This window comes from Rattus norvegicus, chromosome 6 (genome assembly GCF_021556685.1).
Source record: "Rattus norvegicus strain SHRSP/BbbUtx chromosome 6, alternate assembly SHRSP_T2T, whole genome shotgun sequence".
NCBI classification, from domain to species: domain Eukaryota; kingdom Metazoa; phylum Chordata; class Mammalia; order Rodentia; family Muridae; genus Rattus; species Rattus norvegicus.
In genome coordinates, this window is record NC_141539.1 from 6,393,068 (window position 1) to 6,524,962 (window position 131,895).

At 38.4% G+C, this 131,895-nt stretch overlaps 1 protein-coding gene and 2 pseudogenes across 2 annotated transcripts; 1 reads left to right on the plus strand and 2 right to left on the minus strand.

The window, feature by feature from the left end:
• Positions 1–11,168: 11,168 nt before the first annotated feature.
• LOC148005011 (igE-binding protein pseudogene) lies at positions 11,169–16,062 on the minus strand (annotated as a pseudogene).
• Positions 16,063–54,914: 38,852 nt separating this feature from the next.
• Cwf19l2 (CWF19 like cell cycle control factor 2) lies at positions 54,915–121,387 on the minus strand. Of its 2 annotated transcripts, NM_001135003.1 has the most exon segments (18): positions 54,915–58,740; positions 60,947–61,048; positions 64,183–64,263; positions 65,230–65,385; positions 67,511–67,627; positions 70,440–70,652; positions 79,192–79,329; positions 81,072–81,188; positions 86,522–86,614; positions 88,272–88,362; positions 102,061–102,707; positions 104,098–104,213; positions 108,644–108,734; positions 109,901–110,020; positions 110,651–110,764; positions 114,377–114,499; positions 116,002–116,112; positions 121,263–121,355. In NM_001135003.1, coding segments are annotated over 18 exon segments (2,667 nt in total). In that variant the 3' UTR covers positions 54,915–58,596.
• On the plus strand, positions 74,918–75,485 carry Tmem126a-ps4 (transmembrane protein 126A, pseudogene 4; annotated as a pseudogene).
• Positions 121,388–131,895: the final 10,508 nt, after the last annotated feature.

The following is a 131,895-nucleotide window of genomic DNA, read 5'->3' on the forward strand; positions in this document are numbered from 1 at the left end:
TCAGTCTGGAGGTTCCTCAGAAAATTGGACATTGAACTACCTGAGGACTCAGCTATACCTCTCTTGGGTATATACCCAAAAGATGCCCCAATGTATAACAAAGACACATGCTCCACTATGTTCATAGCAGCCTTATTTATAATAGCCAGAAGCTGGAAAGAACCCAGATGCCCTTCAACAGAGGAATGGATACAGAAAATGTGGTACATCTACACAATGGAATACTACTCAGCTATCAAAAACAATGACTTTATGAAATTCATAGGCAAATGGATGCAACTGGAAAATATTATCCTGAGTGAGGTAACGCACTCACAGAAAAACACACATGGTATGCACTCATTGATAAGTGGTTATTAGCCCAAATGCTTGATTTACCCTAGATGCACAAAACACATGAAAGTCAAGAAGGATGACTAAAATGCCAATGCTTCACTTCTTCTTTAAAAGGGGAACAAGGATACCCTTGGGAGGGAATAGGGAGGCAAAGTTTAGAACAGAGACAGAAGGAACACCCATTCAGAGCCTGCCCCACATGTGGCCCATACATATACAGCCACACAATTAGAGAAGATGGATGAAGCAAAGAAATGCAGGCCGAGAGGAACCGGATGTAGGTCTCTCCTGAGAGACGCAGCCAGAATACAGCAAATACTTAGGTGAATGCCAGCAGCAAACCACTGAACTGAGAACAGGACCCCCATTGAATGAATCAGAGAAAGGACTGGAAGAGCTTGAAAGGGCTTGAGACCCCATATGAACAACAATGCCAACCAACCAGAGCTTCCAAGGACTAAACCACTACCCAAAGACTATATATGGACTGACCCTGGGCTCCAACCGCATAGGTAGCAATGAATAGCCTAGTAAGAGCACCAGTGGAAGGGGAAGCCCTTAGTCCTGCCAAGACTGAACTTCCAGTGAACATGATTGTTGGGGGCCGGGCAGTAATGGGGGGAGGATGGGGAGGGGAACACCCATATAGAAGGGGAAGGGGAGGGGTTAGGGGGATGTTGGCCCGGAAACCGGGAAGGGGAATAACAATCGAAATGTAAATAAGAAATACTCAAGTTAATAAAGATGGAAAAAAATAAAATTAAAAAAAAGACTTTTCACTATCTAATGAAATGATCCTTAGATTTTTTTTGTTTTATTTATGTAATGCATTACTTTACTGTTTTTCTATGTTCAACAATCCTTACATCTCTTGGATGAAGCCTACCTATTCATAGTGAGTGATCTCTTGGATGTATTTTTGCATTTGGCTGGCAAAAATTTTATTGAGAATTTTTCATCTGTGTTCCGAAGGTAAACTGTTCTGTTTTCTCTTTTTGTTGGCTCTTTATGTAGTTTTTATATCAACTACAAATATGTAATGTGTGTCCTCATAAAATCAACACTTATCTATATGTGCTACTTCAGCATAATCCTCCAGCTTCCCGTGCTATATTCCTTCCATGCTTCCCTAGATGATGAACTATAACCTGGATGTATGAGATGGAATCCACACATTCCTCATGAACTTGGTTTTGGTAAGTGTTTTATTACAGCAACAGAAAACAAATTAGAGCATCTGACTTTTACATAAGTTTCAGGCATTCAAACTCAAGTCCTCATGTTTTCACGTTAAAACTTTACCCAACCGTCTCCCAGTCCATTTCTAATTCCTGTGAAATGATCACATTCACGATGTAGGCTGTCAGATTCCCCAAACTTGAACATGCACTGTAGGAGGGAAGAAACATCACATATCTTGAAAGGTGGAAACTTGACTGAGTAATCTTGAAAGGTGGAAACTTGACTGAGTCTAGACACTCCCCACCCCACAAGCTTTAGGGAAGCTGAGAGGGAGGCAATGATGACCTAGAAGCAGTGACAGGAGATAAATCTTTGGACTTGTAGAGTTTCATTCAACTTGTGTTCTTTTTGTGTCACCTTCAATGTTGAAGTGGGGTATTTTGGTAAGGCAGTTGCTTTTGTGTCAGCAATGCTCTAAAGTACTCTCCAGTCAAACCCCTGTTTCTGATCCCCCCAAAAACTCATTGCATCACCAAGTTGGACTTTGATACAGTTGTCACTTTAGTCTGACATAGCTTTTTTCATGTCATCTAGTCCTCTATTCTCTCCTCTCTCATTTCACTCTCTCTCTCCCTCTCTCTTCTGTATGTCTGTGCTTACTGCATGTTCCCAAGAAAAGACCTTTACAAAATAAGTAGGAATAATTAATATATGCAGTATTTGTGCTACTTAAGGATTAGAACTATATATTTTATTAAATTTCATTTACTCAAAAACTAAGGGTGTTTTTGTTCTACATGTATAGATAAATTAAAATGATAATGTTCAAAATTACACACAAAACTGCTACTAGATCTTCTGCTTTTGTTCTATTGATATCATTACATATCAAAATAAATTGGGTAGACACATGTGCATACATGCACACACACCAGCACTTAAAGAGTTTTTTTCTATTTTTCTTTTCTTTTGTTGGATATTTTCTTTATTTACATTTTAAATATTATCCCCTCTCCTTCTTTCCCTCCAAAGAACCCCTATTTTATCCTCCATCCCCCTCCTTCAATTAGGGTGGCCCCCACCTACCCATCTGCTTCCTGCTGCCTCCCCTCCCTGGCATCCCCAAATACTGGGGCATCAAGCCTCCAGAAGACCTAGGGCCTCTTCTCCCATTGATGCTTGACAAGGCCATTCTTTGCTACAGATGTGGCTGGAGCCAGGAGTCACTCCATGGGTACTCTTTGATTGGTGGTTTTGTCCATGGGAGCTCTGGGATGTCTGGTTAGTTGATATTTTTGTTCTTCCCATGGGGTTGCAAACACCTTGAGATCCTTCAGTCCTTTCTCTAACACCTCCCTAGGTATCCCAGTGCTCAGTCTGATGATTAGTTGCAAGCATCTTAATTTGTATCAGAGCCTCTCAGAGAGATAGCTATAGCAGGCTCCTGTCAGCATGCACTTCTGGGCATCCACAATAGTGTCTGGTTTAGGTGACTGTATATGGGATGGATCCCCAGGTGGGGCAGACTCTGAATGGCCTTTCCTTCAGTCTCTGTTCCACATTTTGTCTTCTCATTTCCTCCTGTGAGTATTTTGTTTCCCCTTCTAAGAAGGATAGAAGCATTCACACGTTGGTCTTCCTTTATCTTGAGCTTCATGTGGTGTGTGGATTATATAGTGGGTATTCTGAGCTTTTGTGCTAATATCCACTTATCAGAAAGTGCATACCATGTGTGTTATTTTGTGATTAGGTTACCTCACTCAGGATGACATTTTCTAGTTCTATTTGCCTAAGAATTTCATAAAGTCATTTAAGTACTTAAATAGCCCTATAAATCACAATCCTAGGAATCTTTGCCCCAGTCTGAAAACAGACTATGTAACTAAAAGCTAAATCCAGTCTTGGGGCATTCCGCTCATGATTTTTCCTCAAAGTCTGTAAGACCATGCTTGAAATGTCATTCAATGTACAATGTGACTTTCCACGGTTTATGGATATCTTTCATTGCCTAATCTCCTGGATGTAGCAGCCTAAACATGAAGCCACTCCATGTCAGAAATATTATAACCCAGGGGACTTGTTGTAAAATTCTTATGATTATTTTAAGATCTATTACTTACGTAGGGACAGAAGTATTTGTAGCATTTTGTATTCAGCAAGACATGCATCATTAAGAAAATATTTGCAAATATTAGAAACAAAGAGGTTATAATTAAATAACTGAGTAGCAATGAACTTCAGGTGCTCAAGAAACAGACATATAAGAATAAAAGAGAGGAATCATATATAGCAACTCTGAATTTGGGAGAACACTAAGTATACCAGTTAATTTTTCCAATTTTTGTGACAAAACATATAACAGAAGCAACTAAAGAAAGTATTGTTTATTTTGTTTCACATTTTGATGATCCAGTGCATCTCCTCAGGGATGTCTGTCACAGTTGCCCACACATGATGCTGCTGTGTTACTCTGCATCCACGGTCAGCAAGCAGAGAGATGAATGCTGGTCCATAGCCCACTTTCTCATTTTCACTTACATGAGATGTCAGTCCAGGAATTGTCTTTTCAAAATTCAGGTTGGGTGTTCCTTGCTTACCCAACCTTCCTTGACATACCCTCACAAACCAAGGTGTGCAACCACCATGATCTGTAACTCATTAAGTTTTCACTGGAGATTAAGCATCACAGAAAGAAAGATTTAATCAAACCACTGCAGTACCCACTGAAGGCATGAGAAATTGTAATGTCATATACTCTAACATTTAGCCTATTAAGGGAAAAAATGAAGACATGTTCAAAATCTACTAAAATTTTATTTTGGTTCTTTAATTCTACTTCTCATCAACTTCTTTCTCTTCCCTACATAGCACTTTCTCCTCGTCCCTTTCCTAGATACCTTATGATAAATGTGATAAAAGTACCCTGAACAAATAGCTTAGGGGAGAAAAAGTTCATTTTGTCCATTATTTCAGAAGGATATGATATATCAAACTGGGAACTGCCTGGCAGCAGACATAGAAGAGAATGCAGCAAGAGTAAGAAATAGTTGGTCACAATGTATCTATATTCAGGAATCCAAGAACAAAAAATGAAAATTAAGCCTGATTACAAAGCCTCGAGGCCCTTTCCTAGTGACCCACTTCCAACAATGCTCCACCTCCTAGAAATTCCACAAGCATCCGTATAGCATCAGTAGTTGTGGTCCATATGTTCAAATAGGTAAGCCTATGAGGGAGTTACCATTTAAACCACACAACCTGTTTGCTCCTTTTCCACTCTATCTCTAGAGCTGATAGGGCCTTTATGAGTTCAACCCTGCCAATTGTCAATGCTGTCTCTCACTGGTTCATCCACTCATCCTGTCAAGTCACACTCCTTTTCACTTCCCAATGAACTTTTGAATCTCTGATAATTATTTCAAAGCAAACAAAAGGCCACACAAAATGAACCATTTCTTTGCTGTCTTTTTAATTTCCTAAATGACTTGTTTCATACTGTTAACACACTTTAGACATATCCTCCCTTCTGTAGATATCTGTATGTCCCAGCTCAAGTAAGTGTTCCCTCCTACTGTCTCATAGTCAAATGCTCTGTTCTATTTTGCAACACCATGTGTTGGATTAAGTGGATATATGTGTAATAATTATGAAGAATCTTGCTACTGTGCTCTTAAAATATTGCTTGACTTTTATCATTGTGTCCAGTTCAGTTCCCTCTGTATACTCTTGCATCTTCGGTTCTCCAAAGTACAAAAGTGGAACATCCTCTCTCAAGTTGGCAGACATTTTCTTATCATCTCCATTACACTTTTTCTGTAGATTTATCCATCAACCTGACATTAGCATGTAGGTTATTTGCTATGTACTTACAATCATGAAGATACTTTACAGGCTGGATATCAGAAAAGACTCTCACTTTACTGATTTGTCCATACTTGTGTCATCAACACTCATGGAAGTCAAGGCAGTCTTTCAGTTAACAAAGAAATGAGAATGGAATATACATAGTTTACTCAACAGGTACTGAAGTATAACAAAGCACAAGATGTCTCCAAGCAAGGCCTTACATGGCCATCACTGGAAACCAAATTCACAAGTGTGAACAGAAAGTGGGCTGAGTATGTCAAGTAGTAGTGCCAATATCACATCAAACTTCTTACACAAAACTGGAGGGTGATCTACAGTAGGGAAATTCTTCTTTGTCCCTCATGATCACATATAAATCATAATGATGTCAAACAATAGATACAATATAGCTAAGATAGGAGATGCATTTGAAAGATGGTAGGAGAGAAATCAACATGATTTAGTGTCACGAAAAATATTGGGGATTCTACTATAGCATGTCTCATTGATCACATGGGGATGATAAGTCAATAGTACAGACAAGACCATCAGTCTTCTCCAGATGTTATAACCTACCTAAACAGAATTAGATGCTGAACATTTCTAGAGGATGAATACACTAGAATTTTCTCATTGTCTGTTCACAGAAATCTCAAACCAGATATGATCTGCCATAGGTCCCCTGCAGGTTCTCTGGCAGGAGGTCCTGCTGCAGATTACAGAGGTCTTTCCTGGAAAAATGTGAAGGCATTAGAGATTCTTCTCCATCTAAGAAGCTGTGAAAGTAGACATTTGTGTGTATGACTGAATGTGTGTGTGTGTGTGTGTGTGTGTGTGTGTGTGTGTGTGTGTGTGTGTGTGTTGCTAAATTTGAGCTTAGGGCCTCATGGAACTAAAGTGTCCTTAGCTAAAAGGACACTTTTTGCTGTTGTTGTTTTAACTGTTTAATGAGTTCAGCTAATTTTTATCAATAAATTTGTAGTATCTCAACTGATAACCCTAGGCTGAAGTTCAATTTGAAACAGGAAACAGTATTTGAGGGGAGATATAAGTCTTCCAAGTACAACCAAATACTCAGGACCTTCAACAGGTGAGCACATAGTATTTGAACAGCTGTTCTACAGGTGTAAGGGCTCTCCATCACCTTCAGTAGGAGAATAGAAGGTGATTTTCTAACTGTAGAATTTTCAGAAGTGAATAAACATTAAGAATCTTCAACAGTTCTTTATAGGAAAGGTGGGGTGTAGGGAAAATTATGTTTGTGAAGTGATATTTGTTTTAGAAGAAAATCCACAAAAATGTGAAGTTAATGAAGTTTTTAGATGAGTTTGTGCTTCACATTCCTTCATCTACTTTAAACAAATTCTCTGAATGCTAGTAATTACAAAGGCCACCACAGAGCAAGAGTGCTGAGCCTTTAGAAAGCACTGGTTGACACTTTATAATACTCATTTTCTTTCTTTAATATCTGTCTATTTGAAGGGGCTAATTAGAGCTAGTTAAAATGAACACAGAGATACCAAACCCTAATGAGCATTTATTTTCAATGTGCTTTTTAAGTGATGTCTAAAATGAGCTGTTTTAAACTTTCTGTACAGCAAAGGACAGATAAAAAGAAGATGTAATTTCTAAGGTCAAAGTCAAAATGAGCTAAATGAAATTTTTGAAGGAAACTTCTCTTTGTAAAAATATCATGAATAAGCACAGAAAATTAGTGGTGTCTTCTAATTAGCACCACCCCATATACCAAGCAGCAACCCATTCACATACTCATAAACTCACATGTCTTATTTAATCATGCCTCTGGAGGGCCAATAAGTAAAATAGTTGTCTCTAGGTTTATGCTTTAAGTTCTGGGTTTAAGACACTTATAATTCAAGCATGTGGGAAGCTAGGCAGATTCCTTGTGTTTTTTTAGCCAGCCAACCTGGTATACTTGGTAATGCCAGTACAGTAGGGACTATAATAAGGAAGTAGATATCATTCTTTAGGATGACTCCCATATATACATGTGTACAAACATACATTACATGTAAAAATAAAATAACAAATAGACAAGATTTAGATAGAAATCTTAAGACAAGTATACTGGTGATAGTCAAGAGATATTGTCTTGTCAAATCTCATAGAGATCAACAGGTGCTGATTGATTTTTTGCTTTTTCATGGAGAACCAGAAAAAGCCCTAGTACTTGGATGGGGAAAACATGTATACTGCTTATCAAGCACTGGAGACAGCAAGATCTTCAGGTGAAGAAATGGCCTTGAAGGCATCTGTGATGAGGATTGAGCCAATATTGTATACAAAGACCTATAGGAGGCCCAATACATAGCAGATGTTGTGTATCTTATCTGTTATCAGAAAATGTCTTTCTTTCCTAGCAAGAATTCAAGTGCTGTACTATGTTCCCAAAATTTCTCATATCAAAGGTAAGTTATATTAGCAAGTATTGAAACTCATTTTGTGAAATTAAGTCACTATTAGCCCCATACACCTACCAAATGTTCTCTAGACTTGGTATGAATATGCACCCTCTCACTTCCCTTCACCATTTCACAGTTTTAAATTGTTTTCTTCTCTGGAGCCCACAGATATAATGTTCCATGTTTCAGTCTTATGTTCTTATGCCAACACATGTTTTCTGGCTGTAGAGATTGGCAATTAAGGGTGGTGGTCTCACATGCTTTCAATCCCAGCACTCAAGAAACAGTGGCAGACATGTTTCTGTGAGTTTGAGGGCAGAATATTCTACAAACCCAATTCTATGACAGACAAGATTATAGAAAAAACCTGTTTTGATAAAACAAACAAACCAGCAAATCACACAAAAAGAAGAGTTAAACTGAGAGAGATGCATACATCTGTGAATTTTTATATTTAAGTTTATCAGGGTCATGGAGAGATTAGTTTAGTTAATTAGTGGCAAGTGAAGGTAGGCTTAATTATCATTAAAGGGGAATTTAGAAATGTTTTTAGTGTTGAGAGTTAGTGTTAACCCTCAACTTGACATAATGTAGACTCACCTAAAGACAAGCCTCCAAGGACCCCTGTAATTTATTACCTATATTAATTTCAGTCTCCGAGAATGTAAGGATAATTTTGATTACAATAATTAATGTAAGAAGACCCATCTCAACTGTGGAAAGGACTTCTTTCTATAAATTGGTTTATGGATCACATAAATGAAGAATAACTTTTAAACACTGGAAAACATGCTTCTATAACTGATAGTAGACTTGGACTCCTGATAGTACATTCAATGCAAATAGCTGCTTCAAGTCCTTGCTACTTTGACTTCTCCTGATGGAACAAAATATGAGACAGAATAAATATCTCTTCTTAAATTTCTCTTATCAAAATGCTTTCATCAGAGAAAAAAAAAGAAACAATTAATTAATTACTTGTCTGTTTCTGTGATAAATCACCATGACCAAGGATTCCTGTAAGAGAAAGGTTTTATTTTGGGTTTACATCATTTAAATATATGACACTATGTTAGCCATTCTCATTAAAAAGACCTGAGTGTATGTATTTCTTGTGGCTTCTCCGTGCTTCTTGTCATTTCTTCTAGCTATGCAGAGGCTAAAACGGTGAGTTTCTCATGACCTGCAATATGAGAAAGTGACCTAGAGGTGAACATTGTGCTTTCTACTTTGTGCTTTTCTCCAATGACACACTGCCATTTTGGGAGTAAGAAGCATGTCTAAGACCATATCCATATAAGTGATGTTTAAACTTTGTAGACTATGAAATGCATGTCTTCACAATCAATCATCTGACTAAGAACAGAATATGATCCTCAATTTTTTTCTTTAAATGTTTTAAGGTGTTGCAATTAAGGAGATGGATCAGTTAGTGAAGTGCTTTCTTTTCAGATGCAAGGATGTATATTTGATCTGCAGAACTCAGTTGAAAAAAATTTCAGTAATGTCATTATGTTTGGTAATGCTATTGCTGGAACTGTGAAAAAGCAGAACCTGCACTCATGGACCACTGGCCTAATCTACTTTGCAAGTTCCAAAGCAATGAATAATAAAGGAAAGTGTATGACACCCAAGGATTGGAACCCAAAGTTTTACTCAGAACTCCGTATGCTGTGCACACAAGCAGCCATAGCCATAGATTGATATGCACACACACACACACACACACACACACACACACACACACACACACACACACACAGTGGTTGGTTCCCTAGAAACTTTGAGTTTTTATTAAGGAATCTGATAACACTTGACTAGCAAATGTTTAAATGAGAATCGTTTTTGTGTACAATCTTATGAAAGTACATGATTGTCTGACTCACAGTCACACAACTTTATCATCAAACAAAATGTGCTGTCTATCATGTGCAGAAAGTGTACCATGGGGTCAATATTATGGTAGAGATTTAATGATGTTTGATGTGAATAATATTTCAGAAGGAGTGTTTGGGGACACATTTAGAATTACTCAAGAACACTGCACCTGATTATATTCTTGCCCTCATCATTTAGCCACCATGTGAAAGAAAAAAAAATGAAGTTTAGTTGAACCCAAATGGCATCAATTGAAAAACAAAGCTAATATGTGTATGTTCCACGCGATCTCGCCAGCAAGAACATGCGGGGACACACGAATCCTTCTGTAGCCAAAATGTTTATTATTTATTAAAAAGAGGGCAAGGGGCGCCGACATGGCGTGGCTTATATACACCCTAGCACGGCGCATCTACACCTGATTGGTTGTTTACCCATGATCTCATTAGGCATGCCCCGGAGTGGGCAAAGACCTGGCACGAAGGCACTCTTGCACATGTGCACACAGTTAACCTCCTGAAAGGAAGTTGGCTGGCGTGGCGGAGGCCAGCGCCATCTTGTAATGGCAAAGCTATTCCGGCCTTCCACGTGGGGCACAGTGGAAGCCAGTGCCATCTTGTGGTGGCGAATGTTATTGTGGCCCTCTACATCTCCTCTACATTTAATATTTATTAAATTACATTTAATTTAATAAATATTAAAATTTATTTAATAACAATAAATTTTTGTCTAGGCTGGTCTAGGTCCCTGTAGTTACGTCCATCTGCTGTGGCTCCTGTCTTAGGTCGTTCCTCTATGTCACAGCCTTATCTGTCGAAGGGTAACCCTATCGCCACCGGGCCCCATGTCTTAGATTGGTCTGTGGATGAGGGAAGTTGTCTGTCTCTGGATACTGCAGTGCTGTGTGACAGTAACTGTTAATGACCTAGGGCGAACTCTAAAAAGAGGCCAGCCAGAAAATGAGTTAGTGGGAAATCATGATCACCCTATCTCGTGCAATGAGGAAACCTCAGCAATGTAGAAGGGCTGATCAAAGAATCATTGAGTCTCTCTCATCCCAGTGTAATGGATCCACAGATCCATGGGGTGCAAAAGCAGAGAACTCAGATACCAACTAATTTTTGAAGATAGATAACCAAATTTTAGGGGAGGCCCCTTGTTCAATGGCCACAAGTGCTTGAGTGATAATGACCTTGTCACATTTCTGTTGAGATCTGAGTTTGCAAACCAACCATAGCATGCACACTAATCCACAGCATAGGGCTGCACCAAACAGAGCCACCCCCACCCATTCTTTGAAGTACTAGGAATCCAAATCCAAAGAGGCAGTGTGAGGGCTAGAGGTAGTTTCCGAGGGATCCATCCGGGAGTCATTTCTAGGCATCAGAATTCTCCATGTTAGTCGTTCCAGTAACCAGAATGGGTTGTCTTCTTCCTGCGGGAAAACACAAACAGCTCCCCTGGATCTTATTAAAATAGGATCCAGGCCTTTCCATAGACCAGTCAAAACATCTTTCCATTTTACCATCTCTTTTGGTCTATCAGGCTCTGAATAGTGACGTTCGGCCGCAGTATGGCCTTGGGCATCAAGATTTAAAAAATTAAGGGTGAAGAGTGCCATGGAAACAGCTACTCTTGGTACTGAGGGTAGAGCCTCCTCGACTCCCCCTTTTTGTTTAATTAAATAGGATTTGAGAGTGCGATGGGCACGTTCTACAATGTCCTGTCCCTGAGGATTATACGGGAGACCAGTCAGATGAGTCACATCCATCTGGTGGCAGAATTGTTGAAATTTTTGAGAAGTATAAGCTGGTCCATTGTCTGTCTTAAGGAGTTTGGGTTTACCCCAAGCACTCCACGCCTCGAGGCAATGTTGAATTGCATGCGAGGCCTTTTCTCCTGTTAGAGGTGTAGCAAACATGATGCCAGAGCATGTATCAATAGAAACATGCAGATACTGAAGTCTTCCAAAAGAAGGGATATGAGGAACATCCATTTGCCAGACCTGTAGCAGTCAGATTCCTCGTGGATTAACTCCCACATGGGGTACAGGCAGGAATTGACAACAATTTTGACATTGGGTAACTATCTCCCTAGCTTCTTTTCTAGTCAAAGCAAATCGGTGGCGTAAAGTTTCAGCCGTCACATGAAATTGTCTGTGAAATGCTTTTGCTACATCTAATTGGGGGGACAAGGCAACTGTAATCACTCTTGTAGCTTGGTCCGCTAGGTCATTTCCGCAGGACATTGGACCAGGAAGGCCTGAGTGAGCTCTAATATGTGTTATAAATACAGGAGATCTCCTGCCGAGAAGGGTAGATTGAATTTGTTGAAAATTTTGAGCAAGTTTGCTGGAAGGCCTGATTAATCCAGCCACCTCAAGAACCTTAACCGTATTAACCACATAGGAGGAATCTGACACAATGTTAAGCGGGCCTGGGAAGGTCTCGAGGACCTCTAGCACCACTAAACATTCCACAACTTGAGGTGAGGTTTCATTATACTGCTTAGATACTACCTTATTATTGACCACATAAGCATCTACACCAGTTTTTAACCCATCTGTATACACTACAACCGCATAAACAAGTGGTTTTTCAGACATTATGTGTGGGAACACAATGGCTTGGCTTAAAGCAAATTGTAGGATCGGGTGTTTTGGATAATGATTATCAATCTGTCCAGCAAAGGAAGTAACTAACACTGCCCAAGCATTTGAAGTAGCAGCTAATGTTTGAACCTGAATGGCTGTATATGGTACTATCAAAATTTTGGGTTCTTTCCCAAAATGAGTAATAGCTGCCTTCAGCCCGCGGAGTGTAAGCTGAGCAACCGCATCGGGATACCAGTCAATAATCTTAGCAGGAGATGCATTGGGATGGATCCATAATAAAGGCCCATCCTGCCACAAGACAGCTGTTGGTAATTGTATAGTTTTGAAAACACACAAATCAAAAGGCTTGGTTTCATCAATGCGCTGCAATTGAGCATCCTGTAAGGCACTTTCTACAACTTGTAAGGCCTGATTTGCGGCTGGCGTCAATGCTCTCGGAGAGGAGATATGAGAGTCTCCTTCCAAAATATCAAGTAAAGGTTTTAACTCAGCAGAGGAAATCTTTAAAAATGGTCTCAGCCAATTTATATCTCCCAATAATTTTTGGAAATCATTTAAGGTATGTAAATGATCTCTGCGAATCTCTAATTTCTGAGGAACTATTTTTTCAGGATAAATGACCGATCCCAGAAATGAGCCAATTTCTGTAATTTGAACCTTTTCTGTAGCAACTTGTAGTCCCCATTGTCCCAATGTTTTGATTAAGATGGGATATGAGGTCTGTAAGGTTGTTAAATCTCTATCACACATTAGAATATCATCCATGTAATGAGCCAGAAGCAAAGATGGAAATTGCTTCCTTATAGGTTCAAGGGCTTGTTGCACATATAGTTGGCACATAGTGGGGCTATTGGCCATGCCTTGAGTGCCTTCCACTGAAATCTCTTATCAGGTTCAAGATGATTAATAGCTGGTATAGTAAATGCAAACCTCTGTCTGTCTTGTGGACACAAGGGGATGGAAAAGAAACAATCCTTAATGTCTATAATTATTATCTTCCATTGCTTAGGTAAGGCGGAGAGTAAGGGTAGGCCTCGTTGGATCGAGCCAAATAAACGCATCTGTGCATTAATGGCTCTCAAATCATGGAGAAGTCTCCATTTTCCTGATTTTTTTCTTTATCACAAAAATAGGAGTATTCCATGGTGAAATGGACAGTTCTAAATGACCAAGCTGTAATTGTTCATTAACCAATTTAGTGGCAGCTTCCAATTTTTCAGAGGATAGAGGCCATTGAGGAACCCATTTTGCTTTCTCCGTGAGTCAGGGTATGGGCATAGAACCCTCAATGGTGCCTAGGAAAAACCCAGGCCCTGTCTTCCTATATTACCTTCTTGTAGGACCGGTTCTAATTTTCCTTGTTCCTTTTTTCCTAATCCCTTCCCTTCCTCGTAGCCCATTCTCTTCATAATCTCGGCAGCTTGTCGAGAGTACTCATTGGTCAATGTCAGTCCTAGACCCTGTAAGACATCCCTCCCCCAAAGGTTAACAGGAAGAGGGAGGACATAAGGAATGAACCTTCCTGACTGGCTTTCTGGAGCATGCCAGATCAAGGAGCGTGAGCTGATAGTGGGGCTGCCCTCATACCCTAGTCCTTGTAAGGAATGGGATGATTGAGTGACAGGCCATGCCTTAGGCCACCAACTAGAGGAGATAATGCTCTTATCAGCCCCTGTATCTAGAATTCCCATAAAAGTTTTCCCTTCTATATTCAACTCTAAAGACAGTCTGGAATTAAGGTCCATCATTAAATAAGCAGAATCAGTCTCGGAAGAGGCAAACTTCTCGGTGCCTCTAGGGACCCCGGAAGAAGGAAAATGATCATGTAAGCTTGGAAGGATAATCAACTGAGCGATCCTGTCACCTGAGGAGATGGAAAAAATGCCTTGAGGGCAAGAGCAGAGAACTTGAAGTTCTCCCGTGTAATCTTGATCTATTATTCCAGGGTGAACAATAAGTCCCTTTAAGGTTAAGGAGGATCGACCCATAATAAGGCCGACACTTCCCACGGGTAGGGGGCCTTTGTAGTCAGTGGGGACAGGTTGCACACCCATCAGTGGCATTAATATGAATTGGGTGGTGGAACAGAGGTCCACTCCTGCTGAGCCTTTTGTAGCTCTGTGAACCGTGGTGTCCATCTGTTGTGAGCTGGAGTCCCATATGTTTTGGGGCCCTGAGACTTGGGGCCCAGATACCCGTTTTTGGAGTGTTTTCACCCACTTTTGCCTGGGGAGGCCCGGGCTGAATAAGCCTGCCTCTGATATCTTTAACTGAGCGACACTCACTAGCCTAATGATAGCCTTTCCCACACTTAGTACACAGTCCTGGTGCTCTCTTCTTTGTGAGGGCCTGACACTTCTTTTTCAGATGTCCTGGTTTGCCACAGTTATAGCAGACCCTGCTATCACCTGTACCTGAGCACTTTTGGCCCTGTAGGATAGCAGCCCCGAGGCCGGCATTAGTAAGCGGGCCTCCAAGTTCTCGGCAAACTCTCAGCCAGTCCTGTAATCCTTTGCTCTTCCTAGGTATAATAGCTGCTCTGCATTCCTGTGTGGCTTGCTCATGGACCAACTGTTCCACTAAAGGCATTGCCTGTTCAGGGTCTCCAAAGATCCTGCCTGCTGCCTCTGTCATCCTAGCCACGAAGTCTGAGAATGGCTCCTGGGGGCCTTGTATAATTCTTGTTAAGTGTTCCCCAGACTCTCCCTTCTTGGAAAGTGCCTTCTACGCCTTAACAGTGGCAGCAGAGATTTGAGCGTATGCTCCCCAGTTATAGTTTGTTTGATTATTGGCATACTGCCCTTGTCCTGTTAGCAGATCAAGTGTCCAATCTCTCTGATCGCCTTCAGCAATGGCATTGACTTTGGCCTGTGCCTGAGAGGCGTCATACCACAAGGCTTTCCATTCCATATATTGTCCCATATTAGGGAGCGCAGCCTTCACTGTTGTCTGCCAGTCTCCTGGAGTCATGGCCAGAGTGGCAAGCCTCTCGACTTGAGCAATAGTAAAATTGGCACTAACTCCATAGTTCCGTAACTATGCAAGTTACGACTCGGCAAGTTCCTTAATTTGAACATATTCTACTGGTGCGTGAACACAGCCTCCATCGGCGGCTTCAAACACCAGAAATGCCTGCTGTATCTTTTTCTGTTCCTCTTTAGTGAGGAAGGAATCTGAGTGAAATCTCTCCATATAAGATGGAGGGGTGCTGGGACTTATAGGCCGGGAAACCGCATGGTTTCCACCTCCCACTTCCTTCTGTTTACACAAGCTGTTAGCTCGTTGTTCATCTGGGTAGTATCCTTCTTCTTCATAGCGAGCTGCCTCATCTTCTAAATCCTCTTCCTCAGAGGAGCTAAGCTCGTCTGTCTCTGAGCTATCAAGCTCTGAAGACTTTAATTCCTTTACCGGATAAAGACTTCTCCTTTTCAAGACTTTTTTCTCCTTTCTCTGTTTCATCTCTCCTGGGGCGTTTTTTCCCCAATCTCTCGCCTCCACAGATCTGAAGTCTTTGGAAGGGACTGTCTGCTTATTTCTATCTTTTTTCCTTGAGCTCTTTAATTTTTTACCTCACTCTGTTTCTGACATGCCATCTTGTACCTCCCCTAGGACTCTCTGCCCTGCTATTACAGCTGGGCGGCTCCCATACGACCTCTGACGCTGTCTGGCAGTAGCCAAAAATTCAAAAACCAATAGAGAAAGCATGAAGGCTGCTAAAACGATAATAAAAACTTCTGCCACATCTAGCAGGGGAGTGAAGTGGAACAGATCAAGACTAAGCATGTCTCTCAGAGCCTACCTTTAAACACTACAGTTCTGGATTACTTCCGCGGATGGAAGACCCCCCTCTCGGCGCCTGGCGATGGCGTGGTATTTTTTCCCGGGTTCTCGGCACCACATGTCCCACGCGATCTCGCCAGCAAGAACACGCGGGGACACACGAATCCTTCTGTAGCCAAAATGTTTATTTTTTATTAAAAAGAGGGAAAGGGGCGCCGGCATGGTGCGGCTTATATACACCCTAGTGCGGCGCATCTACACCTGATTGGTTGTTTACCCATGATCTCATTAGGCATGCCCCGGAGTGGGCAAAGACCTGGCACGAAGGCACTCTTGCACATGCTCACACAGTTAACTTCCTGAAAGGAAGTTGGCTGGCGTGGCAGAGGCCAGCGCCATCTTGTAATGGCAAAGCTATTCCGGCCTTCCACGTGGGGCACAGTGGAAGCCAGCGCCATCTTGTGGTGGCGAATGTTATTGCGGCCCTCTACAAGTGTATAGTAGATTTATGCTTTAAATATGTAGTCCAGATTCAGTAATCAGTTTTGTCTTCCTATTTTAGGTAGGTCTAATTTAGTCTTGGACTAGAAAGGCTGTTTTTGATGTTTTAAGTCAAATAACAATTATACATAATAATGGGTTTCACTATGATGTTTTTGGGCATGTGTATAACAGTTTGATTGCACTCACTTTCCATTATACCCAGAAGTCCCTCCTAGTCTGAGCATCATATTCCTTATTAGTACTCCCCTTTAACAATTTGTCATGATGCAATTGATCTTTGTTTTTGTTTACAGAACCCAATGAGCTTAAACTAGAGTTGTTTACCACAGCGTGGCTGAGGGTTTTTTGGATTCTGTTGTTTTACAGGATCATAAAGCTTACCTATAACTACATTACTGGTGTATCTATAGGACCTCAGGGAACAGTTGGGTCCCATGAAACCCTCACCATCCTATGACAAGATGTTAGTGACCAGTCTTAAGCAGATCATGTATGTGTAATTGCTTCTGCAATGAATATAAGAGTAAAAGGACATGTCCTACTTGAAAATCAGTATTTTTGGTGGTTGCTTTCAGGGAAAGTTAACATAAATGTTTTATGGAAAATATATTTTGTGCCAACAATTAATTACATAAAATAAAAACAGTGATGGTAAAGACACATTTATTAAAAACCCAATATTTCAGTAAACTCCATTTTGGAGCTCAGAGTTTTATGCTGAGATATCCTCCAGTTAAACACCATTTGAAGAGGAAAATAAAAATAGAGAGGAAGAAAAGTAATTCAAAGCAAAATAGTAGTGAGTTCATTTTTTATCATTAAAATCATAGAAGTGATTAATGTCATTCCTTAACTAAATTAAAATGTGTAGAAGAAAAAACACAGCGATGCATCAAATTCCAATCAAAGTGTAGAAATGAACGAACACAAATTAAGTCACTCATTATTCATGTCAATGATTTGCCTTAGATAACTTGAAAATTATACATTGTAACTATGACTCTCTTAGCCCATGTGTTGTGTTTACAGTTAATTTAAATTTTCCCAACAGACAAACTCTTTTCTTTCTTTCTTTCTTTTTTTTTTTTTTTTGGTTCTTTTTTTCGGAGCTGGGGACCAAACCCAGGGCCTTGCACTTCCTAGGCAAGCGCTCTACCACTGAGCTAAATCCCCAACCCCACAATCTCTTTTTCATACTGTCACTTATCTCTGTTCGCCTTCTATCTCCTTGTGTTTTTTTTTCAGCAGTTTAAGACATCTAGTGTGTACCTTGTATGTTTTTGAATATTTATATTTTACTCACTTTATCAACAGAGATTAAAGACTTAATCTAGTGGGTAATCCCATTATCTTTCCTGATAAAAGCAAGCATATCCTTGGTCAGTGACTGTGGAACCCAGGGAATTTATCAACAGTAAATTAAAAATCCAATTAATCTTTCGATGTCTTCCCAGTCATGTGGATCTTCAACTTATTCACTTGAATGCTTATATTTACCAGTGTTTTACCAGGAGATATTTTTAGAATTTAAAGAAAATTGATTCAGATAAAAACTTAAATGATTTAAATTGAGAAGTGTTTTCATGCAAATACTTTTGCAGGGAAAAGGTTTACTATGGAAAGAAATAGCAAGATGTTAGTCATTTTAATCAAACAGACTGGAACAAGTCTCGACTTGAAAGGCTTTCTTTAGAAATCTAAGGTGGAGGAAAATATACTTCAGAGTAAGTCTGAATGAAATGCTTTCAAGATTTATTTTTTGTTGTTGTTGCTATACAACTCTACAGTTAAATGCATGCTCATATGAATGTACCCACACCAGGAAATGTGAGTGTGAGAACAAGAATATGTGGACATATCTGGACAAGGATGTGACCTTATTGGTCAAAATCCTAGTGCTATTGTAAAGTTTAGCTAACTGGGATATCGGTAAAACAGTCACTACACCAACCAGAAGAGAGTGAGTTGTATTTAATATATGTCTTTGTTATTATTATGTTATTAGAATAATGAATGTCATAAGTTATTAATCCTTCAAGAAATTGAAATTAACCACAAGAGATCAAGCTGCTTTCTGACCATGGTGCTTTCTAGCACCATGTATAGAAGTGGGGATAGGAACATGGATTATAAATGACAGTCTTAGCTCTGACAGTTGAAAATGGGAAAAAAAAGACTGCCCTAGAAAAATTTTAAAGATTTTTATTATTATGTATGGATTGCAAACAATAATAGATTTTATCATCTTACATTTCATACATGCTAATAATTTGATCCCATGAATTCCCCTTCCTCTCCATTCTTCCTGTTACACTCTTTCTCTCTCTCTCCACCTTTCCTTTTATTCCGCCTCTACTTTTCTGTAATTTTCTGGGGGGGTTAATTATTTTAATTAGGGTTTCTCACAGGAACATGTGCAACTTACCTGTAGCAAACCACTGAGGAAAATCTCTCCCTCCTCTAGCCACTATAATTGCCTATAGACTACTCTCAGAGAGAGCCAGAAAACAGCATTATTATTTAAAAATCATCTGATCAGACATGGGTAAAATGATCATTTTGGGCAATCCACTACGGAGACTAAAAACATAGGAAGAAACTTCAACTTATGATATGTAATGGGCCAGAGCATACAATGGATGCTCTGTGGTTGCCAGTCCAGTAACTTCTGAGATGAGGACAAACTCTTTTGGTTATTCCATGGACAGAGAATGCTGACAACTAACCTACTGATGTTATTTTTTTTTACTTTTTTTTTTATTAACTAGAGTATTTCTTATTTACATTTCGAGTGTTATTCCCTTTCCCGTTTTCCGGGCAAACATCCCCCTAATCCCTCCCCTTCCCCTTCTTTATGGGTGTTCCCCTCCCGATCCTCCCCCCATTGCCGCCCTCTCCCCAACAATCACGTTCACTGGGGGTTCAGTCTTAGCTGGACCAAGGGCTTCCCCTTCCACTGGTAATCTTACTAGAATATTCATTGCTACCTATGAGGTCAGAGTCCAGGGTCAGTCCATGTATAGTCTTTAGGTAGTGGCTTAGTCCCTGGAAGCTCTGGTTGCTTGGCATTGTTGTTCATAAGGGGTCTCGAGCTCCTTCAAGCTCTTCCAGTTCTATCTCTGATTCCTTCATCGGGGGTCCCTTTCTCAGTTCAGTGGTTTGCTGCTGGCATTCGCCTCTGTATTTGCTGTATTCTGGCTGTGTCTCTCAGGAGCGATCTACATCCGGCTCCTGTCGGCCTGCACTTCTTTGCTTCATCCATCTTGTCTAATTGGATGGCTGTTTATGTATGGGCCAATGTGTGGCAGGCTCTGAATGGGTGTTCCTTCTGTGTCTGTTTTAATCTTTGCCTCTCTATGCCCTGCCAAGGGTATTCTTGTTCCCCTTGTAAAGGAGTGAAGCATTCACATTTTGATCATCCGTCTTGAGTTTCATTTGTTCTAGGCATCTAGGTTAATTCAAGCATTTGGGCTAATAGCCACTTATCAATGAGTGCATACCATGTGTGTTTTTCTGTGATTGGGTTACCTCACTCAGGATGACATTTTCCAGTTCCAACCATTTGCCTACAAAATTCATAAAGTCGTTGTTTTTGAAAGCTGAGTAATATTCCATCGTGTAGATGTACCACATTTTCTGTATCCATTCCTCTGTTGAAGGGCATCTGGGTTCTTTCCAGCTTCTGGCTATTATAAATAAGGCTGCTATGAACATAGTGGAGCACATGTCTTTTTTTATATGTTGGGGCATCTTTGGGTATATGCCCAAGAGAGGTATAACTGGATCATCAGGCAGTTCAATGTCCAATTTTCTGAGGAACCTCCAGACTGATTTCCAGAATGGTTGTACCAGTCTGCAATCCCACCAACAATGGAGAAATGTTCCTCTTTCTCCGCATCCTCGCCAGCATTTGCTGTCACCTGAGTTTTTGATCTTAGCCATTCTCACTGGTGTGAGGTGAAATCTCAGGGTTGTTTTGATTTGCATTTCCCTTATGACTAAAAATGTTGAACATTTCTTTAGGTGTTTCTCAGCCATTCGGAATTCCTCAGCTGTGAATTCTTTGTTTAGCTCTGAAGCCATTTTTTAATAGGGTTATTTGTCTCCCTGTGGTCTAACTTTTGAGTTCTTTGTATATTTTGGATATAAGGCCTCTATCTGTTGTAGGATTGGTAAAGATCTTTTCCCAATCTGTTGGTTGCCGTTTTGTCCTAACCACAGTGTCCTTTGCCTTACAGAAGCTTTGCAGTTTTATGAGATCCCATTTGTCGATTCTTGATCTTAGAGCATAAGCCATTGGTGTTTTGTTCAGGAAATTTTTTCCAGTGCCCATGTGTTCCAGATGCTTCCCTAGTTTTTCTTCTATTAGTTTGAGTGTATCTGGTTTGATGTGGAGGTCCTTGATCCACTTGGACTTAAGCTTTGTACAGGGTGATAAGCATGGATCAATCTGCATTCTTCTACATGACTGACCTCCAGTTGAACCAGCACCATTTGCTGAAAATGCTATCTTTTTTCCATTGGATGGTTTTGGCTCCTTTGTCAAAAATCAAGTGACCATAGGTGTGTGGGTTCATTTCTGGGTCTTCAATTCTATTCCATTGGTCTATCTGTATGTCTCTGTACCAATACCATGCAGTTTTTATCACTATTCCTCTGTAATACTGCTTGAGTTCAGGGATAGTGATTCCCCCTGAAGTCCTTTTATTGTTGAGGATAGTTTTAGCTATCCTGGGTATTTTGTTATTCCAGATGAATTTGCAAATTGTTCTGTTTAACTCTTTGCAGAATTGGATTGGTATTTTGATGGGGATTGCATTGAATCTGTAGATCACTTTTGGTAGAATGGCCATTTTTACTATATTAATCCTGCCAATCCATGAGCATGGGAGATCTTTCCATCTTCTGAAGTCTTCTTCAATTTCTTTCTTCAGAGGCTTGAAGTTCTTTTTTTTTTTATTTTTTATTTTTTATTAACTTGAGTATTTCTTATATACATTTCGAGTGTTATTCCCTTTCCCGGTTTCCGGGCAAACATCCCCCTCCCCCCTCCCCTTCCTTATGGGTATTGCCCTCCCAACCCTCCCCCCATTGCCACCCTCCCCCCATAGACTAGTTCACTGGGGGTTCAGTCTTAGCAGGACCCAGGGCTTCCCCTTCCACTGGTGCTCTTACTAGGATATTCATTGCTACCTATGGGGTCAGAGTCCAGGGTCAGTCCATGTACAGTCTTTAGGTAGTGGCTTAGTCCCTGGAAGCTCTGGTTGCTTGGCATTGTTGTACTTTTGGGGTCTCGAGCCCCTTCAAGCTCTTCCAGTTCTTTCTCTGATTCCTTCAATAGGGGACCTATTCTCAGTTCAGTGGTTTGCTGCTGGCATTCGCCTCTATATTTGCTGTATTCTGGCTGTGTCTCTCAGGAGCGATCTACATCCGGCTCCTGTCGGTCTGCACTTCTTTGCTTCATCCATCTTGTCTAATTGGGTGGCTGTATATGTATGGGCCACATGTGGGGCAGGCTCTGAATGGGTGTTCCTTCAGTCTCTGTTTTAATCTTTGCCTCTCCCTTCCCTGCCAAGGGTATTCTTTTTCCTCATTTAAAGAAGGAGTGAAGCATTCACATTTTGATCATCCGTCTTGAGTTTCGTTTGTTCTAGGGATCTAGGGTAATTCAAGCATTTGGGCTAATAGCCACTTATCAATGAGTGCATACCATGTATGTCTTTCTGTGATTGGGTTAGCTCACTCAGGATGATATTTTCCAGTTCCAACCATTTGCCTACGAATTTCATAAACTCGTTGTTTTTGATAGCTGAGTAATATTCCATTGTGTAGATGTACCACATTTTCTGTATCCATTCCTCTGTTGAAGGGCATCTGGGTTCTTTCCATTTTCTGGCTATTATAAATAAGGCTGCGATGAACATAGTGGAGCACGTGTCTCTTTTATATGTTGAGGCATCTTTTGGGTATATGCCCAAGAGAGGTATACCTGGATGCTCAGGCAGTTCAATGTCCAATTTTCTGAGGAACCTCCAGACTGATTTCCAGAATGGTTTTACCAGTCTGCAATCCCACCAACAATGGAGGAGTGTTCCTCTTTCTCCACATCCTCGCCAGCATCTGCTGTCACCTGAGTTTTTGATCTTAGCCATTCTCACTGGTGTAAGGTGAAATCTCAGAGTTGTTTTGATTTGCATTTCCCTTATGACTAAAGATGTTGAACATTTCTTTAGGTGTTTCTCCGCCATTCGGCATTCCTCAGCTGTGAATTCTTTGTTTAGCTCTGAACCCCATTTTTTAATAGGGTTATTTGTTTCCCTGTGGTCTAACTTCTTGAGTTCTTTGTATATTTTGGAAATAAGGCCTCTATCTGTTGTAGGATTGGTAAAGATCTTTTCCCAATCTGTTGGTTGCCGTTTTGTCCTAACCACAGTGTCCTTTGCCTTACAGAAGCTTTGCAGTTTTATGAGATCCCATTTGTTGATTCTTGATCTTAGAGCATAAGCCATTGGTGTTTTGTTCAGGAAATTTTTTCCAGTGCCCATGTGTTCCAGATGCTTCCCTAGTTTTTCTTCTATTAGTTTGAGTGTGTCTGGTTTGATGTGGAGGTCCTTGATCCACTTGGACTTAAGCTTTGTACAGGGTGATAAGGATGGATCGATCTGCATTCTTCTACATGTTGCCCTCCAGTTGAACCAGCACCATTTGCTGAAAATGCTATCTTTTTTCCATTGGATGGTTTTGGCTCCTTTGTCAAAAATCAAGTGACCATAGGTGTGTGGGTTCATTTCTGGGTCTTCAATTCTATTCCATTGGTCTATCTGTCTGTCTCTGTACCAATACCATGCAGTTTTTATCACTATTGCTCTGTAATACTGCTTGAGTTCAGGGATAGTGATTCCCCCTGAAGTCCTTTTATTGTTGAGGATAGCTTTAGCTATCCTGGGTTTTTTGTTATTCCAGATGAATTTGCAAATTGTTCTGTCTAACTCTTTGAAGAATTGGATTGGTATTTTGATGGGGATTGCATTGAATCTGTAGATTGCTTTTGGTAAAATGGCCATTTTTACCATATTAATCCTGCCAATCCATGAGCATGGGAGATCTTTCCATCTTCTGAGGTCTTCTTCAATTTCTTTCCTCAGTGTCTTGAAGTTCTTATTGTACAGATCTTTTACTTGCTTGGTTAAAGTCACACCGAGGTACTTTATATTATTTGGGTCTATTATGAAGGGTGTCGTTTCCCTAATTTCTTTCTCGGCTTGTTTCTCCTTTGTGTAGAGGAAAGCTACTGATTTATTTGAGTTAATTTATACCCAGCCACTCTGCTGAAGTTGTTTATCAGCTTTAGTAGTACTCTGGTGGAACTTTTGGGATCACTTAAATAAACTATCATATCATCTGCAAATAGTGATATTTTGACCTCTTCTTTTCCGATCTGTATCCCCTTGATCTCCTTTTGTTGTCTGATTGCTCTGGCTAGAACTTCAAGAACTATATTGAATAAGTAGGGAGAGAGTGGGCAGCCTTGTCTAGTCCCTGATTTTAGTGGGATTGCTTCAAGTTTCTCTCCATTTAGTTTAATGTTAGCAACTGGTTTGCTGTATATGGCTTTTACTATGTTTAGTTATGGGCCTTGAATTCCTATTCTTTCCAGGACATTTATCATGAAGTGGTGTTAAATTTTGTTAAATGCTTTCTCAGCATCTAATGAAATGATCATGTGGTTTTGTTCTTTCACTTTGTTTATATAATGGATCACGTTGATGGTTTTCCGTATATTAAACCATCCCTGCATGCCTGGGATGAAGTCTATTTGATCATGGTGGATGACTGTTTTGATGTGCTCTTGGATTCGGTTTGCCAGAATTTTATTGAGTATTTTTGCGTCGATATTCATAAGGGAAATTGGTCTGAAGTTCTCTTTCTTTGTTGGGTCTTTGTGTGGTTTAGGTATAAGAGTAATTGTGGCTTCATAGAAGGAATTCGTTAGTGCTCGATCTGTTTCAATTTTGCGGAATAGCTTGGATAATATTGATATGAGGTCTTCTATGAAGGTCTGATAGAATTCTGCACTAAACCTGTCTGTACCTGGGCTCTTTTTGGTTGGGAGACCTTTAATGACTGCTTCTATTTCCTTAGGAGTTATGGGGTTTTTTAACTGGTTTATCTGTTCATGATTTAACTTAGGTATCTGGTATCTGTCTAGGAAATTGTCCATATCCTGCAGATTTTCAAGTTTTGTTGAATATAGGCTTTTATAGTAAGATCTGATGATTTTTTGAATTTCCTCTGAATCTGTAGTTATGTCTCCCTTTTCATTTCTGATTTTCTTAATTTGGACACACTCTCTGTGTCCTCTCGTTAATCTTGCTAAGGGTTTATCTATCTTGTTGATGTTCTCAAAGAACCAACTTTTGGTTCTGTTGATTCTTTCTATGGTCCTTTTTGTTTCTACTTGGTTGATTTCAGCTCTGAGTTTGATTATTTCCTGCCTTCTACTCCTCCTGGGTATATTTGCTTCTTTTTGTTCTAGAGCTTTTAGGTGTGCTGTCAAGCTGCTGATATATGCTCTTTCCTGTTTCTTTCTGCAGGCACTCAGAGCTATGAGTTTTCCTCTTAGCACAGCTTTCATTGTGTCCCATAAGTTTGGGTATGTTGTACCTTCATTTTCATTAAATTCTAAAAAGTTTTTAATTTCTTTCTTTATTTCTTCCTTGACCATGTTATCATTGAGTAGAGCATTGTTCAATTTCCACGTATATGTGGGCATTCTTCCCTTATTGTTATTGAAGTCCAGCTTTAGGCTGTGGTGGTCTAATAGCACACATGGGATTATTTCTATCTTCCTGTACCGGTTGAGGCCTGTTTTTTGACCAATTATATGGTCAATTTTGGAGAAAGTACCATGAGGAGCTGAGAAGAAGGTATATCCTTTTGCTTTAGGATAGAATGTTCTATAAATATTTCTTAAGTCCATTTGGCTCATGAATTCTCTTAGTCTGTCTACGTCTCTGTTTAATTTCTGTTTCCATGATCTGTCCATTGATGAGAGTGGGGTGTTGAAATCTCCTACTATTATTGTGTGAGGTGCAATGTGTGTTCTGAGCTTTGGTAAGGTTTCTTTTACGTATGTAGGTGCCCTTGTATTTGGGGCATAGATATTTAGGATTGAGAGTTCATCTCGGTGGATTTTTCCTTTGATGAATATGAAGTGTCCTTCCTTATCTTTTTTGATGACTTTTAGTTGAAAATTGATTTTGATATTAGAATGGCTACTCCAGCTTGCTTCTTCTGACCATTTGCTTGGAAAGTTGTTTTCCAGCCTTTCATCTGAGGTAGTGTCTGACTTTGTCTCTGAGGTGTGTTTCTTGTAGGCAGCAGAATGCAGGGTCCTCGTTGCGTATCCAGTTTGTTAATCTATGTCTTTTTATTGGGGAGTTGAGACCATTGATGTTTAGAGATATTAAGGAATAGTGATTATTGCTTCTTGTTATATTCATATTTGGATGTGAGATTATGTTTGTGTGCTTTTCTTCTCTTTGTTTTGTTGCCAAGACTATTAGTTTCTTTCTTCTTCTAGGGTATAGCTTGCCTCCTTATGTTGGGCTTTACCATTTATTATCCTTTGTGTGCTGGATTTGTAGAAAGATATTGTGTAAATTTGGTTTTGTCATGGAATATCTTGGTTTCTCCATCTGTTTTGCAGGATACAGTAACCTGGGCTGACATTTGTGTTCTCTTAGGGTCTGTAGCGTCTGTCCAGGATCTTCTGGCTTTCATAGTTTCTGGCGAAAAGTCTGGTGTGATTCTGATAGGTCTGCCTTTATATGTTACTTGACCTTTTTCCCTTACTGCTTTTAATATTCTTTCTTTATTTTGTGCGTTTGGTGTTTTGACTATTATGTGATGGGAGGAGTTTCTTTTCTGGTCCAATCTATTTGGAGTTCTGTAGGCTTCTTGTATGCCTATGGGTATCTCTTTTTTTAGGTTAGGGAAGTTTTCTTCTATGATTTTGTTGAAGATATTTACTGGTCCTTTGAGCTGGGAGTCTTCACTCTCTTCTATACCTATTATCCTTAGGTTTGATCTTCTCATTGAGTCCTGGATTTCCTGTATGTTTTGGACCAGTAGCTTTTTCCGCTTTACATTATCTTTGACAGTTGAGTCAATGATTTCTATGGAATCTTCGGCTCCTGAGATTCTCTCTTCCATCTCTTGTATTCTGTTGGTGAAGCTCGTATCTACAGCTCCTTGTCTCTTCTTTTGGTTTTCTATATCCAGGGTTGTTTCCATGTGTTCTTTCTTGATTGCTTCTATTTCCATTTTTAATTCCTTCAACTGTTTGATTGTGTTTTCCTGGAATTCTTTCAGGGATTTTTGTGACTCCTCTCTATGGACTTCTACTTGTTTATTTATGTTTTCCTGGAATTCTTTTAGGGAGTTTTGCGATTCCTCTCTGTAGGCTTCTACTTGTTCTCTAAGGGAGTTCTTCACGTCTTTCTTGAAGTCCTCCAGCATCATGATCAAAAATGATTTTGAAACTAGATCTTGCTTTTCTGGTGTGTTTGTATATTCCGTGTTGCTTTTGGTGGGAGAATTGGGGTCTGATGATGCCATGTAGTCTTGGTTTCTGTTGCTTGGGTTCCTGCGCTTGCCTCTTGCCATCAGATTATCTCTAGTGTTACTTTGTTCTGCTATTTCTGACAGTGGCTAGACTGTCCTATAAGCCTGTGTTTCAGGAGTGCTGTAGACCTGTTTTCCTGTTTTCTTTCAGCCAGTTATGGGGGCAGAGTGTTCTGCTTTCGGGCGTGTAGTTTTTCCTATCTACAGGTCTTCAGCTGTTCCTGTGAGCCTGTGTCTTGAGTTCACCAGGCAGGTTGCTTGCAGCAGAAAAGTTGGTCTTACCTGTGGTCCCGAGGCTCCAGTTTGCTCATAGGGTGTTGCTTATGAGCTCTCCGTGGCCGCAGCAACCAGGAAGATCTGTGCTGCCCTTTCCAGGAGCTTCCGTGCACCAGGGTTCCAGATGGCGTTTGGTGCTTTCCTCTGGCGTCAGAGATGTGTGCAGAGTGCAGTCTCTTCTGTTTTCCCAGGTGTGTCTGCCTCTCTGAAGGTTTAGTTCTCCCTCCCACGGGATTTGGGTGCAGAGAACTGTTTATCCGGTCGGTCCCTTCAGGTTCCGGCAGTGTCTCAGACGCAGCGGACCTGTTGTTCCTGGGCCCTCCTCTATGGGAACCCAGAGGCCGTCTACAGTTTTCTCTTGGGCCAGGGATGTGGGCAGGGGTGGGCAGTGTTGGTGGTCTCTTCTGCTCTGCAGACTCAGGAGTGCCCACCTGTCCAGGTGGTGAGGACTCTCTCCCAGGGCGTTTGGGAGCAGAGAGCTGTTGCGGGCAGGGATCTGTCGGTTTGGAACTCCCCTAGTGATGTTATTTTTAATCCATGCTTTGTTGTTGTTGTGGCGTCCTCCTCCTCCTCCTCCACCTCCTCCTCCTCCTCCTCCTCCTCCTCCTCTCTTCCTCCTCCTCCTCCTTCCTCCTCCTCCTCCTTCCTCCTCCTCCTCCTTCCTCCTCCTCCTCCTTCCTCCTCCTCCTCCTTCCTCCTCCTCCTCCTTCCTCCTCCTCCTCCCCCGGCCTCTGTCTCTGCCTCTCTGCCTCTGCCTGATTCTGATTCTGATTCTAATTCCGATTCCGATTCTTCCTCGTCCTCGTCCTCCTCGTCCTTGTCCTCCTCCTTCTCCTCCTCCTCCTCCTCCTCCTCCTCCTCCTCCTCCTCCTCCTCCTCCTCCTCCTCCTCTCGTTTGGATATTTCTGAGTTGTAAGACTGCAAAGAGGATGATTTAGTCATTAAACAATCTTATTCACTCATAAAGGGCGATGGAAGATATTCAGAACAAAAAGAGAAGAGTCTCATGAGCCTAGGCTTCTTCCATGGCAATCATTTTTCACATGCTGGCCATCTTATGTTTTTAATCAAGTTTCTCAATGGCATGAAAAATAAATTGGAAGGGTTGACCAATGGATCAGGAGGATTTGCCTGTTTCAGTTTCCTTAGTACAGGATTGTAAGAAGGTGATACAAGGTCAAACTTTTTGTAAATGTGGATTGTCAGGGTCATAGTCTCCTTATCATCCCAACTTTTATTCATAAAGGTACCAGTCAGGGGACTCTGGATTCACCATAAATATTGTTGGACCTTTCTTATATATCCATAATTAATCTGCAAAGAGAAGGTTTCAATAAAGTCATACATACAGATATTGAGATTAGAATGTGTAAGTGTTTGGGGGGAGCCACTGTTAAACCTAGAGAATTGTTAATTCTTGTACTGTATTCTCTATTGTGTACCATTATTGAGAGTTCCTGGCTACAGTCTGTCTTTCCTGCTCACCAGTAGTTTAGCTAAGGTCATAAAGGCAGAACACATCGATGTTTTTATAAACAAAGGCATGGGCTGGTTTGCTTTTCCTCTCTCTAATACATGCATAGAGGAAAGACCATGTCAAAACATGTGAAGAGGCTGCCGCTGCAGAGAGCCCGTGGACAGCACCCCACGAGGGAACTTGAGCCCCGGGACCACAGGTAAGACCAACTTTTCTGCTGCAAGAAAGCTGCCTGGTGAGCTTGGGACACAGGGAAGCAGAATTCCTCTAACACCGGGGACGTTCTGTGTTTACCGGAAGTCCCACACCCGCGGATCCCGGCCCGCAGCAGCTCTCTGCCCCCAGACCCTGTGAGAGAGAGACCCAACCGCCTGGTCAGGTGGGCACTCCTGAGGCTGCAGAGCGGAAGAGACCACCAACACTGCTCACCCCTGCCCACATCCCTGGCCCAAGAGGAAACTTTATAAGGCCTCTGGGCTCCCGTGGGGGAGGGCCCAGGAGCGGCAGGACCCCTGCCTGAGACACCACCAGAATCTGAAGGAAACAGACCTGATAAACAGTTCTCTGCACCCAAATCCCGTGGGAGGGAGAGCTGAACCTTCAGAGAGGCAGACAAGCCTGGGAAACCAGAAGAGACTGCTCTCTGCACACACATCTCGGACGCCAGAGGAAAAAGCCAAAGACCATCTGGAACCCTGGTGCACTGAAGCTCCCAGAAGGGGCGGCACAGGTCTTCCTGGTTGCTGCCGCTGCAGAGAGCCCGTGGGCAGCACCCCACGAGCGAACTTGAGCCCCGGGACCACAGGTAAGACCAACTTTTCTGCTGCGAGAAAGCTGCCTGGTGAACTCAAGACACAGGCCCAGAGGAAGAGCTGAAGACCTGTAGAGAGGAAAAACTACACGCCGGAAAGCAGAACACTCTGTCCCCATAACTGACTGAAAGAGAGGAAAACAGGTCTACAGCACTCCTGAAACACAGGCTTATAGGACAGTCTAGCCACTGTCAGAAATAGCAGAACAAAGTAACACTAGAGATAATCTGATGGCGAGAGGCAAGCGCAGGAACCCAAGCAACAGAAACCAAGACTACATGGCACCATCGGAGCCCAATTCTCCCATCAAAACAAACATGGAATATCCAAACACACCAGGAAAGCAAGATCTAGTTTCAAAATCATTTTTGATCATGATGCTGGAGGACTTCAAGAAAGACGTGAAGAACTCCCTTAGAGAACAAGTAGAAGCCTACAGAGAGGAATCGCAAAAATGCCTGAAAGAATTCCAGGAAAACATAAATGAACAAGTAGAAGCCCATAGAGAGGAGACACAAAAATCCCTGAAAGAATTCCAGGAAAACACAATCAAACAGTTGAAGGAATTAAAAATGGAAATAGAAGCAATCAAGAAAGAACACATGGAAACAACCCTGGATATAGAAAACCAAAAGAAGAGACAAGGAGCTGTAGATACAAGCTTCACCAACAGAATACAAGAGATGGAAGAGAGAATCTCAGGAGCAGAAGATTCCATAGAAATCATTGACTCAACTGTCAAAGATAATGTAAAGCGGAAAAAGCTACTGGTCCAAAACATACAGGAAATCCAGGACTCAATGAGAAGATCAAACCTAAGGATAATAGGTATAGAAGAGAGTGAAGACTCCCAGCTCAAAGGACCAGTAAATATCTTCAACAAAATCATAGAAGAAAACTTCCCTAACCTAAAAAAAGAGATACCCATAGGCATACAAGAAGCCTACAGAATTCCAAATAGACTGGACCAGAAAAGAAACACCTCCCGTCACATAATTGTCAAAACACCAAACGCACAAAATAAAGAAAGAATATTAAAAGCAGTAAGGGAAAAAGGTCAAGTAACATATAAAGGGAGACCTATCAGAATCACACCAGACTTCTCGCCAGAAACTATGAAGGCCAGAAGATCCTGGACTGATGTCATACAGACCCTAAGAGAACACAAATGCCAGCCCAGGTTACTGTATCCTGCAAAACTCTCAATTAACATAGATGGAGAAACCAAGATATTCCATGACAAAACCAAATTTACACAATATCTTTCTACAAATCCAGCACTACAAAGGATAATAAATGGTAAAGCCCAACATAAGGAGGCAAGCTATACCCTAGAAGAAGCAAGAAACTAATCGTCTTGGCAACAAAACAAAGAGAATGAAAGCACACAAACATAACCTCACATCCAAATATGAATATAACAGGAAGCAATAATCACTATTCCTTAATATCTCTCAATATCAATGGCCTCAATTCCCCAATAAAAAGACATAGATTAACAAACTGGATACGCAACGAGGACCCTGCATTCTGCTGCCTACAGGAAACACACCTCAGAGAAAAAGACAGACACTACCTCAGAGTGAAAGGCTGGAAAACGACTTTCCAAGCAAATGGCCAGAAGAAGCAAGCTGGAGTAGCCATTCTAATATCAAATAAAATCAATTTCCAACTAAAAGTCATCAAAAAAGATAAGGAAGGACACTTCATATTCATCAAAGGAAAAATCCACCAAGATGAACTCTCAATCCTAAATATCTATGCCCCAAATACAAGGGCACCTACATACGTAAAAGAAACCTTACTAAAGCTCAAAACACACATTGCACCTCACAAAATAATAGTGGGAGATTTCAACACCCCACTCTCATCGATGGACAGATCATGGAAACAGAAATTAAACAGTGATGTCGACAGACTAAGAGAAGTCATGAGCCAAAAGGACTTAACGGATATTTATAGAACATTCTATCCTAAAGCAAAAGGATATACCTTCTTCTCAGCTCCTCATGGCACTTTCTCCAAAATTGACCATATAATTGGTCAAAAACGGGCCTCAACAGGTACAGAAAGATAGAAATAATCCCATGCGTGCTATCGGACCACCAAGGCCTAAAACTGGTCTTCAATAACAATAAGGGAAGAATGCCCACATATACGTGGAAATTGAACAATGCTCTACTCAATGATAACCTAGTCAAGGAAGAAATAAAGAAAGAAATTAAAAACTTTTTAGAATTTAATGAAAATGAAGATACAACATACCCAAACTTATGAGACACAATGAAAGCTGTGCTAAGAGGAAAACTCATAGCGCTGAGTGCCTGCAGAAAGAAACAGGAAAGAGCATATGTCAGCAGCTTGACAGCACACCTAAAAGCTCTAGAACAAAAAGAAGCAAATACACCCAGGAGGAGTAGAAGGCAGGAAATAATCAAACTCAGAGCTGAAATCAACCAAGTAGAAACAAAAAGGACCATAGAAAGAATCAACAGAACCAAAAGTTGGTTCTTTGAGAAAATCAACAAGATAAATAAACCCTTAGCCAGACTAACGAGAGGACACAGAGAGTGCGTCCAAATTAACAAAATCAGAAATGAAAAGGGAGACATAACTACAGATTCAGAGGAAATTCAAAAAATCATCAGATCTTACTATAAAAACCTATATTCAACAAAACTTGAAAATCTTCAGGAAATGGACAATTTCCTAGACAGATACCAGGTATCGAAGTTAAATCAGGAACAGATAAACCAGTTAAACAACCCCATAACTCCTAAGGAAATAGAAGCAGTCATTAAAGGTCTCCCAACCAAAAAGAGCCCAGGTCCAGACGGGTTTAGTGCAGAATTTTATCAAACCTTCATAGAAGACCTCATACCAATATTATCCAAACTATTCCACAAAATTGAAACAGATGGAGCACTACCGAATTCCTTCTACGAAGCCACAATTACTCTTATACCTAAACCACACAAAGACACAACAAAGAAAGAGAACTTCAGACCAATTTCCCTTATGAATATCGACGCAAAAATACTCAATAAAATTCTGGCAAACCGAATTCAAGAGCACATCAAAACAATCATCCACCATGATCAAGTAGGCTTCATCTCAGGCATGCAGGGATGGTTTAATATACGGAAAACCATCAACGTGATCCATCATATAAACAAACTGAAAGAACAGAACCACATGATCATTTCATTAGATGCTGAGAAAGCATTTGACAAAATTCAACACCCCTTCATGATAAAAGTCCTGGAAAGAATAGGAATTCAAGGACCATACCTAAACATAGTAAAAGCCATATACAGCAAACCAGTTGCTAACATTAAACTAAATGGAGAGAAACTTGAAGCAATCCCACTAAAATCAGGGACTAGACAAGGCTGCCCACTCTCTCCCTACTTATTCAATATAGTTCTTGAAGTTCTAGCCAGAGCAATCAGACAACAAAAGGAGATCAAGGGGATACAGATCGGAAAAGAAGAAGTCAAAATATCACTATTTGCAGATGACATGATAGTATATTTAAGTGATCCCAAAAGTTCCACCAGAGAACTACTAAAGCTGATAAACAACTTCAGCAAAGTGGCTGGGTATAAAATTAACTCAAATAAATCAGTTGCCTTCCTCTATACAAAAGAGAAACAAGCAGAGAAAGAAATTAGGGAAATGACACCCTTCATAATAGACCCAAATAATATAAAGTACCTCGGTGTGACTTTAACCAAGCAAGTAAAAGATCTGTACAATAAGAACTTCAAGACACTGAGGAAAGAAATTGAAGAAGACCTCAGAAGATGGAAAGATCTCCCATGCTCATGGATTGGCAGGATTAATATAGTAAAAATGGCCATTTTACCAAAAGCAATCTACAGATTCAATGCAATCCCCATCAAAATACCAATCCAATTCTTCAAAGAGTTAGACAGAACAATTTGCAAATTCATCTGGTACAACAAAAAAACCAGGATAGCTAAAGCTATCCTCAACAATAAAAGGACTTCAGGGGGAATCACTATCCCTGAACTCAAGCAGTATTACAGAGCAATAGTGATAAAAACTGAATGGTATTGGTACAGAGACAGACAGATAGACCAATGGAATAGAATTGAAGACCCAGAAATGAACCCACACAGCTACGGTCACTTGATTTTTGACAAAGGAGCCAAAACCATCCAATGGAAAAAAGATAGCATTTTCAGCAAATGGTGCTGGTTCAACTGGAGGTCAACATGTAGAAGAATGCAGATTGATCCATCCTTATCACCCTGTACAAAGCTTAAGTCCAAGTGGATCAAGGACCTCCACATCAAACCAGACACACTCAAACTAATAGAAGAAAAACTAGGGAAGCATCTGGAACACATGGGCACTGGACAAATTTCCTGAAGAAAACACCAATGGCTTATGCTCTAAGATCAAGAATTGACAAATGGGATCTCATAAAACTGCAAAGCTTCTGTAAGGCAAAGGACACGGTGGTTAGGACAAAACGGCAACCAACAGATTGGGAAAAGATCTTTACCAATCCTACAACAGATAGAGGCCTTATATCCAAAATATACAAAGAACTCAAGAAGTGAGACCGCAGGGAAACAAATAACCCTATTAAAAAATGGGGTTCAGAGCTAAACAAAGAATTCACAGCTGAGGAATGCCGAATGGCTGAGAAACACCTAAAGAAATGTTCAACATCTTTAGTCATAAGGGAAATGCAAATCAAAACAACCCTGAGATTTCACCTCACACCAGTGAGAATGGCTAAGATCAAAGACTCAGGTGACAGCAGATGCTGGCGAGGATGTGGAGAAAGAGGAACACTCCTCCATTGTTGGTGGGATTGCAGACTGGTAAAACCATTCTGGAAATCAGTCTGGAGGTTCCTCAGAAAATTGGACATTGAACTGCCTGAGGATCCAGCTATACCTCTCTTGGGCATATACCCAAAGGATGCCTCAACATATAAAAGAGACACGTGCTCCACTATGTTCATCGCAGCCTTATTTATAATAGCCAGAAGCTGGAAAGAACCCAGATGCCCTTCAACAGAGGAATGGATACAGAAAATGTGGTACATCTACACAATGGAATATTACTCAGCTATCAAAAACAACGAGCTTATGAAATTCGTAGGCAAATGGTTGGAACTGGAAAATATCATCCTGAGTGAGCTAACCCAATCACAGAAAGACATACATGGTATGCACTCATTGATAAGTGGCTATTAGCCCAAATGCTTGAATTACCCTAGATCCCTAGAACAAACGAAACTCAAGAAGGATGATCAAAATGTGAATGCTTCACTCCTTCTTTAAATGAGGAAAAAGAATACCCTTGGCAGGGAAGGGAGAGGCAAAGATTAAAACAGAGACTGAAGGAACACCCATTCAGAGCCTGCCCCACATGTGGCCCATACATATACAGCCACCCAATTAGACAAGATGGATGAAGCAAAGAAGTGCAGACCGACAGGAGCCGGATGTAGATCGCTCCTGAGAGACACAGCCAGAATACAGCAAATACAGAGGCGAATGCCAGCAGCAAACCACTGAACTGAGAATAAGTCCCCCGTTGAAGGAATCAGAGAAAGAACTGGAAGAGCTTGAAGGGGCTCGAGACCCCAAAAGTACAACAATGTCAAGCAACCAGAGCTTCCAGGGACTAAGCCACTACCTAAACACTATACATGGACTGACCCTGGACTCTGATCCCATAGGTAGCAATGAATATCCTAGTAAGAGCACCAGTGGAAGGGGAAGCCCTGGGTCCTGCTAAGTCTGAACCCCCAGTGAACTAGACTATGGGGGGAGGGCGGCAATGGGGGGAGGGTTGGGAGGGGAACACCCATAAGGAAGGGGAGGGGGGAGGGGGATGTTTGCCCGGAAACCGGGAAAGGGAATAACTTGAAATGTATATAAGAAATACTCAAGTTAATAAAAAAAAAAAAGTAAAGAAAAAAAAAAAACATGTGAAGAAAGAGAGGAGAGAGTTCATTCTTCAATTACCTTGGTGATAGTTTTTCTAAGTGCCTGCTTTCTAATCTATGTAGTAGCAGTGTTTTGTAACATCACACTCTGAGTTCCAGCCTCTAAAAATTACAGGATAAATAGCACCCATCTGTGATAAACTATGCTAAAGTTCATGGTTTTTGGGCAGTTTGGAATTGGGCCAAGAGCAACTCATCATCTCCCTAAGTAGCTTAGAGCTAAAATGTAGGCTTTGAGTATGTTGGTGTCCATGTGCTGGGCAGAGAGAAGGCTAGACTTCTGAGTAAGTACAGAAAAATAGATGCATTTAAAAATGACAGCTAAGGGTCTATTATGACTCCTAGTCTATAAGAAATAATCTCTGTTGCCTGCAACCTTCCTGGGTATATTTTCCCATTACTCTTGAACTCTATAAATTAAAAAAACAAAACAAAACAAAACCAAAAAAACGTAGTTTTCATTGTAAAACTACATTTTCTTGTGCTCTAATAAGTGAGCCTAAGTTCATTTCTTGTGTTTGCAAATACACAAAAAGTTGCAAGTATGCCCTTTTGCTGTTATCAATTTTTAACTGTTGGTACTTCTTAGTCTTCTCTGAGATGGTCAGAGTCCCATGGGTGTCAAAATGACAATGAGTAGCTTACATATTTCAAATGCTTTCCTCAGAAGCTTGGTAGCTACTGCTGAGGTAGGTCATAAAGCTAGTTTGATACCACAGATAACATTACCATAGAGATGGAATGATTTCTCACCACAGAGACATGAGCGGTAGTTCTACAGTATTTTGAATTGCTTTTCCAGTTATAAAAGAATATTATGCTGTTCCAGACTTGCTTTTGTAGGATATTATTAACTTTTCCTTAATTTGTTGTTATTTCACATGGAGCTCTGTAGATTGGTGTGTTATTTAAACCTCCCCCTCAACCTACTAAGAACACACCATGAATAGTCTCAATTATTGTTCCCAATGATAGTGATTATTGTTATTGAGTACGTATAGATGTCCTTACATTTCTAATTATCTTTTTATTACTTTCTATTTCTATGAAAACATAGATAGCCTGCTCAAAATACACAGACAGCTCTTTGACAAAAACCTGAAGAGGAAAATCTGAATATAAAAAGAGAAATTAAGAGTATGGCTATTCAAATGGTTTTGTAGAGCATTCAGATAGCAGCTCTCCCTGGTGCCTTCAGTGTATTCCCTACTTTCTTTGCAGATCATCAACAATGGATTACATATAATATATTTTGGATGGAAATTCTGATGAATGATTTATGAGTCTCTTGGGAAAGACAATTGTAGAGCTAGGTTTATAGTTTGCTGTTGACAATTAGAGATAAATCATACAGGATTTTGAGCAAATAGCCACAGTCAGTAGGGAAATAGGACTCAACTTGAAAAAAATATAATTCACACATATTTTAGGAAGCTGCTTGCTGTATAAACTAATCTATGAATTTTTCGTGTCAGTGTACCCAAATGCCCAAGAGAACTCTTCCTGAAACAAAACAGTAGACACCAAAAAGGAAGTATGCGCCTGTTCCACAATCATGCTGGATACCAGTACTTTGCAAAGGGGGATTGATTTTTTTTCTCTGTCTCTCTTTCTCTATCAATCTATGTAAATCTCTGTCTCTGTGCATTTGTCCATGTATATATGTATCTTTAAATATATTCATGCATAGGATAGAGGATAACATCAGCTGTAATTCCTCAGAGTCACTCAGAATATACATTTTTCTAAAAGACAAGATCTACCTGAAGACCTAGCTATACTACTCCTGGGCATATACTCAAAAGATGCTCCAACATATATCAAGCACACATGCTCTACTATGTTCATAGTAGCCTTATTTATAATAGCCAGAAGCTGGAAACAATCCAGTTGTCTGTCAACAAAGGAATGGATACAGAACATGTGGTACATTTACACTATGGAATACTATTCAGTTATTTTTTTAAAAAGACTTCATGAAATTCACAGGCAAATTGATGGAAGTTGATAATATCTTCCCGAGGGAGGGAACCTAGAACACACATGATATATAAAGGTAAATGAATAAAATAACCAATAAAAAATAAAAATAACAAACAAAAAACTACAACCAACCCACCAAACAAACAAACAAAAAAAGAAAACAAAAGACAAAGTCTTTGCCTAGACTTGGAGCTGATCAAGTAAACTATATTATCTGTTCACTGAACCCTGGGATACTCCTGTAGCCTCCACACCCAAGTGCTGACATTATATGTATGCATTCCATACCTAGCCAGTATAAGGAGGTTTAGAAGATGGAACTCAGGTTCTCATGTTTCCAAGACAAGCACTCTGACTGACTGAACACAGCCCACTATTTTTTTCATTTTCTGATTCTGTCTCTTTGGCTTCCTCCTCATTGTTTGCATTAGGACGGATTTCTGGTAGTAAAGAAGAGCTGTCCAAGGCATACGGATTGACAAGAAAGAAGTATTTATTATGAGGAAAGAAAGTTACTTCCAGGACTTTAAGTGTAGGAATGCTATTTACCTAAGCCGGTGTTGACCCAAAAGATGAGTGTCACAGGCAGGGCTCTTCACTACATACTTGTGTCTTTTTCTTCAGGTCTGGCTTTTACCAACCTCTGCATGCACATTATAGGCCATCATGAAGAAGACCACTGACAACCAAAGATACAGAACTTACAGAACTGTGTTTACTCCAATCATCATTAAACTCTGAGAGAATGTGCATCGTAACAAACAACAACATCTAAGAACTGCAGCTGACATGAATTTCCAGTTCACAAACTGGATTCAATGTGAATTCTTAAAGTACCCTTGTCTGTACCTTAGATAAAAAATCCGAGAAACTAAACTAAAATACAACTGTAGTTCACTGTTTATCACTTCTTCCATGAGTGTCTGTATGTCTGTGTGTGTGTGTTTGTGTGTGTTAATAAGAAAGATAGATATTGAAGTTTGTTATGATGGCAAAAGCCTGCAATCCACGCTAATTGGGAGGCAGAGGCTCATATATTCAAGGCTAGTCTAATATAGGCAGTCCCTGTATTGAAAAAAACAAAGGCTATGAGATAGAACTTCTGGGGTGAGTAAAATATTTACCCAATATGCACAGGTCTCTGTATGCTGTTAATACGCTGGGGAAAAAAATCACTGGAGGTCTTCATGCAGTAATTGACATGGGTACCTATGCTAACTAGGATGATGGCAACTGTGACTGGGAAAATAATAGGCACCAGTGTTCAGTAGTAAATTATAAAGTTTTAAGACTGTTAATGACAAATATACAGAAAACCTTCTGAGTGATAGAACTGGTAAGAGAAAAATGGGATGCTGTGATTAACAGCCATAGGTGACTTCTGTTTTTGATCAGAGATCCAGGAGACCATCTATAATGAGCCATGCCATTCTTTTTTTAACTGGATATTTTTAAATTACATTTTTAATGTTATCCCTTTTCATGGTTTCCCTTCTGGAAACCCACTATCCTATTCGCCCTACCTCAGGTACTATGAGGATATTCCCTCACCTAGGCACCCACTCCCTCCCACATCCCCACTCTGGCATTCCTCCACACTGGGGCATTTATCCTTGACAAGACCAAGGGCCTCTCCTCCTGTTTATGTCCAACAAGGCCATAGTCTGCTACATAAGAGTATGGAGCCATAGGTCCATCTCAGTGTACTCGAGGGATGGTATTTTAATCTCTGAGAGCTCTGGGAATCTGTTTGATTGATATCATTGTTCTTATGAGGTTGCAAACCCTGTAAGCTCCTTCAGTCCTTTCTCTAACTCCTCCATTGGGGACCCCGTTCTTAATTCAGTAATTGACTGTGAACATCTGCCCCTGCATTTCTCAGGCACTGGCAAAGACTCTCAGGAGACAGCTATATTAGGCCCCTGTCAGCGTGGACTTCTTGCCATCTGCAATAATTCTGGGATTGGTATCTATACATGGGATAGGTGGGCATAGGTGGGGCAGTCTCTGCATGTACTTTCCCTCAGATTCTGATCCACACTTTGTCTCCATATTTCTTCTTTTGAGTATTATTTTTTCCCTTCTAAGAAGGTCTGAAATATCCACCCTTTCGTCTTCCTATTTCTTAAGCTTAATGTGTTCTGTGAATTGTATCTTGGATATTCCATAGTGGAGCAGGTGTCCTTGATATATGCTATAGCATCTTCCAGGTATTTTCCCAGGAATGGTATAGCTGGGTCATAAGGCAGTAGTAATATGTCCAAAATTCTGAGCAACCAAAAGAATGATTGGCAGAGTAGTTGGACAAGTTTGCAATCCCACAAACAATGGAGGAGTGTTCCTCTTTCTCAACAATCTTGCCAACATCTGAGAGTTTGAACGTAGCCATTCTGCCAGAGTGATTTGGCATCTCAGAGTTGTTTTGATTTCTATTTCCCTAATAACTAAAGATGTTGAACATTTCTTTAGGTGTTTTTTGGCCATTTGATATTCCTCAATAAGGAATTCTTTGTTCACCTCTGTAGCACATTTATCAAAAAAGGTAAGGAAGGACACTTCAAATTCATCAAACGAAAAATCCCCCAAGATGAACTCTCAATCCTAAATATCTATGCTCCAAATACAAGGGCACCTATATACATAAAAGAAACCTTACCTCAAAGTACACATTGCACCTCACACTATAATAGTAGGGGATTTCAACACACCACTCTCATCAATTGACAGATCATGGAAACAGAAATTAAACAGAGACATAGACAGATTAAGAGAAGTCATGAACCAAGTGGACTTAATAGATATTTATAGAACATTCTATCCTAAAACAAAAGGATATACCTTTGTCTCACCACCTCATGGTACTTTCTCCAAAATTAACCATATACTCGGTCATAAAACAGGCCTCAACAGATACAGAAAAAAATTCCATATGTCCTCCCAGACACAGGCTAAAGTTGGTCTTCAATAATAATAAGGAAAGAATGCCCAGATATACATGGAAGTTGAACAATGCTCTACTCAATGATAACCTGGTAAAGGAAGAAATAAAGAAGGAATTAAAGGCTTCTTAGAATTTAATGAAAATGAAGGTACAAGATACCCAAATTTATGGGACACAAAGAAAGCTGTGCTAAGAGGAAAACTCATAGCTCTGAGTGCCTGTAGGAAGAAACAGGAGAGTGCATATATCAGCAGCTGGACAGCACACCTAAAAGCTCTAGAACAAAAAGAAGCAAATACACCCTGCAGGAGAAGAAGGCAGGAAATAATGAAACTTAGAGGCGAAATCAGCCAAGTAGAAACAAAAAGAATCATACAAAGAATCAACAGAACCAAAAGTTGGTTCTTTGAGAAAGTCAACAAGATAGATAAACTTAGCCAGACTAACAAGAGGACACAGAGAGTCTGTCCAAATTAAAATCAGAAATGAAAAGTGAGACACAACTACAGAATCAGAGGAAATTCAAAAAATCATCAGATCCTACTACAAAAGCCTATATTCAACAAAACTTGAAAATCTGGAGGAAATGCTACAATTTTCTAGACAGATACAAGGTACCAAAGTTAAATCAGGAACAGAGAACTACTAAACGTGATAAACACCTTCAGCAAAGTGGCTGTGTATAAAATTAAGTCAAACAAATCAGTAGCCTACTACACCAAAGAGAAACAAGCCGAGAAAGATATTAGGGAAATGACACCCTTCATAATAGTCCCAAATAATATAAAATACCTCGGTGTCACTTTAACTAAGCAAGTGAAAGATATGTATGATAAGAACTTCAACCCTCTGAAGAAAGAAATTGAAGAAGATCTCAGAAGATGGAAAGATCTCCCAAGCTCATGGATTGGCAGGATTAATATAGTAAAAATGGCCATTCTACCAAAAGCGATCTACAGATTCAATGCAATCCCCATCAAAATACCAATCCAATTCTTCAGAGGGCTAGACAGAACAATTTGCAAATTCATCTGGAATAACAAAAAACCCAGGATAGCTAAAACTATCCTCAACAATAAAAGGACTTCTGGGGGAATCACTATCCCTGAACTCAAGCAGTATTACAGAGCAATAGTGATAAACACTGCATGGTATTGGTACAGAGACAGACAGATAGACCAGTGGAATAGAATTGAACACCCAGAAATGAACCCACACACCTATGGTCACTTGATTTTTGACAAAGGAGCCAAAACCATCCAATGGAAAGAAGATAGCATTTTTAGCAAATGGTGCTGGTTCAATTGGAGGTCAGCATGTAGAAGAATGCAGATCGATCCATGCTTATCTCCCTGTACAAAGCTTAAGTCCAAGTGGATCATGGACCTCCACATCAAACCAGATACACTCAAACTAATAGAAGAAAAAGTGGGGAAGAATCTCGAACACATGGGCACTGGAGACCATTTCCTGAACAAAACACCAATGGCTTATGCTCTAAGATCAAGAATCGACAAATGTGATCTCATAAAACTGCAAAGCTTCTGTAAGGCAAAGGACACTGTTGTTAGGACAAAATGACAACCAACAGATTGGTAAAAGATCTTTACCAATCCTACTACTGATAGAGGGCTTATATCCAAAATATACAAAGAACTCAAGAAGTTAGACCGCAGGGAGACAAATAACCCTATTACAAAATTGGGTTCAGCGCAAAGTGGCCATGGTGAATCTATGCTCTGAGCTCTTCGTTCTGAGCATTTTATGACACTACTTTAGAGAACCCATCCACATGTTATGGTGGACAGATTCAGAGGGGCTTCTTTGTCACAGAACCCATGGGCACTATTGAGGGCTTGTGCCCTCAGAGCCTTTGTGCCAATCACCTGGACAATGCCTCCTAGACTTTTGGAAGCCACTTATATTACTATGTTGAACCCTACCTTTGAATACAAAGGTTTCAGGGTATTTCGGGATCCATTGTCCTCTAAAGGAGGGAGGGTTTGGGAGCTGAATCCCCGAGTTTAGCTATGAGCCTAGCACACACTATTAGTTTATGATAAGGTGGAGGCTGATGTCATGAGGTGACTGATAATGATGTGACCAGGGGTATCTGAGCCATCATTCTCTGTAGCATCACTAATGCAGCCTCTTAGCCCACAGACTCCTGGCTCAAATGTTAGTACGACACTACTAAGTAATAAATATGTACGTGTCTCAAAAAAAAATTGGGTTCAGAGCTAAAGAAAAAATTCACAGCTGAGGAAGGCCGAATGGCTGAGAAACACCTAAAGAAATGTTCAACATTTTTAGTCATAAGGGAAATGCAAATCAAAACAACCCTGAGATTCCACTTCACAGCAATCAGAAGAGCTAAGATCAAAACTCAGGTGATAGCAGATGCTGGCAAGGATGTGGAGAAAGAGAAACACTCCTCCATTGTTGGTGGGATTGCAGACTGGTACAACCATTCTGGAAATCAGTCTGGAGGTTCCTCAGAAAATTGGACATTGAACTACCTGAGGACCCAGCTATACCTCTCTTGGGCATATACCCAAAGATGCCCCCAACATATAACAAAGACACATGCTCTACTATGTTCATAGCAGCCTTACTTATAATAGCCAGAAGCTGGAAAGAACCTAGATGCCCTTCAACAGAGGAATGGATACAGAAAATGTGGTACATCTACACAATGGAATACTACTCAGCTATCAAAAACAATGACTTTATGAAATTCATAGGCAAATGGATCGAACTGGAAAATATCCTGTGTGAGGTAACCCAATCACAGAAAAACACACATGGTATGCACTCTTTGATAAGTGGATATTAGCCCAAATGCTCGAATTACAATAGATGCACAGAACACATGAAACTCAAGAAGGATGACCAAAATTAGATTTCTTCACTCCTTCTTTAAAAGGGGAACAAAAATACCATTGGGAGGGAATAGGGAGGCAAAGTTTAGAACAGAGGTAGAAGGAACATCCATTCAGAGCCTGCCACACATGTGGCCCATACAAATACAGCCACCAAACTAGATAAGATGGATAACGCAAAGAAGTGCAGGCTGACAGGAACCGCATGTAGATCTCTCCAGAGAGACAAAGCCAGAATACATAAGCGAATGCCAGCAGCAAACCACTGAACTGAGAACGGGACTCCCGTTGAAGGATTCAGAGAAAGGACTGAAAGACCTTGAAGAGGCTTGAGACCCCATATGAACAACAATGCCAACCAACCAGAGTTTCAGGGACTAAGCCACTACCCAAAGATTATACATGGACTGACCCTGGGCTCCAACCACATAGGTAGCAATGAATAGCCTAGTAAGATCACCAGTGGTAGGGGAAGCCTTTGGTCTTGCCAAGATTGAACCCTCAGTGAATGTAATTGTTGGGAGGAGGGCAGTAATGGGGGGAGGATGGGGAGGGGAACACTCGTATAGAAGGGGAGGGGGAGGGGTTAGGAGGATGTTGGCCCAGAACCAGGGAATGGGAATAACAATTGAAATGTAAATAAGAAATACCCAAGTTAATAAAGATGGAAAAAAAAGAGAGAGGCATGCATGTAAATTGTCTAGCACAGCAGGGAGCTGGTGGACAGTTATGCCCCGTCCTGGCCCCTCAGTGACTGAACTATGTGTTTACATAAAGAAAGAAGCCCTGCAAAAAGTGAAGGAGGTATAAATACCAAGTACCAAATCAGCAAAACTAAAGGAATTTTCCAAACAGTGAGCCAGCACACATCTACAGAGAGCCAAACAACAAGGTTAGGCTACAGAGATAAAGGAAATACAGTCTCAGTGGCAACTTCTTATTTCTCCTTTAAGTTCCCAGCAGCCATGTGGGACATTTTCACAAATATGTAAGAATATGTTCCAATAAAAATTTGTGGACAAAACTGGATGCAGAAATTTGCCTGGGACTGCTGTCTGCGAGGACCTAGTCTAGAGCCCTAAGTGCTGACAAGTAAAGGTACTCCTCTGGGCTGATGGGGACCCCACAGGAGGCCAGTCTGCCTGGAAGGACACAGATCATAGAGCTGAAATTTGATATGTACTGGAAGGAAGAGGGTGGTAAATAAGGGAAAAAGAGGGAGGAAGAAAGATAGACCAGCAGGAAGCAGCAGTTCATAGAATGTCCTTGAAACTAGCAGAGGTGGCAGAGGGCCTTGTGGGGACCATAGCAGAGATTCACAATCTAAAATAATGTGGACCCACAACCCCAGCCCCAGCCCTACCTCCTACCACCTACAGCACTGAAAACCATGGCCATAATCTACCAAGACTTTCCAATTTTCAAGAAAGCCTGGGCAGTTGGATTTCACCTGTGGGTTCTACTCACATTTTCTAAAATCACCATGCTAAGTAAAAGTTGCCAGCTGGCTTGTAAGGCACAGCCAGGGACACAGGGACACTGGTATATCCAAGCACAGGTTTCTACCTGACAAGTGAGAAGAATGATTTTGCTATGGGCTTCCACAAGAATGGAATGTGAGTCTGAATTGGTGAAGTGGGACTCAGAACAAGTACCTAGATGGTGTTGGGTTCAGATCCTGAGCCCAATAAGAGTTAGCCTATTTCTCTGCCACCTGGGCATACATGCCTGGTTCACACTTACTGGGTTGTGAACAATTTCAGAGAACGGGGTGAGCTGTCTGAGAAGCAGGACAGCATGAGCTGAATGAACATGAGGGTGAAGTACAGTTAGAAATTGGAATCTCGAAACATGTCGACTTGAGCATCCTTAGAGGGGAGAAGACAGGGACACAGATCAACATAATCTTCCCTGAAGGCAGGGTATAAATGATTCACCAAATCCTCAAGTCACAGGTATTGGTGTTCAGTGGTGAGGGCCCATGATGGTGGGAGATGGCCCATCATGCAGGAAATCTGCCAGCAAAGCCTTCTCCAGATGCTGCCCCAAAAGGGGCCCCACCTTCTCAGAGGAAAATGTAAGGGGATGAGGGGAGGGAGTCTATGAGTGAGGGACCAGGAGGGGGAGCAGCATTTGGGATGTAAATAAATAAATAAATTTTTAAATAGTATAAATACAGCCTTTGAAATAAATTTATGCTCCAGACATACAGATATTTCCAAAGTGATGTCAGTTAGGTTAATACTGTCTTGTATTTAACTAAGTGGTAAAAAGCTGAACTGTTCTGAGCAGTTAGAGAGAAGTCTCTTGCACTTTGCATTCAGATCCTATAATAGGTTGAATGAAGCAATGAAGGACATGTCAATGCCTTATCTACTAGAACCTCTGAATTTTAATTTATTTTGGAAAATAAAGTCTGTTCAGAAATATTTCAGAATCTTGAAATAAGATCATCCTTGATTCTTGGGTGGGCTATAATTTTAGTCAGTGACAACAAAGCCCTTAAGAAACAAGAGAGAAAGACATTGTGAAGTCAGAAGTAGATGGAAATTTTATGACAAGCCAAAAAAATGTATAGAGCCTTCAAAAGCTGGAAAAAGATGAGGACAGTTTCTTCCTTGGGTATGTAGCTTTGCCAGCACCTTTGTTCCAGTAGCATCTAGAACAATAATACATTTCTACTGCAGTTTTGAGTCAACAAGTTTGTGGCAATTTTTTAATATTAACTGGGGAAATCAATAAGCCAATAGCATGAGAAGTTCTAAATTTTCTTCAACTCCTTGAGTCTCAACTTCAAAGTAATTTGTCAAAGAATCATTTCATAATGTCCCACTCTTACCTCAAAGTTAAATTTAGGTCTCCTTAAACTTATACAGCCAGTCACATTTCTTCCATATGTGCATAATAACACTTATTTAAGATAGGATAATTTATTATAATCTCCCATGTGCCAAAATATGGCTTTCTGTTGACTGCAACCATAAGAACTCTGAAGAAAGCGTCACAGTCAGCATCATAAATCATTTGTGCTTGTTTCAGACTTTCATGTAACTTCTGTCTTCATATCACATCACAAGTTGGCAGAAATTCTTCAAACATGACAAAACTTCTATGAGTCAAATAAAGAAATATGTCATCAAGTCATCTATGACAGATACATTGGAATGTTCATTGATAATCTCTAGAGTGGCATATGACTGGCTCCTTTAAAAGGAGAATTAAGGTAAAAATGTCAAATTAAATGCACTGTTGTTTGCTTTCCATACCAGCATGAATAGTTACACCACTTGGAACACAGATGTAGTCATACAATTTTAACTTTCAAATTATTTTTTCAAGCACCACCTAATTCTAGTATATCTTTTCTGAGACTTATCCTCCAATAACATGTGCTAGAATATAAAGATTCATACTGCTCAAAGTAAGGGTCACATTCTCTTCCACAGAAGATCAGAGAGGTAATTATAGATTTAGATCAGTTCACTTCAAACTGTTACTCCTTGCCAATATATTTTAGTGCAAAAGAACCTTAAGATAGACCTTTTCCTGCTCTTTCTTTCTTTTCTTTCTTTTTTTGGGGGGGGGGGTGGCTAACCACTCATATACAGGTGTTAGTATTTCCAAAGAGGAATATTAATGTTTGTAAAATTGTTAGAATGGCCTTTAAAATTGAAACCAGCAAATCCTACCAAACCTGAGCAGAAACTCTAAGACTTCTCTTAATATCTTTCCTTGTCAGAGAAAAGACCCCAGCTAAAACAGATTACTAGAGGAACAGTTTATTTCAACTCATGGTTCCAGGTTATAATTCATCATAGTAAAGGCATAACTACAGAAGTTTTAGAGAGCTACTCACACTAGCAGGCTAGATATAGGTTGCATGATCTCCTGTTCAAAAAAGAGTCTGACCCATGATTAATTAATATAAAAAACAATCAAGATAATCTCTGACAAATATAATTAGAGTCCCATCTACCAAGTGATTCTAGATTCTATCAAACTAACAACCATCACAAGACATCAGAAATTGTAAGAATTGTTTTTTGGTTTGTTTGTTTGTTTGTTTGTTTGTTTGTTTGAAATAAGAGAAGTTTTTTCTCAACTCCATAGCTGTAGTTAAATTTACCAATCTTGAAATTGCTAACGTTGTATTGTAGGACAGGCAACCACTGTTTGCAACACAAATTTGGAGGTATTGAATCTTGCCTAAGAGGACTGAAATGTCACAGCTGTCTTTGCCATTACTTCATTACCACTTACCAGCATTCATTAAGTAAAATTAGTTCTAAATAAACCTACATTAGGACAGCACTAATATTTGCATATCAGCTGCTAATGAGCACCTTTTAAAGATTGTTCTGTAGAACTAGAGTTTTAAAAAGGTTACTCATTGTCAGAGTCCGGATGTGCAGGGCCGGACGTGCCTGAGGGAGAGCCAGAGATAGGACTTGCCGGACCAGCTACCAGCCCCAAGGACATGGACCATCTGTAGCCACCCCCTCCCCTTCCTTCACTCCCCAGAAGTGAGTCATCCCCCTGAGTGAGATGAGCCACCCTACCCGCGCTGCTGAGCTGCTAGATAGCACGTACTCCTTGCTGATGTAATTTTGCGCCGAAAGTAACTGTGCACCATTTGAAATGACCAATCATGTGTAACCGTGAGAATGCCCCTAACCTCCCCTATATAAACCCCCAAGTTTGGAAGCTCGGGGTCGATTCCTCTGTCTCCTGTGTGAGATATGTATTGACCCGGGATCCCGCTAATAGGGATCTCGTTAATAAAAGCTACCTCTTGCTGTTACATCAAGACCGGCTACTCATGATTCCTGGGGGCACCCCACCCCGCGATTGGAGCGAGAGACTCGGCTCCCCGTTTAGGGGTATGCTCTTTCAGTTCCCTGACTTCAGAATTTACCACCTCTTAGCAATTGGTTTCAGAATTAATAAACAAAGAAATTGGTTTCTCTTCTCCCCAAGCCCCACAGTATCTTCTCATGGAAATGAACACTATGTAGTTTTTTAAATATCTCACCTATTGAGTCCTGCTTCCTTTTAAACTGTTTTACATGCAATACACAGCTCTTCCCTTTCCTTGTCCCTCCAACCCTGTTGCACACTCACCTTGTGGTTCTATCAGGCTGTGGTGCCTGATTCTCACTGTCTTTTACTCCCTCTCTCAAGTCAGAATATAAAGAAAGTGAAGGGAGGGAGGGAGAGAGACATCTCATACTGATGAACGTTTTATTTTCTCATCTTTCCAAGACATCTTTCCTGGGTTAAAGAGTTTCTCATTCTCAAATGTCCATTTAATGAGGCCCACTTCTCCCCAGTGCTATAATTTAGCAGCTGATTGCAAGATATGACATTTGGAGGCCCATAATCTCATATGGGGTTCTTCTTCCTCACCCCCATCTTACCTATGTGAATTCTCTAAAGATACACTTCTCTCTTTCTGCTCTTATTGGGGCAACAAAGCTGCATTTTAACAGGCATGGAATTAATCAACATTTGATATCATTCTTATACTTTTCCAATTTTTTCCTTTCACTGTTATAAACAGTTAATTTTGTTTCTTTCACATGAATGGAAGGAAACATTTCTATCAAATTTTACACAGGAAATCTTGAGGGTAAAAAAAGTGCAGTCCTGTCAAACACACTGCATTACACTTTCCAGCAGACCTACCTTTTCCTTCGCTTTCCCTTATATTAAGAAAAAAGAAGAAAGTAAGAAAAGGGGGGGGGGGTAGAGCAAAGGTATTAAAAATGAAAGGCAAGGGCTGAAGAGATGGCTCAGAGGTTAAGAGCACCCGACTGCTCTTCCAGAGGTCCTGAGTTCAAATCCCAGCAACCACATGGTGGCTCACAACCATCTGTAATGGGATCTGATGCCCTCTTCTGGTGTATCTGAAGACAGCTACAGTGTACTTATATTTAATAAATGAATAAATCTTTAAAAAAAATGAAAGGCAAAATTAGGTCACTTCTAGTAGTGAGATTTTTTAATTGCTATTTTTCTAGTAAAGCTTGTGGATATAGCTACTGTCAATTTTGACAATTTTCTGCATCTAGATTATTTTGCTGGACATTGAATTTTGTTCCTTATTTAGAAATCTGGAGATGTAATTGAAAGATCCCCAGAGCAGGGAGACCCTCACTCAAGTCTCGGGATGATGCGACACCCCCCACCCCCCGCAAGAACTCACACAAGACCATCCTTGCTGTAATCACATGAGGTTTATCGATAGGAACCAGTGCACTGGGGTCGAGACTCCCCCCCCCCCCAGAGGCTGGGAGAAAGAGTATTTAAAGGAGGAGGCTGTGAGCCCCAGGGGATGAGGGGATGTCAAAAGGTTTTATGGCCCCCTAGTTCCTGGAACAGAGCTACTAAAACAGGAGAAGGGTTGGGTCCTCAGGTCCTCATTATTTTTATCTCTTGTCCTGTCAGAGTAAAAGTTTCTCAGAGTTGATGAAGCATCTGCATTTGAAACACATCTGGTTAGGCTTAGGCTACCTGGTTTCCTGGAATGCACATGGTATGTACTCATTGATAAGTGGCTATTAGCCCAAATGCTTGAATTACCCTAGATGCATAGAACAAATGAAACTCAAGATGAATGATCAAAATGTGAATGCTTCACTCCTTCTTTAAAAGGGGAACAAGAATACCCTTGGCAGGGAATAGAAAGGCAAAGATTAAAACAGAGACAGAAGGAACACCCATTCAGAGCCTGCCCCACATGTGGCCCATACATATACAGCCACCCAATTAGACAAGATGGATGAAGCAAAGAAGTGCAGGCAGACAGGAGCCAGATGTAGATCTCTCCTGTGAGACACAGCCAGAATACAGCAAATACAGAGGCGAATGCCAGCAGCAAACCACTGAACTGAGAATAGGACCCTCGTTGAAGGAATCAGAGAAAAGACTGGAAGAGCTTGAAGGGGCTCGAGACACCATATGAACAATAATTCCAAGCAACCAGAGCTTCCAGGGACTAAGCCACTACCTAAAGACTATACATGGGACTGACCCTGGACTCTGACCTCATAGGTAGCAATGAATATCCTAGTAAGATCACCAGTGGAAGGGGAAGCCTTGGTCCTGCTAAGACTGAACCCCCAGTGAACGTGATTGTTGGGGGGAGGGCGGCAATGGGGGAAGGATGGGGAGGGGAACACCCATAAAGAAGGGGAGAGGGAGGGGTTAGGGGGATGTTGGCCCCGAAACCGGGAAAGGGAATAACACTCGAAATGTAAATAAGAAATACTTAAGTTAATTTAAAAAAAGTAATAAAAATAAAGTCCAATAGAATTCTGCACTTAACCCATCTGGTTCTTGGGTTTTTTTGTTTTTGCTTTTTGTTTTGTTTTTTTGTTGTTTTTGTTTTTGCTGTTTTTTGATTGGGAGACTTTAAGTGACTTCTCCTATTTCTTTAGGGGTTGTGGGACTTTTTAAATAGTTGGTCTGATCCTGATTTAATGTTAGTACATGGTATCTGTCTAGAACATTGTCCATTTCTTCCAGATTTTCCACCTTTGTTGAGTACAGGCTTGTGTAGTAGGATATGAAATTTTTTTGAATTTCTTCAATTTCTGCTGTTGTCTGCCTATTCATTTGTGATTTTGATAACTTAGATACTGTCTCTGTGCCCTCTGGTCAGGCTGGCTAAGGGCTTATCTATCTTGATGATAGCTCAAAGAGCCATCTCCTGGTTTTGTTGATTTCTTGTTTAGTTCTTTTTGTTTCTACTTGGTTGATTTTAGCTATGAGTTTTATTATTTCTTGCCTTCTACTGCTCTTGGGTGAATTTGCTTTTTGTTGTAGCTTTCAGAAGCACTGTCAAGCTGTTGATGTATGCCCTTTGCAATTTCTTTTTGAAGGCACTCAGAGATTTGTGAGAATTGTGTGTGGTGCAATGTATTCTTTGAGCTTTAGTGAAGTTTCTTTTATGAATGTGGGTGCTCTTGCATTTGGAGCATAGATATTCAGGATTGAGATTTCATGTTGGTAAAATTTTCCTTTGATGAGTACGAAGTGTTCTTCCTTATCTTTTTTGATAACTTTTGGTTGAAAGTCAATTTTATTCAATATTAGAATGGCTACTCCAGCTTATATTCTTGGGACCATTTGCTTGCTAAACTGTGTTCCAGCAGTTTACTCTTAGGTAGTATCTGTCTTTGTCACTGAGGTGTGTTCCCTGTATGTAGCAAAATTCTGGGTCTTGTTTCTGTATACAGTCAGTTAGTCATAGACTTTTTACTGAGGAATTGAGTCCACTGATATTAAGAGATATTAAGGAATAATGATTGTTTCCTGTCATTTTTGTTGTTAGAGGTGTAATTATGTTTGTGTGGCTATCTTCTTTTGGATTTGTGGCAAAAAGATTGCTTTCTTGTTTTATCTAGGGGATAGATCCCCTCCTTGTGATGGAGGTTTCCATCTATTATCCTTCGTAGGGCTTGTGCAAAGATATTGTGTAAATTTGGTTTTGTCATGGAATATCTTGGTTTCTCCATCTATGTTAACTGAGTTTTGCTGGGGTTGGCATTTGTCCTCTCTTAGGGTCTGTATGACATCTATCCAGGATCTTCTAGTGTTCATAGTCTCTGTTGAGAAGTCTTGTGTAATTCTAATAGGTCTGTCTTTATATGTTACTTGGCCTTTTTCCCTTTCTGCTTTTAATATTCTTTGTTTTGTGCGTTTGGTGTTGTGGCTACTATATGATAGGAAGAAGTTCTTTTCTGGTACAATCTATTTGGAGTTCTGTAGGCTTCTTGTTTGTTCATGGGCATCTCTTTCTTTAAATTATGGAAGTATTTTTTCTATGTTTACTGGCCCTTTAAGTTGGGAATCTTTGCTCTCTTCTATACCTATTCTTCTTAGGTTTGGTCTTCTCATTGTGTCCTGGATTACCTGGCTGTTTTGGGTTAGGAGTTTTTACTTTTTGTATTTTCTTTGATTATTGTGTTAATGTTTTCTATATTTTCCGCTCCTGAGATTCTCTCTTCTATCTCTTGTATTGTTGCCAATGCTTGTGTCTATGACTCCTGATCTCTTTCCTAGGTTTTCTATCTCCAGGGTTGTCCCCCTTTGTCTTTATTGTTTTCATTTTTAAATCCTAAATCGTTTTGTTCAATTCCTTCACCTGTTTGGTTGTGTTTTCCTGTAGTTCTTTAAGGAAATTTTTGTTTCCTCTTTAAGGGCTTCTACTTGTTTACCTGTGTTCTCCTGTATTTCTTTAAGGGAGTTATTTATGTCCTTCTCAACATCTTCTATCATCATCATGATGTATGATTTTAAATCCAAAATATTGCTTCTCAAGTGTGTGGGGATATCCAGTGTTTGCAGTGCTGGGAGAACTGGGTTCTGAGGAAGGCAAGTAATCTTGGTTTCTGTTGATTAGGTTCTTGTGCTTGCCTCTCAACATCTGGTTATCTCTGATGTTATTTGGTCTTGCTGTCTGACTGGTGTTTGTCCTTCCTGTGGACCTGTGAGCCTGTGATTTTACGAATGAGAGGACTCCTGGGAGACCAGCTCTCTCAGCGAAGGTTTTTTCACCAAGGACTGTGGAACAGCCTAAACTCTGGGCACAGATGGAGACTGGGAAGGTCCTGTCCTAAGCTGCCCTGGGTTCCCAAGCCCAGTGCATTCCTGGTGTGTCTCTCCTTGACCAGTCAATGGGAGAAAGTGGGGTCCCTCCTGTGGGCTTGAGGGAAAGAGTGCTCCTGCTAGACCAGCTCTCTGCATGCAAGTTTTGTGTCTGGGGACTGTGGGACAGCCCCAACTCTGGGCACACATGTAGACTGGAAGGGTCCTGTCCCAGGCTGCCCTGCGGCTCCTGAGCCCTGTGCACTCCTGGTAGGTCTCTCTTTGTACAGTCATTAGAAAGTGGGGTCCTATCTCTGGGCTGTGGGCTTAGGAAGGAGAGTGCTCCTGGCAGACCAGCTCTTTGCAGACTGGTTTTGTGTCTGAGGGCTTTGGAACAGCCCCAACTCTGGGCACAGGGGGAGATCAGAAGCTAGAGTGCCAATTCTCTCATTGACACTGCGTAAACCACACAGTGATACATAGGGTCTGACTACAGCTATATTCCCTATGCCTATCCTTTGAATAAATAGGTTTAGTTTTGCTGTTACCTAACCAGGTGTTATTTTTTGGGCAAAGGGAAAGTTACTTCTTAGATCTCATTTGTCTTCTATTAAAACCAAATATACAGCCTGCTAATCTTCACAATTACTTACACATTAGTCCTGTTTGTCTTTCTGTTTGTGCTCCTAAACTCACCTTCCCGGATACACCACCCATTCTAAGATCACTTCTGCCAAAGCAAATGAGTGTTCTTTTTACCTTTCACTTACTCTTAAAAAGTTTGAACACTATCATTCTAAAATGTTTACAACGGGGGTAGGACAAATGGCTTAGCAGATAGGAAAGCTTTCTGTTCTTGCAGAGGATCAGGATACAGTTCCCAGACACAAATTGGATGCCTCTCAACCCCCCTTTTCTAACTTCAGTCCAGATTATCTGATGCCCTCTTCTTGCCTTTGTACTTAACTTGCACTGAAATGTATGTAAAATAAGTCTTTAAAAACTAAAGTTTTATTTTAAAAAAAAGTAAGGGCTGGAGATATGACTCAGAGGGTAAGAGCACTAGCTGCTCTTCCAGAAGACCAGGGTTCAAGGCAAGTACCCACATCACAGCTCACAACTGTCTTGTTACACCTGTTACAGGAGATCAGAAACCTGAAACATTCAGGCAAAACACCAATGTACATAAAAATGAACACCAAAAAAAATAAATAAATAAAATGTTTACTGTGCTTCCCATAAATGCCATTCATGGCAATACTGTCTCTTCTCTCATAGCAATCTTCAAGGGAGCATGCTCAGTCTCCTGTTTCCTATACTAGCATTACCTCTTTGGTTGATCTCATGCAGGCTGTCAGTTCAACAAGTTTGTTCTCAAGGCCAGGTACTTCCTCTGATTTCCAAATAGCTATTGGAATTATCTGCCTCAATATTTTAGGGATCTCAAAATACAAAATACTTAAAACTATTTTTCCTCCTTATGTTCTTTCCATCCACCCAAAGTTATCATTAGTAATCATTTCATCGTTGTCGTCGTCGTCATCATCATCATCGTTATTATTATTGCCAGGTTTGTTTTATTGTAGGTCTTTGGGCCATCCAGTCTGTGGTTTTAGGTTCCTCCAGGCAGTAATGGCAGTAGGCTCCCTCACATGGCATGGATCTCAAGATGGACCAGTCATTGGTTGGCTACTCCCATAATTTCTGCGCAACTTTTACCTCAGCACATCATGCTGGCAGGACAAAATGTAGGTTGAAGGTTTTGCAGTTGAGTTATGCCATCTTCTTTATTGGCTTTTTCAACTATATTTTTCTCTCAATCTTAAGGTCTTCTCTACAAATTATATTTATGTATTTTAACTTACAAATGACTATATTTAAATTACTAACACTTCAAAGAATAGAACATCAATCTAACAGTTCACACTTCTATTCCTTTAAGTATCTTCACTACTATTTGTGATTTTACTTTCGGATACTACAAATTCCTCATTGTTTTGTAAACAGTATTGTACTTTTAAGAAAAAAAAACAAACAAACAAAATAGTTACCTGCCCAAGCAGTAGCCAGTTTGGTGCTCTGCATGGCTGTTTTTGATTGGACTTTAGAAATTTCAACATGTTCTAATGAAAATATTTTTTATTCTTAGATTTTTGAGCTTTGCTTTAGACTGCAGTTAAGTTCTTAGAAACAGTTTGATATCTTTGCCTATTTTGGATCTGTTTCTCAAAACTAGGTCACACTTGATCAAAACAAGATTACACCTGAAGGAATAAGCTACAGAGGCTATTCTACCCTATGCCCTGTCTCCCCATTCCCAGTCGATTATGAAATTTTACATTCTAACAAATAAAAAATGTTAACTCTCTGAATTAGGATAATCTTTAGCCAAAGAAAGTCTCCACTTACATATGCTAAAAGATGGCTCCCTGTAGATCTCTGTTCTTTCCTTTAGAAACTGCCTTGTGGTTTAGATCTTTCTATTCACAAAACTAGTTTTCTTCAAATAATGCAATAGGTTTTTCCTGTATTCCCCACCTGGGAATATTCAAAGTGGTAGGACAGGACTTAAGAGTCATCATCACACCTGTTTGCTGTTTTTTGGGTATCACTAAACTTTGTTTTATGATCTGACTCTCCTGAAAATCAAAAAATATGTCACCTGGTGGTGGTTTTGAGGCAAGAGCGCAATGTGGTCCCTCTATCTTGTCTGCAGGCATAATTCTTGTGCAAAAGGAAGCCTAAATTAAAAGTACCAAAAGGACAAGAAAGAGCTAGACTCTTCTCAAGAACAGACTGAGGCTCTACTACAGAAAACAGTAACATAGGACCAACTTAATTTTAGACTCACTAAACTGATACATTTCTCCTGACCATCTTCATTCCTCTTCAACGACTGTGCCTACTGAATTAAAATATGCTTCTCTCACTGCTGTAGGTTCAATGGTCTATCTACTGGGAAGAGAACAGATAATTTGTGTCTTAAGTATACAGGCCTTCAAATTGAACAAAAAAATACCTCAAAGACTCTTTACCTTCATTTTGCTTTAGAAGAGACCCTGACCTCTATATAAGCCTAAGCCTAAAGCCTCACTACAATGGGGCTTTCTTTGGAGAATTTCAATGTACTTTATATATATATAAGAGAAGTGTAAATGTGTAAGCAGAGAATAAACTGCAACAATTCAAAAATGACCACACATTTTTTCACATTTCTCCTATCGAAGGCAAGACTATGACTTTAGCTTTTGTTGTTGTTGTTTTGGGTTTTTGTTTTTGTTTTGTTTTGTTTTTTTAAGACTGGGTCTCTATGCAGTCCTGGCTATCCTGGAACTGACTATGTAGAGTAGACTGACCTTGAATTCAAGGAACATTGCCTTCTAATTGCTGGGATTAAAGGCTTCCACTACCATGTTTGGCCCTACAACTCTTCTTAAATTTAGGTAGGTTATAAGTCAAGTTTGACAAGCATAATATGGAAATGTCAAGTTGCATCACCATCTCAGTTCTGCTGGCTCAACCCACTTCTTAGAGCTTTGATTTGGGGAAGTTTTTTTTGCTCTGGGGAAGTTTTAAGGAAGAGAGGAAATCCAACTATTCTGAAGCTATCATATAAAGAGAAAATGATACCAGAAGATCCCCACCTGTTCCCCAGCCTAGACACTAGATATGTAAGTGACAAATCTACACAGAATATTCCAGAGTCAACATTTGCGGCATAAAGAACAGAAGTCCTCAACGAACAACTCCAATCATCTCTTGATATTTAAGCCACATTAGCCAAGGACCTAAATATCATAAAGTCAAATCAACAAAAGCCCCAGCCAATCCCTAAAGCTGGTCCCTGTATGTGGCATATACTTTTCTAGCTGGGCTGCTTTATCTGACCTCAGTGGGAAAAGAAGTACCTAGCCTCAAAGAGACTTGAAGTGTTGAGGTTTGGAGGGAGTATATCCAGGGGGAACATCATCTGCTCAGAGGAAAAAGGGACAGGAGGATAAGGGAAGGATTGTGGAAGGGAGCAGGATGTAAAGTGACTAAGTTAAAAAAAAATTAATTTAATTAAAAAAAAAGGCCCAGCCATAAAATACAAAATAATAGCTACTATTAAATATCACAGAGGTTTTGAGAAAATTGATTGCACATCAAGAAGTAACTGGAGCCAGGGCAAAAGCAGTTCAGGTAGGACACAAACGCTACAGATTCAGTAGACTCTGAGGCAGGAGTATTTATATTTTTTGAACTATCAACATAACATAGCACTCTATAATCAAATGTTTTAATTCGCTGATTATAAAAATGAATGTAAGACTTATGGCAAAGCCAATAGTTGAAAAGACTGTAATAGCCATCATATCTGCTTAATATATATACATCCACATTTAGATGTAATTTTTAAGTATTGAAGGTTAAAAAAAACTATTAAGCTTCAACACATTTGTGAAATTTGAAAAGAAAAAAAGTTGCCTTTTTTACATACAAATAATATATGTGGAAACAGTGACAACCTGACATTAAATATGTAATGAGTTACTCTGAAGCACACTTTACACTGATACACTGATTCTAGGCATTCAGAGTTTTAAAGGCATGCTAAAACGTACTTACTACAATTTATATTTTATAAATCCAAGGCTTTCTCAAGATCAAATGTTAAGAACAATAAAACTTAAGTACCTTTAATCAAATAGGAACAAGAGAGTGTTCCTTGGACACTTATGTTACTATTATTTAGCACCTGAGATAACATTACAACCCTAATACAGTGATTTGTCAACAGACTTTAGAGTTACATGAACTACAAAGAACTGAAAATTGTGTTATTTAGAAAATTACTTTTATGATTACCACAATTCAGACTATTTCAAGTCCAGAACAAATAAGCTTATATTTATGAATATTTTCACTATCATTTAATCCTTTAATCTTTTTCTTTAACTAAGACAATACACATAGTAATACTATATGCTACTAGAAAAAAAGAAACTCTTCCGTAAAACTAAGAAAAGAAATTTCAATTAGTACTGAATACATCCAGTCTTGTTTAAAAAGCATAGAAGAAGCTAGGTCAGAATCTACCTGGAAGCAGACAACTTTCCCCTGCAGCCTTAGTAGACCTCTGGAAACAAGTCCCTTTCTAGAGAAACTGAGTAATTTGAACGTGGAGAAGTAGACACAGAAAGAAATGTGAGCTGATAATCTTGATGCATTTCCTCTTACTCCACAGTCACCCAACCAAGTCTCCAGGAACCATGAGGAAGAAAACAACTTGATCTAACATGGATGTCAGTGACTAGAGTAGCCTCCTGCTACTGTTGCTGCTGCTGTTGCTGCTGCTGCTGCTGCTGCTGCTGCTGCTGCTGCTGCTGCTTTCCCTAGAGCCCAAGGCACAGTTATTCATAGACATAAACTGAATGGGCTCAATATAGAAAAGGACACATAACGCCCACTTAAATGCTTTTACTTTTAGTGACATCATATGGTTTCCACCACTGAGCAAACTGCAACACTTTCTTCCTCTGGTCCTCAAAGCTTTCTCGGATCCCATTCCTCCACAGCCTGGGTTCTAGATCCAGCATACCACCAATGACTTCCTTTTAAAGAATAAGAAAGATATGAATACATACACATAAATAAACAATGCAATAAAAGTGGACATACTCATTTATCATGCTATTAAATATAATATTAAGTAGTTCTTTGTGACAATGTAAAAATATTTCATATTAGTTTCAACAAAATAAACCTTATTTCCAATCTTAGCTGCAAACTCTGTGAGTCTCCTGGGAAGCAATTTGTCAACTTGGCTGTTTACTACTATATCTATAAAATTAGTAGCAAAAGCAGGAGGAAAGTGAAATTTAATTTCTGTGATCATAAAGATAACTAATGTGTCAACAGCAAGCTCATAATAGAATGTAGTAAGAACCAGAGTAATTGTCATCTATACAGTGGGAAAAGGGAACTAACAAAGCAGTTTATTAAGGCATTTAAAACCAACCAACCACATGATAAACAATAAACTACTAGATAGATTTATCCCAAAAGATAAATCAGAAAAGGGTACCACCTACAACTAAGAATGTAGTAGGTGGACAAATGCAGATTTAGTGTAAGAGGTTCCTGGCATCAATCCATCTTCATGTAGTTCATGTGTTTATGTGAAAACATCTCTAAACCACTGCATGTGCAAGATGGGTTTTCACTGCTTATTTTGAAAGAGTCCATTTCTTAAATCTCCTCTTGTTGTCTAAGTCACTGACTGGGCAGCAGGTCAAAGAAAGATCCAAGTATTTCTTAAAAAGCATGCCCTGAGACACAGGGAAACCAATCATTCAATCTTAAAAATATATCATATAAACCACAATACATGAGTAATATTTGAAGAGGAGGCAATTCTCTCAATGAAAATTTAAAAACAAAACAATGGGCTAGTAATATCCTTTTCTCTGAAGCAGAAATTTAAAACTATAAATCCAAAGCTATAGAACAGTTAGAAATCTCTAGTTAGTAACAGGATTTGTTCCAGAAGTGAAAAAAAAAAGTTGCTTTTTGTTTTATTTTGTTTACCTCTGCAGAAAAAAAAAACAAAAACAAGAACAAAAAACATTCTATAAACCTCTTAAATGAAGGCTGGGGACACAACTTCATGGAGTGGTAGGGTGTGTGCCTGACGTGCATGAAGCTGTGGGTCTGACCTGCAAGGCTACATCAGAACAGGCCTGGTGGTGGACTCCTGAGACTCCGCACTCAGGATGTGGGAGCAGGTGATCCGGAGCTCAAAACATCCTCAGCTATGCAGTGAGTTCAAGAGAGACAAGGCTGAGCTATGTCATATAAGTAATAATACAAGGTAAGTCAAGACACCTATGACTTTGGAATCTGGCTACTCATTTAAGATGCACAGTTAAGTTCTGGATGGAAACCCTTGGAGTTGTGCTTCCTCTCATCACATTCTATTCATTGTAGAAGATGATTTCATGCAGATAACAGTAGGGTAGAGGGGAAAGCAGGATGGGGAGTTATGAACTCTCAGCAAAGTTTATCAAGGCTCCTCACTCTAGAGGCACAGGCAGAAAGAGGTAGTATGAGAGAAGGCCTGAACTAGGCCCAGATTCATTTTGCCAATTTCAAATGGTAAGTTAATTTCATTCTAGTATCTGACATGAATTTACAGATAGGTAGTCAGAAGTTCTCTAATTTAAGGAATATAGTCTTAGGAGGGCAACTTTTTTGTTTTTCCTCCTTGAAAAAAAATAATGGCAATCAAATGACTTGGACTTTCATATATATATCCGGGACCTGACTGTGTGAAATTAGTCATTTTTTGTAAGATTGTAGTTTAACTATAAACAAAGAGCTGAAACTATTTTCTGCACTAACCATAACTTGTGGTATCTGCTTCTCTCACTCAGCACATAACCCTAGGCAAGTTATACGACCTCTCTGTAGTTCAGATTTTTCCTGTATTTATGTGAAAACCTAGAAAATAGAGTTATTGTACTAGATGACTGCTTAGGACAGTAGACAGCCTTAATAATGTTAGCAATTGTCATTGTTTTTTCAGGAGAAAGGAAAATATTACAGTTACTGAGCATACTGCCAAAAATGTTTGGTTACACAAAGATGTCTCTGACTCTACCATAAATATTCTGTATCCTAGTATATTTTTATTGTTACTTCCTCATTCACCCCCCCTAACTTATATAGAGAAGAACTTATCAATTTCTTATATCAAACTTTTAATTTTCTTTGACTCCAACGTTAAACTCCAAGGTTTTATCAAATTTATGAGTATACCTTTCCAAAGTAATGAGGAAATTTGTACTGATCTTCAATGATGTGGGCAAATCCTCCCTGAAGTCCAAAGTCTACAGCAAAGTAAGGCAAGCCTCTGGGTACCTAAGTAAACAAACAGATCAGACCTGAAATGGGAGAGCTATGCTTAACTTCCAGCTCTGATTCTCTACCATGAAATAATCACCTGTCAGAATAACATACATGACAAAATTCCAATGACCTAACCTTCCAAGGAAAAGAATTCATTCTGATAGCCTTTCATCTAGCCAGACCTTCATCAAGTCAATTACTTCAAAATTAAAGCAAATACTTTCCTGTTCTTGGAGATAATAGGAAAAAGTATTCAAATATTTTATTCAGCTAAGGGATGATTTTTCTATGATTATAGAATAAATATTTTTTCCATATTTTACTTAGGAAGAGGATGCTTGATTATATATTTATGACTGTACTTACAAATACATAAAATCTTTATGATAGAACTTATCAAATACAAGTAAGTTTATCGAACTGGCAAAATAAATATAACAATATTTAGCTGTCTAAGCTAATTTTACAATCTAGTATCCTTGTCTCCTTCCCTTTACACACACACACACACACACACACACACACACACACACACACAAGTAAATACTCACATGCTCAGATATACCCATGCTCAGACATACAGAAACACAGGGAGTAGAGGAGAGTTTTAATCTCCATACTGATTGAAAAGAGTTATAAATTTCTACTTTATTATTAAATACACTTTATATCTTTATAAGTTTTTCTCCTAAGTTCTCAGTTTTATTATTAGAAATTATTCAGGTTGGTCAATATACACTTAGATTTTGCCTCTAACAACAACCACATGATCAGCACTGACTCATCTGGAAACTGAACCACATATTCCTGACTACACATACTTGATTTTGAGTACTTAGGAAGGCACAACTTTAGAGTGTGCAGTACTGTATGGGAAGAACAGAGAAGTCATCTTGAATTACTATAAATCTTATATAAAATTAGAGCCAATAAAAAGTAGGAGCTAAAAAAATCAGTCTAAAGATAGTATAAACATAAAAATGTTTCTTTATGCATTTATATTTACTATTTTAAAGAGAATAGTTATGCATGACCTTAACAATCAAGAAAAAAAAAAGTAAAAACACAGAACAGACAGACAATGCTCTAAATTTCTAATTTTCATGAGTACAAAAAGACAGACAATTTCTAACACTTGCGTCTCAGGAGAAACACAAAGCATTCGGAGGTTTGCTAGAAACATCCAAGAGAATGATATATATGGAAGCCCCCAGCTCAAATTTTACCTTATAGGAGACTGTGCCTTTCACATATATCTTCTGTATAAAAATGCTCTGTGCAAAGTGGTACAATGACAAAAAGAAAGAAGGTTCCATTGGACGCCATACCAACAAATTTGGTAACAAGGCATGCCACATTAAATACTTTGAGAAAAAAACTTGAAGAAATGCATGGTTGCATGCAGCACTCGTTCTTTTTCTTTATATAGGCCCTGAATATGTCAAAGACCTGAATATGTTATCTTCTATGGCAAAAGGTGTGAACAAGAATACCCTTGGGAGGGAATAGGGAGGCAAAGTTTAGAACAGAGGCAGAAGGAACACTCATTCAAAGCCTGCCCCACATGTAGGCCATACATATACTGCCACCAAACTAGATAAGATGGATAAAGCAAAGAAGTGCAGGCCGACAGGAACTGGATGTGGATCTCTCCTGAGAGACACAGCTAGAATACGGCAAATACATAGGAGAATGCCAGCAGCAAACCACTGAACTGAGAACGGGAACCCCGTTGAAGGAATCAGAGAAAGGACTGAAAGAGCTTGAAGGGGCTTGAGACCCCATATGAGCAACAATGCCAAGCAACCAGAGCTTCCAGGGACTAAGCCACTACCCAAAGACTATACATGGACTGACCCTGGGCTCCAACTGCATAGGTAGCAATGAATAGCCTAGTAAGAGCACCAGTGGAAGGGGAAGCCCTTGGTCCTGCAAAGGCTGGACACCCAGTGAACATAATTGTTGGGGGTGGGTGGCAATGGGGGGGGAAGATGGGGATGGAAACACCCATAGAGAAGGGAAGGGGGAGGGGTTAGGGGGATGTTGGCCTGGGATCCGGGAAAGGGAACAACAATTGAAATGTGAATAAGAAATACCCAATTTAATAAAGATAGAGAAAAAAAAAAGAAAAAGGATGATCAATGAATTAATTCATGAATGTTGAATATGTTCTACCATGTGTTTGTTGTAGATGAGACCAGAATAAACAATGGGTGACCTCTGGTTCAAAAAAAAAAAAAATCTAATAAAAAAAATTGAAAAGCAATCTATATGCCTATTATTTTCTATTCAATTTAAATTCTATTCCTACATAAGAATAGTCACTGTAAGTATTTATTATATTGCATCAAAAGTAGAGCTGTAAGTCAAAACTATATATCCTCAGCAAATCTCCAAAGAAGTAGTAAATACATAATCTAATCCAACTATTATGTTCTAAGTATATAGTAGGGAACTTCTATGGAAAAAAACAAAAATGGAAATGGCTCCGTGGGTTCTTGCCACACAAGTGAAAAGAGCTGAGTTAGGATCCCCAGAACCCAGTTCAGCTTGATGTAACCTTAATCTCAGAATTCCTATTTCAAGATTGAATACAGAGACAAGAAAAAGAAATCCCTGGAGTCTTGTGTTAGCTTACAAGACACCCTGTCACAAACACAGTTGAAGGTAAGGACACGGACGGACGGACGGATGGACAGACAGACAGACAGACACACACACACTTTTCACTTTTCTTCTTAAATAGAGGGGGAAGAAAAAGAGGGGGGTAACAGAAAAATGAAGAGGTGTCCCACACTTGAGATAAATCCCACACAAAATTGTTTCATTATAATACCAATGACAAAAATGCCCTTCTCCTAAGATATTCTCCTGGCAGAAAAGAGGAGCCACCACATCTGATTTAGGGATTAAAAAGGAAAGGTCTGAGGACCAGAAGAAAGATTTATTAATACAAATAAACTGCCCCTACAAATAAATAAGCATTTTATAAGCCAGAGAGAATAAAAATACTTTCTTCTCAATGTGTACCTTAGTTGTTTTACCTTTACTTAGCCAAAAAGCCTAATTCTAAACCAAGAGATGGACGTTCTCAAAACTTTCCAAGACTACAGTAATTTCATATATTAATAAAACTTAATACTCACAGACTTTCTAATATCTTTTGAAGACAAATCAATCAACTTCTTATTCATAGACCATTCTTCATCAGATTCCATTATGGCTTTCTAAGAAACAACCATTTGAAAAATGAAAAAAAAAAAATCAATAGAGTAGCAAATACAAAGAAACTGGCTTTTGTTTTTGTTTCTTAGGTGAATGTTGGGTAGAGTGCATAGGATAGACTATTGTTATGAATGGGTAAAAGCCTTACTTAGAAGAGCTAATGCTAGAACTACTTAACTTTGAAAAGCATGACTTTTAGTCAGAGAAAACATTCTTTTACTCATTTTTAACTCTACAGCAACCACTTCCACTTCACTTAGAGAAGACTAAGCAACTTAAGATAGAGCATGCTCTATGAATACAACATTTCAATAATTTTGTGATGTCAGAAATTTACTCAAATAAATTCACTTAATTTTACTGTTATTCTTCTATACATCAAACGACTGTATATGATTTGTGGCTACCAAAAACTTCTTCAGAACCTTCAACAAGGAAGTAAACATGTAAAGAAAAATTACTCTTGAAACTAAAGACTACTCTTAAAGACAAAGATAAAAATACATAGAAATGGAACTTTAATATTTTCTAAGTTAACTAGATAGGTAGTAGTTATAAAATAATCTTATTTTCTTTTGGCTACCACTAATGAAACACATTTTATGGTGAAATTAACATTCAACTAAATCCAATTTAAATATATCATATAGGCTGTTATTCCCTATTTACAAATGCATGAGTTTACTTTTATATAGTGCTTATATAGTAAAACAATAATTTAATTAAAAATAATTAAAAAGAAACTATAAGTCACTATTTGATAGCTTATATATACTTCTAAGCAAACCCCCTTAAACAAATAGTTCAAAATTCCTCATACAGAAATGCACTTGAATTATTTTATGCCTTACCTCACTTTTTAATATAAAATTTGGTATTGATATATAAAAAATACATTACTACTAATATATTCCCCAAAAACAAATGTAGAAAAAAAATGAATGTATGGAAAAACTGCTTATAATTACCTTAAAATAGATGGGAGCCATATCACCCACTTCCTTTGGGAGAGGGATACACTCATAAACCATGTGATACTGTTTCTTCAATCCCATACTTGTCTCCAAAAAGATACATTTCAATTCTTTATCTTCAAACATTTTTACTAATGATTTCCGAAACATCTAGAGGAAGAGGGAAAGGACAACAGGCACATATTCAAGAACTTTACATTTGCAAATGTTTTTATCCTCAAAACTTCTGGAATAATTTGAAATGATCAACTCTAGTAAAGGCCAAGTTTTCTTCAAACAACATAAAAAAAGAATATTACATAATTTGGATCTTTCTCATTTGTAATTAGTTGTTGTTCAATTATATTTTGATCAAACTATCTGGACATTTTCTACCAAACTTATAAGATCCAAGGTTAAATCCAATGTTATTAGTAAGACTACATAGAAAGAAAATAACTGAAAAAGAGCTCCTGCATTTTCAAACAATATTTTGTGTGAAGTCAAATCAGTTTGAACCACTGAACTGAGAACAGGGTCCCCATTGGAAGAGTTAGAGAAAGGATTGAAGGAGCTGAAGGTGTTTGCAACCCCATAAGAACAACAGTACCAACCAACCAGAGCTCCCAGGGACTAAACCACTACCCAAAGAGTACACATGGACAGACCCATGGCTCCAGCAGAGGATGGTCCTGTTGGACACCAATGGGAGAAGTCTTTGGTTCTGCCAAGGCTGGAACCCCCAGTGTAAGGGAATGTCAGGGCAGGGAGGTGGGAAAGGGTGGGTAGATGGGTCGGGGAACACCCTCAGAGAAGAAGGGGGAGGAGGGATAGAATAGGGGGGATTACGGATGGGAAATCGGGAAAGGGGATAACATTTGAAATGTAAGTAAAGAAAATATCCAAAAAAAAAAATATGAGTAAACCAATGTATAAACAGAGAAGTAGTCATCAGAGTATAATTAACTGGGAGTGTCACATACATTTGGAAGTAAAATCAGAACACTGCTTCTTTAACCCACTGTGTAGCTATCTCAGCACTCCACTCTTTAATCATGTGTAATATCTAGTGATCTTCCTTTCACAATAAGAACTTTAATGCCACTATTTGCATACAATAATTTGGTTTTTCCCCCCTCCCTCAGCTTTTCACAATATCTCTGGCTTCCTGAAGTCTGCAGACAACAAAGAAGTCTGTTATAGAAAATATTATATCTTTGGATACAATTAGTGATCTGCATTTCTCATCTTATCTGAAACGTCACATTCATGTGCTCACTATCTAATGGATTGTATAAATGTTTTATCCACCTTGAAGTAGTTCTCCATGTATCATAATTTCCCAGAGAAATATATAATATACAGATAAGATTCTTGAAATTAAATGCTTTTCACACTATATTTTATTCTGTCAAATCAGTTTTTCAAAAAAAAATTTAAGTGCATCTCAAAAAAGTCCTGCAATAATCCTAAAGATCAAATTTCCATCCTTTTTACTTTGTATCAAGAAACATTTTTTCATATCAAAAATAATTCGTCGGTTGTTAGAGTTGTGACTAATAAATGCTGGGAGTGAGAACTTTACAAAGCACTGAGATAGAATGCATTTTGTAAGATTCAGGCAAATATGTTCTCTAGACATCTTCATCTACATTCTGCAAAACTAGCATATACAGTCATCTCTTTTCAGGTCTTGAAATTCCACATTTTCTAACCTGGGTCCTCTATAACCTTTACTCAGTTCAGTTGAGAGCACTTAAGAAAATAAGAATGCGCTTTCCTTCTTAATCATTGTAAGGCCTTGAAATAATTCAATCTCTCAAAGAATCAGCCATCAAACTGTATAACTGACTCATATAAGAGAGTTCAAAGCCAGGACACACTTTGAAGGGAACAGAGAAGAAACAGAGCTGGAATAATAGCACAATCACAATAGCAGTGAGGGCCAAAGGGCAAACAGTAACTGCTGCCTGTAAAACTGACTTCAAAGCTTCTCATTCTCTGAAACTTTCTTCTTGGCTACAATTTAGTAAGGATGATTATCTCAAGTTGCAAAGCATCAATTAGAAACCCAATTGACTTTTTAAAATAATTACTTTGTCAGTTCAGTTGTCAAAAAAAGATCTCAAAATAAGAAGTATGTGAGAAAAATAAAAGCAATTAGAGATGGAAACATGACAATGTATAGACACCTACAAATTGTCAAAAAAAAAAAAGATATCAAATCTGTCTGAATTTATCATAATAATTTGCAAATCCTTCTCAGGAGCCTTAAAATGAGCCCTGCAGTACTGACCTGAATCTCCTCCCAGATATCTTCATCTAATACAGTGGCTGCTTGATGATGTTGTAGAGGGACTATCAGGCAGTGTCCTTCAGTAAGAGACCGGGAATTGGGTAAACATAAATAAACCTAGGAGCAAATTCCAATGGTAATGTTTTATTTGGTTACTTGTAACAGATGAGAATACAGTAGTGAGATCATAGGACTTACCAGGGTAGTCTGGTTTGTAAGACTTATTTTATTTTTATCCTAATACTCTTAAAGATACTTTTTTATATTTAAAACATCATGGAAATGGCTTCTAAAAAACTAGAAATTCAGAATACAAATCTCAGTTTTCACTGAAAGACATCACAGACTAAGATTTCACAAATAAAAATAAGAACAAATGTCATTTGATCTTTTATCTGAGGGAACTATATATATATACAAACACTAAAAACAATATAGGTCCAGATTCGTGTTACCCTGAGGTAATCTTTAATCTCCTTAACAGCCAAGTATTGCCCTCCTCTGTGTGCAACACCCCTGTGACCAGTAGATAAATCTTTCAGGATATACAACAGAACACTAACTTCTACCAACCAAAATCTATGAATCCTCAGAATGATGAAGTTTCCTAGCTGTTCTATAACTTGCCTGCCTTTTTACTAATATATATATAGGGTCTTGATGTGATTTTTTTTCCTTTTTCCTTATTCTGTTACAATAAAAATATTAGAAAATTGTTGTTGTAAAATATAAAAATAAAGAAGTAAGTTGTATTTTACCTCGCTAGGTCTGGCACCTCAGTGCCCCAAGGTATCTGCTAGATATCTTGGCGGAAACACAACCCAGCCGCACACTTTCCTACACTCAAACACTCACATAAAAGAACACACAACACAATAATCTTAGATCCAACTGATAAGATATAATTGCCCACTTAAACATACAAAGCCCGGTACCATCCATCCCTTGAGAACATTAATAACAACCTGTAAATACACAGAGCAGAATCTTAACATCACCTGCCATGGCTTCTCACCCTCTCCTCCTCCTGTCTCTTCCTTTCTGGTCTAGTCTCCTCCTCTTCCTTCAAACTTCTCTCCCGCCCATCCTTCCTTCTCTCCAATAACTGGCCTCCTTCTATCCTGTATCTGCCCCTGACCTGTACTTTACAAATTCAGTTGGGGAGGTGTTTCTGGTGAAGTACCTGATTCCTGAGTACGTGACTAGGCAGCTGTCCTTGGGGCAGTGGAACTAGCATCAAAATACAGTAACTTCAAGGCAAACCACACAGAAAATTGTTACCACATTGGAAAATGGAACTTGGATGAGTTAAATTGGTGTTCCTGGGCTGTGTTCATTCACAGTGGGATCTAGAATAAAGCATCTGTTATTCCTTTGTAAGGATAGCTATTTTCTTTTATTGACAATATAAATTATGTGTTATCAACCAGGCAATTTCTCTTATTATGGGACAAAAGTGAGTTAACCTAACTAAGGGAAAGGAAACAAGTCCAAGATATCTTTACCAATCTGGCTAAAAAGTTTATTTATATATTTGATCACTTATAACCTGAAGCTATTTTTCTATTATACACAAGAAGGCATTTATAAGTATATGAATGGGGGGTTGGGGATTTAGTTCAGTGGTAGAGCGCTTGCCTAGCAAGCGCAAGGCCCTGGGTTCGGTCCCCAGCTCTGAAAAAAAAAATAAAGAAAAATAAAAAGAAAAAAAAGTAAGTATATGAATGTTGAGAAATGTAAATGCTGGCATTCCTTCTAGGCTCTGCCCCACAGTTACCTAGCAACAGCAAGGTATGCTAGGCTCACTCTAAAAGGGGCTGTTTTCCCCTCCTCAATCTCTTATCCTCTTACTCTCTGAACCTTCTTTCCCTGACACCTTTCTCCCTCTCTCTCCTTCCTGCCCATATCTTTATGTGTCCCTGGCCGGCCTCTTCGCTTTCTCTTCCCAATTCCCCTTCCCACATCCTAAATAAACTCTATTTCATATCACATCAGTCATATGGCTGGAACCCCACGGGGAAGGGATGCCACTCTAGCTTTCTTCTTTTTCTTCCATGCCAAGTCTTCTTATTCACTGGTACCTCATAGAAGACTTCTAGAAAACCTTTTTAAAACATGACCCCTCCATCATTTTATCCCTCATTTTATGACAATATGCTTCTAAATTGGAATGATGATTATCTGCTTAGTATATTTCGATAGAAGACAAATTTCAGAAGTATAACTGCCTACAGCACTTGACTAGGTAGATGCCAAAATTTAAATTTCAGTAGTGCCCTCTAAAAAAACCTTTAAATGAATTTTAAAATCGTCCTGATTCTTTACTTTTCCACGACATTGAGAATTTGGCACCTACCCCATCTACAAACTAGTTTACACAATGTGAGAAATAGTCACCAACACATATTTATTAAAATAAATGACTGATATTCTATGAAGATAAGATCCTTAGAATATCATGGTTAGCAAAGGTTATCTCTGCATTCATGAAGCTGAAAGTCTTGGGGAATGACCCAACTAACTAACAAGTCAAAGGAACTTCCAAAAGTGTTCAAACTGTGCCACAGTCTATGAGAAATCAAATGCATGTTATGAAGAATTAAGTAAAGAAATGGAAGCTGGTTTGTATTAAGGTTCTAAGGGGAGATTTTAGTGCTGAAATCAATTCTATCATTAGGTCATAAAGTCTGACAACAGCAGAGCCAGAATTTGAGTCTTAACATAACAATATCACACACAACGTGGGCTGAAACATTGAAACACTGATACTTGGTATACTAAAATCCCTAAGAACCACGGTCACTTAGAGAAAAAAATATTTGAAAATTAGAATAAGTAAAAATCTTTAAAATTTGTTTAAAAATCAGAAGAAAGAATATATCTTGCTTGTACTAACTGACATTTACCTTGTCTGCATTTTATTTCTTACCTTCACACCGATTGCAACAATAAGATGCTTGGGGAACTGAGAGCTGTCAAGACAGTACAGACACTTTGCCATTTGTGCAGCAAGCACCTGGTGCTCAGCAATTGCTCTTCTCCTCTGGCTCTCTTCTTTCTTACCAGGATGTTCTTTCTCAGCTGCTTTAGAGACAAACATGTCATCCAGAGTACAATAGTCTCCATGTGATTTTCCCATAAACTGAAAAATCAAAATAATAATAGTAGGAGATAAAAGGTGATAGTTAATACTTTATAGAATAATGATATCCTAGAGTCTATCTATAAGTACTATGATACAACCTACAATTTTTAAATGGTTAAAATTAATCTTGAGCTAAAAAAAAAAAAAATCAATCCATCTATCATTACTGAGGCCACCCTCAACTTCATCAACAGCAAAAGTCCCTGAATCTTTAATAAGCATAAATTTGTGACATTTAATTATTTTTCTAGTACTATAATATGGAAATTATTATGTTCGTTTAAGCTGAAAGGAAACCAAAATGCAGAGGTTAAGCTATTTGAAAACACAGCACATACAATATATTAAAAAAAGTAAATACTGTTCCATTTGATCTCTACAACTCTGACACTTTCCAACTTATGGATAAATACAAATTTTATGACCCTGATAAAAATCTGTCTCTCTATATTGTGTCCAAGGCCAAATACAAACTCTGCTATACCCTAGAAAGAAAATGATAGAAGCAAATAGTTGGTATACAGGAAAGACTCATAATCAAAAGTGGCCACTCTCTTAATCTAGCATCAATGACTTGAGCATGTCTGGCCACACCTATACATTCTCTATGTTCTACAAAGCAAGTGCTAACGTTCTCAGGCACTCGCCTACCAGTACCCACACAATCTCTGACCCATTCTTTACATGCTGCTATTCTTATCATTCTTCGGCAGCAGCTTTAGTTGTCACTCTCAGGGAGAAATTTCCTCAATTACGCATGCCCCTCCAGAGTATTACCATCAGAAATGAAGACTACATTATGTTCAGTGTTCATGAGCTTGTTTCTCCTTTTTTACTACATTGTCTTCTCTTCAATCTTCTACCCTCAGATACTTAAAAAAATCATCAAACACAAAGCAAATATAAGATACTTGTATCTTAGCAGACTTTTAAAACAATTTAAAGACAGAGTAGCTCTACTTAAATAAACAGATATTTCTTCCTTTTTTGTTTCTTTTTTTTAAAGATCCATAGATGGTAGTTTATTTACAATCTATTTTTCCACAGTTTTCTTTTTCACAGTGTGATATTTTTCATCCGACTTTTTCTCTTTTGCTTGCCATAGTTTGTTAGATACTGTTTCTTGTGGTTCTATGGTTTTACTTCTGTATTCTATTGATTTCTCTTTCATTATTATTTTTTATTAGATACATTTTTTTTACTTACATTTCAAATGTTATTCCCTTTCCGGGTTTCCTGTCCATAAGCCCCTCCTCCGTCCCCTCCCCCATACAGGTATTCCCCCATCCATCCCCCTTGCCGCCCCCCCATATTCTCCTGCAGTCGGGGTCCAACTTGGCAGGACCAAGGGCTTCCCCTTCCACTGGTGCCCCCAACAAGGCTATTCCCTGCTACATATGCAGCTGGAGCCCTGGGTCAGTCCATGTAAAGTCTTTGAGTAGTGGTTTAGTCCCTGGAAGCTCTGGTTGGTTGGCATTGTTGTTCTTATGGGGTTGCAAGCTCCATCAGCTCTTTCAATCCTTCCTCTAATTCCCCCAAGGGGGTCCTGTTCTCAGTTCAGTGGTTTGCTGCTAGCACTGACCTCTGTGTTAGACATGCTCTGGATGTGTCTCCTCAGGAGAAATCTATATCAGGTCCCTTTCAGCATGTGTTTTTTAGCTTCATCCATCTTATTTAGTTTTGGTGGAGATATATATACACACACACACACATACACACACACACACATACACACATCTGCATCACATGTGGGGCAGGCTCTGAATGGCCATTCCTTCAGTCGCTGCTCTAAACTTTGCTTCCATATTCCCTCCTATGGATATTTTCCCCCCTTTAGAAGGAGTGGGAGCATCTGCATTTTGTTCATCTAAAAGGATATTTCTAATCAAAGATTATGAAAGATAAAGAATGGTCATGATTTAATTCTGGCACACTGAAGGCAGAAACTAGTGGATCTATTTGAATTCAAGGTCATCATGGTCAAAATAGTGCGTTTCAAACCAGCAAGGGCTACATTTTGAGGCCTTGTCTCTAAAAGAACTCTTTTTCAGGAAACTTAGTAAAAAAGCCCATAATTTAAATAGCTAGTATCCATATGGGGTAATAAACTATGGCTCACATGCCACATAGGCCCAGCCATGTCTTCTCTACCACCCCTTCTCCCAAATTACTGAAATTTAGCCACACATTTATTCATATGCAGCATATGGTTGCCTCTGTGGCATAACAAAAAGTTGAATATAAAACAGAAAGTCAAAAGATGTTTTCCATCTGGTCCTTTATAGAAAAGTTTGGTAAATCCTGTCCTTTGCAGTCTCTTCATGAAAATACATAGCACCACCAGTAGTAGTAGTACAATAATAATATTAGGATAACAATATTTTAAAGAATATAGTAATTTAGCTATTTAGTTCACAAAATTTGAATAGTATAAGATTATGAGTAATGTTTATAGAAATGGTTATAATATATCCCAACATTTTTTACTTTTATATACATTTATTATTATATCAAATTTTTACCGGATCTAATTTTAATTGTTAAAAGTACAAAACAAGTTATCAGTATGCTGAAGCTACTTATTAAGCAGAATGTACTGAAAGCCACCATGTCAAATCACCCATTTCATAGCAACCTGTCTCTATTAGTTCTTGTGCAACTGGAGCCATTGCTTTGCCTACTTAAGGAACACCTTTGTCTTTTTATGAGAAGTTGCCTACTTTTAATGTTCATCCAAATACACCTGTAAGTAAAAACTGATTACAAGAAAAAGGGTTGGCAGTGTTTCCATCTTTATTAGCAAGTCCAACAAAAAGTAATTATCTCCATCAAGGGACAAGAATCAAGAAACACTTAAGCCAAAATGATAACAGAACACTACTACAGATTCAAGTATATAACATAAATCGACCAATATGTGAAGAAAAAGTCCAGGTTGAATGTTTTATTTAGTTGCACAAAAAATTGCCTGGTGTGTAGTTTTAATAAATCCTATCAGAACTGGCTCGTTTCTGCTTAAAATTATTAGGAAATGCACAAATCACATTAAGAAAAAGCTCAAAAAACTCGGGGGAGGAGACAAATAGAAACACTGTATATTCTAGGGAGCCTTCTCATAAATAAATATAATAACAATAACTGGTTAGGCTGACAACTTAACAACTAATACATTTCCAATCATTAAATTCTGGCACCAAGGCAAGTATGATGTGCACACCCACATTCTCAGCCATTTGGGATACTACAGGAAGAAAGATCAGTGTCTTCCCAGCCATCATCAAAGATGGGAACGAACAGAGGAACCCACAAATGGACAGTACAAGAGACCTTAGATCATTCAGTCCTAAATGGGTGTCTTCACCAAATTCCTGTCCTCAACACTCCAGAAGCTATGAAGAAGACAGTGTGAGAAGAGACAGTAAGAACCAGTGGGGACAGAAGACACCTAGTATCTTACAAACACAACAGGCTTGACAAACATACAAATTCACACTCAGCCAGTTTTAACATGTCTAACAGATCCAAAGCATGTGGGATTCCAGCATGGATAAGTGAAGTGGTCATAAATCCCCAACCTTAATCCAGAAGCTATCTTCAAGTGTTAACTGCTACCTCCGAAAAGTTAGTTTTCCCCAATAGAGTCTCAATGAGTATACAAATCACACTTAAAGGAGGCTCCATGGAGATGGCCACGATAAAAAAAACCTCAATGGTATTTTTGGAGACTTTTTTAAAAAAATCTCAATATTTTACTTAGGCACAATTTGTTTAGATTGCTCATGAATGCATTATTTCGCATTACTGGCCATTTGCTTGTATATTGTGGATTCTAATTTAGTACTTTTATGTGTGTTTCTTTTACTTCTTTTCTGTTGTTTTTTTTTTTTTTTTTGTAAACCTGTTTGTTTTTTAATTTGTATGTTTTCTAGAGAGAAAGAAAGAGAACATGGAATTGGATGGATGGCTAGGTGGGGAAATTTTGGGAGAAAATGAGGGAGAAGAATAACTATTATCAGAATATACTGTATGAAAGAATTGTTTTCACTTAAAATACTGAAAAAAAAACCACACAATATTTGTTCTAATATTTTTCATGTAATAATTTACCATGTAAAAAAAGTTCAGAGTCACGGGTGAGCCAAGGACGAAGCCCAAGCAACCCTAGCAAAGGTTGTGGTAGATTCGGACGCAGGAGGACCTGGGCAAGCACAGGCTGCTGGGGAGGTGGCCATAAGCTGCGTCATTCTGCTGAGTGGTCCAAGATGAAAAGTCACAAACCAAGTACTAACAAAGATGATTTAACATTTAACATCGTATCCAGAAAAATTAAAGAACTTCCAAAACCAGACAGGAATCTGCTTGAATATGGATCAGCATATACTAGACCTAATGCTGCTTTTGGGGGCCTAATAGCAAACAGTCTATTTCGGCAAATTTTGAACGTGACACAAGCTTGAGTAGCTTCTAGCTTGCCAATGGCTGTGATCCCATTTTTGACAGCAAACCTGTGCTACCATAGTTTTGTAATTTGAACTGTGAAACCTGGACAACAACATGGGGTGCACTAGTTGGTTTTGTGTAGGTAGTCTGTACCCCATTCTTTTGGCTATACCCGTGAATGGGGGACTTGATGCCAGGTATGATTCAAGTCCTCTACCACAGAGGGTAAACACCTTCAATTACTGGATTACTATTTCTAAGCTTGTCTTTAGAAAAATGTTATTTCCTACTTTACTTCAGACTGCTTTTGCTGCATATCTTGGGTCTAGACAATATAAACTCCTCATAAAGGCCCTTCAGTTACCTGAACCTGACTTAGAAATTCATTGATTTGAAGAAAATATGTACAACAAAAATAAAATGTTGAAAATAAAAAAAAGTTCAATTTAAGGAAATAAACTAATCAAACTCAGAGCTGAAATCAACCAAGTAGAAACAAAAAGGACCATAGAAAGAATCAACAGGACCAAAAGTTGGTTCTTTGAGAAAATCAACAAGATAGATAAACCCTTAGCCAGACTAACGAGAGGACACAGAGAGTGCGTCCAAATTAACAAAATCAGAAATGAAAAGGGAGACATAACTACAGATTCAGAGGAAATTCAAAAAATCATCAGATCTTACTATAAAAACCTATATTCAACAAAATTTGAAAATCTTCAGGAAATGGACAATTTCCTAGACAGATACCAGGTATCAAAGTTAAATCAGGAACAGATAAACCAGTTAAACAACCCCATAACTCCTAAGGAAATAGAAGCAGTCATTAAAGGTCTCCCAACCAAAAAGAGCCCAGGTCCAGATGGGTTTAGTGCAGAATTCTATCAAACCTTCATAGAAGACCTCATACCAATATTATCCAAACTATTCCACAAAATTGAAACAGATGGAGCCCTACCGAATTCCTTCTACGAAGCTACAATTACTCTTATACCTAAACCACACAAAGACACAACAAAGAAAGAGAACTTCAGACCAATTTCCCTTATGAATATCGACGCAAAAATACTCAATAAAATTCTGGCAAACCGAATTCAAGAGCACATCAAAACAATCATCCACCATGATCAAGTAGGCTTCATCCCAGGCATGCAGGGATGGTTTAATATACGGAAAACCATCAACGTGATCCATTATATAAACAAACTGAAAGAACAGAACCACATGATCATTTCATTAGATGCTGAGAAAGCATTTGACAAAATTCAGCACCCCTTCATGATAAAAGTCCTGGAAAGAATAGGAATTCAAGGCCCATACCTAAACATAGTAAAAGCCATATACAGCAAACCAGTTGCTAACATTAAACTAAATGGAGAGAAACTTGAAGCAATCCCACTAAAATCAGGGACTAGACAAGGCTGCCCACTCTCTCCCTACTTATTCAATATAGTTCTTGAAGTTCTAGCCAGAGCAATCAGACAACAAAAGGAGATCAAAGGGATACAGATCGGAAAAGAAGAGGTCAAAATATCACTATTTGCAGATGATATGATAGTATATTTAAGTGATCCCAAAAGTTCCACCAGAGAACTACTAAAGCTGATAAACAACTTCAGCAAAGTGGCTGGGTATAAAATTAACTCAAATAAATCAGTTGCCTTCCTCTATACAAAAGAGAAACAAGCCGAGAAAGAAATTAGGGAAACGACACCCTTCATAATAGACCCAAATAATATAAAGTACCTCGGTGTGACTTTAACCAAGCAAGTAAAAGATCTGTACAATAAGAACTTCAAGACACTGAGGAAAGAAATTGAAGAAGACCTCAGAAGATGGAAAGATCTCCCATGCTCATGGATTGGCAGGATTAATATAGTAAAAATGGCCATTTTACCAAAAGCAATCTACAGATTCAATGCAATCCCCATCAAAATACCAATCCAATTCTTCAAAGAGTTAAACAGAACAATTTGCAAATTCATCTGGAATAACAAAAAACCCAGGATAGCTAAAGCTATCCTCAACAATAAAAGGACTTCAGGGGGAATCACTATCCCTGAACTCAAGCAGTATTACAGAGCAATAGTGATAAAAACTGCATGGTATTGGTACAGAGACAGACAGATAGACCAATGGAATAGAATTGAAGACCCAGAAATGAACCCACACACCTATGGTCACCTGATTTTTGACAAAGGAGCCAAAACCATCCAATGGAAAAAAGATAGCATTTTCAGCAAATGGTGCTGGTTCAACTGGAGGGCAACATGTAGAAGAATGCAGATCGATCCATGCTTATCACCCTGTACAAAGCTTAAGTCGAAGTGCATCAAGGACCTCCACATCAAACCAGACACACTCAAACTAATAGAAGAAAAACTAGGGAAGCATCTGGAACACATGGGCACTGGAAAAAATTTCCTGAACAAAACACCAATGGCTTATGCTCTAAGATCAAGAATTGACAAATGGGATGTCATAAAACTGCAAAGCTTCTGTAAGGCAAAGGACACTGTGGTTAGGACAAAACGGCAACCAACAGATTGGGAAAAGATCTTTACCAACCCTACAACAGATAGAGGCCTTATATCCAAAATATACAAAGAACTCAAGAAGTTAGACCGCAGGGAAACAAATAACCCTATTAAAAAATGGGGTTCAGAGCTAAACAAAGAATTCACAGCTGAGGAATGCCGAATGGCTGAGAAACACCTAAAGAAATGTTCAACATCTTTAGTCATAAGGGAAATGCAAATCAAAACAACCCTGAGATTTCACCTCACACCAGTGCGATTGGCTAAGATCAAAAACTCAGGTGACAGCAGATGCTGGCGAGGATGTGGAGAAAGAGGAACACTCCTCCATTGTTGGTGGGATTGCAGACTGGTAAAACCATTCTGGAAATCAGTCTGGAGGTTCCTCAGAAAATTGGACATTGAACTGCCTGAGGATCCAGCTATACCTCTCTTGGGCATATACCCAAAGGATGCCTCAACATATAAAAGAGACACGTGCTCCACTATGTTCATCGCAGCCTTATTTATAATAGCCAGAAAATGGAAAGAACCCAGATGCCCTTCAACAGAGGAATGGATACAGAAAATGTGGTACATCTACACAATGGAATACTACTCAGCTATCAAAAACAACGAGTTTATGAAATTCGTAGGCAAATGGTTGGAACTGGAAAATATCATCCTGAGTGAACTAACCCAATCACAGAAAGACATACATGGTATGCACTCATTGATAAGTGGCTATTAGCCCAAATGCTTGAATTACCCTAGATCCCTAGAACAAACGAAACTCAAGACGGATGATCAAAATGTGAATGCTTCACTCCTTCTTTAAATGAGGAAAAAGAATACCCTTGGCAGGGAAGGGAGAGGCAAAGATTAAAACAGAGACTGAAGGAACACCCATTCAGAGCCTGCCCCACATGTGGCCCATACATATACAGCCACCCAATTAGACAAGATGGATGAAGCAAAGAAGTGCAGACCGACAGGAGCCGGATGTAGATCGCTCCTGAGAGACACAGCCAGAATACAGCAAATACAGAGGCGAATGCCAGCAGCAAACCACTGAACTGAGAATAGGTCCCCTATTGAAGGAATCAGAGAAAGAACTGGAAGAGCTTGAAGGGGCTCGAGACCCCAAAAGTACAACAATGCCAAGCAACCAGAGCTTCCAGGGACTAAGCCACTACCTAAAGACTATACATGGACTGACCCTGGACTCTGACCCCATAGGTAGCAATCCATATCCTAGTAAGAGCACCAGTGGAAGGGGAAGCCCTGGGTCCTGCTAAGACTGAACCCCCAGTGAACTAGTCTATGGGGGGAGGGCGGCAATGGGGGGAGGGTTGGGAGGGGAACACCCATAAGGAAGGGGAGGGGGGAGGGGGATGTTTGCCCGGAAACCGGGAAAGGGAATAACACTCGAAATGTATATAAGAAATACTCAAGTTAAAAAAAAAAAAAAAAAGGAAATAAACTAAGATTAGAGACTATCAGATCTCTTCAACATCTACATCACTGTCAAGACAGATGACAGTTTCTCAAAATGCAAAGGTTCGTTGGGACTCTCTTACCTTAGATGCCATTTTCATGAAAAGTCTGTTTTGATCAATATCTGTTCCCATTTTCTCATTCCTGACTAAATCATTGAGACTCAAATGATCATCATCAGGAAAGTATCGGATCCTTTCTTTATCCTCATGGGTTGAAGCCTAGCAAAGTGAACATAATGAGGTTTCTCTAGATGCTTTGAATAGATTATTCATAAATCTGATAATAAAAATACAAAATTAATGTGAAAGAAGGTTCCTTTAAGTATAAAGAAGTACACTTAGTACTTCTTGTCCTTTCCTGTCTTCCTTCCCAGAAGTATCACATTAGGTGACTGCTGAGTTTCATGAAAGATTATAACTGTCCTTTCCCTTCTCTCTTCTGCTTTTCTTAATAGTTAAAACTCCTTCCCACTGTGGAAGGAAGACTGCCAGTATTCAAGCAGGAGATAAGCATAAAAAAAAAAAAAAAAGAGGTGAAGGTTTGCATCCCTCCCTCATGGGACAGGAGTCGACTTTGGAGAGGTAATCAAGTCATAAGGTGGAAGCACCAAGAATAAGATTAGTATCCTATTAAGACATGGCAGCCCCGGTTCTGTCTCTGCGCTTTATTGTATGGAAATAAAATGAGAAAGCATCACTGTAGAGCAAGATGTTGACCCTACCAGTTCCTTCATTTAGACTTTTCAGTCTCCAATAAGAATATTAGCCAGGGGGCTGGAGAGATGGCTCAGCGGTTAAGAACACTGACTGCTCTTCCTAGAGGTCCTGAGTTCAATTCCCAGCAACCACATGGTGGCTCACAACCATCTGTAATGGGATCTGGTGCCTCTTCTGGTGTGTCTGAGGACAGCAACAGTGTGCTCACATACATTAAATAAATAAATCTTTAAAAAAAAAAAAGAATATTAGCCAGGCCATCAATCTGACTTGTCCTTCTGATAGCCAGACTGATAAAAATATTTACTCCTAACAACAAATCTGTTATCATTGTCTACTCTAACACTGCTCTTATTTCTTCACTAACCTGAATGTCATTTGCTATGATTTCCCTGGCTCAACATAGTGAACATCTGGTCTACGCTAAAATGTAAATTCTATCCCTGACTGTGTCTCTAGCTTTAGTCACTTATTTAGATTGCTCAATAGTATGCAACTCAAAATGGCATCTGACTGTTTATGGATTTCTAGTCAGATCTGTTGTTTTATATATTCAATCTTTAATTTTACTTGACATCTCTCCAGTTTCCCCAGTCCCCTCATTACATCAGCAGTATTGACCTGATTTTATTTATTGATTGAATTAATTACTGTCTATATAGCAGGATAGGCACTCAACAATTAATATTTGACATAAAATTCCCAACAGGTAATCATTTCTGTATTCAGTTGTCATCTACACGACCTTCATATGAAAACAAAAACCTAACTTAAGGGAAATGAATTAAATGTATTGTTTTCGCCACCTTTCCAAATGTTCTGGGTAGTGCTAAAAACTAATTGCCAGAGCTGAAAGACAGAAAAGAAAATGAGGTGCTTAAAAGTTCAAGGCATCTACATAATTAAGACATTACTGTATATGAAATGCCTATTTTCAAGCCTCGAATCCTAAAAGGATAAGATCTAAGAGGTCACGATTTTATATGTACAATATGGTAAACATAAACTGAATACAAAATCACAGAAATGTACATCAAAATTAAAATTGTGATGAGCCTTCTGTGTGCAATCACTGGGACACAGTTGAATTGTTTGGCATTTTGTAAAAGGTAAAAAGATACAACTAAGAATAAAAATCATTATTTCTTATTTTCTAATGCTTTCATTTCAAAAATGTCTAATCTATTACAATAGCAAAGAGAAGAAAATGTGAATCAGTAAATAAAAGCGTATGCTAGACATACTCTCTGTCTCTTCCTTCTTTCTTCTTTCATATCCAGGGTTTCTCTAGGGCTGCTCACAGGCCACACTCTTCCAGACTCATCTGTTCGAGTAAGGATTACTTCTTGTTCATCTTCATGCTATGGAAAGGTTTAATTAATATTTGAAAAACACAAACAATGGTAAAATTCTACACTTAACAACAAAGTACAAAAGATTCTCGTTTTCATACAGAACTAATGAGTCATTTTGAGTCTGTAGGATTTAAGACCTTTAAGTCTACTGGATTTTAATCACCCACTCTAAACTAACCATAACAAAAGACAAGAAGGAAAGAGACAAAAAGTTTACTTTAGTATTTTAATGATTTAACTATGGAAACAACCTTGAAATACTTCTGCTACTTTATTTTATTGAGCATACTGGGTGTTGAACCTAAGGCCTCACATATAATAAATCCTAAGCAAATTATAGCCAACCCTCATATTTACATTTAATATAAGATTCTGAGATACAGTCTTACTAAATTGTCCATAGTGGACTTGAATTCACTGGTAGAAATGGGGAAAGAGACTCAATTTTCTTTAACAAACTTTTCACTCACTAGTCACTGAGATTTTGACCATGCTTAAATTGAGTATATGGACAACATTAATTAGAACTGGTGTACTTTTTTTCATTTTCTTTTTTCTTTTCTATTTTCCAGAGAGGGCACAAGGGGGTAACAGAGTGGACCTTAAAGGACTGGAAAGTGTGATCAGAAAGCATTATGTGAGATTCCCAAATAATCAATAAAAACATTAATCTGGGGGAAAAAAGGATGACAAACTACTAATAGTGTATTAGACTTATGTGAGAATACCAATCTCTGATATAGTGGATAGCACATGTAATAGGTATTTTATAAACGTACAACTTTTAACAAGACAACCAACTGTCAAAGCAGTTTTTTTTTTCAAAGTAGGTATTACAATCATATTAATATTTCCTGGCCTTAACACTTTTCAAGTTATCTTTCATGTGTCTGGCTCATAATAAGCTATCATATTTCACATATTTTAAAGACATTATCTTGACAGTGTCCTTTGCATAACAGATGCTTTACAACTTTATGAGGTCCCATTTATCGATTCTTGATCTTGGAGCATAAGCCATTGGTGTTTTGTTCAGGAAATTTTCCCCCCTTCCTTTTTGTTCGAGGCACTTCCTCACTTTCTCTTCTTTTAATTTCAGTGTTTCAAGTTTTAGATAGAGGTCTCTGATTCACTTGGACTTCAGCTTTGTACAAGAGGTAAAAAAAGGTCAGTATCCATTCTTCTACATACTGAAATCCAGTTGAAGCAGCACTATTTGCTGAAAATGCTGCCTTATCTTCTTTGTCAAAAGATCAAGTGACTATAGGTTCATTTCTGGGTCTTCAATTCTATTCCATTGATCTACCTGCCTGTCTCTGTACCAATACCTTGCGGTTTTTATCATGATTGCTCTGTGATATAACTTGAAATCAGGAATGGTGATTCTCCCAAAAGTTCTTTTATTGTTGAGAATAGTTTTCATTATAATGGGTGTTTTGATTTTTCCAAATATATTTGCAAATTGCTCTTTCTAATTCTATGAAGAATTGAGTCGGAATTTTGGTGGGGATTTCATTCAATCTGAGGATTACTTTCAGCAAGATGGCCATTTTTACATATTAATCCTGTCAATCCGTGAACATGGGAGATCATTATGTCTTCTGAGACCTTCTTCAATTTCTTTGTTCAGAGACTTGTTAGTCACACCAAGGTATTGTATATGATTTGTGAATATAGTAAATACTGTCATTTCCCTAATTTCTTCCTCAGCCTGTTCATCCTTTGAGTAGAGGAAGGGTACTGATTTGTTTGAGTTAATTTTATATCCGGTCACTTTGCTGAAGTTGTTTAAAATGCTTAGTGGTTCTCTGGTGAACTATTGGGGTCACTTAAGTATACTATCATATCATCTGCAAATAGTGATATTTTGACTTCTTCCTTTCCAATTTGTATCCCTTTGGCCTTTTTTTGTTGTTTAATTGCTCTGACTAGGACTTCAAGTACTATACCGAATAGGGACACAGTGATGTTAGAAGGATTGCTTCAAGTTTCTCTCCATTTAGTTTGATGTTAAGCTGCTGGTTTGCTATATATTGTTTTTACTGTTTACGTATGGGCCTTGAATTCCTGATCTTTCCAAGACTTTTATCATGAAGGGGTGTTGATTTTGTCAAATGCTTTCTCAGCATCTAATGAGATAATCTGTGGTTTTTTACTTTGAATTCATTTACAGAGTAGATTACATTGATACATTTACATATATTGAACCATCTAAGCATTTCTGGGTTGAAGCCTACTTGATCATGATGGATGATCATTTTGATGTGTTCTTGGATTCTGTTTCTGAGAACTTATATTGAGTACTTCTGCATCGATATTTATAAGGGAAATTGGGTCTGAGGTTCTCTTTCTTTGTAGGGTCTTTGTGTGGTATAAGCGTAATTGTGGCTTCATAGCAGGAATTTGGTAGTGCTCTGTCTGTTTCTATTTTATGGAGTAGTTTGGAAAGTATTGGTATGAAGTCTTCTATGAAGGTCTGATAGAATTCTGCACTAAACCCATCTGGTCATGGGCTTCTTTTTGGTTGGAAGAATTTTAATAACTGCTTCTATTTCTTAATGAGTTACTGGACTGTTTAAATGGTTTAGCTGATCCTGATTTAACTTTGGTACCTGATATCTGTCTAGAAAATTGTCCATTTCATTCAGATTTTCCAGTTTTGTTGAATATAGGCTTTTGTAGTAGGATCTGATGATTTTTTTAATTTCCTAAGATTTTGTTGTTGTGTCTCCCTTTTCATTTCTGATTTTGTTAATTTGGGTATACACTCTCTGCCCTCTAAGGTTTATCAAAGAACCAGCTCTTGGTTTTGGTGATTCTATGTATAGTTCTTTTTGTTTCTACTCGGTTGATTTCAGCCCAAAGTTTATTTCCTGCTGTCTACTCCTCATGGGTATATTTGCTTCTGCTTCTGCTTCTGCTTCTGCTTCTGCCTTCTGCCTGCTTCTGCCTGCTTCTGCCTGCTTCTGCCTGCTTCTGCCTGCTTCTGGCTTCTGCTTCTGCTTCTGCTTCTGCTTCTGCTTCTGCTTCTGCTTCTGCTTCTGCTTCTGCTTCTGCTTCTGCTTCTGCTTCTGCTTCTGCTTCTGCTTCTGCTTCTGCTTCTGCTTCTGCTTCTGCTTCTGCTTCTGCTTCTGCTTCTGCTTCTGCTTCTGCTTCTGCTTCTGCTTCTGCTTCTGCTTCTGCTTCTGCTGCTTCTGCTTCTGCTTCTGCTTCTGCTTCTGCTTCTGCTTCTGCTTCTGCTTCTGCTTCTGCTTCTGCTTCTTCTTCTTCTTCTTCTTCTTCTTCTTCTTCTTCTTCTTCTTCTTCTTCTCCTCCTCCTCCTCCTCCTCCTCCTCCTCCTCCTCCTCCTCCTCCTCCTACTCCTCCTCTTCCTCCTCCTCTTCCTCTTCCTCTCCTTCTCCTTCTTCTTCTTCCTTCTGCTTCCTTCTTCTTCCTTCTCCTCCTCCTCTTCTTCTTCTCCCTTTTCCTTCTTCTTTCTGCTGCTGCTATTGGAGCTTTTATGTGTGCTGTCAAGCTGCTAATGTATCCTCTCCTCTGTTTCTTTTTGGAGGTACTCAGAGCTATGAGTTTTCCTCTTTGCACTGCTTTCATTGTGTCCCATAAGTTTGGGTATATTTGCCTTCATTGTCATTAAATTCTAAAGTCTTTGCTTTCTTTCTTTATTTCTTCCTTGTCCAAGTTATCACTGAGTAGAGCATTGTTGGTATGTTTGGGCTATCTGTTGTTTTTGATATTATTGAAGACCAGCCTTCATACATAGTGATCTGATAGGATGCATGAGATTATTTCAATCTTGTTGTATCTACTGAGGCCTGTTTTGTGACCAGTGATATGGTACCAAGAGGTGCTGAGAAGAAGGTACATTCTTTTGTTTTAGGATGAAATGTTCTATAGAAGTCTGTTAAATCCATTTGGTTCATAACTTCTGTTAGTTTCACTGTGTCTCTGTTTAGTTTGTTTCCTTGATATGTTCATTGATAAGAGTGGTGTGTTGAATTCGATGTAATGTATGCTTTGAGCTTTAGTAACGATTCTTTTATGAATGTGGGTGCCCTTGCATTTTGAGCATAGATGTACAGAATTGAGAGTTCCTCTTGGTAGATTTTTCCTTTGATGAATATAAAGTATCCTTCCTTGTCTTTTTAAATAACTTTTAATTGAAAGTCAATTTTATTTGATGTCTGAATTGCTACTACAGCTTGTTTCTTGGAAAAAATTTTCCACAGACTATTACTCTTAGGTAGCATCTGACTGTCACTGAGGGGCATTTCCTATATGCAGCAAAATGCTGGGTCCTATTTATGTATGTAGTCTGTTAGTCTATGTCTTTTTATTGGGGAATTGATCCCACTGATGTTAAAGAGATATTAAGGAATAGTGATTGTTTCCTGTTATTTTTGTTAGAGGGGGAATTGTGTTTGTGTGCCTTTCTTCTTTTGGGTTTGTTGCAAGAAGTTTACTTTCTTGCTTTTTCTAGGGTTCAGTTTCACTCCTTGTGATGGGAGTTTCCCATTCATTATCTTTTATATGGCTGGATTTGTGGAAAGATATTGTGTAAATTTGTTTTTGTCATGGAATTTCTTGGTTTCTCCATCAATGGTAACAGAGAGTTTAGCTGCATATACTACCCTGGGCTGGCATTTGTAATCTCTTAGGATCTGTATTGCATCTGCCCAGGATCTTCTAGCTTTTATAGTCTCTGTTGGGAAGTCTGGTATAATTCTGATAGGTCTGACTTTATATAGTGACTTTTCTATCTTACTACTTTCAATTTGGTGATATAGTCAGGGTTGAACATTGTCTACTGGTATGTAAAATAGCTGTAGGAAAGCAAAAACTACTCTCCCATAAATATATTATCAACATTATGGTAAGAAATATCAGTATTTGCCAGAAAAAAAAAATGCACCTCCAAATCTAGTAGTTTGTTACCAGTCAACTAACAGATGACTTAAAACTCTCTCACTCTTTCTGGACTAGGATATATAACCTTCTGATATACATCATCATTTAGATTTTTATTGTCCTTTCATCCCTACTCAAATTAAAGTTCTAAGCATGTAACTGTTTTTGTTTGTTTCATGCAATACTAAGTAAATGAACAAACCATAGATTAAAATAATTTGCCTTGTATAAAATTAAAATCTAATTCAAGTTTCTTCATTTTCTATACAAAAGAATTTAAAGACACTGACAGAATCTAGAATAAAAGTAGATTTCATGGGCCCTAGGATGTGGCTTGCATGCTCATGAAAGTTACACAAAGACATCCAGTGTTACAATAACAATGATATTAAACTAAGTTATAATACATAATAACATAAACTTTTATTACTTACCTCTACCCCTGATCTTTTTGCTGGTATCTGTCTAATGGTTTCTTTAAATTTATTTGCCTCTTTAAGTTGGGCTTTAAGTTGTTCAGCTAATTCCTTTAAAAGAAAAAATAAGCTGTGGTTTTAAATTTTTAATTACAGAATATTTCAAAGATATGAAACAGAAAACAGCTTAGCAAAAAGCCCTGCAGTCAACAGCTAACATCAACCATCAATTCACACTAAATTTTAATGAACCTCAGATACGAATTGCTAGATGAGAGAGCATTTGTTTATGGTTTTGAGGTGAATAGTTTTAAGAAATGTACTTTGAGAGAACCACAAAAATGGAAGAAATGCACTAAAAATATATTAAGAATCACACTTTTGTAAGTTCTTAGGTATTACAAATTTCTATTACAGAAAACTTCAGTTATTTGTCATAGGAAGAAACCACAAGAAGAAAATTGTATTTTCATCATTTCTGATAAGAAATTTACATAAAAACTTTGAATGTATTTCACTATTCTAAGAACTTTGTACATTTATGTAAAACACCCAAGAAATGATAAATAGATTTATGTGACAAAAAAAGAGCATGGTAATCTGCCATGCTTCCATGAAAACTGAAACACTGTTTTTTTTTTTAAATGTAAGTTAACCTATTATGTGACCACTTCACTATTTTCATTGATTCTTCTGTGCTTTCAAATATTAAACTTCAGGTTTTCCTGCTATAATTATTTGATAGTTAACTCATCTCTGTTAATAATTTTTAGGCTGAGCTGAATTTCACTGATTTGCAAAACTATGTTACAAACTATGTATAGAATACACAGTCTATAACAAAATAAGAAAAAGTAGATTTACTACACAGGAACATAGAAAGATTCTAGCTTTGCTACTCTCACTTATCGAAGTTAACATAAATTAGTATAATGGGCATATCATCATGAATATATGGGTAAGTGAGTACTTCCTACCAAATTACTCCTGCTTCTCTTTAATTTTAGACAAACAGGTCTTCTACTCAAAAATATAATTTAGGTTCTTTTAAAAACATTTTTAATTTATTGATGTGATGCATCAGAGCATGTTTGTAGAGAGGACAACTTGCAGTATTAAGTTCTCTTCCTTCCAGTATGTGGGTTACATAAACCTTAGGTCGTCAGCCTTGGTGCTAAATTCTTTAACCTACTTGAGTGGTCCCACTGGCCCCAAGATTATAGGTTAAGTTCATTTTAAGAAAGTGATAAAAGCACTGTTGGGCTGGACAAAGCTCAGTGGTTAGGAGCATTTGCTGTTCTTACAGAGGACAAGAGTTCAATTCCCAGCAGATACGTCAGGTGGTTCACAACTTATACCTCCCCATATCTTGGGGATCCAATACATTTTTCTGGCCTCCATGGGCATCCCAATGAACATACACAGACATTAATAAAAATTCTTAAAGAATATTACATTTTTGCAAAAATAAAATGAGCATTCCTAATAAATTAAAATGGAAATAAAAAAGATACCTTTAACTCCTACAACTATGTCCAAATATAGAAAAGTGCTTAAAAATAACAATTTTTTCATAAATTTCAGAAATCTAATAAAAAGGAAATAATCCATATATATTGCTTTAGTAGAGGAACTGCAAGAGTAGCAGAAATTAAGAAATAGAAATTATTTTCAAAGCATGCTACAGCCAAATGACTGATGCGTCTAAACAAACTGTGAAAGCGGGACATTTCACTCTTCTCCAAGTGAAAGCACACAGAGTTCTTACCATATTCCCCATCATTTCTGCCTTGATAATCTTGGCCCCCAGCTTGTTCTTTTCATCAGCATTCAAGGGATAGATGGGCTCTGTCTTTGGACTATAGATGAAACAGAAGAGAGAACATATGTCATAAAGCAACCTCATGCCTTAGCTTAACTCACTTCAACAAAACATATAGCACTAATACTAGGTCACAGTTCTAACACATAAAAATTAAGGTCAGCATTTTAGTATGAACTACACTTCAAGATTCTGTTCAGAAGTCAAAATGATCAATATAATATAGTTACAATAATAACTGAAAAGAGTCCAATAACTGTAAAATATACAAATTGTCATATTAATATAGTTATCATATGTAAATGTTTGATTTATATTACTAATATTATATACTAGTATTTAAAAATGGTATTTTTAAATATTCAGCTGGTGTACTTGTGCACACCTGTAATCTTAACACTCAGGAGACCAAATTTGGAAGCTGTCATGAGATGGAGGCCAGCTTGAGCTACATGGTGAACTTGAGGCCCATCTGGGCTGTATCGAAAAACTCTGTTCAGAAATAAGTAACAAAATCTATACTCACTCTAAGAAATAAAGCAAAAACACTAATTTCAGACTACGATTTTCTATATCTTGAGAAATTCTGTATTCCATATAACAAATTATTGATCATCTTAGAACTATAATCTTGAGTATATTTAGTTGCATTCAATAAATAAAAGCAACAATTGTGTGCTCTTTTGTAAAACTGGCCCATGATTAGAGAGAAAATTAATTTAAAATTGAGATCCTGTGCCAATCTCAGAAAAGCCTCATGTAAGAGAAAATTTCAGCCAACATCAGATAATCCAGCTTAACTACCTTAAGAGTTACGGCTACAAAACACAGGAAGGATAACCTTGTAAGAGTCTACAGGAGTCCAAAGCAAAGGGCAGTAACAGTCCTACAAGTTCAAAGTTCCTGATATACAATGCCAAAGAAAAGAAAGCTATATGATGAGAAAGTCACTCAGGGTTGTCCTGCAATAGTCACCAAGGCAATACTTATAGTCAGAGAAATAACTTTACCAGGTGGTTAAAGAAACGTTCTGAACAATTCTGGTAATATTGTCTGGTCCCACTAGTCACAAAACATAACTGTATATGTAAGAAAATATTGGGTAAAATGCTTAGGAAATAATACGCCATACAGTAAAATGCTGCTCAGAACCCAAATCAAAAATGTTAAAAATTAAGCAAAATGGTTTCCCATTTACATCTCAAAAAAGCAAAAATAAATACATGACACATGTGAATGAAAATGTTCTTATGAAATTGATCAATTCATACAATGATGCATGTCAATAAACAATAGGGGAATATGCAGCATTCATCAAGGAAATACCATATTATTTAGCCCCCATATATCAGATATACAAGTAAAAAATTAAGAAAACTCATAATTAAGACAAAACTCTTATCAAAATCAAAAGCCATCAGAACTGCAAGTTATAAAAAAAGTCATATTCAGTTATTACTATTAATCTATCCCATTTATTCATAAAGAAACAATGAAGATATTAAAAAGCCATTTTAGCCAGGCTTAGTGGTTCACATCTGTACACAGGATAGGAGAATAGAGCATTCGAAGCCAGTGTGTCTTCTGTCAATACAAAACCTTGTCTCAAAAGTACAAAAAGACATAGATTAACAAACTGGATACGCAACGAGGACCCTGCATTCTGCTGCGTACAGGAAACACACCTCAGAGACAAAGACAGACACTACCTCAGAGTGAAAGGCTGGAAAACAACTTTCCAAGCAAATGGTCAGAAGAAGCAAGCTGGAGTAGCCATTCTAATATCAAATAAAATCAATTTTCAACTAAAAGTCATCAAAAAAGATAAGGAAGGACACTTCATATTCATCAAAGGAAAAATCCACCAAGATGAACTCTCAATCCTAAATATCTATGCCCCAAATACAAGGGCACCTACATACGTAAAAGAAACCTTACTAAAGCTCAAAACACACATTGCACCTCACACAATAATAGTAGGAGATTTCAACACCCCACTCTCATCAATGAACAGATCATGGAAACAGAAATTAAACAGAGACGTAGACAGACTAAGAGAAGTCATGAGCCAACTGGACTTAACAGATATTTATAGAACATTCTATCCTAAAGCAAAAGGATATACCTTCTTCTCAGCTCCTCATGGTACTTTCTCCAAAATTGACCATATAATTGGTCAAAAAACGGGCCTCAACAAGTACAGAAAGATAGAAATAATCCCATGCGTGCTATCAGACCACCACGGTCTAAAACTGGTCTTCAATAACAATAAGGGAAGAATGCCCACATGTACGTGGAAATTGAACAATGCTCTACTCAATGATAACCTGGTCAAGGAAGAAATAAAGAAAGAAATTAAAAACCTTTTAGAATTTAATAAAAATGAAGGTACAACATACCCAAACTTATGGGACACAATGAAAGCTGTGCTAAAAGGAAAACTCATAGCTCTGAGTGCCTGCAGAAAGAAACAGAAAAGAGCATATGTCAGCAGCTTGACAGCACACCTAAAAGCTCTAGAGCAAAAAGAAGCAAATACACCAAGGAGGAGTAGAAGGCAGGAAATAATCAAACTCAGAGCTGAAATCAACCAAGTAGAAACAAAAAGGACCATAGAAAGAATCAACAGAACCAAAAGTTGGTTCTTTGAGAAAATCAACAAGATAGATAAACCCTTAGCCAGACTAACGAGAGGACACAGAGAGTGTGTCCAAATTAACAAAATCAGAAATGAAAAGGGAGACATAACAACAGATTCAGAGGAAATTCAAAAAATCATCAGATCTTACTATAAAAGCCTATATTCAACAAAACTTGAAAATCTGCAGGAAATGGACAATTTCCTAGACAGATACCAGGTACCGAAGTTAAATCAGGAACAGATAAACCAGTTAAACAACCCCATAACTCCTAAGGAAATAGAAGCAGTCATTAAAGGTCTCCCAACCAAAAAGAGCCCAGGTCCAGACGGGTTTAGTGCAGAATTCTATCAAACCTTCATAGAAGACCTCATACCAATATTATCCAAACTATTCCACAAAATTGAAACAGATGGAGCACTAATGAATTCCTTCTATGAAGCCACAATTACTCTTATACCTAAACCACACAAAGATCCAACAAAGAAAGAGAACTTCAGACCAATTTCCCTTATGAATATCGACGCAAAAATACTGAATAAAATTCTGGCAAACCGAATCCAAGAGCACATCAAAACAATCATCCACCATGATCAATTAGGCTTCATCCCAGGCATGCAGGGATGGTTTAATATACGGAAAACCATCAACGTGATCCATTATATAAACAAAGTGAAAGAACAAAACCACATGATCATTTCATTAGATGCTGAGAAAGTATTTGACAAAATTCAACACCCCTTCATGATAAAAGGTCTGGAAAGAATAGAAATTCAAGGCCCATACCTAAACATAGTAAAAGCCATATACAGCAAACCAGTTGCTAACATTAAAATAAATGGAGAGAAACTTGAAGCAATCCCACTAAAATCAGGGACAAGACAAGGCTGCCCACTCTCTCCCTACTTATTCAATATAGTTCTTGAAGTTCTAGCCAGAGCAATCAGACAACAAAAGGAGGTCAAGGGGATACAGATCGGAAAAGAAGAAGTCAAAATATCACTATTTGCAGATGATATGATAGTTTATTTAAGTGATCCCAAAAGTTCCACCAGAGAACTACTAAAGCTGATAAACAACTTCAGCAAAGTGGCTGGGTATAAAATTAACTCAAATAAATCAGTAGCCTTCCTCTACACAAAAGAGAAACAAGCCGAGAAAGAAATTAGGGAAACGACACCCTTCATAATAGACCCAAATAATATAAAGTACCTCGGTGTGACTTTAACCAAGCAAGTAAAAGATTTGTACAATAAGAACTTCAAGCCTCTGAAGAAAGAAATTGAAGAAGACCTCAGAAGATGGAAAGATCTCCCATGCTCATGGATTGGCAGGATTAATATAGTAAAAATGGACATTCTACCAAAAGCGATCTACAGACTCAATGCAATCCCCATCAAAATACCAATCCAATTCTTCAAAGAGTTAGACAGAACAATTTGCAAATTCATCTGGAATAACAAAAAACCCAGGATAGCTAAAACTATCCTCAACAATAAAAGGACTTCAGGGGGAATCACTATCCCTGAACTCAAGCAGTATTACAGAGCAATAGTGATAAACACTGCATGGTATTGGTACAGAGACAGACAGATAGACCAATGGAATAGAATTGAAGACCCAGAAATGAACCCACACACCTATGGTCACTTGATTTTTGACAAAGGAGCCAAAACCATCAAATGGAAAAAAGATAGCATTTTCAGCAAATGGTGCTGGTTCAACTGGAGGTCAACATGTAGAAGAATGCAGATCGATCCATGCTTATCACCCTGTACAAAGCTTAAGTCCAAGTGGATCAAAGACCTCCACATCAAACCAGATACACTCAAACTAATAGAAGAAAAACTAGGGAAGCATCTGGAACACATGGGCAATGGAAAAAATTTCCTGAACAAAACACCAATGGCTTATGCTCTAAGATCAAGAATCGACAAATGGGATCTCATAAAACTGCAAAGCTTCTATAAGGCAAAGGACACTGTGGTTAGGACAAAATGGCATCCAACAGATTGGGAAAAGATCTTTACCAATCCTACAACAGACAGAGGCCTTATATCCAAAATATACAAAGAACTCAAGAAGTTAGAGGGAGGGAGACAAATAACCCTATTAAAAAATGGGGTTCAGAGCTAAACAAAGAATTCACAGCTGAGGAATGCCGAATGGCTGAGAAACACCTAAAGAAATGTTCAACATCTTTAGTCATAAGGGAAATGCAAATCAAAACAACCCTGAGATTTCACCTCACACCAGTGAGAATGGCTAAGATCAAAAACTCAGGTGACAGCAAATGCTGGCGAGGACACTCTTCCATTGTTGGTGGGTTTGCAGACTGGTACAACCATTCTGGAAATCAGTCTGGAGGTTCCTCAGAAAATTGGACATTGAACTGCCTGAGGATCCAGCTATACCTCTCTTGGGCATATACCCAAAAGATGCCCCAACATATAAAAAAGACACGTGCTCCACTATGTTCATAGCAGCCCTATTTATAATAGCCAGAAGCTGGAAAGAACCCAGATGCCCTTCAACAGAGGAATGGATACAGAAAATGTGGTACATCTACACAATGGAATATTACTCAGCTATCAAAAACAATGACTTTATGAAATTCGTAGGCAAATGGTTGGAACTGGAAAATATCATTCTGAGTGAGCTAACCCAATCACAGAAAGACATACATGGTATGCACTCATTGATAAGTGGCTATTAGCCCAAATGCTTGAATTACCCTAGATGCTTAGAACAAATGAAACTCAAGACGGATGATCAAAATGTGAATGCTTCACTCCTTCTTTAAAAGGGGAACAAGAATACCCTTGGCAGGGAAGAGAGAGGCAAAGATTAAAACAGAGACTGAAGGAACACCCATTCAGAGCCTGCCCCACATGTGGCCCATACATATACAGCCACCCAATTAGACAAGATGGATGAAGCAAAGAAGTGCAGACCGACAGGAGCCGGATGTAGATCGTTCCTGAGAGACACAGCCAGAATACAGCAAATACAGAGGTGAATGCCAGCAGCAAACCACTGAACTGAGAATAGGACCCCCGTTGAAGGAATCAGAGAAAGAACTGGAAGAGCTTGAAGGGGCTCGAGACCCCATATGTACAACAATACCAAGCAACCAGAGCTTCCAGGGACTAAGTCACTACCTAAAGACTATACATGGCCTGACCCTGGACTCTGACCTCATAGGTAGCAATGAATATCCTAGTAAGAGCACTAGTGGAAGGGGAAGCCCTGGGTCCTGCTAAGACTGAACCCCCAGTGAACTAGACTGTTGGGGGGAGGGCGGCAATGGGGGGAGGGTGGGGAGGGAACACCCATAAGGAAGGGGAGTGGGGAGGGGGATGTTTGCCCAGAAACCGGGAAAGGGAATAACACTGAAAATGTATATAAGAAATACTCAAGTTAATAATAATAAATAAATAAATAAATAAATAAATAAATAAATTAATGAAAGAAACTATCATAGAAATAAAACAACTTTTTTTTAATGAAGATAGCATGTATTGATATTAACAACTTTTACAAAAAGGAGGCTACTTGGTCATTATTAAATTTATTTGATATATCAAAAAAAAAAAGTACAATGAAGATGTAAATTGAACTCCTACTTAAGAAAACTGCAATCCAGAGATTAAAAAATCCACAGAGTAATACTTTTAAATTATCATATTACTGTATTAGAATTACTGTATTAGAAGAAAACTGTATTAAAGGTAAGGTATTATTTATAGACATTATTAATTAACAAAGGAGTTCTATAAATGTAAATACATAAATGTGATACATGTAAAGGAATGAAAGATACACTGTCTCAATATTCATCAAATGAAAGTTCATATATCTATGTTAATATGAGACAAATTACTGTATAACACAAAGATGTTGTACCCTGGACAAAGAGGGTTGGTTAATTTGTAAGAAAAAAGGACTGAACTATCAAAATATACAGGAATCCCTACATCCATGTATCTAGCAAGGAAGCTTCAAAAAGCAAACTGATAGTATTTCGACAGACTACACCACAATGAAACCACGCATTTCAGTATTTCTAAACACTATAGAAAGTAAACAGAAAATTAGCAAGAATATGGAAGATGAATAACAACTAAGTGAGCTGATGATGATTTACAGAATGCACCACTCAATATCCATGAGACACACATTAGTTCAAGGAGAATAAAACTGTTCACCAAAATAGACCATACTCTGAGCCATAAAACTGCTTTTCATAGGAAGTCAAAGAAACCAGGTTGTCCAAAAAATATTTTCTGATCAATGAAATTAGAGATCAATAACAAGCACTACTGTACAGGTTTCAACTACCCAGACCCTCACCAACCAGCACCAAGAAAAGAGAGAAGGGAAACTGGAAGGCATTCTGAACTGAATAAAAATGTAAATGTAACATATCTCAATTTGTAAGGATCTTCTAGAGTTTGAACTTAGAGAAAGCAGAGCGTTCGTTACATATTTGGAAACAGCAGATATCTACTTTTAGCAGCAGAAAAAAAAAACAACTCAAAAGTAATCAGAATATAGGAAATAATTAAAAAGCAGAAATAAAAATCAAATCAAAGCAAACTTCAATAAAACCAAAGTTGCTTTTTTAATGCAATGAATAAAGCAGGTGAAGAAAGCAAATACATGGACTATCAACAAGAAAATAAGAATGAAATCATTCCTAGATTTTCTAAGCACTAACCAAAAAGACACACAGAATGCAAACAAGCAACTTGAGATTCTCGCATGTGAGCTGTAGTTATTAAGAGATATAGTGAGGCTGTGGGCTAAAGCTACTCACCAAGATAAAAAGCCTGCCCACTGCCAAGTGTCTCAACATAAATAGGGAAATGATGGTTCCATATTCTATTGGTAGCAACATAAAATGGCATGCCAGTTTTAGGAAACAGTCTCACATTTACTTAATATTTAGAGTGGAAGAACTGTATGATCCAGTAATTCGTCTCTTAGGAATTATGTAATAGAAAAGAAAGCAAATGTACATGAGTATATATTAAAGTTTTGTTGGTAATGGTCATGAGCAGGAAGCAATCTAAATGTCCACCTACGTGGAATGAAGAAGCAGACTGTGGTTTACAATCCAATTATATCTTAACTATCAATCAAAAGGAATGAACAATTAATATGCATAACAACCTGAATGAAGCTAAAAATAATTATGCTCAGTGAAAGAAGCCAGCCTCCCAGCAAAAGTACACAATGAATTTCTCACTTACATAAAATGTATGTGGTGAAAGAAAGCAGAAGGGTCTGGAAATGGATATGGAGTTAGGGATATGGAGGGTGGGAGCAGGAGGGGAACATTATAAACTTGCAGAGATTGTGTTTCACAAGATACACATAAGCATATTCCAAAATTTAAAAGTTGTATACAACCGTTTATCATGACAATTTCATAAGGCTTTTAAAATTTCAAAATAAAAGGAGCAATAAAAAAAAGGTAAGGCAAAATATATCTTCTCTCAAAAAACAGAAACACAAAAACAAAACAAAACAAAAACAAAAAATCCTAAATTCATACATTAACACAAACTTCCTCTATTCTCTCTCCTCCCTCGCCCAATCTCTAGTCAGTCCCTTTTTTCCCCACTTTAAGATAGGGTTTCTCTCTGTAGCCCTGTCTGTCCAGGAACTCACTCTGCAGATAAGACTGGCCTTGAACTCACAGAGATCTGCCTGTCTCTGATTCCTGAGTGCTGGGATTAAAGGCATGAGCCACTACTGCTAGTTCATGTCCTCATTTTTTAAATGGTGCATCAGGAAGTCTTGAAGCCATGGCCACTCACACGTTCCATTGCCAGGTAACTCAACAAAGTGTGAGTTTGGTGCTTAGCTCACCTTAGAATGGAAGGCAGAAAAATGGCCGACTCCTCTAAGGCTGGCCATTGGCACCCATGATAGACCCAAGACAAAAGGAAGGGATGTGCAAGTAGCAAGAGTGGTTAAGTTCTGATACCTGCAATATAAGAAGAAAACTAAGGTTTCTGTATCATCCAAAGGAGGCAAGTCACTTAAGGGAAGGACAGCACACTGCAAAGGAGCAAAGAAGGAACCAAATGATAGGGACAAGAGACCTGCAGACCACCATGCTAGAAGTGTATGGCATGGCTCCACTCAACTTAGACATGTCTGCCATCAACAACAAAAGCATGTTCAGTACGGCTCCCCTCTTGGGGGACAGAGAACATGACCATAGGGTCACAGATTCTGAGGCTGACTGCTGTCTGTGAAGATGGAAAACAACCTGGCTCTGCTAGAGAAGGCTGATGACGACTTGGGGCCACACGCCATGAAAACACGAAGGCTACAGAGGCAAGGGCTGAGACCTGTGATGACAGCTGCTGCTCTGGCAGAAACATCAGTGGGGGCCATCATCCTCAATGCCCAAATGGAGGTAGTGGGCCCTTTTCAGGCCATGGCAGAGAGCTTCGAGGTGCAACACGAGACAGGGCCACAGCCTTGGACACTATTTGACATGAGCTGCTTGTTCAGGTCATCCACATTAGCAAAAATAGGAAGGAACTCCTAGATGATCTGCAGCAAGCCTTGAGGACTGACTACCCCACAGCTCTTAGGTGAGCTGGGCATCTGCCCTCCTGGATGCCAGTGCACAGATGCCTTTCCTGCTGGAAGAGCTCAGGGACTTAATCACCAAGCAGGATAGAGTTTCACAGAATGGTCATCCAGGAGCTAGAACTTTCCTCCCAGGATAAATCAGGAAGTCATGGAAGTCCAGGGCATTCTACCTGCACCCAGTGATACTTCAGTCAAGACACCCTTATGAACCACAATCACCCCCTAGAATGTAATGAATGACAGCACAGGCCTGGTCCTTGAGCACCTTGCTTTAGGTAGCCTTGTCATTTTGTGTGCCATTTCTGTCCATTTACATACCCTCATGCCTTGTTCACAGGGACTGAAGGAAGTTCAGGTGATGCAATGTTCTGAAACTTTTGTGTTGCAGGAAAACTAAAAAAGAGGGGCACCATGCCACACTACGCTGGGCACCTGTCGGCACATAGAGCAGACTCTCTGGCCCAGAGATCCCGAAAACTTTCCACCCAATTTGCTAAGTTTCCATGGTGGATTGCTACCATGCCAGCCCCACGCATCCAAATTCCACAGCTGGCTGGGGTGCCCTGTACCTTGCTCTGGAACTCAGTTCAGTCACAGAATGAAGAAAACACCATACAAACTTAGTTTAGAATCAACAGGTAACTCAATCGTTGGTACAACTACTAACATCCTAATTAGTAAGCCATACTAAATTAAATCCTCCTGTGGTGGATCTGCCATCTAACCAAGGGCCACTAATTCCTTATACCTTGTACCCCAAAATCTGCCCCCCAAAATCCACAAGTCCCTTTTCTCCTACTCTCTTCCCCCTTTTGACCTGGAAGTACCGCCTATTCCTCGCCCAGTAACTGGTCCCTTTCAATCTTGCCACACTTTTGTGCATTCTTTTTCTACACTTCCCACTTGGGACATCCTCAGCATTTCTAGTTTGTGATTTTGGTTTTGGGGACAGGGTCTTTTGGCAGAGTCCTAGTGTCATGGAACTGCCCTTGCTGCTTTAAAGCAGCCTTAATAAATTCTGATTGATGTCTGTTTAAAAAAACAAAACTCAAAATTTCAGTTAATAAAAGTGGACTTTTCAGTAACTTTAGTTTGTGGATAATTATTAACTAACTGGTCAGTTCTAGGGATCCCCTATGCCCATTTTCCGAGATCTGGGGTTGCACACATACATAAAACTGCTGGGTACTAAGTCAAGTTCTGGTCCTCATGCTTTCTCAGCAAGCAGACCAAACAAACATATAGCCCTCTTCTTACGGTGGTATTTCTGTTTTTATCTCCTGCATATCTCTTCTGTCTCTGACACTGTATATGGAACCATATTTTAGACTACATACGGTAGCACACAGCTACTCTCTGTTACAACAAAAATATCCTGAATAAAGCTGCAGAAGGCCCTGCTAATGCTCATCTGGGATGTCTTAGTTCTTTACTTCCCCACACCACTATATCGAGAAACGTCCCTCTTGCCTCATGTCTCAGACCTAAGATGAAAAATTCATTCAAGAGAAGGTACAAAGGAAACACTAAAGGTAACCTGAAGCCTAGAGTTTCCAACATAATTGTAAAACACTCTCTTTCTGCAGCTTCTCTAATCATCTATAACAGTGAGCAGACATTTTGAGAGAAACACATATCTCCTACTGTCCTATAATAGAAGAAAGTATAATCATGTTTGATTTTCCTATATTACAGGCATATTTCTGCAGTCTCCATTATAGTTTCTAAAAAGAAAACCCACAATTTCCCATCAAAATCTGTTCTACATACACACACACACACACACGCACTTAACTTCTCAGAAGGAAATAATTAGAGTCCTGTCCATTAACATTGTAGTATTCAATTTTTCTTTTACTATGGGCAGTGTTCACTGATCTCTGTAATTATTCTTTGCTTACCACATACTCTCCCATTTTCACTTGTGCCTAAGGATCTTACTCATACAGTTAAGACCTGGCATCTTCTCCATGCCTTTCTGAGCTCAAAATAGCAAGATGACACTCAGAGGTTATTAACAGTATATTACCTTAGTCTTTTATTAAATTCATAAACTCTAAGGACACAATATGTAGAGGAATTTTAATCCAGCAACATGGTTACTCTGGCTGGAATACAGTCATGCCTTTAGTATGTATCTTTACATACAGGTAAATGCGGGCAAGGTTAGTTTACAGGAGGAAGCACCCATGTTTGAAAGTGATATCTAACTGAGGGGCAGACAAAGTAACAAATCAGAGAAAGGTTTGACAGAATGAGTCAGAGATAGGATGTGTGCCACTCGCAGGAGAACAGCATAGAGGGAAAAAGCTATATAAGAGTAGTGTAGAGGGAAAGAGTCAGTGAGTTCTGTTGAGTCAGTTGAGTCCAATGCAGTAAAGCTGCGTTTGTTCATGAGTTCATGGAGTTCAGTGCACATCAGCAGAGGCAGTTGAAGCTAGAGAATAAGAAGGAGCCAGAAGATTAGAACAAATTGCCAGAGTTATTTTGAGGCCAAGCAGAGCAACTCGGTGAGAAGCTGAGACAAACCAGATTGAATCAGTAGCTTGGAGAGGAGGTTAAGCCAGAACAGCTAAGTTGAACCAGCCAGAATTCAGAAAGAATTAGAAAGGGTGAGCTTATTCAGCAGTAAGCCTTCGAGATGAAAATTAAATCAGGTGAATAAAAGATACTTTTACAATAATATTCTGTACTCATTTTAAATACAGCTCTAGCTTTCAAGGTCCTAAAAGTTCTTAGCTAATATATTTTTTCTAACAAAAGAAAACTATACATATATAAACTTTATCTCTCAAAATAATAAGCTTAAAGCTCTAACTCATATGAATCACTATTAGATGATGTTTTCCTGTAAGATAATCACAGGCCAAATAAGAATGAAGTAGAAATGATGCAAATGATCAGATGAAAGTGAAACAATGGATAGAAAAGGAAAGCCTACCAATGATGCAAGTAAAGAGAAAGAAAAAGCAATTACACAAAAGTACTATTGACTAGACTTACCTCAAAGAAACAAATTCCATGGAAAAGTTGCTTTTTAAAAATGCATGTATCTGGTAAAGATTCAACAGGCTACAGACTTGCCAGGTAAAATGCTTATTAGATCTAGTTAAATTTCCTGTTACCAACAGGGTTTTTGGTAAATTTGTTTGTTTAAATCACAAATATGTCCAATTGCTTCAAAGAAATTACAGTATTTTAATTTACTAAATCAAACAACCCTAGTGATACAATGAGAATTACAACCTCAATTCCCTCCGTTTTCATACTGATCTCTTGTAGTTCTAAAATCAGATTGATAACTTTTTATAGTTCTAAAGTCCATTGATTTTCAAATTTCCAAGAATCCTGGCATTTAACAATCCAACATATCTTACAAACAATAATGTTCACACAAATGTAAAGCACTCCTTGACTTACTCTTTGCTCTCTTACCACTACTTGATTACTCAGAAATATTTTTCTTCCAAATATATGGAGATAATTCCTAAATTTTTCTTTGTCCTTTCAGACAGTCAGGGAATTCATAAAAAGCTTCATACTTCTAACATTTTATGTAATCTGGAGAAAAAATAATCGCAGGGTCTCCAGTATTCCTGTACCAAAATATAACTACCCAAACCCTACAATTTCAGAAGCATTAACAGAAATGAAACAATTCAACAGCCAGACAGCATACTAACAATGTAGGGAAGGCATTGCATACAAGGTGCATGTACATTCACAGAAAACAGCATCAGCGCATTGTGCTGAAATGCTAAGGCAATATTAATGAAATCAGTAATTAATGATATCTTTCCATTGGCAACTGGGGACTAGAAATGATCTACCACCTAAGGCACACAAAATAAAGCCCAGGTAGTTTTACTTCTAATTCCTATCATGGTTTTTCAATCAATTATTAACAGAATTTCTCCTTCAATTTTTTATGACAAGAGGTCAGAGGACAACCTTCAGTGGTCTGCCTTTTAGGTTGTTTTAAACAGGATCTCTCATTTTTGCTACTATATACAATGACATTTTCTAATCCCTGCCATGGTTATTCAGTCACCATAACAAAATTTGCACTTAAGTTTCTGGAGTCTACCTGGCCAATGAGTTTCTGAGGGAATTTTCCTTTTTCTATCTTCCATCTTTCTACTGGAGCACTGGGGTTACAAATGCACACTATCCAAGCTGTCTCTCCAGATCTTTAACCTATTTTAATGATCATTTCAGTAGATGTTTGTCCTTACTTTTTAGTCACACTTTTTCTACCTCCAACATGGCCACCCCAATGACAAAAATCAAGGTTTGATCCCCCACTCAAGAATGTATGTGAGGGTTGGGGATTTAGCTCAGTGGTAGAGCACTTGCCTAGCAAGCACAAGGCCTTGGGTTCGGTCCCCAGCTCCGGAAAAAAAAAAAAAAAGGAATGTATGTGAAAACACACACACACACACACACACACACACACACACACACACACACACACACATTACCCAGCAACTGTCAACATTATGTCCTGCAGCTGTCCTCTTGCTGGTGGATCATGCCTCTCTCTCTCAGACTGTAACTGTTCTCTTCTATCTCTTATAGAGTCCTCATTGGTACTGCAGCTCCAGGTTTCCAATGACTTTTGATCTGAAGGTTTCCTGTCTTCTCGCCCATCAGATCGACTCCAGGATGTTGAACTTTCTTCACTGTAGTCTGTGGGTTTTCGAAAATCACAATGCAAAGAAGCCTGAGCCACTAATGAAGAATGTGAAGTAGATGACTGAAAATTTCTTCTCTTGTGAAATGACAGTTCATCTTCATCAGAGGGTCTTAAGAATTTAGATCTCAAATTTTCAGAAGATTCTTGGCTTTTTCTTATTGCAGATTCTCTTCTACAGGTTCCTAAAGTCCCAGGTCCCTTCCCTGAGTCAGGACCACTAAACTTACAGTTGCTGCTGCTTGTAGGCTCCATTTCCATGTGTCTGTCCTCAGAGATATTTTTACATTTCACTAAATCTGAAGTGCCACTTGCTTGACTACGCTGTGCTTTTTCTGAATACGCAGACTTCCTCCACCGTTCCTGTCCATAGTCTTCTCTTTTGTAAGTAATTTTTTCAACTTCTTTTAATTTTGACTGAAATATTTCCATTGACTATAAGGGAGAATAATAATATATCTACGATTAAGGAAAATTCAATGTCTTGTCTTCCACATGCCACAGTGTCATGATACACTGTTAAATGGTACAATAAAAATCCCATACCAAAATACAGAACCATGAAAATCACAATACATTACGTTCCAACACAAAACTTTAAAAAGTATAAGTAGATAAAGAAAAATAATTAAGTCAAGTAAACAGATTTCAAAAAGGGAGGGACTAAGAACAAATGCCCTGTATAAAAGTGTCACAGAGATACAATAAATACAACCTTTAAAAGTCATAATTAATTCAAGAGGATATACTACGCTGCTACGAGTAGAGCTACTTGTCAATAGAAAAAAAACTATTTAAAACTAAGAAAAACTGATAGAGGTGGGGGGAGTTCAGGTATACTGAATGAAATAAATTATTAAAAATCAAATTGACCAAGAAATTATCTACAGTTTAGTAAATAGATACATGTGTTTTACTTTAAAAAAAAGATACATGGCATTTGATTCTAGAAAACCTCATAACTATGTGTTAGTGCTTCTAGATGTAAAGATGGGAGAAAAATATGAAAAGAAAAAAAGGATTCCACCCAACTGATCTTCTTGAACAGAAAGGTTCACTTAATACCCTTTAAGGTAGGGACAGAAAAAGACTTGCAGATTAAAATAGCTAATTAGACTCAAAATAAAAACCTTAGCAAAATCTGGACAGGGAAAGAAGTGTATTTATAGATAGGATATGCAAATATAACATTACGTGAAATGAAAGAACATTAAAATGGCTTAAAAATATATACCGAAGCACAGTCACACTGCCAAAATGCTACAATATATGAAACTCTCCAGAATACCATGATATGAACAATACTTAGCCCTAAATGCATACTACAGAAACTCCTCTGTATTATTTAAATTTTGTTCCAATGAGAAAAATGCTACTTTTACACTAAACATATGCATATTTTACATTTTACACACTTGGGTTTTACATTCATTATGTTAATCTTATGATACTATAGCCAAGATAGGCAAGATAGCTAATTGGCTAACCACACTTGCCACCAAGCCTGATGACTTGAGTTTAATTCCTGGGATGCACATGTATTCTAATACAACATGAGGGAAGGACAAAACTGACTCCCATGAATTCCATATAGGCCCTTTTGCATGTGAACATTCCTCCATACACACACACAAAATAAATAAATAAATAAATAAATAAATAAATAAATAAATGTAAAAACATTTCTAAGCAATATCCTTACATAATCACAAGAGGAAGTTATTTAAAAGAATATCAGTTCAAAATGTTTCATGAATCCAAACAAAGACAGTTTTTCAAGTAACTATGAAAGCAATATATATCTTCTTAAAACACAAATACCTACCCCATATTTTTCAGCTACAATATCTTCAAAATTTCTGTTTTCTTTTTGAGCTTGTTCCTTCATTCTTTGACAAGACTTTCTTAGCCAGCTTAATCCACCATCCTCTACTCCTCCAGCTAAATTCCAATATAAGCATTAGTTATATTTATTAGGTGGTTATTGTACAATTAATATTTACTGTTTTTAATCATTTTTAAAGTATAAAGTTACTTTCCTTGAATATTTGAAAGTTATAACCACAATCAAATTTCACCATATATTTACATACCTACTCTTGCAAGCTACAAAGGCTTGTCATGATGAAAAGAGAAACAAAATTATAAGTAAACACCATTTAAAAGAACAAAAATAAATTTACACAATATAAGAAAGCTATGGAGAAATCAAAGAAGTAGAAGATTATTTATTTATTTATTTATTTATTTATTTATTTATTTATTGAGATAGGATCTTACTATGCAACTTCACACTTCGTTATTTATTATATGTACCAGGCTGGCCTTGAACTCAAGAGGTATACCTGCCTCTGCCTCCTAAACGCTAGGATTAAATGGATATGCCACCTCGTTCAGCTTAAGTATTATTTTTAACTGGAAGGTCATGGAAAATTCCATAAAATGAGCTCAAGGCAATGAGTCAGATTTATTTTAAAATATATAGTGGGATTGGCACTCCCAGAAACATGGAATAAATGTGCAGAGAGGACAAAGATAACTGAGAAGCAACACAAAGTATAAACAAGGAAGTTTTAGAAGGTAATGTCATTAAGATAAACCTTAGCTGTGATTAGCAACTATGAACATTTGAATGTCTTTAATAAACACACACTCTCTCACGTGTGTGCCTCATATTTTTAATCTATACAAAGAAATTTAATTGATTATTTAATTAATATGTCGTTCCTGGTTCTCTTGCACCAATGAAAACTGCTTTCAGATCCCTCCAGCTCTAAAGCCAAGAAACACATAAAGTTCCCAATGGCATGCATAAAAATCTTCATAACATAACAGCCTATATAATACGTCAAACATGGAAATGGCCATGACCAGAGAGGGATCATGATCTGTTCTTAAATGGAATAATTTACAGTAAAGAGAATAAGCTTCAGCTTTTCACAACACTATGGAGGAATTTGAAATGCAGACAAAAGAAATAAAGAGGCAAAGAGTACCACTTTGGTAATGAAAACTAGGACTCATTACCCTATAGTGATATAGTTACTAGAGGGGACAAGAACATTTCCAGGGTGTTGAAACTGTTGCTTCTTCAAGATGTGCCGATTTCTAATGACACTCTATGACAATCTTCACTGTGCTCTTACTTTTCAGTGCATGTCAGACTTTAATTAGGGGCTGAAGAAGGGCTGGAGATATGGCTCAGGGTCAAGAGCTTGTGCTCCTCTAACAGATGAACCAAGAGTTCAGTTCCCACACCCACATCATTTGGCTCATTAATGTCTATAACACTAGCTCCAGATCTGATAGATCTGGCTCGCATAGGCACCTGAAAGTCACATTTCCATACATCCCAACTCCACATATTCACGTAAATAAAAATAATTTTTAAAAACTTTTTTAAAGTTTAAACACAACACTAATAGCAAAACAGACTTTAAACTGCCACTAAGGTATTAGCAGTCCCAAAAGAAATAGGGGAGAACAAAAGTAATCTGTTTGCCCTATAGTGTGTGTGTGTGTGTGTGTATGTGTGTGTGTGTGTGTGTGTGTGTGTGTGTGTGTGTATGAAGGAAATAAACAGGAATAAAATCCAACCAATTCAATATCAAATTAAATTCTAACTTTAGAAATCAAATTTAATATTATAAAGCAAACAGAATAATTTGCAGCAGCATCCTCAGATTCAATTAACATGTTTTAATGAATATTTACTACTTATAAAAATTGTTAAACACAGCATGATCAAAAATCATGAACATGGCTCTAGCCCTTCGTGCTGAAAAAAGTTATCATTTTTACAATGAAGTCAGTGGTATAACACACTTAATATATAACTAAGTATAATATATAATGTATCCCAAACCTATTTTTTAAATAAGTCTAAAATTGTGTTTTAATTTCATGGTTCTAAGAAGTTACATTGTAATAAACAAAACACAACCAAAGGAACCCCAGAAATTTCTACTATTTCTTTCAGAAGACAAATTAGTACAGAAATACTAAAGAGAGGTGGGGAATGAGCATCAGAAATCCTAGACTGAAGTCTCCTGCTACGACTAAATAGTTTTAACATCAAAAAGCAGGTCATTCATTTCTTTGAACTTTGATGTCTTAGTGTTAAATAAAGCAGCTAATTAATTAATTTAAAGGTTCTTTAAATTCAAAGACTTTAACAAAAAAATCCAAGAAAGAGAGGAGGAAGAAGAATCAACAAGTGTTCACTGAAAAAGCCCCATAAACCAGTGTCAACTAAGAACATTAAAAAAAAAAAAAAAAAGAAAAGAAAAGAAAGAAAGAAAGAAAAGAGAAGAAAAAAACAATGAAGCAGGCCTGCAATCATGAACACTTCCCTGGTAAGACCAGGTTTCAAATAAAATCTAAAATAACTTTGTATAGCCTACAAAACAGCTCTATTGCTTCTGCTCTCAGTATTCTGAGAAGAAAGCTAAGATTAATAAAGAATTACTAAAGATATGGTATACTAATTGTTAAAAAAAAACTGTCAATATAACCTTTTCAATATATTTCACCACAGAGTAAGTACTGGACATTATCAATATGGAGGGATTGCTAGATACCAGACACAGTCCTGGAAGCTTTCTTCAATTTTCACAATAACTTGTAAAATAGACACTGTCAGTAGTCCCTATCACATCTCAATGGATTGGTCTCTGAAAGGTTAAAACACTTTCACCATGTCATAAAACAAATAAATGGAAATGCCAAAATTCAAATTCCAAGAAGTCTTTACTCCAAAATCTAAGTCTTTCACACCATTGTACTCTCGCTGGTACTTAATGCTAACATGCCCTTAAAACACTCAAGTCCCTAATAGTTCTATCCATAACATGTTCTAACCAAAGTAATGTACAGTAGATTTTATAAACTTCATGTTAACTCTGGAATCTGAGCCTCTAACATACAGGTTTTTGTCATTTTCTTTCTAATTAAATGCATGGGAAATGTAGGGAATGCATGAAATGGAAAAGTGTTCCCTCCTAGATGCTTCAATTTATTCTACTCCTGCTAATACAGTAGTTAAGGCAGAACTCCATGCCTTTTATACTCAGTGTCCTTCAAAACCTGCTGAATACCAAATCCACAGATTAAGTGTCAACTCTAGGTTCTCCTGAAACATGACCTCACTTGACTATCTGACACTGGAGTGACACTTAGGGGTATCAGACTCATAAGGTCAGGCTGTGTTAACTCATTGTTCCCTACTTGTTAACTTTCTAGAAAACTGTATTTCAAAGAGAGCTGTATATGACTAACATTATTGGTATTGACTTAATCCAGTAAAGACATTTTTGCCCATACTACAAGCAAAATTGGAACCTGCAGTTTCTAATAACTTCGAAAAATTACTAAGAATCCTAAAGATGTCTATCAGGTGGAGTCATCTCATAGGTGAATTTGATTCTCCGATACAATAAAGAATCTTAAGAAGCAGTCAAATAGAAATGAATTATAAGTAAAAATCAAGAAAAGATCTTACTGATAAAAAATCATGACAGAAAGATAGCATCATTATTTATATTTTATTCTGGTTCAACTGTATTTAAACTTATTACTAAATTGGCAATACAACATGCTGAGCACTATGTACATTTTTTAATTGTAAAGCACACCTATTTTGTCTTCGTCTACTGGAAAACAACAGCACTCTCCAGAGAGCAAGACAAATTTAATGAATGCTGACAAATGATGAATTTCTAAAGGCAGTAAAATTGTATCATTAATGTTTATACATTATTTTCATAAATTTTAAACTAAATATATTTTTATATTTTTACTATAGAATTCATCAAATCAAATGCAAAAGTTTCACATAATTATGTCTGTCTTAGCCTGTTTAAAATAGAAATTTGCAAATGATGGCAATATGTACTCAATCATCTTGTTCCCAAATCCATAAACTGTCCAAACACTAAGAATTCAAAAGACTGGGGGCTGGAGAGATGGCTCAGAGGTTACGAGCACTGACTGCTCTTCCAAAGGTCCTGAGTTCAACTCCCAGCAACCACATGATGACGCACAACCATCTATGTGAGCCTCAAGACAGCGACAGTGTAATCATAAACATAAAATAGATAAATCTTAAAAAAAAATACAAAATACCGCATGTTTTATAAATATCATGTTAAATATAAATCCAAGTCATCCTACTAGAAACTCTGAAATACAATAATTTGTATGGATTTTATTAGTGCATATTAACTGTACAAATTAATGGGTTTTATTATGGCATTTTCAGATGTTTTATTATGACATTTTCAGACATGTATATAACATATTTTAATCTTTTTATTCCTCTCATTACTGGAAACTCAGAAATGCCTACGCGTCTACAAAAAATATAGAGATACCTTTAGTAACTGGCAGTATACAGTTTTCCGGTGGGAGACCTGTACCCCCGTCCTTCCAGTATGGATTCAATTCTCTTTCTAGCAGTTTGGACTATAACAAAATATTTTAAAAGGTTAGAGTGTAAAAGTCAACCCAGCATAAAAATGATTAGTAAATCTGAAGTGGCTAATTCTCAGATATACAAGCCTTGACAAACCATTTACAATTCTTAAGACATGTTATGTAACTTGCAGGCAACAATGTCTAACTCATGCCCATGTGTTTTTATTGAACGCCTCCCATGTCTCATGACCTCCAAGTCTCACTCAGGAGATGGTTTTATAAAAGTCAGACAAGATATTCTAAAACCCATGTCCTCTGATATTCATATGACCAAGATAATTACCATGGTTACATTTAATTCGAACTCCTATGGAGTTCTATGTGTCTTGAAAGCATTCTTATGATAACTAATTTATAAACATACAGAAGGTTCAGTTGATTGTTTAACTGTAGTTCATAACAGCCATATAACACACAATTGCTCAACTACATTCGCCTAAATTTACACATCTAGCATTATGTCTTATGAGAAGTATTTTATGTGTCTGTGTCCAGGTGGGAACATGTGAATATGTGTGTAGGTGCCTGCCCAGGCCAGAAGTATTGGCTCTCCTAAAGTTGGGTTACAGGTAGCCATAAACCACACCCACTGTGGGTTCTGAATTGAATCTGGGTCTTCTGAAAGAGCAGTGATGCTAACCACTGAGTCATCTCTACAGCCAGAATATAGTATATACTTTTATACAAATTACATAGTTATTTTTGTTTTATGAAATATTTTATATGTATGATCTGCCTGCATGCATGTCTGAGAGGCACATGTGTGTAGTTCCGACAGAGGCCAAAGTAAGACATTGAAACCCTTGGAAGTAGAGTCACATATGGCTGCCAGTTGCCATGTGCTGAAAGCCCAATTTGGGTTGTCTGGGATGAGCAGCCAGTATTCTTGACTGCTGAACCATCTCTTAACACCTAGTATACTATTAAACGGTTTCCTATAAGAAATTTACTTTAAAAAATTTGTTTCACAGTTCTTAGTTCTGATTGTTGTTAAACACCACTAAAAAACTATTTTTACAAATAAATTGGCAATTTACATAAATTGGCATTTATATAAATAAAATACATGAAACAATAAAATAAAATACATAAAACAACATATTAGTTTATTTAAGGTCAATTGAAAAATTGAAACATTGAACCCGTTTTCTCACCTGCTCTAACGCTTGAGTTTTCTCCTGCTCTATTTGTCTTAGAGTTTCCTTTTCAGCTTTGAGTGATGATGAAGACACAGTTTTAATGGACATAAAATCAACAGTCATCCACTCATCGTGCTGTTTAAAAGAAAGAAGCCATTTCAATCATCACTTAAGAGCTTCATAAGATTACAGACTGCAGGTACCAGCCTGGAGCAAACACAGCATGGCTAGCCACTCACAGGTTTCTCATTTTTGCTGCACCTTAGTCTCTCCCTTATAAAAGTGTGAAAACGTACTCACCTTTCAAGTGTGTTTTAAGGAGTAAACAAAATAACAAGTATAAAAACAGCCAACATAGATTCTAGTGTACACAATCAAACATTCACCTTTCTTCCTTCATCTGTGGCTAAGTGGGTAAATTACATTCTTTCTTAAGTATTTGAACCAGAACTCAAAATGTATTTACTACTCAATTACAAGCACTGATAAGCAAATTATGACATAAGGGGAAGAGAAAGAAAAGACCTGACGAGACACACACACAGGAGGTTCAGACAGGAGAACAGTGTTGGGTAAATCCCTCAAAAGAGGAAAATGCTAACAACCATAGCTGGGAACCTCTGAATGGCTGTAGCACAGATGAGATTCATCTTCTGTAGCAGAAGGCCAGTCTGAACATCAGCAATTAGCATTTCTGTAGAAAGGGTTCAAAAACTACTGCTAAAGTCTAACTCCATTTGTCTCTGAAATCATGTGGGTGCTCACCTGAATAGATTGGCTGTCACATTCTTTTTCTGTCTTTTTGTCTTTCACCTTCCAGGTCTTTTCTTTGCCAGGTATCTGGGAGGGAGCAGCCTCAACCCACTCGTCTTCAGAGCTCTAAGAACATTTAGCATATAGGTGACATTCACAAATCTGCATACTTATATAAATATCTTCTAGTGAACAGTTGGGAAACTCGGATGCTAATGGGATCATATGAGCAAACACCAAAGCAAACCCAGTGAGAAAAGAAAATCGCATGTGTATGTGCATGTTATGTGTGTGGCACTTGTGAATGGTCAATGTGTATGTGTGTGAGAATGCACATGCCCATAAACATGTATTTAGAGGCCAGAAGAGGACATTAGGTCACCCTCCTCTACTATTCCTCACTTTATTCCCTTGTAAGAGTCTCTAATTGAACTTGGGCTTAGCAGCCAGCAAGCTCCAGAAAGTCTCTGCTTTTACACAGTTCTTGAGTTATAGGTTTATGCAGCCATACACAGCTTTTTACGTGGATGCAAGTGGCTGAGACTCAGGCTCTCGTGCTTGCTGTATGGCACTCTTACCAACCGAGGCAAGTACCTGTAATGAAACTTGGTGTTCTACTATTCAGTGAATTTCCTCAATTTTTTCTAAAATTTTTTAAGATGTGTGTGTGTGTGTGTGTGTGTGTGTGTGTGTGTGTGTGTGTGTGTGTGTGTTTGTATGGAACACAGTGTTTAGATGTCCTGGAGCTGAAGATATAGCTGGCTGCTGTAAGCAATCCAATTTGGAAGCGAAGAACAACTGGGCCTCCATCTTCTGAAAGACCAGCAAATTCTCCTAACTACTGAGCTCTTTCTTTAGCCCTTTAAGATATAAGTATGAATAAAAAAATATACAAGGATGTGTGTCAAGTAATACAATCAACATGTAAAACATATTTATGCTCTGCCACAACAACTGCCAACTGTTTCCCGAGGCAAAGTAGGTTATACTGTTTCATTCATACATGCCTTAATTTGGATTTAAATGCCAGAACTTATTTATATTCATATACACTTTTTTTTTACAAATAATCATTATAAACATATTTCTAGCTTAACTCAAGTTTATACTGTCAAAGCAATTTAGTGTTTCCATCAAAATTCTTGAAGCCATGCATTAAAATGGGAATTTATAGTCCCATTTTAAAATGGGACAGTCTATTAGTACTTTCTTCAGAGGACTACCAATTTGCTAAAATAAAGTAAAATAATAAAGAAGTTTGAATTCTAGGGAGTCTTGTCACAGGAGTTCTACAGGGTGAGGGTTTTTTTCTGTCTTACCATATGCTGACCAACCGCTCAGTACCTCATCACCAACATTCCAAATCAGACAAAAGCAATAACCACCTGAAACTTCATGACACTAATGAAACCAGAATTCACCTTCTGATCCTTAGTTGGTTTAGGTAGTAAGTTCTATTACCACAGAAGCCACAATCCCTTTTGTCTACTTTGTACCTGTCTTAGTTAGGGTTTACTGTAGTGAACAGACATCATGACCAAGGCAACTGTTATAAGGACTACATTTATTTGGGGCTAGCTTACAGCTTCAGAGGTTCAGTCCAGAATCATCAAGGCGTGAACATGGCAACATCAGGCAAGCATAATACAGGAGGAGCTGAGAGTTCTACATCTTTATCTGAAGGCTACTAGCAGAATACTCACTTCTAGGCAGCTTAGGATAAGGGTCTTAAAACCCACACCTACTGTGACACACTTACTCTAACAGGGGCACACCTTCTAATAGCACCGCTCCCTGGGCTGAGCATATACAAACTATAACGGTACTTCTGTTATCTCTCTTTGCACCCTCCTGGAGTTTTCTACCAATTAACATTTCCCATACTTTAAACAAGTTCTCTGTTAGCAAAAATAAACCACTTTGGCTTCCTACCTATTCCCCTCAACTTCCTGGTAAATTTACTTACAGTTGTGCTTGGTCTAACCTATCAACTCCTCCTGCTGTAAGCATCTGGCCTCACTCCTGTCACCTCACTCTCCTTCTGATTTACTTCAATGGGCCCTGGAGGCCTAGAGATTCGTATGCTGAAGCATTTCATACCCAAACCTTTTTATTTATTTATTTATTTTTGAGGGGGGGAAGGATTTCCTGGCCTACGTATCCCTGTAGCAGCAATTCATCTTCCTACTCCTTTTTCTAAGACAATATTACTAAAAATGTAAGTGCCAAAACATTTCTCTAAACTCTTAATTATCATACACACTAATCTAGAAACAACTCTTCAAAATTCGTCAAGCTCAGCAAAGTATTCCAATTTTTATCTCTAGAACCTCACTTCTGTTGATGACCCATGTTCAAGATTTTCAAAATACTCTCCAGTCTAATCCTCAATCTTTATTCTGCATTTCCTTTGTGTACTCTCCCCTCTTTGCTCCATTTTAAAACACTCATGCTGGTTTCCTCTTGTCATTATTGCATGTTTTATTCTCTACACACTCCTTTGGGACCATTATAATATTTACCTTTATGGTTTTGAGTACCTTTTTTTCCCTGGTCCAACTAAAGCGTCAGTGACTTAATCACCACCATGAATATTCTACTAAATTCAAGAACACATAATCCCATCATCTTCCACAAAACCTGTTTCTTCTGCTGGATTTCTAAACTGAGTTACCTGGCATCATGAAATCAAAAATTGGAGGATCATCTTACCCAGTCAGACAAGCTGATATTTAATTCCCAAACACTAGTCAAATATGCCATGTAGCAAGCACCACATCAATGCCCTGGGAGCCCACCTGAATCCCAACTCCCCAGCTCCAATCCAATCTCCTCCTCCTCTTCCTCTTCTTCCTCCTCTTCCCCCTCTTCTTCTTCCTCTTCCTCCTTCTCTTCCTCCTCCTCCTCTTCCAAAAGTCTTAAAACAGATCTCATTGTCACCTTCACAAATCAATAGTCAAATAAATAAAGTTCAAGGAGCTCCATCTTTCCTGCTCTTCTGCCTTTCCCAATCTCTATCCACCACTCATTTGGAGTACTACAGGGAAACCTGACAACAGTACCTATCTTGCTTGGCTTCCTATTATTAAGATTTCAGAATCTCACTTCCTTCCTGCTGTCAGAACCCAGTTTTGTTTGGGGAAGTAATCAACCCTAAACATTTCTAGGCCATCACTGTCTACACATAACCCCTTTCTTCTTGAAAATAGTATAAAAGAGATGGCCTGCTTTCATTTACTCTGAGTCCCCAGAGATTAGAACTGGTACCCAACACTCTTTTCTCTTTTGACCCAAAAGATAAACAAATTCTACTTTGAAGACTTAATTTCTATGATGGAAACAGAAGTACAAAAGAAAAAGACCCCAGTATTTTAAAACTCTTTTCCCTTATTTTTATAATACAATTTCTTGCTGCTTTGCCTTATAATTTTTCAGACACTCAATTAAAATGATTTCCTCTCCTTCTCATGGAGCTCTTTAATGCGGGCATTCACCTTTCTATTTCCCTGAGCATTTTATAATCATCACATCTCCACCAACAATGATGACTAAATGATATCCCATCTTCTGGAACCACTATCTACATAGCCAGGGGAATTCTTAAGTGTGTATCTTGTAGACAAGACATCTTTCTATAAGTAGTAATACTTTAAGGTCTCTTGCACCATCAATTCCTACACACTTGTCACTGAAGTCATACTCCCCCAGCCTCAGATCCTAGTCCTGGTGTGTACTTACTGAAGAGTTGTCAGTTGACTCACTCTGTATCTGACATTTCTGTTTCTTCCTCTTCTTTTTCTTCTCTTTCTTCACTTTTTTTGAATGCTTGTTTTTTTTCTTCTTTTTCTTCTCAGAATGTTCCTAATAATTTGAACAAGTATAAAAGGAATTTAATCTTACCTAATTTTAAGAGAAAGACACTTTGAATAGAAAGAAAAATCCATGTTCCAAGAGACTTTACATCTTTCATGAGAAGAAATGAAAATTATGACTCCATACATACTTAGAGAAATATAAAATTCTCCAAGAAATCTAAATGTACTTTCTATAAGATAAGCACGACTAGTCAATGAACTAGCTCAGATTTTTTACAAGAAAAATATATGAACAAAGTTTTGGTTACATATTTGTATGTGACCCATATTATCAAATAAATACAGATATATACTGAGATGGTTTACATATGCTTGGCCCAGGGAGGGGCACTATTAAAAGATGTGGCCTTGTTGGAGGAAGTGTGTCACTGTGGGGGTAGCTTGGAGACTCTCCTCCTAGCTGCCTGAGGGATGCTTAGTCTGTTCCTGACATCCTTTGGATGAAGATGTAGAACTCTCAGCTCCTCCTGTACCATGCCTGTCTGGATGCTGCCATGCTCCCGCCTTTGTGATAATGGACTGAACCTCTGAACCTGTAAGCCAGTCCCAATTAAATGTCCTTTATAAAACTTGCATTGATCATGGTATCTGGTCACAGCAATAAAACCCTAACTAAGACATATACATACAACCAGTCATTAATACATATTAAGCCTTTATAAATTCCCAAGAAACAGATATTTTAATATTTTCAATTTAATATCCACAAAAATTATGAGTGAATGATGGGCACATAACCTCAACTAACTCTTCCTATAAAGTGTACACAGATCAAATTATCAGTGTACTCTATAAATATAAATTAACATTTGTTAATTAAAAAAAAAAACAAACCTTGTACCAGTGTGGGGCACGTGTCAGGAGGAAAGCTGCAGAAAATTTGTAAAAATAGAAAAGAAGGCTTGATGGGGAAAAAACCCATAAACTGTAAAACACTGTCTTTTCAAATCTAGAAGCTTCCTAAAAATAGACCACAGATTTATAACTAAATCTACCAGCCAACACAAATAACAAAAGCTTTTCATATCATGGTGAATCTCTCTCATCAAGACAGACATTTTGTTGACAGAAGAAATAAACTTCAATAATACCAACTATTCAATAATACCAACCATAGTAAAGATGTTACTGACAACTTGAGTTCAATCCCTAGAATGCACAAGGTAGGAGAGAACTCAGGTAAGTTGTCCTCTGACCTTAACATATATACCACCACACATACAGACACATAGACAAACAGACACACAGAAGAAATGTAAAGAAAAAATTGTTTCTAATATTAACTTGAATAGTATTTTATTTTTTGTTTTTAAGACATAAGCCATGCCTTTAATCCCAGCACTTGGAAGATAGACTTCTTTGTGTTTGCAGCCTGCCTCACCTACATAACAAGTTCCAGACCAGCCAGGGCTACATAGCTTCCTTAAAGTACCAAAAATAACAAAATAAATCATAGCATTACATTCAGGTACATCTGTTAATATTCACCTGTGCGAACTGTTCAATTCGCTCATTCACATCAGGTAGCATCCATGTGTCCTCACCTCGAAGTTGCTTAAGTTCTTTATCCCTTTGTTCTTTTTCAAAATTATGTTTGGCCTACAACAAAAGAATACAAAAGGCAAACTGACAATTGATATTACTGCTTTTCAAGTACAAAAACAAAAACTGGTAGCACTTTCATATAAAGATTCCTAAGTTAGTGAAAGGTCTATTGTAACCAAAAAAGTTGCTTCTATACTGTAGGAACAATTTGAAAAAAATAAAATAATACAAGGACAGAGAGTCAGTGTTGAAATTAACAAAATCAGAAATGAAGAGAGATACAAAACAAAACAAAACAAAGAAATTTTAAAAAATCATCCTATATGCAACAAAACTGGAAAATCTAAATGAAATGGATGATTTTCTAGACAGATACCACATACCAAAGTTAAATTAGGATCAGATAAACTATCTAAACAGTCCCAAAAGTCCTAAGGAAATGGAAGCAGTCACTGTCTCCCAACCATAAAAGGCCCAGGGCCAGATAGTTTTCAGACAGAATTCTATCAGACCTGCAAGAAGACCTAATACCAATACTTCTCAAACTCTTCCACAAAACAGAATCAGACTACTACCTAGTTCACTATATGAAGCCACAATTACTCTGATACCTAAGCCACACAAAGACCCAACAAAGAAAGAGAAATTCAGACCAATTTCCCTTATGAATATCAATGCAAAAATACTCAATTAAATTCTTGCAAACAAAATCCAAGAACATATCAAAATGATCATACACCACAATCAAGTAGACTTCCTCCCAGGGATGAAGGGATGATTCAATATAAGTCTATCAACATCATCCACAATACAAGCAAATTCAAAGGAAAAAAAAAAACCACATGCTTTCTTATTCGATGCTTAAAAAGCATTTGACAAATTACAACACTCTTTCATATAAAGTCATTGAACAAACAGGAATTTAAGAAGCATACCTAAGCATAATAAAAGCAATATACAACAAACCAACAGTGAACATCAAATTAAATGGACAGAAACTTGAAGCAATCCCACTAAAATCAGGGACAAGACAAAGATGCCCATTCTTTCCCTATTTATTCAATATAGTACTTGAAGTTCTAGCTAGAGCAATTAGACAACAAAAGGAGATGGAAGGGATACAAACTGGAAAGAAAGAAATCAAACTTTCACTATTTGCAGATAATATGATAATATACATAAGCAACCCCAAAAATTCTGCCAGAGAACTTCTATACCTGATTAACAACTTCAGGAACGTTGCTGGATATAAAATTAACTCAAACAAATCAGTAGCCTTTCTGTACAAAAGACTAAATGGGCTGAGAAAGAAATTAAGGAAACAACACCCTTCGCAATATTCACAAATAATATAAGGTATCTTTGAGTAATCAACCAAGTGATCTGTATGACAAGAACTTCAAATGTCTGAAAAAAGAAACCAAAGATCTCAGAAGATGGAAAGATAGAGCATGCCCATGGATCGATAGGATTAACTTAGTAAAAATGGCCATCTCACTGAAAGCAATCTACAGATTCAATGCATTCCCTATCAACATTCCAACACAATTCTTCAAAGGCATGGAAAGAGCAATTCTCAATTTCATATAGGAAAATAAAAAACCCAGGATAGCAAAAACCATTCTCAACAATAAAAGAACTTCAAAGGCAATCACCAGCCCTGAACTCAAACTGCACTACAGAGCAATAGTGATAAAAACTGCATAGTATTGGTACAGGGACAGGCAGGTAGGTCAATGGAATAGAATTGAAGACCCAGAAATAAACCCATACACTAAGGTCACTTCACCTTTGACAAAGGAGCTAAAAGCATACAGTGGAAAAAAGATAGCATTTTCAACAAATGGTGCTGGTTCAATTGGAGGCCACCATGTAGAAGAATGCAAACTGATGCATTCTTACCAACCTGTACAAAGCTCAAGTAGATCAAGGGCCACCACATAAAATCTGATATGCTGAATCTAATTGAAGAGAACATGAGAAAGAGCCTTGAACACATCAGCACACGGGAAATTTTCCTAAACAAAATACCAATGGCACAGGCTCTAAGATCAACAATTGACAAATGGAACCTCATGAAACTGAAGAGCTTCAGCATATCTACAGATTGGGAAAAGATCTGTAGCAATCCTATATCTGGTAAGGGGCTTATAACCAAAATATACAAAGAACTCAAGAAGTTAGACCTCAGAAAACCAGATAACTCAATTAAAAAATGGGGTAAAAAGCTAAACAAAGAATTTTCAACTGAGGAATCTCCAATGATGAGAAGCCCTTAAAAGAATGTTCAACTTCCTTAGTCATCAGGGAAATGCACATCAAAATGACCCTGATATTCCACCTCACACCAATCAGCATGGCTAAGATCAAAAACATAGGTGACAGCAGATGCTTGTGAGGATATGAAAAAAGAGGGACACTCCTCCATTGCTGGTGGGATTGCAAGCTGGTACAACCACTTTGGAAATTAATCTGGTTGTTCCTCAGAAAATTGGAAATAGCTCTACCTAAAGACCCAGCTATACCACTCCTGGGAATATATCCAAAAGATGCTCCAACATGGACACATGTTCTACTATGTTCATAGCAGCCATATTTATAATAGCTAGAAACTGAAAACAACCAAGATGTCCCTCAACAGAGGATGGATACAGAAAATTGGGTACCTTACACAATGGAATACTCAGCAATTAAATACAATGACTTCATGAAATTCTTAAGTAAAATGATGGAACTAGAAAATATCATCCCGCGTGAAGAACACAGAACCAAAAGGACATACATGGTATGTACCCACTGATAAGTGGATACTACCCCAAAAACTCAGAATACCCACGATACAACTCACAGATCATAAGCAGCTTAACAAGAAGGAAGGCCATAGTGTGGACGTGTCAAACTCACTTAGAAAGGGGAACAAACTATAGGAAGCAGAGGGAAGGAGGGTCCTGGGTGGGAAAGGGAGGGGGAGGAAAGAAGGAAGGGACAGAGGCAGGATCAGGTATGGGAAGAGACAGGAGAGAAGTCCACAGGTCTAGGAGAAGAAATAGAAAGAAGCAGCAGTGGAGGTGCTTGGAGAACCCCTGGAAAGTCCCTGACACCAGGAATTCGGGAGGTTCCCAGCACCCAATGGGGATGACATTAGCCAAAATACCCAACAGCAGGGAGATAGAACTTGAAGAGACCACCTTCAGTAGATAAACATGGCCCCCATTGGAGGGATGGTGCCACCACCCCCACCCCCAATCTAACAATTTTTAACCCAGAATTGTCCCTATCTGAAGAAAATGAAGGGACAAAAAAAGAGGCTAAAGGAAAGGTCATCCAGAGATCTCCCCATCGCAGACATCAAACCCTATGACACTATTGCTGATGTGATGCCAAAGATGTCTTGAAGACAGGAACCTGGTATGGCTCTCCTCTGAAAGGCTCTGCCAGCACCTGACTACGGCAGATGCAGATACTCACAGCTAACCACTGGAGTGAGCCCTGGGGTCCCAGTGGAAGAGTTAGGGGTTAAGGAGCTGAAAGGAATTACAGGAAGTACAACAGTATCAATTAACCAGACCCCTCAGAGCTCCCATGGATTAAACCACCAACTAAAGAGTATACATTGGCCAGTCCACGGCTCCCACTACATATGTAGCAGAGGACTGCCTGATATAGCATCAGTGGGAGGGGAGTCGCTTGGTCCTGTAAAGGTCTGATGCCCCAAAGAAGGGGGATGCTAGAGGGGTGAGGCAGGGGTGAATGGGTGGGAAAAACTCTTAGAGGCAAATAGGAGGGGAAGGGGTGGAAGGGTTCATGGAAGGGAGACTGAGAAGGGAGATAACATTTGAAGTGTAAACAAAATGTTTTTTAAAAAGCTATCAATAGCTTTTCTTTGAGACTATCAATCTTCAGTAAATTCGGGTACAAATCACATACATTATCCAGTCTAAGACTAGCCTATGTCCTTTCTCCCTGCCTCAAATACAACTTGGAGTCACTTTAACCTTCATAGTCCCTGAGGCTAGTTCTTCAGACTTTCGCAAAAGTTCTAAAGCTGACTTTTTTCCATGCCTTCAAAATAGACGATATGTGTACCCCAATACAACTAAGAAAAACATTATCCTCTTAAAAAGAAAAAAATATATAGCTAAATTCTAGTCAGCAGTCAGCAACAGTAATACAGTGCAAGAAGTTTCTTTTGCTTTCTCATCCATCTCTCAAATTCCAAAGCTGACTTTGGCCTTTATCAAACTACATGTAGATTTGTATAAAATTCTTCTCAGCTTACAAAGAGTTTCCTCCAAAAACTGCTTGAAGTATCAGTCATGATGAGCATTCATTATAACTATTTTGAAATCAGCCAATAATCACTATGTTTGATCTGACCAAGACTAACTGCTCACCTATACCCTTAAAATGTGATTGAAGCCATTACTCATTCTTCCTATTTTCTACTCTTTATATGCATTTAAACGTATTTAAAATTCTTTTATCATAAAAAAAAAACATAGTCAAGGAACATTCTGCTGTTCAACTACAAATTCTTTTTCATTGTAACAATCAGGTCAGATAATTCAATAATTTGCTTCTTCCGTTTTTATAAATTCCATACATTTCAATGTTAATGAGAATTGTTCCCAAACTTGGGGGGGGGCACATATTCAGTCTCTTATGCTAAACAGCGTTTCAATCAGTAAAAGCTGGCCTAAGCCTAAGAGTTGAAAGGAAATGTTTTGGGGAATCACCAATGTATTCAAATATTTCCTACTTCCAATAAGCCGGAGCAATGACTCACACTTCGACTTAATTGGTAAGAGTCCTCAGATGTGACATCGGACACAGAAACTGAGCAATCCAGACGGCAGAAATGTCAAGAATAAGTGGCTTAACAGCTAAGGGAACTAATATCAATCTCTCTGCAGAGAGAAACAATAAATGTAGGCGGTTAGAGCATTTAGGAGACAACTGCATTGGGAAAGAGAGACCAAAATCAGACCAGGTGAAATATCGAAGTGACGAGAGGAGTGGGGAAATAACTTCCAGGATTCTCAAGTACTACAACTTTAAATAACATTCCAAGACCCTAAGATTTAAAAAACGAAAGCATTTCAAGAACTAATATATTCTGGGAAAGCGCCTACCTAGCATTCAGATGCCCTCCTTACAACCCCCAGTTTCAAAAAGAAAGAGAAAATTCTCCAAAGCAGGGGTACCTGGCGTAACACCTCGGCCCTGGCAATACGGGTCTGTTCTTTTCTTTCTTCAATACTGCTAGCACTTTCAAATCTTAAACCGAACGCCGCCATAGTTATTGCTGATGTAAAGCAAGGAAGCTGTCAGGAAAACTGGGTTTACGACTGTCGTATTTAGGAGAAAAAAAAAAAAAAACCGGATTTTACGACTGTCGTAATTTAGAAACCGTTTACGACTGTCGTAATTTGGAAAACAAACACGGATTTCAAAATAGTAGTGAAAGGTGCGCTACTATGCCAACAGAGCAGGCGCAGATCTGAATGTTTCTCCTGTAGCTGAAACTTGATAGCCAGTTGGAGAGTTGACCTTTCAGATGTACTGGATTCGCTAAGCCCTGAATTAATATCAACATGCATTATTATGCACCCTGCGCTATACTAACTCATTTCTCACTAGGACTCTTAAAAACACCCCAGTAAACTAGAAGTTATACCTAAACCTCCCCATTCTTGTCTGACTTTACTGTTTTGGAGAGCCAGGCTGAAGTGAGCCTGATCAGAAAGTTAGAACACGGGGAAAAGAAAAAAAAAAAATTGCCCTTAAGATTCAGTAGTTTTCATTGATGGGTGACTTGAGAGATTATTCAGTGACTTAGGGTGCTAACTGTCCTTCCAAAGGACCTAAGGCCGGAACTCACTGGGATCATCAAAAGCATCTCTAGCTCCATTTCCAGGAAATCCATCTCTCTCTTCTGGCCTTCACGGGCACTGCAACTACATGATGCATTTATGTACAGGGAGAAATTATATATATATATATATATATATATATATATATATATATATATATATATAATATTATATGTATAATATTATATAATATTATATTATAATATATATGCTCCATCAGTGTAAATATAACATATATTATATAATTTGTCTGTGTGTGTGTGTGTGTGTGTGTGTGTATGTGTGTGTGTGTGTTACACATATATTATTTGGAGGTTGAGACTTGGTGTAGCACAAGCCTGGTGAAGGAAGAGTCCTCATCACTCAAAGGAAAGATGCCTTGGTTGTGAGAATATCTGTTGTGAGAATGACCTCTGTTGTATTAATTGAATCTTACATAATTAAGTCTCTATATCAAAATATTAGTCCTAATCTGTGCTTCATTTGTTTGATCCACTAGGATAGTAACAGAAAAAAATTAAATAAGCCATTTCTCTCTTCTTTTGCCCTTGCCAACTCAGCAGAATTAAAAATGACAAACTTCAGTGGTTACAGACCCTTTCCGTCCCCCCAAAAAGTGCTACTCCTTTATTTGATTCATTATGTTTGGGAGGCAGCACTCCAATTTGTGCATCTGAAGCAAGAGTAACAAGCCAATTCAGAGTTGATAGGAAGGGCTGCTGTACCTGCCCACTCAATAACCAAAGGCACTCAAAAGGGCTTGCCATGAAATATTGTTAGCCATTCTGCTAGTTTTCAAAAACCTTGCTTCTCAATAGGAAGAGCTTTGAAAATTCATTTTATTGTTGAGAAGCAATACTCATGAGCCCTTGCAACTCTTGAAAAGAATCACAGTAAATGAAAGTGCCAAGAAACTAAAAACCAGATTGTGATACTTTCTTATCTTCTTATCCCAAGATACAATGGTGATGAGGGGCCAGGCTGATATTGCTAGAGCTAAATTAGACTGGATAGTCACACACTGGATAATAGTGAGGAGCTGCCTCTATCCCCAATCATCTAACAGGCTCTGCCCTGCTCCATCAGTGTACAGAAAAACACAGATAAAGCCTAAGCCCTGCTAAACATTGAAATGTCCTCTATGAGGACAATCTAGGCTCAGACATGCTGAAATCTGGACTTCTATTGAGTCTAGAGATGTGTCATGCATATAAGTCCCCTTTCACTGTGCTTTCACTGCCTCTTCTGCCTGATATCTCCTACCTTCATTCTCTCTTTCATTCTACTATGATTTTTCCCTCCGGCTCCCTTCCTTTCATTACTGGGCTTCAGTAATAATATCCTCCTTCCAGCTTTCATTCCCATCTAAGGTCTTTGTTATTCAGATCCTAGGTCAAACAAACATCCCTTTCCTTAAAATCTAATGTATCCATCTTCCCACTACTCTCCAGATAATGTCACGCCACGATTTAATGCTAGCATAGCTCTACATTTCTAGCTGAAGTTTTCTTGACTGCCCATTTGCTTGCTTGTTTTCTGGATAATTTCCTGGATACCTAACATATGTGGGTTCAAGAACGTGGGTGAATCATTGAATATATAGGAAAAATAAATTAATGTGTTTATATTTTTAAAACAGTCCTTTTCATATTTATAGTCATTCTCAGAAGAACTAAAAAAATTTCATATAGAATCTATATTTTGAAAATTTGTCTGGAAATGAAGAGATGGCTCACTAAAAGTAATGCTCATGTGGCGGTCCCAGTTTGAGTTTCTGGCACCTACATGACATACTACAGTCATAGGGAATTCCTGTTCCAGTGGATCAGATGCGCTCTTCTGGTCTCTGTGGGTACTGTTTGCATATGGTGTACTTACATAGAGTTAAAACATTCATACACATGAATGAAAAATCAGTTAATCAAAAAGTTTTTTAATAGATTCATAATCCTTACCAAATTAGAAACCTCTTTGAAAGTATTATTCATATGAAATGACATTGTAAAGAAGTTAGGTTAAATTTTATCATCATGTATAAGGAAACTGTTGAGATCATTCAAGATTACCCACAAAACTGCCCATAAAATAAAGGTATTTGGGTGAGTGAAAACAATCATACATGTTAACACACATAAATTAACATGTAATGTATACAGGACATGTAATTTCACCAGAGAGACAGACAGACAGACACAGACACATAGACACACAGTGTCTTTCTTTGAGGCTGAACCATACCCTATGAGAATGACCTATGTCATCCTATGTGTACTAGGACACATCTAATTTATATGAAAACTTTTTAGTTCTTACAAAAATGACTATGAATATAAAAAGACAATCTAATTTATATCATTTTCCCTGGTGATTATCAACAGTCCCTTATTTAGATTTTGAAAGGGTCACAGTTTAGATCATTATAATCATATAACCACTCTAATATTAATCTTATTTCAAATCCTCTGCAATATATAGTTGGCTGCCTTTAAGTGTAGGACAAGAGTCAAGAAAGACTGAGAGTCTTTTCTGACAATATGCTGTAGCCAGTAACAGAGATTTGAAAATCTGTTCCCAACAACTGAGTCTGTGATAATTTCAGAAATATTAGTGAGGCATTAATTGCACAGGTTCAAAAGCAAGATTTGCCAGACTAAATAACTTTGCCATTTACTTATTCATGCCACTTTAAATTATCTGTTTCATTTGGATTCCTACCTGCAATGTGGTTAATAACACTGTATGTTTCAAATTCTGTGAGAATAGAATAAGCCAAAGCATGTGGGGCTTCCAAACTATATGCTAAGTGTAAATCAAGGGCAACAATTACCAGACATTACCCCCAAGTCAATGACCCGATTGTATGTCCTAGTCACCTTTGTCAAATCGACGTGTCCTAGAATCATCTTTGGGGAAAGCCTTGATTGATAGATTGTCTCAATCAGTTTGACCTGTGGGCATAGGTTGGGAAAAGCTACATTGGCTGTTATTTGATTTAGGAAAGACCAGTTCATTTTTGGTATCACAATTCTTTGTCCAGCTAGTCTCTAACTATATAAGTATAGCAAGTGAGCTGTGAAGCAAACAAACAACATTCCTCCATGTTTTCTGCTTTAAGTTCCTGCCCTAACTTTCTTCAATGATGGACTATAACCTGGAAGTATAAAGCAGATGAATCCTTTCCTCCTCTTAGCTGCATTTGTCATGGTCTTTGTCACAGCACTAGAAAGAAACTAGAACACCATGCTCCAGTCTTTATGGCATAAGAGCCTTCTATCATCTTTGCGTTTTTGTTAAAAATCATGTAGGAAACAAGGAAAATATTTATCAGTGGGTTCTTCAACATTGGAAATGGATTCTCTCTGGTGGAGCACCAAAGTATTTTGTATTCAGGTGCTATCTTCTCTACAAATCACCACCACTATTTGTGGTCCCCGTCCGATAAGTAAAGTGTACAAATGAATTTTAAATGTAAATGTATAAATGTAGAGATGTCACTATGGTAAACATTTTCATTTTACCATTTATGAATAAAATCATGGGAAATATTCTCTTCCCTTCTGACTCCTGTAAACACTGACCATCACTGAGTTCAAATTCATCCAATATGTAATCCAAAGTCTATAAATCCTATACCACTTTGTTTCACATACATAACTTCTAATCATCACAATTCTCATGTATTTACTTGTCTTTGAAGTTATATATTCTATAAATCTCATCTCTTACCTTTTTTATCCACTGTACAATAAAGACTTTGTCATTCCCAAGTTGAAAAATATGGCTCAGACAATGTATGACACATTAACATCACACTGTTAGTAACTTTTTGTTGTTGTTTTTTGTTTGTTTCTTTGTTTCCTAAGCCTGGACTTCCTGACTACTCCTATAATGGTGCTTGGTGTGGACTTTAAAAGAGAACAGAATCAAACTGCTACACCATTAAAGGATATACAAACCACCTCAGATGCCTGTGAAATGCAAACACCAGCATTACCGCAAGAAAGGGTGGAGCTCCTATACCTGGACAGACCTAAAAATTGGTCTTCAACTGGAAAGTGACAGGTAACAGATACTGAGCAGCCACATTGTGAGACACATCATTCTAGGTGATGATACAGTATATGAAGATTGTTGGAAAAACTTCCAAGAGCCATTTTATTCAAATAAAATGATAGTTTAAACATCATTAATAATTAAAAATAAATAGAGAGGAACATTTTTTTGGCCAGCAGAGATCATAGCTCTTGTTGACAAGAGCATTTTCTGTCTAATGGTGACAGTTAATTCTTCAAAATTAAATCTGTTTTTTCTTTTAAACAGCAATTGGTTGACCAGATGTCTGCTGGGTCAATTCAAAGCTCTGCCTTCTCAGATGAAACTAGTGTACTATCTTTATATTTCTCATGCAGTGAGCACCAGCATCACTTGAACCATTTCTCACTTCAGATGGGCTTTAAGGAACGCATTTGAGATATCTCACTCTTTTTCCTGAGGCTAGACTGACATTGTGTTTACAAGTGCAATATTCTAAGACTACCTGAAAGACAGAATTCTACATTAGAAAAAAGAATCGCTTGCTTCCACATGGAAAATCTTAGGTTCTAAGGAGAAGATTCAATTTTACAATTTGGAAGGACAAAGATCTGAAGACTTTTGTGTCCCTATAGTAGATTCTGCCAATTGGCATGCATTTTAGTCCATAGACAAAGTAGGTGAACCAGTCTTGACTTTGATGTCTGAACTTTATGTAGTCAAGAAACTATATCAATCTATTTCTTAATTCCCTTAAAATATTTTTCTGGGTTCAAATTAGAAAAACCTTACAGATTGACACATTAGTTCAGGAGCTAAAACATTTTTTTCCACAAAATACTTTAAATTTTGTAGACCAAGTTGTCTTAATGGCAGATGCTCACCCTTGCTGGTTCATGCCAGCTCCTGAATGGTGCTGAGTGGAGGAATGTAAGGGGAGGTGCTCATTCTATGGTCTTATATGCTAATTGGTTCTTCATTTGTCAATAAAGAAGTCGAGAAACAATTGCTGGGCTTTGAGGTCCCAAGAGGAAAACAACACAGGGGAAGAGAGAAGAGCCTTTTTGGCCATACCTTAGAACTAGAAGAAAGCACAATTGACTTAAGGTTTTGGGGCAGCTAGGGTCTGCAGCCTCCACTACAGGCAAGGGCCAAGGAGGTTAGTGGGGACTAATTAAAACACCCATTAAGTTTAGAGCAGGTGGAGAAACGGAGATAATAATTGACGAGGGCATGCCTTTCCAGGCAGGAGATTCTGCACCCAGCAATTGTGCCTAGCCAGAAAGTACTAAAATAATACAGCTGTCTGTATGTCTTATATCCACACATTCTAGGGTCTCAAGAATGAGCTGGTAACACAACCCCTCCTGGAGCAAAGGTAAGGAGAGAAAGAGGCAGGGTTGGGGCTGGCAGCAGCTGATCCCAGAGCCAAGCTGAAGCAAAGGCAATTAGAAAACTATTCTCAACAATAAAAGAACTTCTGGGGGAATCACCATCCCTAACCTCCAGCTGTATTACAGAGCAATAATGATAAAAACTGCTATAGTATTGGTACAAAGACTAGCAGGTAAATCAATGGAATAGAATTGAAGACACAGAAATGAACCCACACATCTATTGTCACTTGATCTTTGACAACAGAGCTAAAACCATCCAGTGTTAAAAAAAAAAGGCAGCATTTTCAACAAATGGTGCTGGATCATTTGGTGGTCAGTAGAAGAATTCGCATTCATGCAGAAGAATGAAAATTGATTCTTATCGCCCTGTACAAAGCTCAAATCAAACTCAATCAAGGAACTCCACATAAAACCAGATACACTGAAACTAATGGAAGTAGGAAAGAGCCTCAAAGACACAGGCAAGATGCTCTCAAGGATGTAGAGAAAAGAGAAACACTCCTCCATTAATGGTGGGATTGCAAGCTGGTACAAGCCACTCTGGAAATCAGTCTGGCAGTTCCTCAGAAAATTGGACAGAGTCCTACCTGAGGACCCAGCTGTACCACTCCTGAGAATATACCCAAAAGATGCTCCAACATATAACAAAGACACATGCTTCACTATGTTCATAGCAGCCTTAATAGTCAGAAGCTGGAAAGAACCCAGATGTCCTTCAACAGAGAAATGGATTCAGAAAATGTGGTACACTTACACAATGCAGTACTACTCAGCTGTTAAGAACAATGATTACCTGAAATTCTTTTTTTTTTCTTTTTTTTTTATTTTTTTTTTTTATTAACTTGAGTATTTCTTATATACATTTCGAGTGTTATTCCCTTTCCCGGTTTCCAGGCAAACATCCCCCTCCCCCCTCCCCTTCCTTATGGGTGTTCCCCTCCCAACCCTCCCCCCATTGCCGCCCTCCCCCCATAGACTAGTTCACTGGGGGTTCAGTCTTAGCAGGACCCAGGGCTTCCCCTTCCACTGGTGCTCTTACTAGGATATTCATTGCTACCTATGGGGTCAGAGTCCAGGGTCAGTCCATGTATAGTCTTTAGGTAGTGGCTTAGTCCCTGGAAGCTCTGGTTGCTTGGCATTGTTGTACTTTTGGGGTCTCGAGCCCCTTCAAGCTCTTCCAGTTCTTTCTCTGATTCCTTCAATAGGGGACCTATTCTCAGTTCAGTGGTTTGCTGCTGGCATTCACCTCTATATTTGCTGTATTCTGGCTGTGTCTCTCAGGAGCGATCTACATCCGGCTCCTGCGGGTCTGCACTTCTTTGCTTCATCCATCTTGTCTAATCGGGTGGCTGTATATGTATGGGCCACATGTGGGGCAGGCTCTGAATGGGTATTCCTTCAGTCTCTGTTTTAATCTTTGCCTCTCCCTTCCCTGCCAAGGGTATTCTTTTTCCTCATTTAAAGAAGGAGTGAAGCATTCACATTTTGATCATCCGTCTTGAGTTTCATTTGTTCTAGGGATCTAGGGTAATTCAAGCATTTGGGCTAATAGCCACTTATCAATGAGTGCATACCATGTATGTCTTTCTGTGATTGGGTTAGCTCACTCAGGATGATATTTTCCAGTTCCAACCATTTGCCTACGAATTTCATAAACTCGTTGTTTTTGATAGCTGAGTAATATTCCATTGTGTAGATGTACCACATTTTCTGTATCCATTCCTCTGTTGAAGGGCATCTGGGTTCTTTCCATTTTCTGGCTATTATAAATAAGGCTGCGATGAACATAGTGGAGCACGTGTCTCTTTTATATGTTGAGGCATCTTTTGGGTATATGCCCAAGAGAGGTATAGCTGGATCCTCAGGCAGTTCAATGTCCAATTTTCTGAGGAACCTCCAGACTGATTTCCAGAATGGTTTTACCAGTCTGCAATCCCACCAACAATGGAGGAGTGTTCCTCTTTCTCCACATCCTCGCCAGCATCTGCTGTCACCTGAGTTTTTGATCTTAGCCAATCGCACTGGTGTGAGGTGAAATCTCAGGGTTGTTTTGATTTGCATTTCCCTTATGACTAAAGATGTTGAACATTTCTTTAGGTGTTTCTCAGCCATTCGGCATTCCTCAGCTGTGAATTCTTTGTTTAGCTCTGAACCCCATTTTTTAATAGGGTTATTTGTTTCCCTGCGGTCTAACTTCTTGAGTTCTTTGTATATTTTGGATATAAGGCCTCTATCTGTTGTAGGATTGGTAAAGATCTTTTCCCAATCTGTTGGTTGCCGTTTTGTCCTAACCAGAGTGTCCTTTGCCTTACAGAAGCTTTGCAGTTTTATGAGATCCCATTTGTCGATTCTTGATCTTAGAGCATAAGCCATTGGTGTTTTGTTCAGGAAATTTTTTCCAGTGCCCATGTGTTCCAGATGCTTCCCTAGTTTTTCTTCTATTAGTTTGAGTGTGTCTGGTTTGATGTGGAGGTCCTTGATCCACTTGGACTTAAGCTTTGTACAGGGTGATAAGGATGGATCGATCTGCATTCTTCTACATGTTGCCCTCCAGTTGAACCAGCACCATTTGCTGAAAATGCTATCTTTTTTCCATTGGATGGTTTTGGCTCCTTTGTCAAAAATCAAGTGACCATAGGTGTGTGGGTTCATTTCTGGGTCTTCAATTCTATTCCATTGGTCTATCTGTCTGTCTCTGTACCAATACCATGCAGTTTTTATCACTATTGCTCTGTAATACTGCTTGAGTTCAGGGATAGTGATTCCCCCTGAAGTCCTTTTATTGTTGAGGATAGCTTTAGCTATCCTGGGTTTTTTGTTATTCCAGATGAATTTGCAAATTGTTCTGTCTAACTCTTTGAAGAATTGGATTGGTATTTTGATGGGGATTGCATTGAATCTGTAGATTGCTTTTGGTAAAATGGCCATTTTTACCATATTAATCCTGCCAATCCATGAGCATGGGAGATCTTTCCATCTTCTGAGGTCTTCTTCAATTTCTTTCCTCAGTGTCTTGAAGTTCTTATTGTACAGATCTTTTACTTGCTTGGTTAAAGTCACACCGAGGTACTTTATATTATTTGGGTCTATTATGAAGGGTGTCGTTTCCCTAATTTCTTTCTCGGCTTGTTTCTCTTTTGTATAGAGGAAGGCAACTGATTTATTTGAGTTAATTTTATACCCAGCCACTTTGCTGAAGTTGTTTATCAGCTTTAGTAGTTCTCTGGTGGAACTTTTGGGATCACTTAAATATACTATCATGTCATCTGCAAATAGTGATATTTTGACCTCTTCTTTTCCGATCTGTATCCCTTTGATCTCCTTTTGTTGTCTGATTGCTCTGGCTAGAACTTCAAGAACTATATTGAATAAGTAGGGAGAGAGTGGGCAGCCTTGTCTAGTCCCTGATTTTAGTGGGATTGCTTCAAGTTTCTCTCCATTTAGTTTAATGTTAGCAACTGGTTTGCTGTATATGGCTTTTACTATGTTTAGGTATGGGCCTTGAATTCCTATTCTTTCCAGGACTTTTATCATGAAGGGGTGTTGAATTTTGTCAAATGCTTTCTCAGCATCTAATGAAATGATCATGTGGTTCTGTTCTTTCAGTTTGTTTATATAATGGATCACGTTGATGGTTTTCCGTATATTAAACCATCCCTGCATGCCTGAGATGAAGCCTACTTGATCATGGTGGATGATTGTTTTGATGTGCTCTTGAATTCGGTTTGCCAGAATTTTATTGAGTATTTTTGCGTCGATATTCATAAGGGAAATTGGTCTGAAGTTCTCTTTCTTTGTTGTGTCTTTGTGTGGTTTAGGTATAAGAGTAATTGTGGCTTCATAGAAGGAATTCGGTAGGGCTCCATCTGTTTCAATTTTGTGGAATAGTTTGGATAATATTGGTATGAGGTCTTCTATGAAGGTTTGATAGAATTCTGCACTAAACCCGTCTGGACCTGGGCTCTTTTTGGTTGGGAGACCTTTAATGACTGCTTCTATTTCCTTAGGAGTTATGGGGTTGTTTAACTGGTTTATCTGTTCCTGATTTAACTTCGATACCTGGTATCTGTCTAGGAAATTGTCCATTTCCTGAAGATTTTCAAATTTTGTTGAATATAGGTTTTTATAGTAAGATCTGATGATTTTTTGAATTTCCTCCGAATCTGTAGTTATGTCTCCCTTTTCATTTCTGATTTTGTTAATTTGGACACACTCTCTGTGTCCTCTCGTTAGTCTGGCTAAGGGTTTATCTATCTTGTTGATTTTCTCAAAGAACCAACTTTTGGTTCTGTTGATTCTTTCTATGGTCCTTTTTGTTTCTACTTGGTTGATTTCAGCTCTGAGTTTGATTATTTCCTGCCTTCTACTCCTCCTGGGTGTATTTGCTTCTTTTTGTTCTAGAGCTTTTAGGTGTGCTGTCAAGCTGCTGACATATGCTCTTTCCTGTTTCTTTCTGCAGGCACTCGGCGCTATGAGTTTTCCTCTTAGCACAGCTTTCATTGTGTCCCATAAGTTTGAGTATGTTGTATCTTCAT